The sequence below is a fragment of the Hoplias malabaricus genome, chromosome 2, assembly GCF_029633855.1.
Source record: "Hoplias malabaricus isolate fHopMal1 chromosome 2, fHopMal1.hap1, whole genome shotgun sequence".
Taxonomy (NCBI): Eukaryota; Metazoa; Chordata; class Actinopteri; order Characiformes; family Erythrinidae; genus Hoplias; species Hoplias malabaricus.
The window spans coordinates 66,752,332-66,878,207 of record NC_089801.1 but is presented as its reverse complement, the minus strand read 5'-3'; the positions used below and the strand labels follow the sequence as shown (position 1 = coordinate 66,878,207).

Below are 125,876 nucleotides of genomic sequence, written 5' to 3'. Positions count from 1 at the left end.
GTAATGCTGATGCCAATCGTTTAAAATAGGAACATTAATTTAACGTAACTTTATTCCTTTCATGAGTTATTTACAAGTTTCTCTTTGTTTACAGCCATTGACATGTCGCAGAGGTTAACATGTGAGGAATGGATAGAAATTGTGTTGATGTCTGGTGAACGCAGTAACCGGGTCATTGCAGCAGTTTTCAGTGCAAGACCTCCCATCTCCCATGCTAGAGTTAGCAAACTGCTTGCCAAGTTTCATGAAACTTGTTCAGTGTTGGTTTTACCAAAATGTGGACGCATGAAAACTGTCACTAATGAAGAAACATCAGTGGCTGTCCAAGCTTCATTCAGCAAGAGCCCACAGCGTAACAATCACCGCATGTCACTGGAGAGTGGCATCAGTCGAACATCCCTTCGGCGGATATTAGCTACTCACAAATGGCACCCTTACAAACTCCAGCTGCTGCAGCATCTCAATGAGGGTGACCCAGATCGGCGCACTGAATTTGCAGAATGGGCAAAACAAAAACTGGAACAGGACCCTCAGTTTACACAGAAGATTTTGTTCAGTGATGAGGCAAACTTTAATGTGAATGATGAAGTAAACAAACAAAACCGCCGCTATTGGTCTGACACTAACCCACATTCGATAGATCCCTCCAAGATATATGGTATATGGGGTACAAAGATAGTGGGGCCATTCTTCATCAATGGAAACCTCAAGGCCACTGGATATGTGGAATTGCTACATGATGGTGTGTTTTCCTCTTTATGCACTGCAGCTGGCATGTTCCCTGAGTTTTTCCAGCATGATGGTGCACCACCACATTACGGGTATCAGGTCCGAGCATTCCTAGATGAACAGTTTCCTGGAAAGTGGATTGGTTGTCGGGGGCCAGTTGAATGGCCCCAAGGTTTCCCGATCTGACCCCCTTAGACTTTTATCTTTGGGATCATCTGAAGGCAATTGTCTATGCTGTGAAGATACGAGATGTGCAGCATCTGAAACTACGGATACTGGAAGCCTGTGCTAGCATTTCTCCTGCGGTGTTGCTATCAGTGTGTGAAGAGTGGGAGAAGAGGGTTGCATTGACAATCCACCACAATGGGCAGCACTTTGAACACATTTTATAAGTGCTCAGAAACTTGTAAATAACTCATGAAAAAATAAAGTTACATTAGAACACCATTGTTTTTCTTGTGAAATTCCCAATAAGTTTGATGTGTCCCATGACCCTCTTCCCTTTGAAAAAACAAAAGTTGGATCCAAAATGGCCAACTTCAAAATGGCCGCCATGGTCACCACCCATCTTGAAAAACCTCCCCCTCACATATACTAATGTGCCACAAACAGGAAGTTAATATCACCAACCATTCCCGTTTTATTAAGGTGTATCCATAGAAATGACCCACCCTGTACAGTCCATACACCTTTCAGTCATCACTATTCCTCACTTACTTATATATAAAACACACAAACTATGGAGTTTACACCTTTAATCTATACAGTGGCATCTATAATTTTGTATTTTTTTGGTAAAGACTTAACGTTACCTGTTCAGGAGAAAATTAGAAAACTCTGGTTGTGCCTTGTGTAGTCTTGCTGCTTCTAAGCTGCCTCCATTTTTCAGACAAATGGCCAATATTTCCTCTCAAAGACAACATACTGGCTTCAGCACTGCTCTCAGAAACACCAGGGGCGTCTTCCACAAAGCAGGATTTCTAGCCAGATAACTTAAGTCAAGTCTGTCCAATAAGGACAGAGCTGAGGGAGATACCTACGGCTCAGTCCTCAACTTTAGGCTTAAGTTAGCTAACTGAGAAGCCCTGCTTTTGTGGAATACAATAAAATACAGCAACACACTGAATTAGTATTTTGTTGGCTGGTTTACTGCAACGTTCACTTGGCCGCACACTTGGCATTTATCGCCTGCAGTGATTTTCACATATTGATATTTTTGGCGTTTCCTTGTGATTTGAAGACTCTCCCACAGTAAGATTGCGCCATAACTTTTGCTGTTGTATAACTTGTCTCACACTCAAAATATCCTCATATCGTCGTCATGTAGCTTTTCCTGAGGACTGAAATACATATCGTTACGTGTTATCATTACATCTGGCCTAGCGTGTTTCTTGTTGGCGGGCGTATATAGTCAGGAGCCTTGAGCCACATCTCATTGGTTGACATGTCTGGGGTACTTCACTTCTGATTGGTCAGCATGTCTACCTTGGCCAGGTCAGTTGTGTTTTTAAACTGAATGCTGTCAAAACGGTCCAAACTCGCCACAGTGCCTTGTGGGTTGATGAAATTTACTGAAAGGTGCTGATTTCTTATCATTATCATCGTTAACAGTACTGACCCAAGAAGTTTCCCTAGAACACTGCATTCTACATTAAACCAAATTCAAGCATGCAGAAGATTTTTAGAAATCAGTGAAACACACTTTACACCAGTACGCTTCAGCAGAGACACGCACACGCATATATATATAAATGGGTACTTATAAATTGCAGGTTGCTTCTTTTGCCATTTAAATTCACCTTAGTTGACTTATCCCTATTTTACACACAAACACACACATATGGGCCTTTTAATAGCAACTTCTGCTGTTTTGATGAATTTTACATAACATTGGCAAAAATCCCATCCCAACTGCAAATTTCAGATATTTATTTTTAAAGTGTTTCATATGGTAGATTTACTGGGTAAAAATTTTCATGTAAAGGCTGACACATTGTAGTTGTCCAATTGCATTTATATATTTTTTGGTCAAGTTTAGTATTGTGTCATTTTAGGCTGAAGGTGATATTTCATGTTGCTGTTGTTATATGTAAAATTCATTCATTATCTGTAACCCTTATCCAGTTCAGGGTCGTGGTGGGTCCAGAGTCTACCTGGAATCATTGGGCGCAAGGCAGGAACACACCCTGGAGGGGGTGCCCGTCCTTGACAGGGCAACACACACACACACACACATTCACTCACACACAATGTGTGTTTTTGGACTGTGGGAGGAAAACCACACGGACACAGGGAGAACACACCAATTCCTCACAGACAGTCACCCGGAGCAGGAATTGAACCCACAACCTCCAGGTCCCTGGAGCTGTGTGACTGCGACACTACCTGCTGCACCACCATGCCACCCTTATATAATTCCAATTAATAAAATTTTTATTTTGATAAATTTGACATGGAATGTGTCACATTTAATTTTTTAATTGTAACCGTGATGAGTTACAAGTTAATGATTAGTTCAGACTGAATATTCTTTAAGGACTGGCGTCCCCTCCAGGGTGTATTCCCGCCTTGCGCCCGATGATTCCAGGTAGGCTCTGGACCCCCCGCGACCCTAAATTGGATAAGCGGTTACAGATGATGGATGGATGGATGAATATTCTTTATTCTTTCACATGATAAAATTAAAACAAGTAGGATGCCATTGTGGCCACAAGGTGGGGACAGTCAACAAGCCATCTGCTGCTTCTGTAGCGATCACAACCATTACCACTGGGTTAAAATGACTGAACCATCAAAACCAATAAAAGAAGTAAATGCAATGCAGCTAACAAGGGGTAATACACCTTGGTAGATCAAAGTGATGTTCACAACTTTACATTTTCTGTTATATTCTCCTTTTTTATGCCATATTTGTTTTCACATTTCCCTGAATATATTCATCCAATCATTCAGTTATTCATTTTCTGTTATTTAGACTGTGTAGGAAAAAATATGATATGTGTGTTATTTTACTTTTTGTAAAGGTGCAGTCAGGGCACTCTCTTTTAGATCCATTTAAGTCCTTATCATTCAGTTACTTACTGGGTTTTGTTCGTTAGGTTTAGCTCTTGGTTTATTAATTTATTCCTTTTCTGTAACCACTTCATCCTGTTCAGGGTCACGCTGGGTCTGGAGCCCACCTGGAATCACTGGGCGCAAGGAAGGAACACACTCTGGACAGGACAGGGCACACCGCACAGTCACTCAGACACTCAATGTAATAATGTGTGATGACTTGATATGATTTGGCGCCTAAGTAAGGTGTAGGCTCCAGACCTACCGTGACCCTGAATTTGGTTACAGGGAATCAATAAATTAATGAACTAATGTAATAGTTGTGTATCTGCACAGTTTTCTGCCTGTTGGAGTTGTCCAGTAGAAGTGAGCCAGATACGTCACTCCTTCAGCGCCATCCAATTGGTCAGTTTGTTGAGTGGGCGGAGCTGGAAACTGGACGCCCGGAGAGCACGTTACAGCGGGAGAGAGCGAGAGAAAGAGAAGAATAGAGAGAATGAGAGAGAGAATGTAGTGGACAGAAATATCTGTGAGCAGAGAGACGGACAATTTCTGGCTGTTTGAAGATTTGAAAGAAAAGATACCATCGCTTTTCAAGGATATAAACTGCGCCTCTTTAACTGCCGCTGGATTTGGTGTTGGTTTTGAACTGACGGTTACTGCCGTTAGGAGCTACAGGAGAGAGAGGCGGGTTTAAAACCTCTTTCGGGTGAGTCTGCAGATTCAACCTAGAACCACCTCCTTTGTGGGTATGTTAGTTGTCGCTATCTGGTCGCGTTTGCTCTACTGGCTGTGATGGGTGAGTGAGGAAAAGTGAAGAGGGTGGTGAATAAACCCTGAGGAATCGATAGGGCAGGGCTGTTCGATTCCTGAAATCTTGGAATCGACTCTGATTCCAATCTCGATTCCAAAAGCATGCAGAACGTAGAGAAAGACATGTGGGAGAATAGAAAGTGCAATATTAGTTATACATTACTTTAGTCAGTACATTCGGAGAGCAACTGCTGCACACCTGAACGTTTTCTAACAATTAACACGTTTTTGTTATTAACTCAGAAGCAGCTATTTTGGAGCTGGTGATCTGTGTTGTTGGATTTAAAGCAAAGTTTCAGCAGAGTTTTAAATGTTTCCTTTGTTTTCCACCTTTCTTTATAGTTAAATCCAGACTGCCAGCCATCGTATGATGAGTGAAATAATGTAATTCCACAATCCAGACATTATAAATCCTTGGTATACCGTGTTAGTCCAGGGATTCTGAAATTGTTTAGTAAGCTTTGGAATCAACCTTTGGTTCCCGAATGCCTGAAATTGAGGAGTCGACTCTTTCCGGTGTCGACTCGCAGCCCTAGGATGGGCACCCTTACGCCCTGTAGTGGGCTGTTATTGTCTAGCCTTTGGGAAATGGGAAATTGTCCTCAGAGCAACAAAAAACAGCATGTTTGCAGACTAGAGAAGGGGGTGTTTGGGGAGGAATCACATAAATCTGGCATTGCCTGGGTGATTTTTCCAGACCTCTCCCTTTTTTGGCACTGTTCTTAGCTTGGTAGGAGTGTAATTAGCACTTACAATTAGCCACTGTCTGCTACACAGCTTGACTGTTGAGTCAGAGTAAAGGCAGTGGGCTGTGGCTGTAATTCATTGAGACGGTGAGGCGAATACTGTCTAAAGATATTCAGTTATGCTACATTTCATCGTGTTTGGTGCAGACACGTCAGTTCAGTGACAAACCCGAGCGTCATGTGTTCAGCTATTGTCGTATTGGGTGTGTTCAAACTCAGCATCGCAGCTGGACCTTGTCCCATTAGTCAGTCTGTGGCTAGTATGCTGCATTTTTATTATTATGTGATTTTCTTCCCCCAAAGAGGTCCAGTGATAGGATGTTTGTGTGGTGTTAATACATTTTACAGGATCCTTCTGTATTGGTATATGAAACATTTTTGACTCGAATATGTAAATGAGCTTAGTGCTGATCTGTACGGGGCTTAATTCAAAAAGCAGTCCAGGTTGAAACACTCCTTATTACTTCAGTTTGAAGGGGCGGGGTCAAGGGGCTGTAGGCTGAGTCGACAAATGTATGTAAATGCGTTGGCCTTTGTGACGTCACGTAAATATCACAACAGTTGTATATGATCAGCATGTGCTGCCCACAGGCTTCAGCTCAGTTTGAAAAACCATGTCATATCTCAAACAGCTCGAGGAAAATCCTGACAAACAATAGTGAAGACCAGAGAAATCAAAATGTAAATACTGAATCCACAAGTGAGAATTTATTCTCAATACAGACAGCTACTACAGTATCTAAGTGCACTGTACTGAAATTTACCATAAGAACCACTGTCAAACCTATAACATTTTTAAAAAAACATGTTACTCCACCATTTTTGCAACATTTAACAGAGCAAAGTGACATGGGTAAATGGAGTTCACTCTATGCAAATGTGTTGACTTTCATGACATAACAGTGAAGTCAAAATAGATTTTGAAGATTTTCATACATGGACTGAACAGACTCGGCTGTGAGTGGTATATTATGAAACTTGTAGTAATGTTTGCACATAAAACCACCTTTTATTTAAAAAGAAGCAAGAAAATAGGTTTAATCTCTCCCTTTTTAAAAGAACAGGTGTTCCAAGGGAATGGTAAAAAAAATGCAAAATGTCCATGTCATGCTCTGGCTATACATTTGCATGCGAGACAGGCACTGACTCCATTGTCCTGCACTATAGACATTAGGAATCTAGGGAGGTGACTGTGCAGTTTGTATTCACAGCGATAAGACAGTGTTGCCAAGAGAAAGACTACAGCTCTATCCTTTCCACAGGTTCAGAGACAACTCTTTTTCAGATGTTGCTGGTCAGCTAATTGGTGTTTATCTTTCCTGAGCATCATAGTCTAATCTGGTTAGACCTCCACTCAAAGTCTTTGGGCTAATTAGCCTCTCTGTGTTGGGGGTGGGGGTGGGGGGTGGGGGGGTGTGAGGGACCATTTGGAGCAGCTGTCAGGGGACACACTTTGTTGACCACAGATGTAGACAAAGCTTCAACATACATCACTGTTGGGGGGGGTTTTCACAGCCTTTCTTTGTGACTTTATGGTGTAGCCGGCCCCTTGAAGTGCTGGGTGACTATAAAACTAACGCTTATGATTTTACCAGTATGTCTATGTATTAGATGATAATTAGAAATGCAATTATAGATATATTTTAATTTCTATGTATAGTCATTTGGCTATAAACATATTTTCGAAAATGTTCAATTTAAAATGTAAAAATCTAAGAGGCTTATTTTTTATTATCACTGTTCTTTGGAAATAAAATGTAAAAATCCTCGTTAAATATATTGCAAAATATAGTTCTTAAACTGAAAAGCAAAATCATGGTGTTTCTCAATGTACCAGTATAAACAATGCAGCCCTCAGCACAAGCCTCAAGATTTCCTTTGTATTTTACAGTGTCCTTTTAAGATAACTGGATTATGCAGAAGCTACTCCTTTCAAGCGGTTTAATTGCATTTTGAAGATTAGTTTTGACTTAATTTCTCATTTCTGAGGCCAGTGGCATGGTTCAGCACATAAGAAGTAACCCTGTAGTTTGTACTCCAGCTGCAGTGGAGATGCTTTTTTTGGCCCTTAGACTCAGACCGCAGCTCGTCACTGTTCGGGCGGAAGGCCATGCTGTTTGGACTCTGTCTGGGCCGGTGTGCATCAGTCGTCTCTCTGCTAAGAGCAAACAAGGGCTTGAGGTGCTGTGTTTGCCCACGTGTGCCTGGAAAAAAGAGGCCACAGCACTCAATGTAGGTTACAACAGTAGGAGCCAGTCATTTGTCGGGGTAAAAGCTTCTTTGAAAGAGTTGTTCACTGTAATGGAAAGCTGAGTCACTCTTTGCCAGTCTTATGTTTTCTTTTTTTTCTTTTTTTTATTTTATGGTCTGTTATTAGTTTGAGCTTAAGATATGTTTTATTCTCCTCAGTTCTTTCCTTTGAATTCGCTTCTGGTTTAGACAGCCGCATCAAGCTGAGCGGAAAAGGAGACGACAAGGAGTTTTTCCCCTCAGGAAGTTCCTGCTGATTCTGGGGCAGAGCTGGACAGAAATGAGACGACGAGAGATGGCTTTTCTTGCTCAGAATATTTGCTTGGTGTGATTGGATTATGCCTTTCCGGAGAATCTGGGGTTGTCACCACATCATACATAGCTGTGTTACATTTAGCAAAACAAGACTGAGAGTCCAGCAGTGTACCAAGTGGCCCTACAATGTTTATTCATTCATTCATTCATTATCTGTAACCACTTATCCAATTCAGGGTCGCGGGGGTCCAGAGCCTACCTAGAATCATTGGGCGCAAGGCAGGAATACACCCTGGAGGGAGCACCAGTCCTTCACAGGGCAACACAGACACACACACACACATTCACTCACACCTACGGACACTTTTGAGTCGCCAATCCACCTACCAACGTGTGTTTTTGGACTTTGGGATGAAACCGGAGCACCCGGAGGAAACCCACGCAGACACAGGGAGAACACTACAATGTTTAGTCAAAGTTAAATTTGTTGTTTACAGCAGTTATTATGGAAAAACACTGTAATGCTGTGAAGATCATGATACCTTCAGATATTCTGACAGTTTGCGATGTAGTACAGGAATCATGGGGACGATGAAACTTCTGATTTGATTGTTGGATGCACAGATTACGCTTTCATGGTGCCATTTCATGAGGAGCAAAATGAGAGGAAACCAGGAAAGATTGGTTCAATTCATTGTTTAAAAGTGATGTGACATTGGAAATATTTAAATCCAACTGATTTTTATATGTAAAGATTAAAGTTGTCCTGAGCAAAGAATGAAGTCACCTCTTTGTGTGCTGTTCTCTGCTGTTTGTTTTCATAGCCAGGCTGACTGTGCATAAATGTTAGTCCTGCCCAGTGGAAGCGTTGTCCCTCCCCATTATTTGTTTTGCTTTCACCTAGAGACGAGACAGGAGAAAATTTGAATAATTTGGCACCAAAGTAAACATGTTCTTGAGATAAAAAGGCCTCTAAAATAGAATTATAAGTTCTCCATTGCGCTTGTCTGTGTTTAGCAGCTGTTTTCTCCAGGCACCGTGCTAAAAACATGAACAGAATGGAGTGAGGAGGAGTGGCTGAAGGAAAGGGCGTAGAAAGCATTTGTTTTGGTCCAAGTCTACCCTGTCATCTAGTGGCAGTTCAAATTCAGTTATATCACTTTTAATCTAACGACAAATGATTGCTTGTAGTACAATATATAAAATAGCAATATAATCACAATACCAGTTTACACAGCTTTTTTTTGGATCTGAGTAGCACCCTTCAATGTAAACTGCTGACCAGGAAAAACCCAGCGGTCAATGGTTTTGCCGCGTGTGGAAATAGAGCCCTGTTCGCTGTCATGTTTAGAGAGGGATGTGGTGATGTTGAGGAAGCTCTCTGGGAATTGGCCTGGAAGCAGCAGATCTGATGAGAAAATCAGCTACCTAAGGACTGAGTAATGCTGCTTGGGGTTTAGAAGAGAGAAAGGCTTTGGTCATGTGTATATGTGCGTCCACAAGGACGTCCATTTATCTGATTCAGCTATATCTCAGAGTGCGAGTGGTGATCCCGGATCCCTTTTGTTTTCTTTAATGTCTTCATTTGTGTTAATCTAATGACCTCAGCTATATGGATGAGACAGCAGGCCCTAGGGTAGCTTTTGCTTTGATCTGATATGCTTGAAACGCATGACCCACACAAAAGACCTCCATTCTTAGGTGGTGTTGTTTTACCAGAGCCCCCTAGAGAATCTGAGGGGTTCAAAGAGCACCAGAATCTACCATGAAACTCACTTAGCAGGCAAACTGAAACTGGAGAGGCTTTCAGCAGCTACTTGTCTCTTGCTGTAGGCACCTGGTGAGCAGTGGTGTTTTGGGCTGTTGCTCATGGTGTCTATCAGAGCGCAAAACAGAGCTGACACAGCTGCTCCAATGTCCAAAAAAAAAAAGAAGTTGCTTGAGAAGGAAAACTATTTGACCTTTCCATGCTCTTTCCAAGTCCTTCTATTGAAACCACAGTAAGAAAAAGTGAAGGTCCTAACTCTGATCTCTACACTGTAATCAGACTGTCATGAAAACATGGCAATGTTTTCTCTACATTTCTACATTTCTTCACACATGCATGGTAACATTTCTGGACATTACTTGGAGGCGCAATACGTGTGAATGCAATATGTTGTAGACTTATCACTTCTTACATAAGCCACAGTGGATAAGGTTGTTCAGTTATTGTTTTAGCCACATGGCTAACCTCGGATACATTTTTATTTGGACTTGAGCTTTTAATGAATTATCGTGGCCATATTTCCTGGACCATCATAAATGAGTTTTTGTTCAAGTCATCATCAGAGCAACTGTTTAATACTCAACTAAAGCACAGACTCAAGACGGATGATTATGAAAGCAGTTAGTGTTCCCGCAAATGTACTCTGTCTCACTTCTGTGAGACTCTAGGCTGTTATTTGCTTATTAATGAGGACACACACAATGGCAGGTGGCTTGTTTCACATCATGCGCCCTGTCAACAGCAGGTGGGCTCAAACCGTTAGCTTATCTTGAGTCTTTGCCAATCCATATTCACACGAGGGTCGTGTGAGGGGAAGCTGGTGCCCCAGAGGAATTGATGGCCCTGTTCAAATTCTGACTCTTAAGTCGTAACGTGCTGTTTGAGATGCACATTTATGTATTTGTAATTACACTACAGTTTTGGCGGTGGCGGCCCACCACTGCTAAAATTATTGCCACCGCTCCATCGGATTTTAAAGAATTACATGAAACCTCAATTACAAGAGGAGAGGGCTTTTATTTTGGAGTGAGGAATACAGTGGAAAAATTATGCCTACCGCACTGCTTCTAGCTCTACACACCTGACAAGTGAGGGAGAGGAAAAAAGAAAGGTAGATGAAACTATCTAATATTAAGTTACATAGATTTTACAGCTGAAAACGTTTAGAATGCTACTTTCGGTTTGGCACACACTGCATAATAACAGCTTTAGTGCTGCTTATAGTGCTGGCAAAGCTAATGTGTTCATTTTTAACGCGGATTAATGATGTGACCAGGTTTGGCCCCAACATTTATTTAGTTAACGAAGAGATTTTAATTCAGAAATCATCAAAACTACCTGAGATAATTATAATAAACTAAAAAGATTCCTCTATCCAGTTTGTCGTGTATATTACACTAATGTCCACATTTGTTTGTTTTATTCCTCACCATACAAACAATTACTAGTATTTAGAATATAACATGTATATAACTTGTAATTTATCACAGAATATTGTTGCAATATATTGTAGGAAGGGCGTCCAGCGTAAAAACTGTGCCAGATCAACAAAAGATGAAGGAGAAGATTGTTGCAGTATACTAAGAGTTGCAGAGTTCCCCTGTGATACAGCCATGGAGCTTTTATTTTTTGCATAGAGCAGTTTCTGCAGGTAACAATGATGGAAGCTCTATTCTCCCAATTACAAGTCAGTGGAGCATCCCAAAGATTTGAAGCTGTAATTTTAAGGTACACATACTACCTAGAATTGCTTTAAAGAAGCTGAGTTTACTAGTTAGAAGAAAAGCCTGTACACTTGCGCATGTTTATGCAGTTATATTGGCCCCTTGTACGTTATTATAGACATAAATACGTGGAGCAAGTAGCCTAAGCCTAAGGAATTTTGTGTGAATCTAAGCTGTCTCCACAGTGTCCTATATTTGTTGAATTCTGGTTATGGGTGTCAATTTAACAATAGGCTTTATCTTTTTACATCCAGATAAATGCAGCCTTAGGAAGGAGGACGTTTTCTGAGAGGTCTGATACATGTGGGATGTTGGGTTTTGAATTGAAATGAACCCATGTGCTCTGTTATTTAAGCAGCTACAGAGGTGACAACTAATCCTTATATCCTTTCCTCTTCTTGTTCCAGTTTTCCAAAGGGATTTAAGCAAGTGTGTTTAAAAACTCATCACAGCTACTGAGCTGTACACTAATCTGTGTCTATATATAAGGCCCCTCTCCTAAATCATCTTTTAGAGGGGCTTCAGATTCTCTCCAAAAGTTCTGGCAGCAGCAGACATTAAAGATCATGCTAACAGATCTTGATTTTCATTATCATGTACACAGGAAGTGCTCTGGTCCAGAAAGGCAACTTCTTCTCTGCTTCATTTTCCCCTGGGAGAGGTCAAGAGGTGAGAATTCCAAAGGAAGGATGTCACATTGAAATCCCATTGCTGCACAAAGTCAGATCTGTATAGACGAGAGGTCAGCAAGAGACGATTTGTGCACTCAGCCTCCTGACTCAAGTCTGTTTTAGATCCTTTAAAGACGGCGGTGGGTAATGGGATTAGCAGCTCAAGTTTGTAGAAGAGAAGCAAGCACAGTTGGTTTGTTTTTTGGCAGTGTTTTCTCACAGAATCTGCAAGACAATTTTTTTTTCTTTAAATATTTTCTGCAACCACTGTTTCCTTTTGAGATGCCCAACACATATGGGTCCCATACTTTGGCCTTTAGAAGAAATATTTCCATCTAAATATTCCACAGATATGAAGAAGGCTGTCTCAAATCCTCCTGGAGCAGCTGTTCTGGCAAAGCCGGTGTCTGGACCAATGGGAAAAGATACATGAGGTTTCCCTAATGAAGTTCTGGCCAGAGAACTTCTGGAGTGTTTTCCTGTCTGGAGTGTTTAAGTCCTGTGACCCCACTGATCTCACTGTAACAACAGCCACAGTCTTCTGCCAGCTGGAATCGCCATTATATGAAGAATCCTTCCCATTCCAGAGTTCCCAGAGTTCAGCTTGTTCTCGTTGCAACAGCTGAGGATGAGAGGGACTAGTTTGCACTTTCTGAGAGTGGGTTTCCGTGAATGCTTACACATGCAAGTACACTGGAAAGTGGGGTGAATCTTAAGTCTTTCTAGGGGATCTCTTTGGCCCTTCTTTAGGAATTTTAGAACTGTAAGATGTTGTGCTGCTTGATCTGTGGAACACTTTGAAAATGTTTGGTTAAAAGCTGATGTGCTTTTGCTAACTGTCCTCCATTCATTATTTGAATGACCAGGCAAGGTTTACAGAGGCTAACAGTCCTCTTCATTTTATTCAGAATTCCAGCTGTATCCAGCATGAAGGACCTGGCACCACTGTGTCCAACGGTTTGGTTATGCCCAGCTGTTTTTGTGTTTTTGGTTTGTTATGTTTCTTCTGTTTCCCTGCTTCACATTCCATTTTTCCCTACCTCAACATTTAGAGAATACTCTTGAATTGTGGATACGGAGAGATTTATTTCTTGTGGAGACTGTGGTAAGATTATGAAAAGCTTAGGATTGGAGTGTATGGTGTCAGTATCCTCATGTGAAGATGTTCGAGTCAGTTTTTAGAGTTGTATTTTCTGGAAAATACATCAAATGTAGAGTTTGTTCAGTGGTAAATTCTCTTACAGAGTGTTTTGCTAGTCCAGTTCTGATGTTTTTTTTCCATGTTCTGTGTTTGACTTGTATTTACAATGGAGCACAAGAACCACAAATTACACAGTCGACTTTCTTTTTTTATTTACGTTTAGTGCTGTTGACTATAAATTGTGAAATCGAGCATCCTCCTGTCCTTATTTGGTCCAAAACCAAGCTTGAAAATGAATATGCCAGTTAAAACCAGGACATACAAATAGTCTTTCTCTCAGGAACAGGAATAGATCATACTCATTTTTCTAGAGCCTCCAGGAGCTTCGAAAACGATGGGCGTAATCTAGCTGTGAACATTGCATAATGTCAGTGTAGCAGCAATCTCTGTTTCTGTCCTGGGAAATTTGGAATCCATCATCAAGGACCACCCTTCCAAACTCACCACAAGGAGTGCCATACATGCCAAGACCACCATTACATTTTTTGTAGATTTGTACATTTTTACAGAGTTTGCAACATCTCACAAATACAAGCAAATCATTCTCTGCGTTGTTTTCGGGGACCTCCGTGATTAGGTGAACGCACCATCATGTGTGTATTGAATAGTGGACAGGTCCCTTTGTCTCTGTGATATTTAATAAGTGTCTAAGCCAGAGGACTGCACTGGGTGGAGGTCAGTCTGTGCAAAAGTCATAGACTGTACCCTGTGTCACAGTTGCAGCTTCCATTCTTTTCAGGAAATTTGCTTCTAGTTTTTCTAAGAAATTGAAGACATGTGTCTAACCCCAGTATTCAGTATTAAGTAACCAGTGAGAAAGATCGCAGCCTTGTTCCACATCTTAGGTGTCAAATATTAATGTTATTGTGTGGATTTCTTGTTCTTTTGTCTTGTATTTCTTAGTAATAGTTTGTAGGTTGTATAGGATGTAGTTAATGTTTATCTGTTAAGGACTGTTTTTGAGTGTCTGCCAGGTCCTTTATATTTGTTAGGAGTCCCATTTTTCTATAAATGTTTTCACTGACTATGTTTTACGCTTATTTTCTTAGGGCTTTCCCTTGTGTAGAGTGTCTTATATCTAATCTGCTTAGTGATATATGACAAATATATGAAAATCCATATTGACTGGTACTGTATAATCTGCAGCCTACTACTTATGCACATTGCTGTTAAATAAACATTTTTCTAAGGAGACACTCTGAGTAGTAGTTTAAGCCATAGCCATTAACAGGCTTAATGTATGGCTAACTATGCCAGTGGATGAGTGAGTTTGTTACTATTTCTGTGTGTGGAAACAGAACACAGGGCTGGTAGGGGACAGTGTGTTTGTTGCTCGTGTGTGTGTGTGTGTGTGTGTGTGTGTGTGTGTGTGTGTGTGTGTGTGTGTAGAGTGAATCTCAAGGCAGCGCACAGTTTTCAGCCTACGCGTCTCGTGATTGGTGCTGGTTGAAGGTCTCTCTGTTTTAATGTTGACTTTTCCGTCTCTGCTTCTGTGACCTCACACTGCACTGAGCTACAGTGTTCATTAAAAAAATCACTGATCCGGAATCTGTTATTAGAGTCTCACTTTGACTGGTAAAGTCAGGGATGCATTTTGAGGAAATTTCAGATTGATGGAACAGCAGTGCTTCAGTTACCTCAAAGCAGTGTATGATGGGTTCCTCTGGACAGTAAAGTCCCTGTTAGTAAAATAAGAGTAAGCTGCTTCACTCATATTATAGTACAGAGGTCCTAAAATCCGGACCTTGGATCCTATACCTGGCTAGTTTCAGTTGCAACAAGTAGTGTCTTACCAGCCAACCATTTTAAATAATCTGCCTGGAACCTGGGTCAAAATCCAGAATTAAAGACCTCAGTGCAGTTTCTGTAGTGCTGAACGCAGAGGTTCTTGTCTCTGTTTGACAGGTCAGTAATTTGTTTTTTTAAATAATATTTTAAAATAAGTAATATTATTTTTAGCCCTGTGAAGGACTGGAGCCCCCTCCAGGGTGTATTCTCACCTTGCGCCCAATGATTCCAGGTAGGCTCTGGACCCACTGCGACCCTGAACCGGATAAGCTCTTACAGATAATGAATGAATGAATATTGTTTTTAAGATTTTTAATTGTATAATTTAACAAATTTACATTTTAATTTTAAAAAGCCACTGTTTATTTCAGCTAAATAGAGCAGGAGTGAGGAGCAAAAGCTCTGGATTTTAGCTATTATTACCTGGTTCTCTTTTTCTCTGTTGTGTTTTGCTGTTTATTGTTTGGTTAATACTCACGGCACTCAATAATACTCTTTATAAAAAAAAAATTAAAAAAGAAACTGAAAACAGATTTATTTGTTGTTAGTCATGTTATACTCACACTCTCACAGACTTTGAGCTGTTTTCTTTGAAGGAGGCTTTAAGAGTCTAGCTGAAACAGCTGATGAGTCACAGTTCGTCACAGACCACAGTCGAGGCCGTACAAGAATAGTTCTGTTCTGCTTGGATGTGGTCTGTTTGATGTTCAGAGGTGTGTGTATTTGTGTGTGATTTACAAAGGGAGGGCAATACACACTTCCACAGACTCACTGCCTAACATTGAGCAGTCACCTCTCTGTTAATCCCTGGACCACAGTGGCAGCTGCTTTATTGTGTGGCTTCTCTAAATTACACACCCATGTGCCAGACAGAGCCACTGGGGCCTGCACCCAGGTCAGCGTCAATGCTGGCACACACCAGCTCTCTGTGGGTCACACACTCATCCAGGATCAGCCAGCCGTGATGACCGGTGGCCTTGGTTGGCTGTGAGTGGAAAGGATTCAGCTGTTGAATAGAAAGGGGCTTAGTTTACATTAGAGGCCCATATGTACAAGTGCAGATCCGTGGTCAGTTTTAGGTTAAAGCTACAGTCACCTCTCACTATTACTTCACTGCTTTCATTGTTGCTGTGGACAGTTGGTGGTCTGACGTAGTGTGGTTTTGGAGATACGCATAGCTTATTGAATACCTAACATCAGCTGGTAAAAGAAACACTAAGTGGTATTTTTACACTGAAATGACAGCTTCATAATCATTGTGATGATCCACTGACCTGTAATAAAGAGAACAGAGCCTCTGTTTTTGCTAATCCAGGCTCAGCACTGCAGATACTGCAGTATTGGCCCTTTTCCACCAAATGACCTCTGGTTCTTGAACCAGTGCCATTCAGGATTCTTTAAACCTCCAGTGAACTCGACCGCATTTTCACTAGTTTTGATGGAAACCAAGGATACGTCGTCAGTGGGGAGTCATGGCTGGGTCATTGTTTATTGTTTTTGTTTACAGCGGGTTCAGATGAGAATGAGATATTATACACGTTCTGAGGCATCCTGATGAGCTCCTGAACAGTGGAGAAAAGTAGCCAAGGGGTCTTGATTTATTCATTTAGTCAATTAGCATGCTGGAGATGTCCCTGTCTAGCTCCGTTGTATGATAATGCTTTATTTGAGGCTCTGTGCTCTTTCTGGAGCTTCTTTAACACAAATGTATTATTTCATTCTTATTAAAAAATCTGTGGTTAGGTACTTCATGTTAAAGAATAATGGTGAGTTTGAGCTTAGTGTAAACAAAGTGAATAATTGCTCAGTAGGATGTTTCACTAGTGTTATTTAAGGATAAAAGTGATCTCATACCCTCTCTAGCAAGTTTTTTGGCATAATTCAGTACCAGAAATTGTTGATTTATTGGCAGTGAACATCTTGAACAGCGTAACTCAAACACTGATCCAGCTTGACGAACAATGTGTCTTTTTTTTCCATCATGAATTTCCATCCTATTTTCCACAGTAGCTTAGTTCTGATGATGTGAGAGCGGTGATGGTGGGGTTTATTCATGAATTTCATACTCAACCTCATTGTGGGCTGTTTGACAGGTTAATAATACTGCACCATAGGGAGGGGAGAGGGAGCTGTATGGAAAGATAGAGAGAGACGGAGCAAGCAGGCACAGAAAAAGAGTGGGATCCTTCTCCATATTCAGCATCACCGTGGGAAAATTCCATCTGCATGACTCCCTGTAATTCTCTGTGTGTGTGTGTGTGTGTGAGGCTACACTTTGGCCACAGCGAATCCTGCAGCTCCAAGTGGAATCGCTTCTTAATTGAATCCAGAGCACAGCAGGGGCCTCCGAACAGAGACCACTACACAGTGCTGGGCGGTACAGATACAATTTAATTTCACAGTATACCGTAGTCTTACAGTATCAGATGAAATGTAAGTTTACATTAGTGATGTAAATGAACATATCTTCAGTTCTGCTGCTCTATTAGGCCACTTTAGTTCTGTTTTCTTCCCTAAAGAAACCTTGCAGGGTATCATAAATACTACTCAAACAGAAACCACACTTAAACAATTTAGAACTGCAGTTTTGATTGGGTAAAATCTGCAGTGGAAATGTGCAATTGCTTGCGAACATGTGGAAGAACGTTTTGTGATGTGGGTTGTGCATTTAAACCAATTTATTTAGTGAATCAATCTGAGTGCATTTGAAGAGTTTTCTAAAGAGAAAGCTGTCAAAACCTGGTGAAGGACATCATTTCAAAAATGAAAGGTAATTCTGTAGAGATACCATCAATACAAGGTTGAGTTTGCAATTAAAACTTAAATGAAGCACATTGGGGCGGTACGGTGGCGCAGTAGGTAGTGTCACACAGCTCCAGGGACCTGGAGGTTGTGGGTTCGATTTCTGCTCCGGGTGACTGTCTGTGAGGAGTGTGGTGTGTTCTCCCTGTGTCTGCGTGAGTTTCCTCCAGGTGCTCCGGTTTCCTCCCACTGTCCAAAAACACACGTTGGTAGGTGGATTGGCGACTCAAAAGTGTCCGTAGGTGTGAATGTGGGTTGCCCTGTGAAGGACTGGCGCCCCCTCCAGGGTGTATTCCCACCTTGCGCCTAATGATTCCAGGTAGGCTCTGGACCCACTGCGACCCTGAACTGGATAAGGGTTACAGATGATGAATGAATGAAGCACATGTCTGTACTATACTGGTTTCCCTTTACCTTTTACATCCTGGGGAAAAAGTTGACCCCTCTCAATGTCACTGTAATATTTGGACTGTGGCTACAAGTTCTCAACACACTAACTCTAGTTATTTTCTCTACAATTTTCCAATAGCCAGTATATGATTTGCAGTGATCTGAGGTGAGGCTTGAACCCACAATCCTTTAGATGTGTGACAGGACCACTGCCTGTAACACAACTGTGCCGTCCCAACTTTGTGTTTATATAATCCAACAAAGAATAACTTTAGTAAAACAATGCAGGCCAGTCACGTTCATTGATTCAGTGATTTTAATTAATACACGATGCATATCACAAGTGTGTGTGTGGTCATAATTTCCCATCTTGTGCAGCCCTAGTATGAATGGATTTTTCTTTCTCCTTCAGATAACCAGCGCTGATGTCATTATCAGTCCTGTCATGTTGTAAAGACTCGCGTCCTTTGGTTAGATCCATCGTTTGGGAGAGTAGCACTTATGCAAGTTCAATACTAATGCGTTTTCCTACTTCTCTCCTAGACTGAAAATCTACATTGATTGTAGTATTCGAATGTCCTACAGCAATGTCATAAAAAAGAAAAAAGAAAAGAAAAGCTCTCTGTGCAAAAGAGCTTTTTTTTTGTTTCTTTTCACGCCCTGGATTTGCTTTATTCGTCTTCACGTTCACATATGTGAGGAGGGCTGATTAAAAAGGTGAAAGAAGAATAATTATTATTATTTTTATTATTTATTTATTTTTGCCTATTCTTCTGTCTCCATCTCCATCCGTAGTATCAAGTCAATTACTGCAAACCATGAGTGGTTTCGCTTTGTGTAAAAGCGTCGGTTACAAAAAGAATCTTATACAGGGGGTCCTCGACTTACGACGTTGATCTGTTCCTACGTCGCGTCGTAAATTGATTTTCAGTGTAAGGTGGAACATACGTACATACTGTACGTAAATAACATACTGTAAGCACTTATCCTATCCTAACACCTATCCTCCTCGGTCCCGAGCCGCGTAACCGTGTATTCTTCCGCCGCGCACACCACACACGAAGTTCACATTACGACGTTTACGACGCAAAACCACTTAAGTCGAAACAAGGCTTTATACAGTAAATGGGAGATGTGTCGTAACCACGAAACATCGTAACTCGGGACTGACGTAACCCGAGGACCTCCTGTATATTGAAACATATTTCATGTATATTGAAACAAAAGCTACAATGAATAAAGGATTTCAACATTTAGATCAATAGATATGTTATTGTACATTACTGTTCCTACTGTAAACATGTGTTTGTGTGTGAGGAAAAGAGAGAGAGGCAGAGGGCGTGTGTGTTTTGTGTATCCATGGCTGTTTCTGTGGGCTGATCAAAGTTATCGTCCCAGCTCCAGTTTGTGCTGACTCACCGAGGAAAACATAGCTTCTCTCCTTTCTCTGTAAATCAATAAGTTGCATCTGCAGCTCTGGATTGCAGCATCCACTGCTGATGTGAGAAAGCCTCACTCCTCACTCCTTACCCCCTACTTAGCCCCTCCCCTGTGTTAGTCTGTTTTTCTTTTCTGGAAGCAGGCTGTATTTTAATGAGATATATTTCTCACTCCTAGCTCTTTGATATATGTGAAGAATGTCTTTCAGAAATGGTGCTAAGCACACTTTGGTTGAGTTTGTGTGTGGAAAACCTTTTCTGCCACATTTCTTACAGAAATAAACTCACTCGATCTCCTCCTCTGTTATTTAGCTCTGTGTTGAAGTGTCACTGATGGGGTTTTCCTCTGACATCACCTCCTCTAGCACGTCCGATTGGCTTCTGTTCTATGGCACCCTATGCACCCCCGCTTCCTGTCTGCACTGGAAGTCGGGCCTTTGTCTTCCGCCACAGGTTTGGCTTAAGCAGGAAACTGGCTTGTTGACGGACACACCTGGCAATATCCCACCAGGCAGCGTTCGATGGTGTTATTGTGTGTGTTGTTATTGGTGATGGTGTGTGTTATGGGGATTTTGGAGCTTTTATGGTCTCTGGAAGTGTGCCAAATGTCTTGTGTGACCCTCGTGGTTCTCAGCTGATTTGATCTATTTTAATCATTCTTCTTTCTTTAGGACCTCTCATGTCCTCATGCTCCCTTTCTTTCATCCAACCTTTGTATGTAGACATTCTGTAAGAAATATATTAATGTATGAATGTACAGCAGAACCAACTGTCATTGGTGGACAGAATGTCTATAAACACTGAACATATCTGTCACATAAATATCAGTAATCCCTGCCCAGTGCTGTTCCTGCTAATTTATACCTGTGCAGTACATCTTTTAAACTGTCCTGTATGTTCTTAAAGCATGCTTCCGTGCTGTTCTTCATGGCAATTATATGACAGTAGTGTTAATAGGGTACAAGAAAACATGAGATTTATTTGAGTTCAGTTGCCAGCTTGTGTAGCAGCACCATGTAACTCAAATATTGGGGAAACTCCTAACGCTGCATTAGTTTACCCCTGTAATATGACTAAAATTGTAAGTCACGCTGAATTGGTAAATGTAAACAGATTGGAAATATTCAATAACTGCCCTAATTTCCACTAACCTTTGGCCTTATTGATTTGTTTAGCATTTGACTTTGGTCATCGTGTGCAAGAGGTTAATTTCTAAATAAACAAATATCACGGAATAACAAAAACAAAGCCCTGGTCCTTGTTATTCAGGTTCACCCCAGAGTTCACAAAGAACACCTGCTCCTTGCTGGGTAAACAGACACCCAGAGTGATGTCACTGTGTGGTTATTGTAGTGTTGGAAGTCCTTTCTGCCTCAGAGGCAGTAATATGAGGGCAGATGGGGACATAAACAAACATACAGCCTGCAGAGTTTAATGCTCATCGTTTTGTGTTTTTTCTGTTGCTCATCCTCAGTGTGCCATTGAGTGTGTGGGAGTGAATCACAGAGAAAGAGAGAGAGAATGGTTTAAAAACGAGAGTGCTGTAGAATCCATAGCCTGAAGCAGAGGAGAAATGGATGTGAAGCATGAGCACTCTTTTATTGATTTAATAGTTGTCTGGAATTGTTGGCTGTGGGAAATATTATTATTTCTTTAGAAATTATAGCCATGTTCTTGGTGCTTAGTTCCCATCATCTCATCTCAAGTGGGCAGTTTGTTATTTATCAATCTCAGGACAGAGAGAGACCCTCAAAGTCCTCTTTACCTGGATTGAATTCAGAGTTGTGGAAAAAAAACCCCATAATACTCAGTTTTTGTTGTTATTTTAAAAGAACCGTCTGACTCTGGTACACTTACCTTAGGGTAGCTATGTTCATTACATTTGAACACACATTCAGGGAATGATTTTCAGATATTGGTATGTTATTAGTTTAAAAAAACTGTACTAGTTGGAAAAAGACAAGTAGAAAAAAAACAAGTAGACGGCTAATTGCCATGTTTACTATGGCTATTAATTATCACCTAATATTCCAGGCTTATGACAGGCCTAGATAAATGACTTCACCCTGTAGTCATTCACTGTTCTCCAGTTTCATCCTTTGTGAATGATGTCACACCGATTAAGCTGTGGACTGTATCCCTTTATCTGGCAGGCTGCCTGCCCAGTGTGGTGTGTGATACATATGCGTATTATACAGACCGTGGGTTTGACCCACAGACCTTTGGTGCGGTTCACTCCTCTGTGTAACCCTGGCTGCCTGGATCAGGACTCCTTCCTTTTGTTTTAGTTAGTTTTAGTGAGGGGATTTTGGTATTGACTCACTGTTGCTCCTAAACACCCGTTTTTCTCTGCAGATTCATGTCATCTGTGTCTCAGCTTACAGGCGTTGATGAGTCATCTAATTCTATTTCTCCTGACTGCTTCCGGAGAATGGAAAAAGCTCATTGTCCCCAATGAGCATCCTTTTTGTTAGTTGTAGTGGTCTAAAGCTAAATTGAGATCAAATGAGTGAGTTTACAAAAGACCACATGGCGGGTTTCTAAGTGAGAAGACTCTTTGTCATGCAAGACAGACACACACACACACACACTCGCGCACACACACTCCGGCTGCTCTGTGGACAGACGGCTTGCACAGTTGTGCACCATTGTGCAGCTGTGGTTTGGTTTTTGTTTGACACATATGCCCGAGTTTGTTTTTATACAGTATCAGGACATATGGTTGTGCATATGTCCCAATATATAAAAGGCAGGGAAGCAACTTAACATAGAAGTGTGTGTGTGTGTATACGCGCTCATATATATGAGTGACTATGGTATATGAAAGGTATTACATAAATAAAGCTTGTATAAAATAAAATGAGAGAGTGCAATAACTAACCCTTAAACTGAATCCTAACCTTGTTCTTAAACCGCATTGGTCTTCAGATTTAAATAAAGCTTGGAGTTTTTGGTTAAAGCCTTTGCATTGGTTCTGTCATTGTAGGATTGTTCTGGGTTTTGTCTGCAAAGGAAAAATATTTTTCACATAACATGACAGACAGACAGAGGCGCGCGCGCACACACACACACAGCCTTTGATTTGTAACGTACCAGCTGGCTTCTGTCTGTGATGGATGTGTAGGTGAGGAACTGTGTGTTTTATTTGACTAATTAAGTGCCTCTCAGACAGTTGTAGGTTGACTGTGAAAGCTAGTCATCTACTGACTCAACTCTTCATTTAGACAGAAATTACAAATTTCAACTTCCACTGTAAGTGGAAATTTGTTTTCTTTGTGGAAGTACTCCTTCTCTGGCTGTGTGTAGGAGGGAGTGTATAATTCAAAGGATACACACACGCACACAGCTGCTACTGCTCATACTTGTGATTTGTGTGTGTGTGTTTGTGTGCATGTGTGTGTGTGCTTACACAGCATCTCTGCCTCACAAAGCTGAATCGATCTAGACTAAAAGCTGATCTGTAGGCTGCTCTGCTGAGTTCCTTATGCAAATGTGTATTTAGTTTCTATGCTAAGTATGAACCTTTCTTTTTCTGTGTCTTTCCTACCTAGGTTTTGCCTCTGGACCTGGCCTCTGGACCTTCGCTTTAACTGACAGCATAAGGAAGAACCAAAGGTAGGTTCTGGTTGTTTTTCTTTTTAAATGTTTGGCTACAGTTGTCTCAGAATGTAGTCCATGTTTGGAATCCAACGTATATAGAATCAGTCTAGTTCCATAGACCTATAGAGTTATAGCTGGGGATTATTGCAACTTCAGCTAACTGCTCCATTTAATATAATGTTGATAATAATACACCATATGTTATGCCATAATATTTGATAGAGCACTATATTCATAATATAATGATCCTGATTTGGTGAAGTCGAGTGAGGGAGTGAGGGAGAGGGGGAAACCCAGAGAGAGTTCCAACAATGTCTATTAAATGTAGAGAATATAAGGCTTAGAAATCAGAACAAAGAAAAATCAAATACAATAATTATTAAAGTTGCCGTAACTTTTCGGAACCTAGATTAATTGAAACCCTATGCAGTATTAAAGAGACCAGCTTTTTTCTTGTGGAAGCATGCAGAATACACCCTTTAGCTGTGCTGCAATCGCAAGATGAAGAAACAGTCTTGGAGCAGGATTGATTTGATCTCCTGCTTCAGTGCAGAGTGGTAAAAATAGCTCCAAGTAACACCAGGCTGTTACTTTGCTGTGAAAATCTTCAGAGGAGATTAAAAAAGAAGGTATGATATAATTAGCATAATGTCTTCTGATTGCCGATGTCTTTGAAGCGTGTTGAAAACCACCTTTAATATCTGTCTGACGATAAGCTTTATAAATACCTGAGGTAGAGGGGCTTTTAGTTTGCTAGTAATAATGACACATTTTATCACTATCAGCTCCTAAAGCATCCAGGATTCACTGGATATACACTCACTGTTATATTATTGCCGCCCAGATATGACTTTTATCACTGAGGAGACGTGTGAAATTTTATTCGAGACCCCTGTTATAAATGAATCCAAACAAAACATGGCTTCTGCAGGTTATGTCTAGAGTCATAACCTGCAAAGGAACTGTCTTATGATCCTTAAATGAGAGGTGGAAAGGAGCAAGAGGCGGGTTCCTGAGGGAACAAAGCTATTGGTGGGGTGCAGGAGTGTGATATGTAGAGCTGGGTTTTTAAGGATAACTCGGCTTAAGTGAAAACATCTGAGCTTCTGCGGACCCCCAGAGAGCAGAAAGTGGACTAAAATGGATGGACTGGAATTTTCTGGAAAGTCCATGGCTCTGATGTGAAACATGGCCTAGTCTTTAAGCCTTCTGCTTCAAGCTACTACTGATGTAGTATGGAATCTATTTGAAATATTCCCCATCTGGTCACAACATGGATTGCTTTAGTCCAAAAAAAATATATATATATATATATATATATATATATATATATATATATATATATATATATATATATATATATATATATATATATATATATATATATTTAATAAACTTGTGATATATTTTCATTCATTCATTCATTATCTGTAAGCGCTTATCCAGTTAAAGGTGGCGGTGGGTCCAGAGCCTACCTGGAATCATTGGGCGCAAGGTGGGAATACACCCTGAAGGGGGCACCAGTCCTTCACAGGGCAACACAGACACACACTCACACCTACGGACACTTTTGAGTCATCAATCCACCTACAAACGTGTGTTTTTAGACTGTGGGAGGAAACCGGAGCACCCGGAGGAAACCCACGGGGAGAACACACCAAACTCCTCACAGACAGTCACCTGGAGTGGGAAATGAACCCACAACCTCCAGGCCCCTGGAACTGTGTGACTGCGACACTACCTGCTGCACCACCGTGCCGCGTGACATATTTTGTTAAAAGCTAAAATGCTTCTGAATATGCAAAGTGTACATCATGCGCAGTCTCTAGCCAAGGTTTGGCGAGAGGTTTTGCATCGCCACATTGGGCTGTGGACCAGCGAAACTGTTCTCTCAAGTGATGGACCACCATTCAGAGGATTTGGAATGGAGTGGTGTATGTGGTCCTGAAGTGATTGTTCAACATGAGTGTAGAGTTTGGACCTAGAAAAGAACTGAGACATGCGCTGCAAACCCTTCGTTCCGTGACACACACACTTACACTTACTTTTGCCCCGTAGCACACATTCCCTGCTGTATGTTTGGCTGGTGTTTGTGAGGCATTGGTAGGGCTGGACAGTAATTCACTATATATATACTGTTCATATCAATATAAGAATTATATCATAATATATTTTGGCCATATCATCCAGCCCTATACACTGGTATAATCTTCCTGCTAATATGTACTATGGACTTGGCATTAACTGTGATAAAAACACCCAAAAAATATAACCCAGCTCCCAAATGTTGCTAACTAACTCACAACAAGAACAACTGCTCCTTTTTGGACTGGTAAACAGTCCTCAGCCAGCTGCCAGTAAGGGGTCAGGGGTCAAGGGCCGAGCAGAAGTGTGTTGGCTGCCACAGGGCTTTCAGGTAGAGGCTGTTTTGGGGCATTCCCAGCTGCTCAGTGGAGAGGACTGAAGCCTCTACTTCACTGCTGCTGACACGTCATGGCCTTAGTCACACAGACAGGGACACATTCTGCTTCATAGCATGCCTGTTTACACACACACAGCAGGTGGCTGCTTACACAGACACTGCGATTGCTCTTACTCTAATAGACTTGAAGTCTCCATGTTAGAAGTAGAGATAACAAGAAGAGTGTGAGTGCTCAGTGCCTTTAGCTTCATTAACACAACCGGGAATCTCCCATTAAAGCACTAGACAAAATGAGCCAAGCTCATTAACAAAGCAATCACTTTAATCAACTTAAGTGAAGTAAATGTGTATTCAGTAAATAGTGCAAAGGAATGCACTTCTCTGTCATTATCTAATAAAATATATAACAAATCCCTTTGCCCTAGTATCACTTTAAAGTTCTCTCTCTCTCCCCCTCTCTCTGTGTGAGTGTGGACTGTATGTGGAAGATATATCTAGAGGCGAGGATAGATCACTATCCTCTATTGCAGCCAGTAATCCCTGGAGGGCACATGCCCCAGATAGAGCCCTTTTATACTTCCCACACATTCACAAGATCCAAAAAGTTCCCCAGCTATATCATATGCCTTATAATCAGCCTTTCCCGAAATACCATTAGTGTTGGGTCATATATGTAGCTCTTTGGAATCTTCAGCCAACTCTCATGATTAAGAGGTAATTTAGAGAGAGCTGAGGTAATGCTGAGCAAAGCTAGTTGGAGAAATCATACAGTATGTTGATCCATGGGTCACCAGCTTTAGTGTTAGCACTGTGTCTCATTAAAATCAGGCTCTGGTCATCAGGTATTTTCTGAGGTAAAAACCTACCATATTAACAGTCAGTGACCCTTAGCTGTTTTTTGTTTTAAGTAGTAGCACTGCTGGCCAATAACAATGATAAGCTTTGGGTAATAGAGCTCAATAACCCTTTTCTGTTCCCGGTTAGCACAGCCAGCTGCACGCTAACAGGCGCGTATACTCATGGTATTACGGTAAATGAACCCAAGAGACGGCATGAACGCGAGAATATAAACAAGACTGTAATAGTTGTAATTCAAGTGCTTGTGTGTATGTATTAAATATTTATATTAAATAGTTTGTAGTCTACTGTTCCCTCTGTGTTTTGGGGTGTAGTTTCTCTGGTATGGCGACCCCCTGTTAGAACACAAGTGCAGAACCCACTGGGATTTTCTTCACTCAAAGGAAATGTTTTCCCGTTTGTGAGACCACTGTTTTCTTCACACACAAGTTTTATTGGATCTGAGGCCATAGACCAGGCTGCTTCTCTTAAATTAACACTCCAGAACAAAAGTGCAGAACGTTTTCTGCCTGGGTAGGTTCCCGACCCGCCGCGACCCTGAACTGGATAAACGGTTACAGACAACGAATGAACGAACGTGTGTTCAGTCTACATTTTTAGAAGGATGTGTGTAACGAAATGTTAATATTCGTGATAACATTTTTGGCCATATCGCCCAGCTCTAGACCAAAGGCAGACTGGACTTTGGCACTGTAGAGGTGACACGCCCGTAATAACTCCGGGAACAGCGTCACTCTTTTATTAGTGTCGCTCTTTATTGGACTCACTTGTTGGGTGTGTCTTAGTGTGAGAGAGTGATTACCATCGCTGTTGTTTCTGCGCAGTCAGGCGGAGGAAATGACGACAAATTTTCTCAAGAACAGCCAACTCCCCAAAAATTCCTTTACTCCATCTCTCTATTCCTCTCTCCCCTTTAATTGACTATTTTTTTTATTTGATCTCCCTTCCATTCTTTCTGTCGTGCTTGCTGTTCACCTTCTCAATTCTCTTGCTCATATATTTTTCTTTCCCCTCATTTGTATTCTCCCTTCCTCCCCAACCCATTCTTGCTGGTTATCTCTCTTTATCTCTCTTTTGTCTTTCTGTCTCCATCCTATCTCTGGCTCTCTCGTCTTTCTCTACAGTTTTTTCCTCCCATCCAACGTTTTCTTTTTTTCCCCCATTTCTGTGTTCTTATATTTCTTTCTCTCCTTTTCCTTCTCTCTCTCTCTCTCTCTCTCTCTCTCTCTCTCTCTCTCTCTCTCTCTCCTTTTCCCCTTTTTATCTCTCTCCCTTCTTTTACCTTTCTTTCTCTCTCTCTCTCTCCCCTTTTCCTTTCTCTCTCTTTCTCATTTTCCTTTCTCTCTCTCTCTCTCTTCTTTTCCTCTCTCTCCTTTTCCCTCTCTTTCTCTCTGTTATTCTAAGACAGCACTGCAGAATCCCTGTCAGGCAAATGAAACCATGCTACTCCATGATGTCAGGGAGACATAGACTCAGATTGACAGATATTTGGGTTAGATTTATCTCTTGGACATTGGGCAGACACGAGTGTCAGTGCGTTGCTTCAAAGGCGCGGCATCCTCTCAGAAAGTAGGACTGTATGAGCTCCAGGCAGCCATCAGGTAACTCAGGCCCTGCCAGGAATATTCCACTAAATCTATTACTGCTGTAGCTGCAGTTTTTGCTTAGTTAGCGTTGAGTATTATGTCTGTTTTTGCCTAAGGCCTGAGCAATACTGAGGAGAAAAATCACAGTCCAATTTGTAGCTGTTTCCCATTGTTTTTGGGGCCCATACTACCCTTATGATTGTTAGTGAGAAGGAGAAATTATACTTCAGATTAATCAGTAAAAAGATTAAAGTTGTCTAACAAAAACAATCAAAGATGGAAAATAAATAAATAAATAAATGTGGATGGGGACATAGATTTAATTTGATGATCATAAAATTAAGAGTATAACATTTCCCGTTCTAATGCCTCATGAAGGTGGAGCTCTGAGTTAGCAGCAATGTTGCATTTTTAAAAATATGACACAAGAACACGTCTCATAGGCCACTGACTTAATGCTATCATAGAAAGTTATAACAGCTGCAAAGTCCCCAGAACAGTCAAACTAAGCATTTAGATGTGTGTGGAGTTGTGAAGAGCAGAGTACATGCAGAAGAACTAGGGGAAAGCAGTTCTCTTGGTTAACAGTGTTGTTTAAATAGCTTGTATTTGCTTGTGTAATTGATTATTATGAACTAGAAGAATTGGGGATGGAAGTAGAGAGGTGTTTTTTTTTAATCCAGCTCTGAAACGTTAACAAGTTTTCCACAAACATGTTTTGTCTTTTCAGAATCACCTTGTGAATATTGCTGTATGTGAAAGAGTACAATAAAATCATTCAAATCAGATAAACTATTCCCAATTAAAACTCATGATCAGTTCAGCAACAGAAAGACAGTTGGATCCCATTCTTAGATTATTGCGTTAGTTTGCGGCATTTTGTGATTGCAGTACACATTCTCATATTTTGAGCAACATAACCAGGCAGTAATTATATTACATGATAGATGAGTTTTGGCAAAACTGAGATCGTAATAAGGATTATTAAGCAAGCATAGCTCTGTATTTGAATGAACAAACTCAGGTTTCATGATTGGTGTGTCTGAGATGAATGTCATGGAGATACTGCATGTTTCGGTGCAACACAGAAATGTTGCTAGGGAACTGAGCTGAGAAATGTTTGGATGGAATGAAGAGGTGTGATAGATGCCTTGACAATATGGAGGAAAGCACCAAAAATAATGGTCTTCAACAAACATGCTAACAGGGCTACTTACCTTTTGTTCCATAGTGCTGGGTTGGTTTCCAACTATTACCACCTCCCTCAATATGTAGCCAGTGACATGGTACAAAAACCATCTCTAATGGGGAACTGTGGGGTTTCAAAACCACAACAACTGTGACGGTAAAGTTAAGCCTTGTTTATTCCTTGTGTATTTGTTTTTTGGGACTGAACATGGCTCCACACAAACAGATTAGTGTAGTTTTTCCTTGTTGCACCATCCAGCTCCTGCAGGATTCTTTCATCGGACACCAATCTAAGAAAGGTTTGTACCTCTACAAAGGACTACAATGTAGTTATATGAGGTGCTATTAGGAGTCAGATTAAAAACAAATGTGATTGCTAAAGCATCTTGGAGATATTACCGATGTCTAATTAGTGCTGGATGTCTGCATTTTGGTGTGATTGACAAGTGTCTCTGGCCATTTAGTGCTCTACAGGATTGAATCAGTAAACGGAGGTGTCATTGAGTGGAAAAGCACGATAAGGTATCACTAGGGTTTGAATATGCAGTGCCCCAATGATGGGGCCCACACTTAGACATGCGTGTTACATTAATAAACAGTTCAGACGACTTTGTTAAACAGTCTGCAGCCTGAAATGTGTAAATGTGCGCATACATGCTTTTATCTCGGTCAATGACATTTTGGGCAGAATTTCCTTGCTACATCCATCATTCCTATGTGCTTTTGCACACTCTGTGGTCTATTCTTATCCTGCCAGTTCTGCACACTTCATTTATCCCTGTCTCCCCCTTACAGATACTTTGACCCATTAATCTACAACTTTTTTTATATATACACTGATCCAAGATCACTTTTCCTTCTCAAAAACTTCACCCTATTCATTTTCAGATAAACCACAAAGCAGATCTGAGATCAGCACCCAGCAACCTATCCCCATAGCAAGAATACGTCTCTAGAGCTGCAGCCGTTTCCTATTATTCTATAAAGGAAAACAAGGCTTTGCTCATGCCAAGGACTAATGGTTTAATTGACGATATTTCTGTGTTCTTGGGCTGTTTGAAGTCTCGTATTTCCATAGCTCACTCAAAGCTCTGCTGTTTTACTTTATGGTGAGAGACATGCTTGGTAAACTATGCACAGTATATATTGATGGATTTGGCTATGCAGTTCTCTGGTTACATTAACACATGGGTCTAGAGTCACCTGCCCGTATTGAATATTGGGCTTCACAAACGCTGATCGGTCCATCTCTAATATTTACCTGACCTTTTTTCAGAGAAGGCAAATAGTTTGTTGCATGTAACAAAGGAGTCCGTTTTTGGCAATATGGCAGAAATGATTAACAGTCTTACTTTAATACATTTCTACGGTACATGATATAAAAGACTTTTTCAGAAGGTTTTCTAAAGTGAAATAAACTGCACCAGTTTTTCAGCAATAAACTGAGTTTAAAAGCAGAGATACTAGAAACTCATGAGTATATGCTGGCTTTTATTTTAAGCTTATATTGAGGCAATGTATGAAATGAACCAAGAAATAAATGTGGTAGTTCAGTGCAATGTGTTAGTTCAGTACACAGCTCCAGGGTCTTCAGGTCCCTGGGTTTGACATTTGTCTGGTCATTGTCTGGGAGGAGTTTGGTGTGTTCTCTCTGTGTCTGTGTGGGTGTCCTCCAGGTGCTCGAGTTTCTCCCACAATCCAGAAATACATGTTAGTAGTTCAATTGGCTATGTGAAAATTGTTTGCTGATCTATGTGAGAGTATTTGTGATTGGTCACCTGTCCAGGGTGTGTGCCTGGTAGGGCTGTGCCATATCGTATCGATCGCAATAATATTGTCATAATGTTTAAAACGATTTAAAAAAATCAATTGTGATAGTGATGTTCTGACTTGTTTACGTAATGACGACATGCGATTACCCATAATACAACATACAGTCTTTACATGAGTCTTTTTTTGGGCACAGTTTAGTACGGTGGAAAGTGGTCCGCTCCAAAAAACTGGAGTGACTTGTGGAGGTGGTTTGGTTACAAAATATCAGATGTACAAAAACCATGGTATTATGTTAGAAATTAAAGAAGGCTGTAATAGTATTAATATATATTAAGTATATTTAATTATAATTTTTAGTGTTTTGTCATATCGCAAATAATATCGTTATCGCCAAAATTCTCTGAAATATTGTGATGTTATTTTAGGGCCATATCGCCCACCCCTAGTGTCTGCCTGGCACCCAGTGGTTCTAGGTAGGATCCAGACCCACTGTGAAACCTGAGCAGGATGAAGAGGATATATAATATGAATTAATTACTTAATTTCAGTGCATTTTAAATATATAGCAGATGGAGCACTTTAACAGAAAACTGTTAAAACCTTTCTCATAAAGATTTCCATAAACGTACTGACCATACCCTTGGCACATTGTGTTGGATTTTGTCATGAGGATGCAATAAGTACCAGCAGTTCCTACTAGTATCTGATGGTATTCCTGCCAGTGTCAGGAAACTATCAGTCTCAGCACTGTGCTCAGAATGTTTCTTTAATATATTTCCACTTCCTGCTGATCTGGAATCAGTTTTGTGGTCCAAAGCTGTGTTGGTCCTTTTTAGACAAAGAATAAAATTGTTCTTAAATCAGAAGGGGGAATAATAACTATTTTTAAGGCAGACTCCTTTATAGCGGGTATTCCCCCTGAAAGGTCTTGCTGTAGTCAACATTGTTTCTTCTGAGGACTTTGTGACCTCACTTTTATGTGACCTCTCATTCCTGTAGCTGGCGGTGTTTTGCGATTATAAAAAGATCATGCTGGCTGTTCTCCATTGTTTTGTTTTGTTTTTACTCATTGTTAACTATGGTTCATATTTTGATGTGAGTAATCGTTAAAGTGCTGGTGCTAAGTCTGTGTTTCCTCTAATAGGCCTTAGCAGAACAGTAGCCTTTCACACTGCACTTTGTTCCGGATGCCCATAGCATAGGAACATAATGTATGGGTGGAGGTCCATGGCTAAAAATACCCCTCCTTTTTCACACACCCAAGCATTAACCCCTGTCTGATGAAATGCCCATTCAATATTGTCCATTTACAGTAGGCCATCACAATCGGCCACTTGTGGAGCCTTAGAGTGAAGCGTTTCTCAAAGGTCAGTTCACACCACAGCACTGTATTCTTCCCATTTCCTGTTCCATTTACTAAGACATATTCAAACTCTGCTGGCAGTGTTTTTATAACTCTTTAAACTCATAGGAGGTGTTGACGCCCAGGAGAATACTTCAAACGATGTAATGAAATGAACTAATGAAATGGAAGAATTGACCTACTGTTGTAAGTATAGTTCAAAAGAAAACCATTTAGCAGGCAACACCCACCACACCATCATGTTCTGGTAAGCATATGAGCACTAGAACATTACTGATATGTTTTAGGTTTTCTCCAACTCACCCCAAAGGCATTAAATTGTGCTCCATCACTCCAGGGAACACAGTTCCACTGCTCAGCAGACATTTGATACTGAGTATAGTGATCTGATCTTTTTTTTTTGCACACCACCATTTAATTTCAGGCATTTCTATGGTGATTATGCAAGCTGTGAACCACCTTGTTCACATTAAACAGCTGAATTGCCAGGTTAAAAAGAATGTCAGCATTTTTGGAGATACTGCACATATCACTGGGGGGATGTAAACAAATTTGACGGAGCCCTGTGACCAATTAGTCCTGAAATTTCACGCACACTTTTCTTGATGGTGTTATTTACACATAAAAACATGCTTTCAGATGACCATCTCAGATGTTTCTATTAAAAAATATATCTATTTTAAAAACTTGGCATCAGTAGTAGACCTTACCAGCGTAGTGGCTATCTGCATTGTTCTCTAAAGTCTGTGTCTGGTCTCCTCTGGCCCTAGTGGTCATTTAGGGTGAGAGTTCAGAGTCATCAGTGTTGTCTGAGGGAGCTGAGCTTGTGCAATCTGATGCAGTGTACAGCTCCTCTGAGAGGAGGCCTTTAAGAGACCTCTGTAGAACAGCTTTTTTAGTCTCTGACAAGTATTGTTCTTCAGTTTTGGTCATGGGTTTCACTGCTTTCTAAGGAAAAATTAAATAAAAGTTGAAATAAGAGACTGCAGTTTGGTTTAAATTATTTCATTTGTTATATTCATATTCATTCATAACATTATGCATCCCAATTACACCATTTTTAAATACATATGCACTCCACTGTTAATTGAGCAGCTTGTGGTGCAAAGTGCTTAATTTAATTTTTAAAAATGTGTGTTTTGTGTGTGTTTTATTGAGATGAAGCAGAAGGAAGTTGGAGTTGGTAAAGCAGTGTTTCCTCTATCCCTGAAATTAAACAGGGTGTGTGTGTGTTTTAGGGCTCAGCAGAGTTAAATGAAGCAGGGATATTAAAACAATGTTTTTCCCTGTAATAAAAGAAACTAGGTACTTTGTGTGTAAGTAAGTGTGTGATATTTTGTGTGCGTGTGTAAACGGAAGGGAGGGTCAGGTCATTCCCCGCTCTTTCTTTTCCTCGTTCTTTGCCAACAGTGATGTCAGAAGGAGGGACGATAGCGAGACAACGAGAGTGAGACAAGAGAGAGGAGGAGGAAAACAGCGGAAGATATGAGAGAAAGCAAGAGATGGAAGATGTTAAAAAGAGAAACTTGAGAGAAGGGAGAGGTGGAGGATGACAAAAGGTTCATAACCTAATAGAGAAAGAGAATTGAACAAGAGGCAAAGAAAGTAGTTGACAACTGAAGCCGCAAGACAAAAGAAGGAAAGTTGATGAAGAAAGAGAGAATAAAGGGGAACAAAAAAGAGAAAGTGAGATGAAGGAGGGAGGGAAGGAGTGAGAGGGAGAGTACAGCTGGAGGGTGGGAGAATACTGACAGATCCGCTCATAAGGGAAAGGAAGAATTCCACACATCCTGGACATTTCCTGTCCTGACATTTCACACTGACACACACACACACACACACACACAAAACAGCTTGTGCTCACATTAATTTCTGATGGACAGCCCAGAAATTTAGCCCTGTGTTGTACAGGTGCTGGTCATTAGAATAATACTTAAGACCAATACAAAAAAAAAAAGGATTTTTAGAAACGCTCAATACTTAGTTGGGGCTCCATTTGCCTGAATTACTGCAGCAATGCGGCATGGCATGGAGTCGATCAGTCTGTGGCACTGCTCAGGTGTTATTAGAGCCAAGGTTGCTCTGATAGTGGCCTTCAGCTCTTTTGGATTGTTGGGTCTGGTGTATTGCATCTTCCTCTGGTAGCTTAGGCATTGTGTGCAGGCGCAAAGTCCTGCTGGAAATCTGCATCTCCATAAAGTTGGTCAGCAGCAGGAAGCATGAAGTGCTCTAAAACTTCCTGGTAGATGGCTGCTTTGACCTTGGACCTCAGAAAACACAGTGGACCAACACCAGCAGATGACATGGCACCCCAAACCATCACTAACTGTGGAAACTTTACACTGGACCTTAAGCAACGTGGATTCTGTGCCTCTCCTCTCTTCCTCCAGACTCTGGGACCTTGATTTTCAAAGGAAATGCAAAATTTACTTTCATCAGAGAACATAACTTCTGACCACTCAGCAGCAGTACAGTCCTTTTTGGAAACGAGTGGCTTCACACAAGGAATGCGACAGCTGAAATTCATGTCCAGCTGCAGTCCAGTCTTTGTGAATCTCCACCATATTTTTAAATGGGTTTTGTTTCATAGTCCTCTGCAGGATGTGGTTATCCCTTTTTGCTTGTACACTTTTTCTACCACATCTTTTCCTTCCCTTCTCCTCTCTGTTAATGTGCTTGGACACAGCTCTGTGAACAGCCAGCCTCTTTAGCAATGACCTTCTGTGTCCTGTCCTGCTTTTGTAAGGTGTCAATTGTTGTCTTTTGGACAATTGTCAAGTCAGTCTTCCCCATGGTTGTGGAGCCTACAGAACTGGACTGAGAGACCATTTAAAGGCCTTTGCAGGTGTTTTGAGTTAATTTGCTGATTAGAGTGTGGCACCAGGTGTCTTCAATATTGAACCTTTTCACAATATTCTAATTTTCTGAGATACTGAATTTACTCAGATTTTCTGAGTTTTCATTAGTTGTATCATCAAATTAAAAAGAAATGGAATGGAATTATTGAAATAAGTTATTTCAAAATAACTTTTTCATGATATTCTAATTTTATGACCAGCACTTGTATATGCTAATGAATGTATATATGTAATGAATGTTGCTTAAGGATAAAAGAGTGTGAGGACTGTAAAGGTGATTGGGGTTTGCATTATAGACACATCTATAAATGTGTCAAAGCACAATAATTTCTTTAGTTAACTTGATGCATATTTTATATTGCATGTTTTATTTGTCTGTGCTAATGATGCTAACATCGTCACTACACTAACAAACACTCTCCTATCAGGCTTTATTCTGCACACTGATGAATGGGTATGGGTCTGTTGGAGAGACACACACACACGGACAACCTGCTACCATTCCATCCCCCAAATAACACACACATGGTTTGAGTGTGTGGGTGTCAGTATGATTTGTTCATGTGTAGGAGTGTTGTTAATGGCAGACTCTCTCTCTCTCTCTCTCTCTCTCACACACACACACACACACACACACACAGCATCAGTTTTCTCCAAAGCAGCTGCACCTACACACACGCACTCCATGTGCATGTGTGATTTAAGACATATGGCAGCTATGTGTCTTGGAGTGTGCTCTTCTGTCCTCATCTCTAAAAAAAGTATCCCTGACCCCCTAGTTGAAGTGAGCACAAAGAGTTTGTGTGTGTTTTTATACACTCATGTGGAGTGTGTTGGTTTAGCTGGCTGTAGTTTTGGATCTCCCACTAGTTTTAGCTCCATGTGGATGAGAAGATATTTGTGTTATGATTAACTCAGTAGCTGAGGTTGTGTAAACCATGGAGGGAGGGAGAGTATGATCTGAGTAAATTATAACATTCTGTTTGCTGTCTAAGGGAATCTACTCAAAGGTTCACACTTTCCTTGGATTTATGGCAGACAAAAGATTCCAACACGAGCTGCATGGTCTGAGAATAAAAAAAAAACTCTACTTCTACTTAGATCTTTCTGAACTGAACTATAGAACTATGTTCAGTTTAGGGCTGGACAATAATTATTTATATATATATATATATATTGTTTTAATGTGATTTTTCAACACATTTTCATTATTTCAATAGGCATTATTTACAGCACCTGTTACTGACTGACGGTCATGGTGAATACAGGTTGAGTAAACAATGCTTAAGGTTACCACCACCATAGCTGGCGTTTCCAAAGCCTGCTGTTCCTGTTATTGACGGTGGTCTGTGATGTCACCAGCTACATTTCAGCAGGAGAGGTGGTAGCGGTAAATGAACCAGGTACCAATGACCAAAAAGCAAGTAGATTTGAGTAGTGTAGGTACCATGCAGTGAAAAAGTCAAAATGGTAGGTCCAGATAATTTCACTGAGATATGTGACATGCCCCAAGAGAACAGTGCATGCTTTAACCTTGACCCTGAAATATTTGTCCTGTGATGAAATATTTCTCTTGATTTGTGTGGTCTAAGATGACAGCACCCCCATTTGAAGGGCATGAGGGGTCATTGAATGTATTGATGAAGATGAAACCTGTATAAATCTTTTTCAATAGCATTTGCAGCCACTAGATCCCTGTCTATTTATACACTTATAGTAGATTTTGTACTATTTTGAGCGCCTCGCCGCAGTCCAGGTGTTGCATCTTGTACAGTATATGCCAAGCCAATGTGAAGTTCTTCTGGTGATTTTGACAGTATGTTGTTTCTGTTTGAAATTCACAAATTACTGATGACTAAAATTAGTAGGATTAATTGGATCATATAAAGTCTTGGTCTGATTTCATCTGTGAGCTTCCAAGTTTTTGAAAGCCCCAATTTCTGCAGTTATCTTTCTGGTGTTTAAACACATAGATGAATTAAGATATGAACACACACACACACACACACACACACACATCCCTCTGATCTCTTCTCTGGATCAAAGATGAGGTCTTTTTCAAAGGTAAAATGACACGCTTGCTTCCACAGGGAGCTCTGCTATTTGAACAAACAGAATGAGCAAAGACTGATCAAGGAAAAAACATGGTAGATGGGGGCATGACCTTCCAAATTACATTGTTTTGAAAAAATGTCCTATTTGTCTTTCAAATCTTAGTAATATATTTTTCACTTTTTATTTATTAATTAATTTATTCATTCATTCATTATCTGTAACCCCTTATGCAATTCAGGGTCGCGGTGGGTCCAGAGCCTACCTGGAATCATTGGGCGTAAGGCGGGAACACACCCTGAAGGGGGCGCCAGTCCTTCACAGGGCAACGCAGACACACACACACATTCACTCACACCTACGGACACTTTTGAGTCGCCAATCCACCTGCATCGTGTGTTTTTGGACTGTGGGAGGAAACCGGAGCACCCGGAGGAAACCCACGCGGACACGGGGAGAACACACCAACTCCTCACAGACAGTCACCCGGAGCGGGAATCGAACCCACAACCGCCAGGCCCCTGGAGCTGTGTGACTGCGACACCTACCTGCTGCGCCACTGTGCCGCCACTTTTTATTTATTTATTTTTAAATATGACAGTATAATTGATTAACTTTAAACAAACAAAAGTGTGGCATATGACCTTTTGTGCAGCACAGAATAACTTTCAATTAACAGCGACGTTCACAATTTTAATCAGAAACAATTTTTATAAAATTCTGACAATGTTTTCTCACTCCAGTTGGTTTGCATGATCGAAACCTAATGTGTTTACGAAGCCACCCTCAGGCTTTTTTTCTGAGCTAATGGCAGGGAAAGGGAATCTGGTGGATTTTAGACAACAAAAAGACTTCCAAACGTTGAAAAGCATGAACCAAGGTCTTATGTTTCATTTTAAAATTTGGTTTAAAAATATTAATATTGACAAAACCAATAGGTTTATGTTTGATGGTGATGTCATGTTTCTTATTTGTTCTTGGAAGTTTTTCAGTGAATTTTATTGTGTTCATATAAATATCGGGATTATATTGTGATGTGAATTTATATGTGGAATATCTTCCAGCCCTAGTTCACTCCCCAAAAAAAAAAAACAGCAGGTGAAAACAGGTTGAGTAAACAATGCTTAAGGTTACCATTGTACTCTGTTCCATCTACAGCAAAAATAAATCAATTTTTTTCACCTATGGAGCAGGAACAGACTCTAAATTCGCAAGAGAGCTAACTGCATGAAAGCAAACAGACTGAAAGTTCAACGAAACTAAACTTTAGTTACAAATAAATTTCTGTGGAAATGAAGCAGTGAATAAAAGACTTATAGACATGTTAAACTTCAGCCACATTACTTAGCATTTTTTGCATTTTGATGGCAAATTAAATAAGTGAAAATGTGGTCTTTTGCTCAGTACCATATGCAAAACTGTCTTTATGGTCTTTGTGGCAAGAGTTGAGGTGACTTTTATTGTGACATCTTAAAATTCAGAAATAAATCCAAGTCATTGCAGGTTTCCTGCAGTTTTTTCCCCCCATATTCATATTGCGTAACTAACTGCAGCAGCGCACACCCACTTTAAAACATTTTTAGTGACCTGCTGTCTCACCGAGATCAGTGTAATGTCCTAGAAAGCACACACACTCATGCTGACTCACCCCCTTATATGTGCTTAGCTCCAACTGAGCTGTTATTAACTTATTGTACAGTAGAGGGTGCTCCTCCATTACCATAAACCATCATACTGTCTGCATCAAAGCCAAAACCCAGACTGCTCTCCCCGCCCAACTTGAATATAGGATTACAGGCATATGTCTGATTTCCGTGTGTGTTTGCAGAAACCCTTTTTTGGAATAATATTAGTTGTGTCGGGGGGCTTAATCAAAGCAGTGAATTCTGAACATGATTTATCTGTTGTCAGTGAGCTATTGATACACGTTAAGGTCATGCTCCTGTCATTAGGATGATTTCAAGGTGCAGCATTGAAGGTGATGTTCTGGAGCCAGGGGTTGCCATGGTGACTACAAGGAGTGATAAAGGACCTTTGTATGAGAGCCGTCAGCAGTTGCCATAGCAACTGTGCCAGTCTTAAGAGACATTGCGAGGGTTACCATGCCAACCATGTTACACCCTTCCAGTTGGCAACCTCCAAATGGCCACTGACATTGCTCAGAGGGTCCTACAGGGTTTCTCTCAGTGTTGTCCCCATCCCTCTCCATGGACCTGTAGGGCATGATCCAGGTTTCTGTGTGTCTTTATGTCGGCCAAATATTTGTCCAAGACCAAAATGAAAAAGCTGGAAATTTTGCCCTGTGTAAATGTCCTTGTTTCTTCCCCTGTACCATCTTGACCATTGCTTTTGTGGCCTTGAGAAAGAACACTGAACCTGCTGTTTCAGAGTGTACTTGCAGAATTAAATAAATATAAGCCTTTAGTGCAGTGGTTACCATGGAGACTGTTCACAGGATGACCGTGACAGATTGATAATGCATAGGAAATGAGAGCGAACTTTGTGTAATGCGTTTATGTGAGATGGGTGCCTTGAAGTCGCCATGGTGACCGGAGATAAGGTTGTGGCTTGACATGTGGACGAATTAAAAGGCTATCACACAATGAGAGTAACTAATTTGTTTGTGTGTGACAGATGGAGCAGGTGTCAGATGACGAGTTGGACCACGCTGCAGAGGAGGACAGCGATAAGGAAGATCAAGACTTGGATAAAATGTTCGGCGCCTGGCTGGGAGAGCTGGACAAACTCACACAGGTAACACTCACACCCACACACGCATTCTGTCTGTATGATATTGCCAAAATGCTATACAGCTATATCCGCTTTATGTTCTATATGTTCTCACAATATATTTTCTCTCTCTTTTTGTTGTTCTGTATCTAGAGTCTGGATGATGGACGTCCAGGAAAAGTGCAGAAAGCCCCGCTCAGAGAAGAGACCAACCTGGCCAACTTCTCCTACCGATTTTCCATGTACAATATCAATGGTCAGTGCACACACAGGCACATAAAACACAATTTTATGTAGTGTCTTGTAAATATGCACATGTTGCATAGCTGGATTATCATATAATATTTTTCCCAGTGAGTGTTTTGGCTTAAGGTGTTTCTTCATTATTATTATTATTATTAATATTATAGCAAATTTATTCTCATTCATCTCTACAGAAGCCATAAATCAGGGTGAGACAGTGGACCTGGACGCTCTGATGGCTGACCTGTGCTCCATTGAGCAGGAACTCAGCACCATTGGAAAGCCCTCCTCTGTCCGGCAAGTAGACCCCAAAACACGGCAGCGTCACGGTCCAGGGCGCTCAGCCAGTGCACGGCAGGCAGGGGGCAGCAATGGTGGGGGTAGCAGTGGGGGGAGTGCCTGCAGCAGCACTCGTGCTTCGCCTGCTAACACCATCCGAGGAGGCACAGGCCAGGTAGTGCTATAGCATATGACCAGCTATTACTTTATGTGTAATGTGTAATATTGAAGATTAGTGTATTGAACCATCAGTATTAACTACTGATAATACTTTGTGTAGCCCCACAGTCAATCCCGCGCCATAGCCTCCAATTTCTCACTGGACGACATCACAGCCCAGTTGGAGAAGGCTTCACGTAGCATGGACGAGGCGGCTCGGCAAACCTCAGAGTCTTCCTCACCATCCTCGTCTTCATCTTATTCATCCGCCACGCTGCGGAACCCCAAGGTTAACTCCCAGCACCACCGGCGCACAGGGTCCGTGGGTGCGGTCAGCGATCAGGAGGCTCACTCATCTCGCTCCAGTGTTAACTCCGCCTCCGCCTCCAGCATGGACTCATTGGACATGAGGGGGCAAGAGGGGGAGGGGCCTGGGACAGTAACAGCCTCTACACAGCCGAACCAGAACCAGACAAGTACAGAGGTAACATGCATATACACGTGTATACATGTGTGTTCACACATGTGCTTACTGAAATACTCACTCTCACACCTGTCCAACACACACCTTTGCATTTGTTCACATCGTTCAGTGCCAGTTTCATGTTTTTTTTTTACTTTTTTTTTTTTGTTTATTTATTTTCTCACGTCTGTTCTCATTGGTAACATTGGTGGTGCCCAATTTTAATAGTTAACAAGTCATTTTTGAAGTGTTATCGATGGAAGTTTCATAATTTTAAAGAAAGTAATCACAACATTGGGTTCTAACAATTACAAAAAACAAATAAGTAGTTAACAGGAAATTATCAGTTGTTTAATGGATATAAACAAAAAATGGACAACAGCAAATGATGTGAGAAAACCATCAGCTTCTAGAGAACAGGCCCCGAAAGACTAGTCTCTTAAAGAAAGGCAAAACAGCAGGACGCCTTTTTTACAAATTACCCTATTAGTATTAGTATACATCTGTTGTATACTAAAGATTTAGCTGCAAATAGTGGTGTCCTGTTTAGTACAGTTGTGTGTGTGTGTGTTTAAACACAGCCCATGTTGAGAATCCATAATCAGGCTTTTTTCCAGGCTTAAATTCCCTTGTAAGCAACAATCCATCAGCACAAAGGAAAGTAAACCAGATGTAAAGGACTTATGCTTACACACACACTCTGAAGCGCACATACAAACACACAAAGCACTTACTGGGAGTAATAGGAAAAGTTAGAAAGGCATTTGTAAGAGAATTTGCTGGGATAATGGCTTAAAACCAGCTTGGCTTTTGGATGTAGTAGCTAATGCCAAGTCATTTTTCTAAAGAGTTTAACACTCAACAGTAAGAAAGTCATGCGTGGGGCACAAAGAAATTAATTTTGATCCGTAAAAGGAAACGAGAATTTTCTTAAACCACAAATGGGTTACAACAATAAAAGCATCAGAGATAGTCAAGTGACACACTGCCATTTGAGGATCCGTTCTGCTAAAGAGCTACAATAAAGATGACTTGTGACTTAAATACCTATCTGACTCTTCTGTGCTCTCAGAGGAGAGGAAGGAGTGTGCTGCGGTTTTCTGGAATGTCATGATGTCGATGGTTTTATTGAGTTCAGCCTGGAGTCATTAAACAGCTGACAGCCTAGATTTGCTCATCCAACACACTAATATGTGTACACACACACACACACTTTTTCCTTTGTAGGAGTAGTGAGAATTTACGTTGAAAGAAGTGATGCAATTTAAACAGTCAAAAGCCCTGTTCAGATGGGATTAGATCAACCTGTGGACATGGGGTAAAACACAGGGGGTCCTCGATTTACGACGTTGACCCGTTCCTACGTCGCGTCGTAAACCGATTTTCGGTGTAAGTCGGAACATACGTACATAATGTACGTAAATAACATACTGTAAGCACTTATCCTATCCTAACACCTATCCTCCTCGGTCCTGAGCCACGTAACCGTGTATTCTTCCGCCACGCACACCACACACGAAGTTCGCGTTACGACGTTCACGACGCAAAACCACTTAAGTCAAAACAAGGCTTTATACAGTAAATGGGAGATGTGTCGTAACCACGAAACATCGTAACTCGGCACTGATGTAACTCGAGGACCTCCTGTAATTATTACCGGAGTATTTCTGTAGTTTTAATCTCATCCGAAAAGACCATTTTAGTCATTTTCCTTGAGGTCCCATTCCTGTTTCAGGAAAGAATCCTGAGCTTTTTATCTACTGTAATGGTCAGTAATAACCCCAGGTTGTATTAATCCAGTGTGAATTGACATGTGGGTGCATATTCCTTCATATCCCTGGGTAAAGCAGTTTTCCACAGGTTTTCTTGAGAATGGAGGCGATAGAGGAGGCGTTTAGTGATGTAATGTACAGTTCAAGTCTAAGCTCAGCTGTTGAACTACACACCATGCTTAAATCCAGAATATGACCCCTCAGTGGACAGAAAGGTTGTTAGCTATTGTTACGTTTTGGACACCCTAGCAGCATGTTATTATCATGTATCGTACTGATTAAGTTGCCATTAATTTTCCAATAATAATCCAATGAGTCACACACATATGGCAGAGACACTGCTGTTCTGGGGCCAGTAAAAATAGCCCAAGGGACGTGATTAAAGCTCTTCTGGGACACCTTCTGTACTACAGTGTTGTGTTATAATGAAATATAATTGAAAGGGTAATTTGATTTGAAATTCCGTTATTAACTACATAAAATGTTGCTATAACTACAAGGCTACTAAAATATCCAGGATATGGCACCGACCATAATGCAGGTTATACATTATGTTCCAGACCTTGGCTTGAGAAAATTTAACTGGACCTTAATAAATTTTAATTAATTACCCCTGTACTAGATAAAGTCTTGAGAGATGGATATTTCGGTGGGAGGGCTGTTTACAGAACAGTGTAATAACAGTAGTTCTGCAGTGACTAAGGCACCCTGTGTGATGATGAGGCATAAATCGAGTAGCTTCTCCCATCTGTTATTTTTCACCAAGATTTCTGTCCAGTGCAAATCCACAATAAACGACTGATGTCTTTTGGTAAAATTACATTATTCCACCTCCCCACATAAAATTAATCCCATCTGAAGAGGGCTTTAGGGTTAGCTACACACACACACACACACACACAAAACCCATGCTAGAAGGCAAGTCACAATGACTCTGGTGCAGTAAATCAAGTTACCCGTTGTGATTTTACTCTTTAACTGAAGCCAAATGGAATTTAGCAGGCCTTGTAGTAAGATGTAATTTTCTATGTGTGTGTGTGTCCGCCAGCCATTCTTGCATGGTTTTTGTGAATTGTAAGTGACGTTCTTAATTCACCAAGTTGTCATACATTTGTAATTTTAATTACCATGGCAGATCATACTAATTAACTAACATTAGCATGGTAATTATGATCACAGGATTATGGGACTGCATGCATTGAGTGGACATTTACATTGACAGCATGAATTTAATGTAAATGCACTGATTGGTTTGGCATGAAAAATGTGTTTGGATTTTAACTTGCTTTACTTGATTTTGTTTTATTTTCCAGTGTGGTATCGCTGCTTGTACACATATGCTGCTTTAAAGGGGGATGATTTCTAAAACATAATAAATGCGTTAGTGTCAGCTTGGTTTTAAATAGCAGACTTCAGACAATGTAAATTCAGCCTCAGTAGATTTTTACAAAAATGTTACTTATGTTTCTTTTTGCAACGTCTCATAAGTTTGCAGAGATTTGTGAATTTTCTGTTATGTTTGTGCATGCGGGGTAACTAAAATAAGGTGCTGTGATGAGTGTTTCAACAAGAGATAGGTAGGAGTAGAGGTAAGCTTACAGTTGCTAAATACAAATGAGACATTAACCTTTGTAAACTTCTTTTACATGTTCCCTCACCTGCCTGCATGCATGCCTTCACCTGTTTGTCTGTGATGTCACCACTTGGCTCCTCCCCTTTCCCAGCATGCATCACTGAGAAAAGCCAATGGTAACAATGCCAGACGGCACCTAGACTTCACCTCATTCGAGGGAGAAGTGGATCAGTACACTGTAAGTGTGTGTATGTGTTGTGTGTTAAAGGTTTCTAATTGCCTTTAATCAGGACATTGACACACTAGTTTTCAGAAATCATTCTTGATTCTTGTACAAGGCAAATGCTTAAGGAAGTAAATTTTTACTTGCTTTTCTAAAATAAGACTTTGAAAAAATGTGTTTAAAAAAAACGGGTTTTTGATGTTTCAGAAAATTCCACCAAGGAAATTTCAAAATGATATCACGAAAGCCTACTGATTATCATGCGTCAGCCACACCCATTTATGCTAGCGTTTTAAGAAGCGTTTCAATTTAGACTATTAAGGGAAGGTTGGAACGGAGGAGCAAGAGCTTTACACAGGCAGTCAGAGCAAAGCTCATTTGCATACATCAGTCTTTAGGGCACAGTAACAGTCTGATCTAACCTAACAAATACAAAGAGATTGGAAATGGTTCTGCAGACGTTAATTAGAACTGTTTATGCTACATAAAATGAGATATTAATGGGCATTAATAGAACAGATCAAATGCTGTAAATTAACGTTCTGTACACTCCCAGTAAACAATTAGCCGTTGATTCAACGTTGAAATAACGTAATGACTGCCATCTAATCAACATTCTCTTAAGGTTGAAAATGAAAGTTGAAAAGACGTCCAAACACAGACATTGAAAAGATGACTATTAGACGTATTTTGGACGTCCATTGACGTTATTAATTGGTCCCGAAATAAATTACTTGTATAAAACGCGCTTGGACGTCCACTGACGTTATCGATTGGTCACCACTTAATCAACTTATTAAGATGGATATTGGACGTCCATTGACGTTTAATATATGTCCTTGACGGACAGACTACTTTTAGACCTATTTTGAACGTCCAGGGACGTTCCTTGTTTCATGGGCTTCTAGGTCTAAATGTTTAAAAATATTTTCTTTGTTGTTTCTTTTTTCTTTCACTTTTACAAATGTTCTGTTTATACATTAAGTTTTAATCATGTTTTATTTTCAGATCTCCCTTTCCTGTTTCTCTTTAATGAGATATAAATCTAATCATCATTTTTACCATTCAGTTATTACACCACAATCAGTATGCGCCTCGCTTTCACACTGTTTTTATTTGATACAAATCACCTGCACATTTTCTGCATTGATTAGATCATGGATAATGATCATTTTTGCACTCACTGATCTTGATCTTGTTTTTTCTTTTCCTTGCTGTTATAAAGCACTCATACCTGGACAGGGAAACCTCCCTGATTCTCAAAAGCATTGCAGGAAAGCCCTCTCACCTGCTGACCAAGGTGATGCCTCCCACTTTCTCTGCCTCCTCTTTCCCCCTCCCCTCTGCATGCCATTGGTCTATGCATTCGTTTAAGCCTAACGCCACTCTGTTTGCCACCTATGTCCATGATTCCTAGCTCCTAGATTCATCTGATTTATGTAGCTCCTCTACAACTTTCTCTGCATCTGCCATGCCCACTTGCTTGAAACCCTCTTCCCTTTTCTATCTCTTTTCACAGGTGTATTTAGACAGTAAATGTCAAAATTTCCTTTTTATGCTGACATGAAACCAGTTCAACTAGTCACAGTACATGCACTACTTTAGTCCAGACTACACTACTGCCATTAGGCTCGTCTTAGCTGGTCTTAGATCCGCATGAAAAGGGAATTTCTGCTCGGTTTCCTGAAAAGTTCTGTAGCAGATAGATCATTATAAAACAACTTAGTGATAATCACTTTGAACAATCACTAATAAAAACAAACTCTGCTACAGTGTTTTGGGATCCTGTTGCTAGCGAATAATAGTCAGATGTTATAAGCTTCTCTGCAGTATGTGTTTTTGTATCTGGCTTCAGTTCTTGAATTCAGGTTGTAACCACTCTGATTGCAGAGAACTGATCCTGGGTTTAATCTGCACGAATGTACAAGAATTGATTTATCATGTGAAAATATCTTTAGAATATGTATATGACCACACAATAATGTGTATTTCACACCAACAGGAGGTGAACTAATTTTCATGAATACTTTACAAAAGAACACACTCTCCTAATAAATCTAAGCGTTTGGGGAGGGCGGAGTTCAAATATTTATTCAAAGGATATATTCAAAGGATTAGTGAGTGTATTACCAAAAATGGAAAATTCAATGGATCTTTTGCATTCTAGTGTTTGTTAGAAATTTTAGATACAAGATATGGACACAGAACATGTGTTTGTTGATCCAGCATCTCGGAAAGTTAGAATTTTAGGAGTTTTATTTCCCCCAAACAATTAATTTAGGCTGCACTTTCATAACAAAATTCACTGTCAATGTACTCTGTTTTATAAGATAAGGGAAAATAGCCTGGGTCGTCGTCTGTACTACGCACTGATATCCCTTTGACTGATGGCTGTTTTAATCCAGTTAGTGCACATCATTAAAATATGATGTTTTACAGGTTTGCTGTGTGTACTTTGCATTCATATGGAGCTATATTTGGTGCAAAACTCCTGAACACCTGTGACAGTGAAATTTGTAGTTGTAGAAAATAGCCATACTTGTGTATCGATGAATTTGAAGTCACAGAGAAAATCTCTTCAGAAGTTGCAAACCTGTAGATTGCTTCCTCTTCCACAAATACAACTTTGCAGATTCTTCACTGCAGGTGCACAAATCCAATTCTACACAAACAATTACAAAAATATTATGCGCTCACAGTTTTGCTACAGTTGCAACGGGGAATATGGTGCAAAACATATTCATGCACTTGTATAAAACATGCACAAAAGTTGCACGTTTGCAGACCAGTATGTTATGTGCAATGCGAGTTACACACCTGTATTTCCTTTACTTTTGTGGGGGGAGATATTTGTCTTGCACAAACACTAGTCAATGACTAAACCGGCTCAAATCTGCAACTACGAGCCTCAAATGCTGTATATTTCACTCACACATGACAACTTCCTCAAGCTCTCACTTGCAATAAGTATCTCAGTCAGTGTGGTGCAAAACTCATTTGTGCATCTGTAAAGCCAGAAAAAGGCACTGTTCAGAGATCAGTGAATCCTTCTGTGAAAAATAAACATAGAGGACAGAGGGTAGAAAATCGAATGGAAAATGGGAAATTACTCTCTATCAGATTTCTGATGGAAAACTTAAAGTGGGATAGATATAAAACAAGGAAAGTTCTCTGTGTGTTTCTGGGGCTGTGCTCTGGGCGACTTAAGCCACATCTACTGTGCTGTTCACATAGCTTGTGTCTGTTTTAAACAGGACATAGCCATGGAATAACTGATAGAGTCATGACTAATTCACTGTTTACAGCAGTTCAGAGTGACATATGATACATATTTGGTAAGAGTGTTGTTGGGTATGATTTTATATTAAAATTGCGCCGCAGAATTTGCTTGCAATCCGAGACTGAGGTTGTAACTGTTAAGTTGTATTTGTGGAAGAGTAAAAAATCTACAAGTTTGCAACTTCTGAAGAGATTTTCTCTCTGACCTTAAATTCATTGATTGGTTTTGCACCAAATATACCTTCAACCATCCTTTTTAACCATATTTTAGGCTATGTCTGGAACATGGCCGCCATATTGGATCAAAGGCAAGTATTTCCAATGGGACGGTGGTCATGTAGCATATCAAAAAAATAAAAAGGATGTCCTGCAACTTTTGACTCACACTGTGTATACAGTACTGTGTAAACATCTCTAAGTTTACAGGATGTTTAGTTTTGTAAAAACAATAACAAAAGGATATATAACAGTATATGTATCTGAGATGTTGGTCTGGGTAACTATGCTTGGGGTCCGTTAATGATTGTTTGTATACGCATATGTTAATCTTAAGTGCATTTGTAGACAATGTCGTGTGATTGGCTCACAGGGCAGAGATTCCACAATAGACTTCTCTAATCCTCTTACCAGTGAATTATCTCTCTTTTTCTCTCACACTCAAAAACATGCATACTAATGTGATCAGTGAGTTCTTATGAAATTCAGAAAGACTACATATTCATTTTCAGCCTTTCTGCTTTGGTTAGGTTTAGATATTTTTTAGATATGTTCAGACTAAAGTTTGTCAAATTGTTCGGAATTTAAGAAACACATTAGCGCAGAGGCATTACCCACATTGGATGTCTGGTTCTCATAGCCAACCCTTAAAGTTCTTACTGTAGCTTCCTCTTAACATACCAACTTTAAACAACTCAGTCATTTTGTTTACATTTGAAATATTTAAATAGAGAAATGTTGGAAAATTATTTTTAGCTTCACATAACTAAGTTGTTATAAGTTGATTTCCTTACATGCATAAGGATGTAATTATAATCCATTTCCCATGTTGCCAAGTCTACACAAACATTTGTTTAAGCGGTAGCACAGGATTGTGGGTAAAAAATAAATTATTAAACGGTGGCTACTCTACCATGTTTCACCATTAAATGTGTTTAACCTTGAGGCATTTTAATCACGCTGGTGAAAGAAAAGAGTTCCATAGCACAGTTAATGCAGTTTACAGCAAATATAAGTAAATTGTCATCGTATGTTGTTATTTTGTTAGCCACATTAGCATTCTTAACCAATTTATTACTTTAAAATTATCTTTTAATTTCAGTCTTTATTGACTGTGTGCTTACTTGTAGGAAGTCAACCACTGAGTGAATGTTGTGCTGCAGTTAAATCCCAGTAGTTGATTGGTTTGTGTGTCAGTGTTTCAGCTTTCCGGAGATTATAGTAGCGCATGCATATTTCAGAACACACACTCATTGAATATGCAGCCACTAAAATGGAGGCTAAATGCTGTTCAGCAACTTCAGACTCAAAGAGAATTGAATAACTCTTAAATCTGTGGGTTTATTGAGCTGAATGCCTTCATCTGGATTTCTGGTGTTAGAGCCACAGTAGACATGGATGAACTGTTCGGTGTCATTTCTCAAATGCCTTCAGTGTAAGCCAGTTGTGTTTACATAAATAATGTGTTTATCTGGAATTTGATTGGCCATATAAATAGCCATATATGTAAGCCTAGCTTAGCCGTGTAGCCAATATTCTATACATGGATTTGCCACTTTCAGAGTCACAGCTCTGTAGAAGCAGGACATTAGGTAGCAGTTCACCTGAGCTGCAAATTTTCATTGAAACACTTGGATAAATTGAGGAGAAAGTGAGATGAAACTGGTTTCATTCATTCATTCATTCTCTATGAACATAGTGCAGTATGCAGAGACTTAAGACCGTACGGTGAATTACAGAATGTGGGGGAGAAAGAGGGGATGCGAGGGGGTAGAGGAAGGGAAGAGACTTCAAAGAGAATCTGAATCTTTTTATAGCAGGGTCTGCAAAGCCTGTTAGGAACATATTTCTGTCTCTCTCTCTCTCTCTCTCTCTCTCTCTGTGTGTGCAAGGGCTGAAGACAAAGCAGTAAACATTAAAGAAATGAGTATGAATGAATAGTGGCATTTGTTCCAGTAAATAAATTATTTAAGAACGAAACACCAGTGTAAAGTAGACCCAGATCTCTCCCCCACTTCAGTATTCCAGAGGGTGTGTTTCATTCTCCACAGTGAGATAAAAGCCAGGAAAGCTGTCTCGTCTGCACCTCTCTCTGATTGGTCTTCAGAAAGAAGGTCAGGGGAACAAGACCTCCTGATTGGCTGGAAAGGTGCAGAAGAGTGTTTTGGTTGGTGGAAAAGTACCAGCATGTTTTTTTGGATTGGCGTGGAAGGAGCAGAGGGGGGTTTCTTGTGTTTGTGAGAAGGATTAAAGCCCCGAGATGCAGCGTAGAGCCAGAAGCATACAGCTGTATGAGAGCAAGAGGGGGTGAGAGAGACTTGAAAACTGAAGAAAAAGCCTGAATAAAATACAGATAGAGAGGAGAAAAGCTGGGGAGAGGTAAAAGAAATGGACCTAGAGATATTGAGAGGAAAAAGAAAGAAAAAAGACTCAGAGAACAGAGGAGTAAAAGAGAAAGGAGGAGAGTAAGAAAAGGTGTACAGACGGTGACCGAAAAAAACGAGAGGAGAAAAGGAAAAAGACATTTGGAGAATTTTGGAGGGGGGGAAAGATAATGAGGGTGAAAATAAGATGAAAGTAAAAGACAGAACTGAAATTGAGACTGTTTATAAAAGGCAGAAGAGTTGACAGAGTTTGAAGGAGAGACAAAAAGACCAAAAGAGAAAATGGCAAAAGAATCAAACGATTAGTAAAATTCAAACTGAAAAGATGATAGAAAGACAGACTAGAGCAGTGTAAGACAAAGAAAGAAAAGTGCAGAGACAAGTTGAGAGAGAGACTCTTGGAAAGATAAAGAGAAAGCTGAGAACAAAGGAGAGTGAAGGAGAGAGAGAGAGAGAGAGAGAGAGAGAGTATGTGTATAAAGAGACATACAGAGGGAGAGAGACCCCTTGTTGTATGGAAGAGGATCTCTCTCACACACACTCTCACTCTCTCTCTCCTCCCACTTCTCCAGTGCAGAGCTGTAGATTAGTGTTGTATATTCTGACGTCTGTATGTGTCTCCAGTTGTGTCAGAGATCATCTCCTTCAAGTGGGTCACGACACACACTCACACCTTCTCATCACTTGTTGGAAGCAACAGGACACACTGGTCTTCTTTCTAAATTTTGGTTGTTTCGCTGTGTGGATCTTCTAATGGAAGCCATGGCGCTGCTGGCTCGATTGATTCTTCGTGATCGGAGAGTATGCAGAGCGGCTCGTTTTTGTGCACCCTTGGGTTTTTGGTGAATCTTCCAGTCATGATCACCAGTCTGGTGCTTCTGTAGAGTGGACTCCTTATATCGGACCCTTACTCTGTCAATAAACAGCCATTGGTCAAAGGGTTAAAGAGGGACAAGAGTGACCTGAGCTCACACAAAGACACGAGCTGGTGAGGACAGATGATGGAAATGATGACCGCTTGTTGGAGGGGACAGGTAAGTGTGTGTGTGAGGGTGGTACAGGTGTTTGGTTTGGTCAGAGAGAATGAAAGGGAGACGAAATTACAATTCCGCCTGATTTTGAGACAGTAATTTCCAAAAATTACGCTCCTGTTGGTGTGAAGTTATTGTGTTTGTGTTGTCTGAAAGGGCTGCACATAAAACTCCCTAGGAACTGTGATTGGACAATATTACTCACCAGGATAGCACAAAAAGATAAAACGTCTGCAACATCTAAATTACAAACCCAATACAGATTTCATCTCTTGTGCATCTCTAGTATCTGCACGTGACTTTGTGTATTAATATGGTTTTGTCTGTAGGAGGAGCAGGCTGCCAAGGCAAAGGCTGAAAAAATTCGGGTGGCTCTGGAGAAAATTAAAGAAGCCCAGGTCAAAAAGGTGGGTGTGGCCAGTCATGTGTGTGTACAATAAGTGTTTTAAAATATCAGTGACATGAGAACATTTTCTCTCCAATGTTATTTTATGCACGTAGCTAGTAATTTTGTATTGTATAGGTATTCCCATACGAATGATTGAAATATGTAGTCTTTCTTTTATTTTTCTACAATAAAAATAAATCATTAGAATAATTTTAAGAGGTCTGTAGTAGCTCTGGAGTGGATGATCTGTGAAGATATAATTTCCTCAGAACTCAGAAAACAATGCCTATGTAATTATAATGATTTTAACCACACACACATACACACACACACACACCTCTGCACATGTATGTATGTATATATATATGCATGTATGACTGTGTTTGTGTTTCTCCCTGAGGCTGAGTATATCCCCTACCTCAGTTCTGCACAGCATGGTGCATCTCACACATTCTGCAGAGACAGACAAGGAGTGAGATCTCAGCAGAAAATGGGTCACTGTGTGTGTGTGTGTGTGTGTGTGTGTGTGTGTGTATTTATTCAGGATTTTCTGGATGAGATACACCAACAAGGTTTTGTTGATAATCCACAGACATGCTGCATTCTTCAGTTTAGTCCTTTAGCCCTTTAGAGCTGATCTGAGAAGAGCCCTGTGTTTTAGGGCCAGTATAAAGGTCTGCGTCTCTCCATTGCACTGATTAGAACCAAGTAGTTTGACAAAAGCCACCAGGCACATCTTCACGCTGTGGAAGTGAATGAGGCTCAGTGTGGTGAATGGACCTCTATTACAGTGACTGACGCCTCTGTTGCTTTAATACGAATTTGGTGGAAACTGGTAGCTTTGAGTCGTGGTGTGGTGGAGCAGGGCCAAAATGGTGCAGACTGTAGCTCCCTTAATAAGCCTGCTGAGTAAAATGAATGGCATGGCCTTGATAAATGTGTTTAGACCGAGACTGATATTGTTTAGAAAGTGATTTAGTGCATAATGGAGTCTCCAAATTCACCAGTTTAATTCAGTGCCATTAGTTAATTTTTTAAATAAATATTTTACTTATTTAAATATGTTAGAATGGTGTATATACAAAAGAAAGGTAAGGTAAAGTCAATTTTATTGATTTTAAGATTTATTTGGAAAAAATATGTATATCAGCTGTTACCAATTTGAGATTTTTTTAAAATTGAACATACATTTAAATTAAAAAGTACTGACTAATATAGAGAAGAAATGCCTTAGTGAGTGCTTTATTTTAAACGGAGGCCATCAAACAATGTCAATTCAAGCTTAAAAAAAAAGTTACATATGGTTCTTGCTCAATTGTCTTTTCCAGTTTTTACTTTTTATACATTTATGGCATTTGGCAGACGGTCTTATCCAAATGCCTAATAATATGACAGCTCTAGGCAAATGTAGCGTGAAGAGTCTTGTCCAAGGTTCAAATCTACAATCTTCTTTGTAGAAAGCAGGCAGCAGTGTTGCCCACTTCTCTACACTACTCTAACCTCCATCAAACAGCTGATTTCATACGGATGAGTTTGTACCCACTCCAATTTCATTCCAAGTGTAGAAGTACATGTTGACAAGTTAAATTTCACCGTCTAAATGTATTATTCCAAAAAGATTCAGAATGGTTTATGTTTTTGTGTGTGAGAGAGACTGTCAGAGAGAGAGAGATTAGACACATGGAGTGCATTCTCAGTGTGCTGGTCTGGGAAAATTGCCACACACTGCTCATCTCCATATTACTGTGCGTCGGCCTATTCAACACTGCTCTCACTCTCAAAGGAGAGAAAATGGAGTGTGAAATGTGGGATACTTTTGAATAGGCCTGGGGTTTCTGCTTTTACATTATCCCTTATATATCAGTGATGACATTTTTACAGATAACAAGCAGTGCCATATATACACAGTTGGGTTGTGGGTTTTTAGATTTGTAGTAATCTACAAAACTTTGAATCCATTAATATATTTAAACATTTCATTACGTTGTCTGTCCATTATTAGCACAGTTTTAGCCTTATTCTCAAGTAATGTAATTCCACTGGGCATGGACAATGCTAACATTTAATAGTGTAGTCTTGTATATTTCCTTATAGCAAGTAATCAGCAGGTGAAGCTTGATATATATGGGGTGACCTCTTTGTAGTTCTGCAGTTTTTAGCCTGACACTGATTACTGTTACATGCTTGGAATCCAGTATGTCTCTGCAGTGTGTGTAGTTTGTTAGTCTAACAGCAATAACCCAGATTTTATTTCAGTAGGACACTGCATTATGTGTATTTTTTTTCAGTTGAGGCATAAAACTGGTGAATTTATAATCCCAGTGTGAATCAAAGTGCACATGTTGCAGAATCATACTGGATTAAACAAACTGGTATCTGCAGTGTTTAAATCACTTTGAATCTTTAGCCTGTATAGTTCTTGCACTCTAAGTAATATATGAGGAATTATTATACTTCTTACAGTAAAACGGTAATGAATGAGGAGTAATTTTAATCCAGCATGCATTTGCACTTTATTAAGTTTAACAGTAAAATTTTATGTTGTCATAACAAAATGGAGGGGGGGACTACTGCCGTACAGACTGACCAATTAAATGTTTACAGTGAAGGTTATCGACCAATAACGGTAGCTCTACAGTCAGACCGTCCAATCAGGAGATTTTAGGCTACTTCACCACACCCCCTTCTCACTCAAGCGGACCAATCGGAGTAGGGGAGGGCGGGACTAGTTTGTGAACGGACGTTTGTGAAATTCCGCCCGGACATTTTTTTAAGTATAAAAAAGAGGACATGTCCTGCTAAAAGAAGACGTTTGGTCACCCAAGGTAGTAATAATTCTGGAGTAAACTTATTTTTGTAAGTGCTAGAGCCCTCTTTCACAAGGCCTAAACACCTCTGTTCGTTCAGGCCACGTTCAAACGGTTTCATTCATTCGGTTTTTGTCTGCGTCCACACAAAAACAGATTTTTAGGTCACTGAAAACGGAGGGTTTTGAAAACGCTCTCCAGTGTGGAGAGATTTTTTTTTTGAAAACGCTGCTGTCCCTGTTCTCGTGTAGACGAAAGAAAACGGAGGTTTTCGGAAACACTGACGTCATACAGCGCGCCTGTCTCTGGCTGAAACGCAAACAGCTCCTCACTTCCTCTATAGCGAAATAAATAAATATTTAAACTGCAGTATGCATGCTGCTAGCACTAGATTTCAGATTTCCACATATAAATAAATATACATTTTTCTGTATTAAAAATATAACATGCATTATTACGATGCATTCAGTAATTTAATGACTTGCACAGTGCACTACGTAGGGAGTATTGAGTGATTTGGGATTAAACCTGTTTCATTCATGCGTCGTTGTGTTTTGATGACTCTTTTTTTAAAGGTACTATTGCCTTCTAGTGGACTGGAATGATAATGCAGCCGTTTTTTTTTGTTGTTGTCTGGATGGGGATACTTTCAAAAATGGAGAGAGGAAAATCTCGGTTTTTAAATATAAACATCCCAGCCATGATTTTTCAGTCTAGACTACATATGACAATTTGAGTGAACCACAGATCATTTACCTCCTCCAAACTGACCACTCAGATCCCAACAGTTTACACAAAAGCCAGCTCCAGCAGTGATTTAGAACAGAAGGCATGTGTTCAACACAAACCTCATTCTTAAAGTAATTTGGCTCTGAGGTCATACTCTGATTCATTGCTTCTTCCTGTTGTTCCTCAGCTGGTGATTCGCGTGCACATGTCAGATGAAAGCTCAAAGACCATGATGGTGGATGAGAGGCAGAGTGTGAGGCAGGTGCTGGACAGTCTTCTGGACAAATCCCACTGCGGATACAGTCCAGACTGGGCCCTGGTGGAGACCATCCCTGAGCTGCAGATGGGTAAGTATGCATGCACATTATGTTCATAGTTCTTGCCTTTATGTCAGTTAACTCTAACTCTGCCTCTCTCTCTCTCTCTCTCTCAGAACGTATATTTGAAGACCACGAGAACCTAGTGGAGAATCTCCTAAACTGGACGAGAGACAGTCAGAACAAGCTCATGTTCATTGAGCGCATTGAGAAATATGCACTCTTTAAGAATCCCCAAGTGAGTATTTAGAGACACACTCTTTTCACATCACAAGCTTTCTCTAATGTTCTCTAATGTAACTCCAGGTGAGAAAACAGCTGTTCCAAAATTATTTACAGTCATATGTAAAGCTTTGGATAACCCTGGTCAACAGAACATAGTTTCTCCTGGGGTGCCCAGACTGTTGCATCTCTCTCTCTCTCTCTCTCCCCTCCCCCACCCGGATACATTCAATCACACAGAAACACTCTAGACCTTGAACTGTTCTTGGTCAAATGTTTGTGTGATTTGATTATTGTATAAACCAATATGTTGATTAATGATTTACAGATGATACATCATGCTCTGACACGCACTTGTTGAAACATGTGTACAACTAATTACACACTCCAAATAACACATCTTTTTCTCTTTTTGTTTCCAGAATTACCTTCTGGGAAGGAAGGAGACGTCTGAGATGGCAGACAGAAACAAGGAGGCACTGCTGGAGGTCACACACACACACACACACACACAAAGACAGACAAGAGTATTGTTTTTACATAGAAATATATTTAACTACACCCATTCACCTAACCCTGATTTTAAAGTCACAGAGAAGGCTTTTTATGTTACGCACAAAAAATAAATCACAAAAGCCACCACTGTTTAATTAAATATATATTATTAATTTATTTTTCTCTTTAACAACTTCTGACAGCCCCACGTCCTTTTAGAAACCTTGTTTTCAGATTTTCTCTAGGCTTTTGATCTGACAGGGACAGTTTTTGTGGACAGTTTGTTGCCATTTTACTTCTTTTACTTTTGGAAACCGGTGGAATCTTCATTTAAGTTACTTTAGCTTTCGTCTTAACGCAAATATATTTTTTCAGGAATTTCATCTGAACATTGTATATCTTGTACTTGTGCTGCATTGCCACATTTTTTGGGGGAAATGAATTCAATACAAGGTCCCTGCCTTGAACTGTACTACTGTATAAATCAGAATTAGCCAGCTTATATTTTTCTTATTTTCTAAGTCATTGCTCGCCCCAATTCCAAATTATTTTAAAACAAATAGAAGGGATGTGGGTAAAGGAAAGAGCCGTGAGTTTCAGAAAGACTGATAAACTTTATTATTCACCACAAGGTGCACCACCTCCTGAAGAAAACCAGCAATGACAAGCAATGACACTTTGGGGTTCTTTCCTTCCCCAGTCCCACAAACATAATGTTTCCCACCTGACCCTATTAAATCTGCTGATGAGAGGCTTGGTTCCTACAGAGTGGGCTTTCAGTACAAATTCTCTCAGACAACGTTTTCTAAGATTTCTGTATGCTCTCATGTTTAATATATAATTAATTTTGATCTCTACTTTATTTAAAGATATCATAGGAAACAGTGGCATGTCTTTATGACGTCATGTTTGTAAAGTTTCCATATGTTGATATTTTTTATGTGTTTGATTTTCTAGGAGTGTTTTTGTGGCAGTTCAGTGTCAGTGCCGGAGATTGAAGGAGTGCTCTGGTTGAAGGATGATGGTAAAAAATCATGGAAGAAACGTTACTTTCTTCTGCGTGCATCTGGGATCTACTTTGTCCCTAAGGGCAAGGCCAAGGTGTGTGTGTGTGTGTTTGTGTATTATCACTGACAGACTGAATCACTTACACAGTGGCATGTCCTGTTTATGGATTCCCTTAACGTAGTCAACAAAACCATATGCTGCCTGTTACAATCTGCATCAAGCCTCAGGGAAAATGCACATCTCCATCTTTCTAACAACACATTTGTCTCACACGTTGATAAACCAGTTTTAACCTACAGGATTTAGCCTGTAGATTGCTGGTGTAATGTTCTCTCTGTATATTTTGTTGTCTGGAGTGTTTTTTTCAGAGCTCCCTCTGTGGTGTTTTTGTCCTTTTCACAGTAATGTTGTGTTACAGCACCAAGACCATAACATGACCATTTATTTTATTGTCCAGGCCTCTAGAGACTTGGTGTGCTTCCTACAGTTGGACCATGTTAATGTTTATTATGGGCAGGACTACCGGAGCAAGTACAAAGCCCCCACCGACTACTGCCTCGCCCTCAAGGTAAGTCTAGGTGTGTGTGTGTGTGTGACCAATAAAACAGTTCTGACTTTGTTAATTGTTTTATTGCTTTAAAACTTAGGACACTACATTTAAATTAAGATTACCTAGTTAAAGGTTAAAGGCTGCTGAAGATAATGAGGGTGTGTTTCAAATTCCTATTAAATATAGAATGTCTGTGTGGGTTTCCTCCGGGTGACTGTCTGTGAGGCGTGTGGTGTGTTCTCCCTGTGTCTGCGTGGGTTTTCTCCGGGTGACTGTCTGTGAGGCGTGTGGTGTGTTCTCCCTGTGTCTGCGTGGGTTTTCTCCGGGTGACTGTCTGTGAGGAGTGTGGTGTGTTCTCCCTGTGTCTGCGTGGGTTTCCTCCGGGTGACTGTCTGTGAGGAGTTTGGTGTGTGCTCCCTGTGTCTGCGTGGGTTTCCTCCAGTTGCTCCAGTTTCCTCCCACAGTTCACAAACACACATTGGTAGGTGGATTGGCGACTCAGAAGTGTCCGTAGGTGTGACAGTGTGAGTGAATTTGTGTGTGTGTCTTGCCCTGTGAAGGCCTGGTGCCCCCTCCAGGGTGTGTTTCTGCCTTGCGCCCAGTGATTCCAGGAAATGTATTACATGCAAACTTGTTTATATATACTATATACGTGCCATCTGTGTCTAAATATTCCTGCCATTGTGCACGGTTTGACGCAGGAACATCCGGTGGGCCTTAATAACATTACACCATTAGTCCTCCACTGAGGCTGCCTTCAAGGACTTCCGTTTATCAAAGCCATCTGTTTTCCTCCATAAAGCCCTGCTTTTATACTGTGAGGTGTTTAAGTGCTGAAGGCACACCCACTGAATCAAATCTTACTTTCTTTAGAAAATCTTACATTACAATTAGTTTAGCTTAGTAACCTGTTCTTGTTAGTTGCTATCAGACTATCAGTTACTACAGTCCATCATGAAGGGACTGGGAGTGCTATTTACAAAGCATCTGGTTTTTAAGTCACCGTACAGCTACTCTGTGTTAATGTGATAATGCCCTGTGTTGAGCGTTGCATCCAGAGATGAGGTATGATAGTACATTCTACTGCCCTCTAGTGGTTGCCTCTAAGTATGTTATTCTTTTTTCTTTTATTTTCACTATGGATTTCTTGAATTTCCCAGCACCCACAGATTCAGAAGAAGTCTCAGTACATCAAGTATTTGTGCTGTGATGATGTTAGGACGCTTCATCAATGGGTCAACGGGATCCGCATTGCTAAGGTAAGCATTAACTGTTGGCTGAGAGTTGTGATTCTAGCAAAAAACTATTTGTTTAAAGTGGTTATTTTTATTATTATTATTATTATCCACATGCTTGCTTGGACTCTGACTGTCTATACATGGCTAACACAATACTCAGTGACTTTAAAATCTTATTAGGTTTAAGTAATTAATATGTGTGTATGTGTTTCTCTGCAGTATGGGAAGCAGCTGTACTTGAACTATCAGGAGGCTATGAAGCGCACTGAGGCAGCCTACGAATGGTCATCCCTTTCCAGCTCCAGCATCAAATCCGGCACCAGCTCAGTCAGCATTCCTGGTGCGTCACATTCAGACTGACCTCAGATCAGCTGTTTTAGTCACACTGCCTTCATGTAAAATCAGTATCACATAGGCCTAATATTTGATCACATTTTATAATAGTATTTAATTATTTTAAATAATTAAAGTATGTTATGTATACCTATGTATGTATGTTAATATGTACATATGCATTTTTGTAGAGTCCCAGTCCAACCACTCCAGCCAGACGGACAGCGGCGTATCAGACGGAACCTCGTCCACTCACGCTCGCTCTCAGAGTGTTGTCAGCTCTATCTTCTCTGAGGCCTGGAAGAGAGGCACTCAAATGGAGGAAAGCATCAGGGTAAGTTCTGTAGCTCCATGGACCTGGAGGTTGTGGGTTCAATTCCCGCTCTGGGTGACTGTCTCTGAGACGTTTGGTGTGTTCTCCCCGTGTCTGCGTGGGAGACACACGTTGGTAGGTGGATTGGCGACTCTAAAGTGTCCGTAGGTGTGAGTGTGTGTTGCCCTATGATGGACTGGCGCCCCCTCCAGGATGTGTTCCTGCCTTGCGCCCAGTGATTCCGGGTAGACTCCGGACCCACCGGGACCATGAGCTGGATAAGCGCTTACAGACAAAGGTCTCATGAGTGTTTTTATATCTCATGATGTAGAGGTTACATCCTCATAATCTGAGTAATCCTGTTGTACATTGCTGGTTTAAAACTTGGAAATCTGTTTATTGAATCCCTTTGTTATTTTTCTTGTACAGATGAGACCAGAGTCGACACGTTCCAGCCATTCTACTCACAGTGGACACAGCATCCACTCCAGTCATGCTAATCCTGCCCATTCCGCTCAGCAGCAGCATGCACACGCATCATCGCATTCCCAGCAGCACACGCAGCAAGTGTTACATTCACGAGGAAATAGTACTCACACCCCTGTTCAAACTCCACCCCAGCCCTCTCCAGCTCCACCACCTCCTCCTCCTCCTCCACCACCGCCACCTCCTCCCCCTGCCACTGTCGTGCACCACTCAGCCCCACCCATATTTGCAAAATACAGCACCATCACCCGCCTGCAGAATGCTTCTCAGGCTGCCAAGCCACACCCCCAAGCCCAGCAAGTGCTTCCGACTCTACCCCCTCAGGCACTCAAGCCTGTTGTCAACAATGTTCCTCCAGGAGCAAATATCCCACCTCCACCACCACCACCTCCACCAGCACCCATGCCTGCCCCCGGCTCAGCCATGGCTGTACTGAAACGAGGGCCTTCAAGTCCTGCCGCAGTGCCTCAGTTTACTCCACCACCTCCTCCATCCCCTCCACCTGTAGCCCCGATGCAGTCCCAGGCTTTTCCACCACCTCCACCTTCATCTATCCAGACTCAACCTCTTCCACCTCCTCCTCCTCTACCACCAATCCAGTCCCAGGCTTTTCCTCCACCTCCACCTGTATCCATCCAGTCCCAGCCACTTCCTCCCCCAGCACCCATCCAGTCCCAGGCTTTTCCTCCACCTCCACCTGTGTCCATCCAGTCCCAGCCTCTTCCACCTCTTCCTCCCCCAGCACCCATCCAGTCCCAGGCTTTTCCTCCACCTCCACCTGCACCTGCACCTGTACCCCTCCAGTCCCAGCCTATGCCACCTCCTCCTCCTCCACCACCACCCCCTCCTCCTCCTGTATCCAGTCAGTCTCAGCCTTTTCCTCCTCCTCCTTTCTCACACATCCAGTGTCAACCTGTTCTTCCTCCACCACCAGCTGCAATCCAAACTGAGTTCATCCCACCTCCTCCTTCTCCACCTCCTCCTCCACTCCAAAGCAATGGTTTGCCCCCTCCACCCCCTTCCCAGCCGATCATGCCTTTGCTAACCTCCAATGGCCTCAAGCATGTCCTGGCTCAGAAGTTTCCCAACTTGCCCAGAGATGTGTCCCCTCCTGGTGGTCAAGCTCAGTCTCCACAACCACCACCACCTCCGCCTCCACCTCCACCTCCCACCCCTCCAGCTCCTCCTCTCCCACCTCAGCAGCCTCCTGCCCCAGGTCCACCTCCACCCCCGCCTCCACCCCCACCTCCTCCAGCCCCAGTCCAGCAACAAGGTCCACCCCATGCTTTCCCCAAAATCTTTACTGGAGGATTTCCTCCCCAGACTGCACCGAAACCTTCAGGCACAATCCTGCCTGTGTCTCCAGTTGCACCCTTTCCTACAGCTCCTCCACCACCACCTCCACCTCCTCCACCCCCTCCTGCACCAGTCAAGAGCCAGCCACCACCTACAATGCCCAAACAGCACAGTATTTCTAAGACACTGCCCCTCTTCAACCAGGCCCCTACTACGTCATCTTTGGTCAAGCAGATTGCCAGTCAGTTCCCTGGTACAGCTCCCACAGCGGCCAACCATGTAGATAGCCAAAAAGCCCCCCTGTCCCCACCTGCAGTGAAGACTAAACCCAAATGGCAGCCTGGTGGAGGGCAGCAACAGCAGTCACTGGAGTTTCCCCCACCTCCTCCAGACAACACACTTGCTTTTCCACCTCCACCGCCACCACCCCCTTGTCCACCTCCTCCACCCCTTCCAGGCCTTACACCACCTCCTCCACCCCTTCCAGGCCTTACACCACGCCCTCCAGCCCCTACACCAGCTCCTATAGGCCTTACACCACCTCCTCCACCCCTTCCAGGCCTTACACCACGCCCTTCAGCCCCTACACCAGCTCCTATAGGCCTTACACCACCCCCTCCTCCTCCTCCTCCGCCTCCACTTCCTCCGACTCTGACAGACTCCCCAATGAAGACTTCCCCCGCAGGGTCCTTCTCCGGGGTTAAGAAACCTCCACCAACCCCTCAACGCCAAACCAGTTCCAAGCCCAGCTCCTCAACAGCATATCATGAGTCCCGCCAGAATTTGGTGAGCAAGTTCAACCCCACCGCAGCCACTTCCTCTACAGTGTCCTCGACCGGTTCACCTTCCAAGGACCTATTTTCTGGACCTCCAGCACCACCAAAACCTGGAAAGCTGAATCTGGCCAACCTACCACTGGCCTTGCAGAACAGGGTGGGTCAAAGCCGACAGCCGCCTTCAGATTTTCCCTCTCCTCCCCCACCTGAGAATAACATCTTTCCACCTCCTCCACTTGTGTCAGACCTCCCCCCTCCTCCACCCCTACCAGGCGATCTCCATTCAAGTGCTCCCAAAGTTGCCGTGGTGAACCCCCAGCCCCAGCCTCCCTGGAACAAGAGTTCCCTGAAGAAGACCCCTGCTCCATCATCACTCCGTCGCAACAACATGCCTGAGCCCCCACCTCTATCTCCACCCGCACTGTCAGGCGGCCCTGCCCCCCAAACCTCCCCAAAAGGTGGTAGTCAGCCGAACTTCCTGGAAGACCTGAACCGAACTCTGAAACGCAAGTCTTTGCGCAGCTCTGGGGCTAAGTTGGACCCTGTGGCCACCATGGACGATATGGTGCTGCCACCACCTCCTCCAGAGCTTCTTGACCAGCAGAGACACAGTGGGAGTGGGTACATGTCTGGGAACATCTCTGGCTATGCAACGTTAAGGCGGGGGCCACCCCCCGCCCCGCCCAAACGGGACCAGAGTACCAAGCTGACAAACTGAGAGTACTGGAATTTTCTTGCACGCGTCCTATATCTCCCCCTCATACAGGGTTGTGAAGGATTCCCAGTCGGTGAAATAGGGTTCTAAAAGAATATGTTCCTGTGACTCGCTTTCGGTGAGAGAGACCACAAGGACTATCAGGCTTTAATACACATCGGTGCCGCTCAGTATCAATTCCAGTGTCACAAACTACGATATGAAGGAAAACTCTGTAACCATTCTGGTACTGCATGGACACAGCGCCAAAATCATGTCCAACTTACAAAAGCTCCTCGGTTTTTGAGTGGTTGAATGTCTTGGACTTTAGGAACGACATGAGGATTATTATTATAATTTTTTTTAACCATAGACTTATTTAAAGATGTTCTTATTTCAGACTACGTTTTTTTTAAGGTTTGACATTGACTGTTGTTTGAGGAGGTTGTGTGTTTGTACGGTGAGTATTTGGCCGGCAAAAATGTAATTTTCGCCTTTGAAAGAGACAGATTAAATATAGTGGTCAGTGAAAATGGCAGACCTTTGCCGAGAGGGCCTCTGAATGTTCTTGAAATTCCTTTGAACCTCCTCAAGTCGTATTAGAAAGTTGTGTCCCTAAAACAATTTGCAAAAAACAATGGGAGCCATTTGAGAAAATGTTAAATCCTTGATGATCTAAAGATTTGGGAAATGTTTGTTAAGGGGCATTGTAACAAATTCACCTGTCGCATTAATGAGAGATGAAAGCTCGTCCTGATGGCTTATGGGTCATTGTGTGAGATTTTGGAATGTGTCTTATTATTTTTTGGACCTGTCTAATCTACCTACACTATTCCCATCACTGCAGTATCTCGCTGTACACATAAGCTGCTTCGCTTGTCTGTTAAATTGGTTCTGCCTCCTTCTGTTAACAAAAAAAAGAAAAAAAAAATCAGGTATCCTGCCAACATATGTGCTTCTGTCAAGAAATGGACTTTGGGTCATGTGACTTGGCATGGCTCAGATGCTGTAACTGATGAGCAGTGTTCCTTTTGACAGCTGTTTTTATTTTATTTTATTTTAAACCAAGGAGTGATCAATGAAATGGCCTTCTTCTTGTATATGCATGTCAAAATAGTGTCTTAATGTTTTGGTTTAATTACCAATGGGCTTTTATGAAGACTTCTTTCCTGGTCAGCGTCTGTACTGAAATGACCTAAACCTCCAGTGTGATGATTACAGCCTTTTAAGAACAGAAAATCCTGGACCATGTTCCAGCTGGAAAGTGGGCAAGGAACGTGAAAGACTACGGCATATGTATAAAAACAATATGCATATTAACTTACTCAACCTTGTATTCCATTTGGGAGGACATCTGTGTTTTTAAAGACTGAATACACAACAAATATCATGCTTCTTTTCAGGGTTGTCGACGATGTAAGCGTTAAATTATTGAAGTTAATGATCTGGTCTTCAGCCGTTGGGAGTGCTGTGGCATCCCTCCGCCCGAACCTCAGCGGGGAATGACCTTTTGGGGCAATGAAGATGAAGTGTCTTTGCATTTCGGTGTAAGGTCGCAGCATAAATGTTACCATACCTCAAAATGCCTCTGTGCCTCTGTTAAATGGGTTTGGGAGAAGGGCTTGGGAGTACAAGGAGGACACAATGAACATCGTTAATGTGGTTCTAGCAGTGGCTTTCATTGACTTTTAGCCACGTCAGCCTTTTGTGTGAAATGAGATTGTAATGGACTGAGCAAGAAGCAACAACAATTTAAACAACTGACAGTAGACTGTTTCGTTTTTTTATTTATTAGAAGGGCAAATCTTCAGAATGGAAAATCTCAGACTTTTTGTACTGGATGATATTTAGTTTTGTATCATCCAGGTCATTTGGCTGTACATTACATAGCACCTGTTTTTTTAGCACCTAAACCTACATACAAACTTCTGATTTATTTTGTCGTATACTGATAAAACCATGAAGAAAGCAGAAAAGCTGAACCTAAGCAAGTGTTCCTCTTCTTCGATGCCTTGTGAGTGCTGGGGCAGGCCGTGATCACTCCAGATGATTACTGAAGTTATCTCCACGAATATCACCGTGGCCACTGGGGCGTCTGGGAAGCAGCGGTGCTGGATTGAAATCATAATCTGGAGTTGAAGTTGCTGGTGGAGGATCTGCCGAAATGTTCCAGTGAATAGTATTATTACAGATGACGTGGTTGTTGAAACATCTGGTCTACATTCATATTAATTTTGCACAGTTTTAATCTACTTCTGCTAATCTGAGAGTGTATGAGCTGGTTACTCACCTCTTGGAATAAGACGGTTTGGATCATAGTGCCATCCTGTCCCCATCTGTTAACATAATCCGTTCAGTTTATTTGGTCATTAACATTAATCCCTTATCCCTCCAAGCTCCACCCACTAATATATTCATCCATTCATAGCAACTTAGTTGGACTGACTTTATGAAACACTGGTATAAATTTCACACAGCCCAACTGGTTTATCTTGTTTGTTCTTGAGTAAACGTGGGGACCTTCATGGTGTAGTCTAGAAACTAGTGTGTTTCACCACACAGCACTAATGGTCTTTATATGTCCACAATTTTGTAAACATCCACTGTTGCTTCCGCAATTGAAGGGCAATATTTGGGATCAATTTCACTGCAGTGGCAGCTTCTGCTTAACTGGGAAGACTTAGTGCTTCACCTTTCTCGGCTTCAGTTCATCGCAGTTTTTTATAATTTATTAATGGGAAATATAAATCGCGGATTTCGATCTTTCGTGGGTTTTCTTTGGAATTCGATCGGCGGAAAATTTATATATCTGATTAATTTTTACATGAAAAAAATCCCAAAATGTATAAAAATATATTTAAATTATTAATTCTAACAATAAAGGAATGTTGTAAATCATAAAACATTATGAATTACAGTAAATAGTGTATATTTAATCTTGGAAACGAATGGTTATTAAGGGAATGGGAAAGGTTTATGTAGCGTAAAAGTGTGGGGGAGGGTTTATAAAGCCTTAGAATAGTGTATAAATACTTAAATAAATATAGCTTCCGTACTTCACGGATTTTGCGAATGGAACACTGTATTGCAGAGGATTTGATTGCCTTAAGCCAACATTTTGCTTATAATCTTTTTCAGCAGTTTTACAAACTCTGCAGATGAAGAGTGAATCTTTCAAAGGAGCCCTCATTTTCAGTGGCATTATACTGACATCTGGTGGCCTGACTGTATCAGATTCTGTGCTATATCGGTTATAAAGATGGTCCTGTCCATGTCAGGGACCCACTCTATGGAGCATAAACTAATGTGGCATGTTTTGTGACAAAAGTAAAATAAGTAATAGTCATTTCTATAAATACTGTTTTGGCGCCCTTTTGAAAGTCCAATGTTCTCACCTCTTCGCTGGACTCCGAGCTGGAGCTCCCTGATGAGTCACAGTTGAGGGCGACGATGTCCGTCCGCTGGTCAGTCACGCGCACTCGAACGGAGCAGCCGTCCTCCATCTGACCACAGCGCAGACCGCGGAGAGAAAGGGGAGAAAAGTGAGCAGTGATTTACAAAGAGGGAGTTTTGGTTCTTTAGCGAAGTGTTATGCAAGAGCAAAGTAAACTGTGCCAGACTTTAGTTCCTACCCAGAACTTCACATTCCAAATGTTTTGTTTTCTTTGAATTTGATCGGACGGTCTGCTTTGGCATGGGATCAGTCGATCCATTACACAGACAGTTCAAAGCATACTTCTTCAGCCATCGGACCATAGCAAGGTCCAAACCTGCACTATGTAAACACACAGATCTCTCCTTAAATAGTTTGTCTGTATTTAATCCAGACGCCATGTTCACGACTGATTCAGATGTTTAATCTGATTTTTCATTCAATTTTAACCTATCCATGACCTGATTATGACTATGAGGCTGACGACTGACTCGAGGTCAGTCAGCACAAGCAGGGCTGGGAATGAAGCACCCTTTTGTACTGATCTGAGAAGTTTTAAAATCCATAAGCTTTGACATTGGAAAAAGAAAACGAATAAAGTCTTGTTTACCCTCATAAAGCTCCAGCGGTAAGGACAGGTCTGAGGCTCTGACCCTGAGCCTTTCAGGCATTCTGTCTCCCTGATCCCAAACTTCAGAATCATGTCGTACACATTCATCCCCAGAGGAACAACCTAGGGGCAAACAGAGAGGAACAACTGCAGTATGATCTACTGATGAATACCAGACGTCAGTACACTTGCGTTTAAAGTGTGTTGTTAATATCTTATGACAAATGCAGCATACGATAAATCAATGGTCAGTTTTGATAAAGGGTTAATAATTCTGACTCAGCCCTCTTTCTAAAAACATGATATAACTATTCATTCATTATCTGTAAGCGCTTATCCAGTTCAGGGTCGCGGTGGGTCCAGAGCCTACCGGGAATCATTGGGCACAAGGTGGGAACACACCCTGGAGGGGGTGCCAGTCCTTCACAGGGCAACACACACTCACACATTCACTCACACACTCACACCTACGGACACTTTTGAGTCGCCAATCCACCTACCAACGTGTGTTTTTGGACTGTGGGAGGAAATCTGAGCACCCGGAGGAAACCCACGCAGACACAGGGAGAACACTGATATAACTATTGATATTACTAAAAACGAGTTTGTCCACATTTGGAAATCGCTCAAGAATTTATTAGGGACAATTTAATTTATTTATTTTTGGAGGGGAGCAGATACTTAAACACAGTAGAGTATTAACGAACTGTCCACTCACTTTCTTGACTGAGGCCTTGGACACTTTGTAGAGGCGAATCCGAGCGTAGCGAGTGTTGATCTCATCCAGCGCCATCCGCAGAGCTCTGTCCGCTTTAGAGCTCAGCTCAAAGAGGGGGAGGCCTGCGGGGTCAGAGGTCAAGCCCATTTAGTGTTGTCGACTCTTAATTAGTAATGTTAGCCTGAAAAAAAAATGTAGGATCTGCCCCATGCAGGTGAAAGGGCAGTTCTCCCTATTACCATCGCTAGGAGTTTTAAAACAAAAGTTACGTAAACATGGAAACATGGTAGATTTGGACCTCTCTGAAGGATATAGCGCTTTTCTACAGCCTCTTTAGATTCCCTATTTTGTTTTACATTCTCGGTTAAATTAGGGAGTCAACCTCCACCAATGTGCAGCATCTACCTGGAAGATCTCAATAACTGAACACATCTAAACCTAACACACTTAAATCTGAAGCTCTATTGGACAGACAGGGTGTTTTTCATCTTATCCTGTGTATGATTAGAAATGATAAATATCTGTGTGAATAGTTTTTGCTTTTTTGGAACTGAAGATAAGTCACTTAACATTTTGAAAAGATTATAATCCTGATTGTGTCGTCGGACCCAATATTAAAGGCTAAACTGTGTCCTATGTAAGCATTCAGACTCACCTGACACCACCAGACACTGCAGCAGCAGCACGAAAACCACACAGCACCTCATCTTTGCGTGTTGATCAAACTAGAACTCTTGTCAGACGGCTGCAGCTTTTAAATGCTGCAGCTCCACTGCTTTTGTGGCTCCGCTCCAGTTCACACACATACAGCCCTCCCTCACTTCCCCTGCATACTTCATCTGCAGACCATCTGTCTCTCGTTGGAGCTGCGTGTTGTGTCCGTAAACAGATGGACTCCTTTAGTTCAGGATGTCTGGAAGTAACCTTTCTGAAAGAAACAGATTATATTTATTCAGAGCAATCTACTCCTCATATTGTGTGAATACCTCAGACAAGTCAATGTTAATGTGACCTCCCTGTTTCTTTACTCATTCATCATCTCCACTGACCATATAGTGCGCACATATAGTTCTGTAATGGACAGGACCACCACAGAGCATGTATTGTTAGGGTGCTGTATCATTCTCAGAGCTGCAGGAACGCTGACATGGTGGTAGTGGTGTGAGCAGATGGTACGAGTGGATCAGACACAGCAGTGTCCACCTGACAAAAACTGGATTATATTCTATGTCTGTAGAACTAAAGCGCACCTTTATAGTCAGTGGAGGTGGTAAAATGGACAATGTGTGCTGATACAACAAGGTCATTTTAATGTTATGGCTGAGTATCTGAGTATACGCCGTTCTGGAGACAGAAAATTCTATTAACAATGTCAGAGGTAGGAACCAGACGTCTGACAAAACCTCTAAAACGATCCCTGGTTGGTGGTTGGTGTACTGGGTAACTAATGCTCGGACATACAGTAGTTTTAAAACAGTATTCTGGCCTAAAAAAAATTGTAAATCCTAAATATAAGTTTGTTATAAGGCAACATAACAATTGATTTTTTACTACAATTTTAGTAATATCTAGTTGTGCACAAATCCCCACCACTGTAATTAAAATACAGTGAACAAAGCAAAAATGTTGAAATAGAAGTCTGCTTTAAAGTTAAAAAACGTCCTTTCGTTTTCCTGTAAAGTGATTATTTCCTAAGTTTTGTTTTGACTTGGTCTTTACCCCAGCTGTGTTGATCTTTCTATTGGACAGTTGTGGAGGATGTGACTAGGGTTTGTGGTATTTGGGTTGGAATCAAGCCTCTGACTTTCTGTTCTCTTTTCCCTGTATGCTGGTGAGATTTATTTGGCCTCTCTTTGTCGCTATTTCTCTCTCTCTCTCCTGGTTTCCCAGAAGAGCCCTTTTCTCTGCAGCTGGTTTTACTAAATGAAGAGCTCTATTCCAAAATCTATTGTAGACGTTTTTTTACATACACTCTTCAAGCGTTTGCTGACACCCATTAAGAAGTAAATTCAGCTGTTTTAAGTCCCATTTATTGAGGATACCGGTGTTCAGTTGAACACACACAGTTTGTATAATCTCTACACAAGTCTAAGATGAAATATGATGCTCTGGACGAGTGTAATATGAGCGTGACGAGTTCAGCATTCTCAGTTTTAAGTGTGTGCTAGAGGGGTTTAAAGTTCTTGAATAAACTGAATATGTCCGAAGGGCCTTGCTCTGCTGTCTACTTGTTTGGCAACTCTCCCAGAAACGTTTACTAAGATGGGAGCCATTTTGTTCAAACAAAGTTAGCACACAGGGGTACTGTACCAGACAGAAGCTCGTTATATCTTTCTGAAACCCTTTAATAGGGTGGCCAGACGTCCTCTTTTACCCGGACATGTCCTCTTCTTTAGATTTAAAAAAAAATGCCGGCGGAATTTCACAAATGTCCGGGATTTTGTTTTTCTAGAGCTTACATAGAACTTCGAGAAGCGTTTCGTTCACAAACTAGTCCCGCCCTCCCCTACTCCGATTGGTTCGCTTGAGTGAGAAGGGGGCGTGGTGAAGTAGTCTAAAATCTTCTGATTGGACGGTCTGACTGTAGAGCTACCGTTATTGGTCGATAACATTCTCTGTAAACATTTAATTGGTCAGTCTGCACGCAGCGAGGAGCGAGAGCTCATCAACCCCCCCCCCCCCCCCCCTCGGAGGCGTGTCCTCTTTTTCACCATCTCAGATCTGGTCACCCTACCTTTACGGAAGTCTCAGAAAGCACAAATCATTCAGATTTTACTCCTAATTAAATAGCGTTGACAAAAGCAATCATGAAAATTGTACATAAATATATATGTAGAGAATTACCCTGAGAGCAAAGTTGGAGGTCCACTAGTGTTTTGCACAGCGTTTTCTGGGCGGACCACTGGTGATTAAACAGAATTTTAGACAAAATGCCACATTTTAGCACTTTTCCATTCACAGTCCAATTTACATTTTTTTCCTTCATTGGGTTCTTTTTTTAACCTTTATAAAAAAGATTAGTAAATATTTTAAATCCAACACAGTGTCAGCATTTTTATCATTTAATCATTTTATATCAGGCTTATACTCATTATATCTCTCATAGTTGTTGGTATTATTTGTTATTAGTCTGTTTTCCAGAATAAAAGTCTCTGTGAATGTAAAATCTGTTTGGGGAGATTATAAATGAGTTCTATCCTGTACAGGACAGTAATCTGAGGGGTCCGATGGTGGATCTGCAGTGGTCTACACTCAGTGGTGTGCCAGCCTTTTTATGCCAATGGACCGATATATGCTCGCAGTTTGAGTAGCAGCTGCTCACTGGCTTCAACAGTATGTTTCATGTTTTTAACTGCCAGGATATTGGAATAAATTAGGTCCATGTTACAAAAATTAAAAAAGCCTCACACTTTTTATAATGGTTATTGTCTTAAATACATATAGCATTAAACATAAAGGAGATATTAGGTATTTCTGGCCTAGACAAAAAATGATAATTGGTAAAGGTGATATCTGACATTCTACCACAAGATGTCACACTAGAGCACCAGCATCTCAGACCAAAACAAATGCTTTGGATTTAGCCCAGAGGGAGGCTGCTAAACACAGATGAGCTCAATGAAGCATTTATAATTATTTTTCAGATGCATTTTTAGTTGAAGAACCTATTATTTTCAGTGGGAAAATGTTTGGATGATCTTTTACAGGTCTCTTGAGAGGGCAAAACACAACATAGGGAAGGCCAGTGTTTCCGTAGGAGTAACAAGCAGGTGCAGACAGCACGGCTATGAAAACAAAGACCAGAGAACATCATTCTCAGCTCAGGACTTTGTAAATTTACTATATCTTTACAAAGCCAGTAGGTGTTTTCTAAGCAAATCTGAGCCTAAAATGAAACTCCTGATATCTTCACTAAATCTCAAGAGGAGATACATAAAATTCCTGGACACAAGAGACTAAAACTGAAGTTTCCAAATGTCTACACACAAGTCTCAGGGGACTTTTGTATCTGTATATAACCAGTTTGGGGGTGAGCTTAAAATGAGACATGAAATTTTCCATATGGACCCAGGACCTTAGCAAATTTTGTTTAGGAGGGGGTAATAGAATGAGAGATAAGAGAAATAGATTGGGCAAATACCAACACAGCAACAGATTAGTCAATACCTGGGAGTTCAGCTGTTGTGTAATAGGAATAATGGGAATAATCATTGTGAAACAGGACTGAGTAATTCTCAACTCTGTCATCCTACAAATAAGATTTTATTTAAACATGCCTGGTAGGAATATACAATACAACAAGGTACCATAATGTTACATTGCCACAGACTATTATCCATCTAAGATGTGTACAGTCTGATTGTAAAATAAGTAAACTTTTTGATGTTCTTCATTTTCAGCTGCAGCATTTATCTATTTGAGCCTTGTTTAGCATCGTGAATAATCCTTGGTTTGCTGTTAAATTAATTTGAGGCTGATGAAAAGATGAAAAAAAGAATTTGTATTGCTGATTCTGCCCAAAAAGTTAAACATAAACACAAATTGTGCAGTATCAAACACACTCTAATAATGCAATAATGTAATGTTAAACTTTTATTTAAATAAATATATAAATAAATAAATCCTATTACACTGTGTATATCTCAAATAAATCTAAAAGTATTTGTTAATTTCATGGTTTTCTTTTTGGCATAGCATTATTGTGGTCAGCAGGGGGAGCAAACTCTGCATAGGGGCACAGCCATTGGCTCAGAAGGCTTCGAATATTCATCCATCCATCCATCCATTATCTGTAACCGCTTATCCAATTTTAGGGTCGCGGGGGGTCCAGAGCCTACCTGGAATCATTGGGCGCAAGGCGGGAATACACCCTGGAGGGGACGCCAGTCCTTCACAGGGCAACACAGACACACTCACACCTACGAACACTTGAGTCGTCAATCCACCTACCAACGTGTGTTTTTGGACTGTGGGAGGAAACCGGAGCACCCGGAGGAAACCCACGTGGACACAGAGAGAACACACCACACTCCTCACAGACAGTCACCCGGAGGAAACCCATGCAGACACAGAGAGAACACACCACATTCCTCACAGACAGTCACCCGGAGGAAACTCACACAGACACAGGGAGAACACACCACACTCCTCACAGACAGTCACCCGGAGGAAACTCACACAGACACAGGGAGAACACACCACACTCCTCACAGACAGTTTGATTTCATGCACTGAAGCTGATTAGTCAACTGCGCTACATCTCTGCATGTTTCCACATCACAGGGAAGGTTTGTGAATCATTGGATGAAGAGTTTGTAGCTGGTTTAGCGCTCATTTTTACACAGATTTGACAAATAAGGGCTATTTTGATAATGATTGTATTAGATATATATAATAAATAAATGTAAAGTACCATTTAATGAACCCATTCCAATACTGCATTTAACTATTGTGCTATTGGAACTTTGAACTAAGCTACTATTAAAACAACACTCGCTACTATTTTAACTTAAAATGACAGGGTCTCTGTTGTATCTACTCCGGGCTCTGCACTGCAGAATCTACAATATGTTCGTCGTGGAGGAGGGTAGGATTTCAGAAAAAAATGTTGGACAAACAAGTTTTTACACATTATTAGACATCCGTGGTTTTAAACAGTTTATATTATATATAGACAGTGTATATATACATATTCACACACACACATAAAGATATGTTTAAACATGTCACCCCAAGTTTATTTCATTATTGAGGATTTATTTTAAACATTCAAATAAATATGACTTTTCAATTCACCTAAATCACTGTAATCCACAACATATTTCACAACTTTTAAGGTTTGTTTCTGTAAATGTAAATACAAAAGGAGAAATCAGACATGTAACAAGAAAATAGGTTTTGGAAAGCCAATGGAAGCAGGAACAGGGACAAATTAAGCTAAAGTCTGCAGCAGCAGCAGATTGGACTGTGTTTTAAACAGAAACAAAACAAACTGTGGCCTTTTTTTTTGTTTGCAATGAGCGTGCACTGGACTCAGACTGGGTCAGTCAACTTTTCCCTGCATTTCACTGTCCTTATTCCAGATCTCCTCGTACTGCTGATCTATGCCCAGATTTTGTTTTATTAGATAAAGTTTGGGTTCCTGAGGGTCCATGGTTTTAGATCAGGTCAAAGTAGCAAATTCAGACAGTTTTGTAGTGTTATATAACAAAACTATATCTGTAAGTTCTCCAGCATCAGCTACATCTGTATTCATATCAAAATGCAGCTCCTGTTACTATCTCCTTCCCTAAATATCCTGGTATTTACAGCAGAAATTGCACTGGCTTGTGTTATATCTGAAGGAGGACAGTATGAAGATTTACATTTTAATTTACAAGTATGTTTGACTGAAGTGTTTACAAACATGTTTCTCATTAACGGATGGAATTCAGCAACTGCCCACTGGCTTCTACTATGAGCATATTTCAAGTTCCTAGTGCTTTTCAAACTCCCTGTGATGGGCTAGTATCCTGCTCCTGCCATGCACCCAGTGGCTTCAAGTGTGCTCCAGACCCACCTCAACCCTGAAGAGAATGTAGCAGTTACAGAAGATGCTTGAAAGAATAAATGAACAAACGAATGAATGATTTCAACGGTATCACTCTATATTCCCAGCAGGTCTTTTTTAAACTACGTTTCCCATAAGACACTGGCTATTGGTGGGTTTTGGCCAAAGACCAGACGCCTAAAACAACAAACACCAGCAAAAACAAATGCTGGGCTGCAGGCCACTTCAGTTCTACTGCTATTCTGTGGTCACATCACATCAAGTCCACGTTAGGAATTCTGACTCTACACTCGGCTCTGAACGGGAGGAATAAGTGGAACTATTTTGTACCCTGTGGAAAACTATACAGCTGTCGAGAACATAAATGTTGTCATAGGAATACCACCAGACCCTCTGAATAACACGGTCTTTAAGAAGGGGAATTATACATTTTGGCCCTTTATTGAACCCTTCTATGAATTGTTCAGTAAATTAATTAACCCTTATATGATTTGCCACCCCATATTACTGCCTACTCTCTATTGAAGTCATGGTTTTGTAGACTGCCATCACCCATTCTCAGATTCTTACCCATTTGTCTTCCCATTCACCCCCCAATTGACATCGTTCTACATTGTCCCCACTTTCACAAAATATATATTTACTTTGTTGTATGTGATTTTACATGATTTAAAGCAGCAAGCAGGATGATGGTGTTTTGTTGGTGGACATGCTCTGCTCTTAACACTCAGAAACACTCCAGAATAAGCAGCAGGTCAGTACTCATCAGATGTTAAAGGGAAACGAAGCGTCCCTTCCTAATGTCCAGTTCTCATCGCTCCAGAGTGCCCATCAGTGGCTCAGTAGCAGCCAGGAAAGAAGCCTCAAACTCCAGGTCTGAAAAGCGTGCGACGGACTGTCGTGCTCTCCGCCGGATGTCCAGTCGTGTGCTGGGTGTGAGGTTGAGGATCCGCTCCATGACCTCTGCGTAGCTGTCTTCATCATCAGCCAGAAAACCTGTCAGACCACCATCATATGGCACCACAATGTCCAGCTTGGGCCCACCAGACTTGTGGGCCAGGATTACTGTTCCTGCAGCCATGCACTCTACCACACCTAAGACAGGGAGACAGCAAGGTGGTGATGGGAATTCATGCACACATCATGACTATGTTGATCATGTGACAAGTCAACTGCAGTTCTTACCAATGCCGAAATGTTCATTCCACATGGTGTGGAGGCCGACTGTAGCCTCCACCAATTCCTTCTTCAGCTCTTCAAAGGGAATGTTGAGTTTGAACTCCACTCTGTCACCGACACCCAGCTCATGACAAAGCCCCCTCAGCATCCGAACCCTTTCCTCGTCTTCCTGGTTCCGACATCCACCAATCAGCACCAGTTTCACCGACTCCCTCCCTCCAGGCTCTGCCCCTTTCTTGTCTAGAAGTTTTCGGAAAGCCTTGATCTGCAGCTGGTGGTCCTTCTCCGGACGGAACTGGGCCACGGACACAATAGAGTGGCACTTCTTGCCTCCGTCCTTCCTCTCCTTCTTCTCCTCCTCCTCCTCCTCCTCCAAAGGGACACCGAGGAATGCCTGGACGTCACAGGGTGGGTAGACTACACTGGTTCGGTTAGGGGCACGCCACAGTGCCAGGATGTGACCCAGCGTCCAGGTGGAGTTGACCATGACCACATCGCTACAAGAGCCGGCCAGCCCATACAGCAGGGCAAAGGCACAGTAATATATCACCTTAATAGCACTCAGTACAGGGTTGTTGCTGATGTAGTCTGCATTGTTGAACCTAGAGATTGGACAAGAAAAAAATACTGATTTCATGCGTCTTTAAGTAACATAACGCCAACTTAAAAATGTTGAATGTCTAAAATTACTGGATGCTTTTCAACAGCCCACAGGTGTTTCTGGTTTGCACCACATTGACTTAAATTAAAATATGGCTCCAAAAAAAAGTACAGATAAAGGAATCAGTACTGGTATTAGCATTGATTTGTATTGATACCTACACCAGCTGTACATAGCAAATGTGTATGTTAAGCATGATAAAACATTAAATAAAAAAGTGCCAAAATAATCAATGTAGCTTTTGGCTTGTAATTCATAATGAGAACCTGGGATTCCTCTCGCGGACCACAGAGAGCATGTCTGTGCTGATGGTGGGGTAGTGAACGTAGCTGCCCACTCTGCAGCCTCCCAGATACCGGAAAACCGGCAGGGTGAAGGCGTAGCCCATGGAGTCTATGTAGAGATCTGGAGTAAAGGACGTGAGTGCCTCCCAGCCCAGGAAGAGTGAGCCGAGGCTCTGCCCCAGCAGAGTGAAGTGTGGGTAAAGATTGGCCTCCACCAGGAGCCGATGTTTCAGGAAAACGAAGCGAACGGGACGTGGAAGACGGATGTTAAAGCGACGACGAGCACCATCCAGAATCTGCTCCGCCGTAACACCCTGGTCTCCGGTGTAGACCACAAAATCCACATCCTCAAACCTGGGATGCAGCAGGGAGAGGTGGGTTAAATTCATCAGATCAATACAACAGGGTCACACTGTCTGTGTGGTTTTGGATATGAAACTCTTATAATTGTAAGTGTTTTTGGGTTTCAATTTCATTTTAATCTTCATATTCACCAGGTACAGTTCAATAAACTGTTACTATAAATGTACACAAGGCTAATGTTCTTTTACATCTTCGAAATTACTATTTAAATGATCAATTTCCCATAAACAACCCATGATGAAATAAATGGTGGTTCTAAGTTTTATTACGTAACAAGCAGGGGGCATATGTCAGCATTTTGTTGTATGATTTTAATATTAACGTAGCTTTTATTAACATATTTAATGCTCAGTATTATTATTATTATTATTATTAATATTTCTGTAACCACTCCATCCTCATCAGGGTCAGGGTGGATATGGGGTCCACCTGGACATCTGAACTTTTTACAAAGCTATTTTAAAAACTGTTTAGAGGTTAATACACTGTACAATTAATTTATTACAATAAACCTCCAGGGACCTGGAGGTTGTGGGTTCAATTCCCGCTCCGGGTGACTGTCTGTGAGGAGTGTGGTGTGTTCTCCCTGTGTCCGCATGGGTTTCCTCCGGGTGACTGTCTGTGAGAAGTGTGGTGTGTTTTCCCTGTGTCTGCGTGGGTTTCCTCCGGTGACTGTCTGTGAGGGGTGTGGTGTGTTTTTCCTGTGTCTGCGTGGGTTTCCTCCGGGTGACTGTCTGTGAGGAGTGTGGTGTGTTTTCCCTGTGTCTGCGTGGGTTTCCTCCGGGTGACTGTCTGTGAGGAGTGTGGTGTGTTTTCCCTGTGTCTGTGTAGGTTTCCTCCAGGTGAATGTCTGTGAGGAGTTGGTGTGTTCTCTCTGTGTCTGCGTGGGTTTCCTCCGGGTGCTCCGGTTTCCTCCCACAGTCCAAAAACACACGTTGGTAGGTGGATTGGCGACTCAAAAGTGTCCGTAGGTGTGAGTGTGTGTCTGTGTTGCTCTGTGAAGGACTGGCACCCCCTCCAGGGTGTATTCCCGCCTTGTGCCCAATGATTCCAGGTAGGCTCTGGACCCACCGCGACCCTGAACTGGATAAGCGCTTACAGATAATGAATGAATGAATTTACAACTATCTCTGTACTAAGCCATCTTTTGGTAGGCCTGATCGTCGCTAACACACAGAATATTAATTCATTTTTGATGTTCTACAGCTTTTATTAGTTATTTGAATAATCACTATACACCTCTCTGCACACATTGCTGAAAAGGATGTTGAGATTTTAATGAGATATTAACAAACGTGACCTGTACCTATTCTGAAGGGCTCTTATAGCACACCACAGCACTCTCTCTCCTCCTCCTCCAGCGTTACAGTATGGGTGGAAGAAAGCCACAGCTGGTCGTCCATCTCGAGATCTCCTTGCTTTTCTGTTGGACTGGAGCCATGCTCGCACTCCAAAAACCAGCAGAAACAGCAGACTGGTCAGAACCAGACATAGACAAAAACATGGCAACAGAAGAGACCACAGCAACCTGCAAAACACACACAAATAAAATGTATCTCAGCATGGGATCTGGTCATATGTCAGTGCTGTCTAAACAGAGATTTCATAACTGTTTTTGCTGTTTTAAATAATAATGAATTAAATCACGAAGCATATTTATAATCATGCATTTGCATCAATTAGCCATTACATTCATTATGTCCATTCTCTCAGCTCCACTGACCATACACCTGCCCTTTGTAGTTCTACTTTTACAGACTGCAGTCCATATGTGGCTTTTCTTACTTTGTTAGCTCTATTTTCACCCTGTTCTTTAATGGTCCCCACATGACCAAAACAGAGCAGGTGTGATTTGGGTGGTGGATCATTCCCAGTGCTGCAGTGACACTGACATGGTGGTTGTCACACTGGTACAAGGGGATCAGACACAGCAGTGGAGAGGTAGAATAATGCACCAACCAAAAACATCCAGCCAAAAGAGTCCAGAGTCAGCATCCAGTGTCCACTGATGACTAATACAAACTGTGCAGGCACAGATGAGTTACTGTCTCTGACTTTACATAAACAAAGTGGACTACCAAGGTAGGTGCGTCTAACAGAGTAGACAGTAAGTGGACACAGTGTCTACAAACTCCAGCACCACTGCTGTGTCTGATCCACTCGTACCAGAACAACACACACGAACACTGCACCACCACATCAGCATCACTGCAGCGCTGAGAATGAGCCACCACCCAAACCATACCTGCTCTGTGGTGGTCCTGTGAGGGTCCGCACCATTGAAGAATAGGGTGAAAGTGGGCAGACAAAGATTTACGAAGTGAAAACGGACAAGGAATGTAGGGACAATGAGGTGGAGTTGAACTACAGAGACTTGCAGGACTATGGCACAGGCCACATACCTTGTCTACTGACTTCTCTGTAATTCAATTCCAGTAAATACATTTTAACAGTGGACTAATAACTTCAGAAGTGTGTCCTCTGTAGAGGACTGTACCCTGCACATTTAGAGAAACAGCTAAAAATTATATACACGTCCCTCCCGGGTTTAAAACAAACCTAGTTGGACCTGAAGTCCATTCATCCCGTAGACATTAATAAACATGGGGACAGGAGACTGAGTCTGCTCCTCCCTGAGTTAGTGTAAATACACACACACACACACTCGTTCACCCTCTCTGCTTTCCCCGAGAGTGTGAGTGTTACCTGATTAAATCACACAGACACAGAGAGAGATGATCGTGTCCAGACATCTTTCCTCCAAATGACAACACAACACTCTCCGTTTCTTCCGCGCTACGCTGCTCGGAGTCAGTCTACGGCCCACCGCGGCCTCTGCGCCTCCTGCTGGACTGGAGGACCACCGGGGACAAAGTACAGTACCCCCAAGTACCCGGACACTTCTCCAGCCCTGTCCCCTTTTTCCTGAATTATCAGTCTCTCCCCTCTCTTTGAAAGACTAGCTTTGAATCTGCTCTCTCAGAAAAACTGTCACTGTTACTCCTAGGCATTACCCAGGCATGGATTAAGCCTAGTCCTGGACTACACTGCATTTTGAGTTGTGATTTCCATTGAAGGGAAAATATAGGCCAGGACTAGGCTTAATCCCTGTCTGAGAATCCACACCTTAGATTTCACACACTCAATTTCATTTCCAGGACTTTTATTTTGCTTTTTTTATTTTGCAAATTGTATAATTAAAGTTTACTAATGTTTTTTGTCTCTGCTTCTGAAGAAGAGAATGTAACGTACCTTTTGGGAACACAGCTGGACTTTAACATCACGGTTATACATTTAAAGGAACATTATCTTTAGTGAACAATAATATACAATGCTGTACAAAAGTCTCAGGCACAGATTATTATTATTATTATTATTATTATTATTATTATTATTATTATTATTATATTTAAAATAATTAGCCTTCTCAGTAAGAGTGGGGCTTGCAGTACAAAATCAAGTGAATATATGATTTCAAATATTCTCCTTGACTATATTTTATAAGATAGGGACAATGAGATTTTGGTCTTCATAAAGTCCGCCATCATCTCATTTGTTTTGATCAATTTGAGCTTGAGTTATTCCTTGCTCATCAGTCCTTAAAGCCATTAATCACACAGCCCTGTAGTGTGACTCCTGCCGACCTTTGACACACCCAGCGACAGCGGTTTATATATACTTATCAAAATATATTTAGACATTTTCTGTATGATATAAATGGGACTAATCTGTATAAACATAATTATAACTGCATATATTTGCATAGTCATATTCTGAATATTTGTTAATTTACTTTTATAATTCAGTTTTTTTTATCTTTTCATATTTTTTTTATATAGAAATATATAGCATTAGAAAGGCACACTAGTCCTTGTTGGGGGAGGAAAGCAAGTTTATCTTGTAGCTAATGTCAACAGTCCTAAATCAATACTGTCCATTTTCTCTCTGTAGAACAAATCTGTGTTATGTGTCCACAGAACCAAGATGAGGCCTCTTAATTTTCTGACTTTATTAATATGTTTCCATAGTATTATACGGAGCAGTGATGGCACACACAACAGTACAGAACAGTAAGTACATCTGTTAACTTTATGTTTCTCCTGCTGAAATGTTTCACGTTTCTACCGCATTTTGTAAAGCTGTATTAATTCAATCGCATTTGTTTTCAAGTAATTTATTCTTAAATATTTGCATAAAGTTGTTGACTGCAGTTAAAACACTTGTCATATTAATGTAGAAATGTTATGGTTAGTGTGAAACACAATGTACATTTCATGGGCAAAGTTCAAGAGGAGGTTGTTTTTACAATGGATCTGGAGCCGTAAACAACCTATTCATTTCCAATGTTGTGACATATATATGGAAATTATGTTTCATTTATTTTAAATTTATATATTTTATTCAGACCTTTTCAAATATACAAATGCCACAAAAAAAGAAAAAATATTTTACCCTTCTCGAAAACAGTGACAGAGTTCTTTCCATCACAGCAACCACTGAAGAACAAGTGAATGTGGTAAAAAATATATCCAGCCATAACCAGGTATGAGCCACCCCCCCCCCCCCCCCCACACACACACACACACACACACAATAACTCCATATTTCATGTATTTAAAATCAGTACATCATTTACATTACTTATTTTAGGAGGTCTTTTTTAACAGTTTAGCTGAAATATTTTGTGTTTGAATAATGTCAAAAACAATGTGAGGTAGCTCTTCTTTGTAATGAAATTTTGCTCTGTATCAGACAGTGCTCTGGCAGCCGGTTTCTCCAAATTTCATCAAAATAAAAACACAAGTCCATCTGTACGTCCATTCGGGCAGTGTGAAACATGTCACTGACCTGCTGCACAAACATAAGATCACCTACAGGTACAGGACATAGACTAATTATGCTATTATGGCGCAGCTACCTGAACTTTATATAATGCTAAAGAGTACCCACTAGTATCCTGCATTTGTTAGATGTGTTTATGACTATTTGGATTATAAAATATGTGTTGCTTAACATTAATCAGAATAAGGCTGATTGATTAATGCTAACTGTGCTAACTGCTAGCTTGCAAGCTCCCTGCTAGCAAAGCTAATATTTTGAGGGGTACTCTTAAGAAATCATAACAGTGGCAAATTTGAAGTCATGAAATGATTTAAAATGTAAATATATTACACAGAAAACCATTTAACTTTTTTTCATAACAACTGAGTAAGTACTAGCTTGAGAGAAAAGTCAATTACAATCATTTTATCTCCTTGTTTTACTGTTAGAATTTATCAGCTACAAATTTTCATTTAAAACATGTAGAAAAATGTCGAATCATTATTAAAATAATATAACATAATAAGTCCTGGAGGTGAAGCACAGTTCATCAATATAGATCTCAGATATGATGTGGTCTTTCTACAGTGTTTTGCTGGAAAACACACAGGATCTGATCGAGCAACAAACCAGAAATGAGACAACAGACCCTCGAAGTGGTGCTGTAAACAATGAGAGATATTTCTCTTTAGAAGATGTAAGATCCTACAATTTAAGAAATGCATACATTTTCCTCACAAAAATAACTACATCACATTAGACATAAAAAAGAAATTAGGTTTAAATTTACTGTACTGTGAGCTTTGAATCTACATGGCTGTTTTTAGGTTTACTGTCATTCCATTTTATAAACAGATCTATTTTTGGATGAATAAAACAAGCCAAGAGCATCCAGACATGGTGAAGATAATTTTTATTGGGTCGTCATTTGAGAAACGACCTCTTTTTGTTATGAAGGTAAATATTAGCATCCTTTATTGCTGATAATCAGTATTTTAGACGTTTTCCACATAATTTTTCTTAACATTATATTTAAATGATCAATCATTTAAACTTTGACTGCACTTACAAATATTTTAGAATCCATTGTGAAGTGGATCCAAAGTGTTTCTCGGTTGGTTTGTTGTTGTAGTTGTCAGGGAAGCGGCCAGCAGTGGATAAAGCCATGTGGATGGATTGTGGGATTCATGCTCGAGAATGGATCTCTCCTGCTTTTTGCCTGTACTTCATAAGATATGTAAGATCCAAACCAGGTGTATTATTAAACAGGAATTACTCAGCAGTGCCACTTTTTTATGACATGATGTCAGTCACAAATTGAGGTTCATATTTAGTAACATATTCTGATTCAATGATAAGTAAAAGGTTTCTAAATATAAATGAAAGACTATATTCTGCACTTTTCTTAGGCTCTGGAATATTACAACCAATATAGTGACATCACAACAATGTTGAACAAGATGGACATTTACATTTTGCCCGTCCTAAATCCAGATGGTTACAAATATACATGGACAACTGTAAGTTAATTATCTTTAATATTGGGAATGATAGGGAGATATGTGCATTTGAAAACCCATATATAGGGTGAGTCAAAAGTTGCAGGACACCATTTTATATGAGTACCACAGCAAGTAATGTATGAGGCTATGTCTGAAACATGGCCGCCATCTTGAATGCCGTCATATTGGATCAAGGGCAAGTTTTCCAGTGGGAAGGTGGTCATGTAGTGTATCAAAAAAAAAGGGTGCCCTGTGACTTTTGACTCACACTGTATATTTGTTTCTAAAACAAATTTCATATAGTATATAAACATTATTTATGTCTCAGAACTTTTCTGTTCACTCTCCAGTCCATATATAGCCCATATAATGGAACTAAGCTGCAGCAACTGTTCATTTTGAATTAATTGTGCAGTATACATCCCACTACAGTTTGGCCCCTCTGGAGGTGTACTTTAGCCTACCTTGTGTTTTTTTAATGAGACCCAGCACAGTGCAGCCAATCTGAAAAGTGATCATTAACAAATGTTAATTTTAACAGAACCGCATGTGGAGGAAGAACCGGTCTGTGAGGGAGGAGAACGACTACTGCACTGGGGTCGACCTGAACAGAAACTTTAATGCCAACTGGTGCAGTGAGTGCTAAAATACTTTGTGCTGTTTTCTCATAACTACAATCTCTCATCAAGCATCGTAAATTTTGTACATGAGTATGTAAGGGTGCGGGCTGAGTTCCATTAGGTGCATTGCATTTAAAAACTCCCACTGCTGGTTAGCTACAGTTAATCTCTCAGTTCAATTGCAAAATTAAAGAGGCAAAATCTGTAAAAATGAACAAACATACTTTAGACACCAAACTTGCAAACTTGTTTCATTGACTACATTTGAGGTAACATTTTGTGCATTTTAAATGTTACTGTATTGCTTTAAAGGGCCATTCCTGTTTATGCACTCTTTATATCTAAAACCTACCTTTTTCTGTTTCTGAACACCATTCAACTTTGAAGCGGAGGGAGCGTCCAGTTATCCATGTTCTGAGATTTACTGTGGTCAGTACCCAGAGTCGGAGCCGGAGGTGGAAGCTGTGGCCAAGTTCCTCCGCAGCAACAAAGACACCGTCAAGCTATACTTCTCCATCCATTCCTACTCTCAAATGCTGCTCTTCCCTTACTCCTACACATTTGACCTGGCCCAGAACCATGCTGAACTGGTGGGTGCTCAACTCCAGACTTCATGATATATATTGTACTATATATTACTTTTCAGTGACTCGGATCTATGTGACATAGTTATAAATAATTGTGTGTGTGTGTGTGTGTGGACTCTTTCACAGCTTGAACTTGCAAATGAAGCCGCCTCAAAAATACGCCGTTTTTATGGAAAACAGTATAAAGTCGGTGCTGGAGCAAAAACAATATGTAAGTTTGATCAAGCTCTATTCTGAACATAAATTAAATGTTCAAACTGTTACACAATTGTTACCCATATTATACTAAGTAAATTTGACTGCCTAGCCTCAGCAATGGGTGCACTTGCATTAAGCTAATGAATTTCTTGTTATCACAAGGGAAATTTGAATGTTATGCAAAAACTGAATGCAAAATGAAAGAGAAATAAAAAGTAGAATAAATCTTTGTTTTTTTTTTTTTTTTCATTCAACCAGTCAAACTGCTGTCTGTAAGCAGGGAGGAAAAAGAGTTTGGTGTATAATCAAGTTTTTTGTTTGCCATATGCCTGATTAAACATTCATTTAAATACAAAACAAGCAGAACAAAATAGCTAAGGGACAGTTATGTAAATATGAAGTAGGCCTTATTTTAAGCTTGTGCCACAAATGACACTGAATAGTGTTTATGTTAAATGTAAGTTACTCACTGAAACACAGAACAGATTAGATTAGGATATAATAGTATACACTGGAACAGAATAATATAGAACAGAATCAATTTTTTGTTGTGTCTTCCCCTTCTGTTTCTTCAGATTTAGCTCCTGGGGGCTCGGATGACTGGGCCTACGATCAGGGGATTAAATACTCCTTCACCCTCGAGCTCCAAGACCAAGGAAAATATGGCTTCCTTCTCCCTCCGAATATGATCTCCAGTGCCTGCAACGATGCGCTTCTTGCCGTCAAGTCCATAGCTCTGCGTGCTCTTCAAAAAATTCCCTGAGACTACTTAATGGAGAAGAGGACACTCTGTCATACCTTTTGTGTGATTTGTGTTTTGCAGCCACAGATATTACATTTCTGTTAGATTAAAGATTGCCAAAATAATTGTGACTAATTTCCTATTCAACCTATTCCTATTCCTATTGCAGCCTTTGGAAAAATGCTAATGTAAAAGATTCTAACTTTTCATTTTTGTTTGTGAGTGTAAAATGTTTTTAACTGTGATTTCTTAATCACTATAATCACTGATTTGGCCAAGGTTAATGAAACGTGAATTAAGAGATTTTTGGTAAATTATTAAAAGAGAAAAATTACTTTGAGCCATCCCACCCACCCAGAGTGCAAAGTCATGAGTGCTTTGTTGATCTTATTGGAAATTATATTTCCTTTAGTTGGATTAAACCAAGTTTCAGATGGTTTAGGGCATCACCAAGGATCTAACTCCCAGTCTCCAGATGATAGATTCGTTAACTGTTTACAGCTCCCTGAAGATATTATTTAAAAGCAATGCTTAGACACACCACATGAAAACCGTTTATGTGATAGCAAATGAAAAAAAAAATTAATTAATTAATTAAATAAAAAAAAAGACAAGGTTAAACAGAGAAAAACAAACAATCATGGAGAAATAAGAGTACTGTTTAAATATTGGAAATGAGAGATAAAAAGAGCAAAGAGGAAAAACAGCAAAAATCCCTGTGCTCCTAATTCCTGGATTCATACTGAAATGAGAAGAGGCTCAAATCATTTTCAAATGAACAGGCGCTGAAACCGGTTGTTCTGAACAGGGCTATTTAGACAGGAGGGAGAACGCTGCTGAGGTGTTTAACCCCTGTGGGATTTTGACCAACGCAGGTCACAGTCTCAGTCTTCGCTTGTGGAAAAGGAGAAGAATATGTGTCCTTATAATTTCCCACACGAACATGAACGAAGACACTGGACTCCATCGTAAGTTTTTTTTTTTTATTGGGATGATGACCCTGGTAATTTTTCCTCATGGTGGCTCACTTTGAGGGCCCGTAGTGCTCTCCACAGCCTGAGGTGGGCGCTGAGTTTGGAGCTGGGGAAGTGTTGTAGTTTCTACATCTCGCATCACCATGAAGGCGGCGTGGGGAGATCCGCTGAACCCGCTACAGGAGAATTACTGCTACTTATAGAGAGATAACCGTCCCTATAAGTCTGTGAAACTGGACGCGGTGCTTAAATACATTTCGGGTGAGAGACTTTTATCTGCTTTCGAGTGAAGGCGGTTGAACCTGTGCTCTGAGGCGCCTCCTGTAGTTTAGGCCTCAGAGCGACTGCAAGTCCATTTAGGCACCGATTAGAAGGACATTATAGCGTGTATATGCTGTGAAAATATTAAATTGCACGAGAAATGGGGTTGGATGCTCCTGAGACTTCGCCGTGGACCCTGGTGTATAAACTAACGTCGGTTGTTTACCGACGTTACCCGCGTTTGCGTTATTTACCTCCACTGATTCTCCTGAAGCGACACTCTCTGACGTTTAAACACACTTTGTTTCACAACAAACTATTTTAATGGCTCAATAAATCCACACACTGAATTACAATCACATCTGAAAGAGATTTATCCACGCATCACGAGTTTAGAACCATTTACCTGCTCCTCAGAGCTCAAATTACCGAGTGTCTGAATAACTCGTTTGAATTATCCCTTCCACCTTAAATGGCATTGCAGTTACGTTACCGCGCTGCGATTTTTAAGGTGGAGTGGAGAGTTCTAGTAAGCACCTTATATGTGCGGCTGCGTTCTTGTTAGAGTCCTTACTTCCACCTTAAATTGTGCAGCAGTTCACTACTCTCGCTGTGGTGTTTAAGGTGGAGGTGATACAAAAAAAAAAAAAGCTGATTTCAGTTTTGTACGACTGTGTTTTGAACAAAGAATTGATTTGTCCTTTGTAACCGTGATATAGTCTACAGAAAACAATAGTGTGGTGATATTTGTAAAGAGTATAGCTACATTGTTAAAAAAATTAAATGAACACGGTTATACTCACCAATTAATATAAAGAAGTGGGAAATTAATAAAAAATGAATCAAAAAGTCTTCATTGTGTCATAAATTAACTATCACACTATCAAAATAAACACTGACCAGAAAAAAATATATATTCATATTTGCTGTTTCACTAAATCCCATTTACACTGCTTTCTCTGAAGCTCTGCAGAATGTCCAAGATCAGGCGGAAGGTGACAGTGGAGAATTCGAAGACCATTTCTGAGAGCAGCAGCAACACGACCACTCCATCTCGCCGGCCCAGCGTTTTCGAAAGACTCGGACCCAGCACGGGCAGTAATGCTGCTGAAGTAAAGTCAAAATCTATACATTTGCTTTATCTTCTGATGTGTTTAACTATTCAGTGCTGTTGCACCAATGTCAATCTGAAAAGAAGCAGTGGGCTGTGTCTTGGAGGAAAAATAGGTTTGCTCACTTCCTTCATGAGGCTGGTGGCAGTGTGTGTGATAAGAGTGATATTCACTGGTGGAATTGGATATGACAAATAATAGGGCAAATTATTTTATTAAGAGATAGTGTTTAACTAGTGAATTTAAAATCTTTTAACTTTCAGCAGACCCACTGTAGAAATTGGTTGAAGACAGGAAATTGCAGTTACGGCAACACTTGTCGCTACACCCATGGAACCCCTTCAAGAGGCAAAGGTTTTTCTGGAACATTCAGCAGGTGGGGCTGCTTTTGATTTGTAGAAGTCATAATAAAATAGATGGGCGCCTTGAATATTAACGCTGTCTTAAATGTTTGTGTAGGTCTGCCGAGAGGCCCACTGGGGATCTCCGGGAAAGAATGAAGAATAAGAGACAGGATGTTGATGCAGACACTCAAAAAAGAGAGGCAGACGAACCTACTTCACCCACAGTTAGAGTAAGATCAGTTCAAACGATCACCCATTCAGTGTTTTATTCAGGGCCCGTTGAAATGTATGCAGAAATATTTCTACATTGGTTAATGCAACCTTTAGAGTGTGAATTTGTAAATCCATGTAGCCAAATGAAAGTTTTCTTTGTAAATAGCAGAGAGATTCATCCCGAGGTAGACACAGAGAGAAAGAGGATATAAAGATTACTAAAGAACGAACCCCAGCCAGTGAAGAGGAAACAGAGTGGGAAGCCAATCGCGAAGGTCAGAATCCTCACATGCACCATTACATTTGCACTGTTTACATAAAGAATCACAGAAAATCTATTGAAGTATATGAAGATGTATTTGGACTTGTGCTTGAATAATGAAGTCTCTTCACTGGTGTCACATGTGTTCTCTTTCGGTTTCATACCTGTGACCATCCTCCCTTTAGACTCAGATAACGGTGACTACGACTACGAGTTATCCCTGGAGATGAAAAGGCAGAAGATCCAGCGGGAGCTGATGAAGCTCGAGCAGGAGAACATGGACAAACGAGAAGAAATCATTATCAAGAAAGAGGTAGGATGCCCTACCACTAAGGCCTGTTTAATCAAAATAAACTGTGTTTGCAAAGAAATATATCATTGAGATGATGAAAGAGTCAGGTAGACTAGTTTTGTTTAACAAAACTTATTTTCGAAACAGGAAACCATGAACAAAACCAGGACAGGCAGTACTTCCAAAGAGCGGGTAGGTCAGCTCACACAGCATATTGTTTCAGAAAAAAAACCCCTGAGTTTGATTTCTGAATTAGCCCCTACATCTGAGCTATAATCTAAATATACTACTGAGCTTATTTAAAGACATTCACTGCTTTACAAATTCGATCTATTAAAAAAATAATCTTTAGAGATATTGCCATTGAGACTATAGTTCATAAAGTTGAACAATGTTTGATTATAGTTAATTGACTTTACTGGTTTGTCTTGGTGTATTGTTTATATGTTCTGTGTGTTTATTATATATATATATATATATATATATATATATATATATATATATATGAATTATTTGTCCGGTTTAGGGATCTCCTGAGCGATCCAGCTCCAAGGGCTCACCCTCATCCCGCAAATCTGCAGGCTCCCCAAAACGCAAGGCTTCTGGGAAAGCAGGCTCATCAGGCAAGAAAGAGAAGAAGTCTTCCACCTCCTCTTCCATCATCTCGTCTCCTACAGTGGAGCAGAGCAGGCCTGAGGAGGCAGAGAGCAGGTGAAGAAATTAATTAGGATGTGAAGTGTGTATATATGAAGATCCTCGATTGTTTCATAATCTCTTGTCAAATGAGGTTTCCATTCTGATGTTTTATGGAAAAAAAATAGAGTTTTTATAGATAATATTATGTTATACAATGTCAGAAACATAAATGTTTCTGAAATGACTATTGAATAGCCTTGTTATTGCTATTTAAAAAAAAACAAAAATTATTGTTGATCGTTAAGTACATTTTTAGGTAGCTTACTTTTGCATTTTGCTGTTACCTTCTCTTCTACTTCAAAATGGTGTTTAATGCTCAGAAAGCTGTAGGTTGACCGATTAGGGTTTTGGCAGTAAAACTAAATGACTATTGTTTGAGCAGATCATCCAAAACTGGACACGGCAAGAAGAAGGGGCCGCGGACTCCCAGCCCTCCGCCTCCTGTGCCCTTGGACCTGCCTGTGGGAGGCAAAAAGCACAAGGGCAAGCACAAGAACAAGGAAAAGAGTGAGGATAAACAGAAAGAGGCAAAGGAGCGTGGCAGGGACACTGAAAAGCACAAGGAGAAAAAGGAGAAGCGCAGGTGTGGCACCTCTGCAGAGAAACTAAATTTGCAAATGATTTGCTGGAAAGGCTTATTTTCTCTATTTGCACCTATGAAATCATCTGCTTTTATTGCATACACAAAGCACATTGTCCTATGCCGGTTTTAATCAATATCTATCTGATGCCAGTATTTTAAGCAGATATCTGCTGACTGTCAGTATAATTCTGATATTTTGCATTCCTGTGTAAAATAATGTTTTTTTTAAACTTCACTATCATTGCAGGGACCGTTCTGACAGTTCCCACAAGGCTAAGCGCTCCGTGACATCAGAGGAACGTTCAGGCAGCGTGTCGTCCCCCAATAGAGAGATATCTCCCCAAACAAGAAGGAAGTCCGCATCCCCCAAAGCTGTCAGTCAGAAACAGAGTTCACCCCAAAGGTGAGCAAACGGGCACCAGGCACTCAGCAAAGACTGAGGCTGTCTATACCTCTTTTCAAATTGAAGCCTAGTCATGGACTGAGGGTCTTTTAAAGGAGAGTGTGTTGTTTGAGTGTTAGAATATCTGATATACGTCTCTGACCTTATATAGACAAATATAGCCTAATATTAATGTAATTTGTATTATTTTGCCCACCAATGATATATACAACTGTGTACAGAGAAACTTTGAGAACACGTATACAAAAAAAGTTAGTTATCCTGATTTTTCTCCTCTTTCAGGTCCCGTACCCCGCCCCGTCATCACCGCAGTCCCTCCCCAGTGTCACGCCATCACCACTCCCCCTCCTCCCACTCTGGCTCCTCCCATCAGCGCCACACTCCCTCCCCACGTCGTCACAGAGGTTCTGCCTCCCCATCCTACCAGCGCGACCTTCCTCCATCCTCATCCTCGCCCCCTGCTACTCAGGCTTCTCGCCATTCACGTTCTCGCTCGCCCCCCACCCCCCACAGGGAGGCATCCCCTGTCTGCCGTGGGCGCTCCAGTCCTGCCTCGAGACATCACTCACAGGGTCGGGAGAGGGGGAGGAGTGAGAGGAAGAGGAGCCCTGCCCAGGAAAGACGCCATGAAAGCAGAGATGGTAGGAAAGAGTAGTCTGGAGGATATATGAAAGTCCATGACCATATTTTAGGTGTTGTTCGGGACTCTGTGGGTGTTCCATGCTTCATGGTAACTTTTTTTTTTAACTCTCTCTCTCTCTCTCTCTCTCTCTCTCTCTCACATATCCAGAGAGTCGTGGCAAGCGAGAAAAGGACAGCGTTCGTAGTGATCGTGGATATGAGGCGGATCAGAACTCCTCACGAGATGAGCAAGGGAGTCGAGACAGGGATCGCCGCACTGACCGTGAACGCAGAGAGACACGAGATGATCGTCAGCATCGTAACCAAGGAGACGCCAAGGAAATACGGGAGTCACGCACAGCGGAGACCAGAGACCGCTCTGGCAGAGAGTCACTGGAACAGCGAGAGAGAGACAGAGACAGAGAGAGGGAGCGAGAGAGAGAAAGGGAGAGAGAGAGGGAGCGGAATGACACACAAAGAAAGGAGGACACTTCGGCGCAAGAAGAGAGGAGCTATGGCAGAGGACATGGCAGAGAGGAGGGCCGGAGCGAGAGCAGGGCAGAGATCAGGAATGAGTCACGGCAAGAAAGGACAGGCAGAGGGAGAGGACGAGCAACAGAGGCCACTGACAAAGGTGAGAAAATAAAGCCGAAACCAAGTAAAGAATTTCTTTATTGCTGTTGGAACAAGCTTTGTAACTCCAGAATCATAAGGGAAGTGTCAAGTGAATGATACAGCAATAAAACCTATTTCAACGGCACTACATCAGACGGCCTTTTTAGTACGGTGAGTATATATGACTGCACTGATGATGGATACATTTATTAACACTCTTCCCTCCCCCCAGGTTCAGCTCGAGGGTCTCGTGCATCACAAGGTGACAGCGGGGGCAGTGGTGGTCATGAAAGTTGGGATTCTCGCAGCAGTGGGCTGAGAGAGAGGAGCACAGAGAGAACCACTGAGAGAGTGTCAGAGCGGGACCGCTATGATAACGACAGGCAGCGTGGCGAGCAGACCAGGGACTCGTCCTACGACCGACGAGGAAGTCACGCTGACCGGGATCGTCGTGATAACAGGGACAGAGGTTAGGATTTAACTCTGCTGCCGATACAGTAAACTCTGACTAGAACATATGTCTAATACACTGCCAGATACATATGTCTAATACTCTTCTAGTACACTGCCTAAAAATATGTTCATTTACACATTTAATTAATGCATATATTCATGAATTTTCTATTTTTAGCACAGTGTCAGTTAATGGGTCAGAGTGAATTAGTAAAGTGTCTTTTATTTTGTTATGGAATAATGATATTATTAATTATTATTATAATTAATTTTTTTTACAATTCTCAGTCAAAAAAATCTGCTTCTGTGTTTATCAGATCAGAGAGCGCCCTCTCCCAGCCGCCACCAGAGCCGCAGCGACGAAATGGAGCGGGAAGAGAGGAGAGAGGAGCGCAGGGGTGAACGAGGGGAGTCTGACAGACGAGAGGAGCGTGGGCGCGAGCGAGAGAGAGAACGAGAGAGGGAGAGAGAGAGGGAGCGTGAACGAGAGAAGGAGAGGGAGCGAGAGGCAGAGAGGGAGCGGGACCGGGCCAGGGAGAGAGACCGTGAGAGAGAACGAGAGAGGGAAAGAGAGGAACGAGAGAGGGAGCGGGAAAGGGAGAGGGAGAGGGAGGAGAGAGAAAGAGAGCGAGAACGAGAGAGGGAGGAACGAGAGCGGGAACGAGAGAGGGAAGAGCGTGAACGAGAGAGGGAGCGTGAGAGGAAAGAAAGGGAGCGAGAGAGGGAGCAGAGAGAGAGGGATAGACAGAGGGAATGGGAGGAGAGGGAGAAATGCAGGGAGGAGAGGAGGGACAGGAGAGAAGAGTCGCGGGATGAGCGCTTGGGACGAGACAACCACAAAGAACGAAAGGGAAGGTGAGTGTATTCAAAGTAATAGTGTCAGTATACCCAACCAGCTTTCTTTAACTAGCACCAAAAAACAGACGCACCAGCTCTGTCTCACCCTGTTCTCACTCTTTGAAAGAGAAATTTACTTTTCTGTTCTCGCTTTATTTGTGCAGAAAATTAACTTTTATTCTCATTGTTTTAGTCTCCTTAACCCTATGATGTTCTTATACACGCTGTATAGTAGTAGTATATTCTTATTTATTTACTGATCATAATCTCTGCCTCCTTTTTCATTCTCTACATTCTATCCTCTTGATTTTAAAGTTTTCCGTGCTCAGGTTTTGAAATGGGTGGGTTTTTAACAGTTTGAGAGTGTCTCCTGGTTCTGTGTCTGCCCTCCTCATAGACTGTATACGGCCCACCTACTGGGAGAAGCCTTCTACAGGAAAAACAGACACGGAGGACATTGGTCATACTGTGGTCATTTAAGTTTTGTTTTGAAATGGAATATAGGAGACTACTCAATGTAGGTTCAGATATTGGTTCCCAGGTCGTCCCACAGCGTCTCTGTACAGTGGGAGCAGGTGGAATACAAAGCAAACCCTGACGTGAAATCAGTGTGATACCCTGGACGTTTTTCCACAATTTAGGAATCCCGTCCGTATGCATATTTCACATTTCAGAAAGAGGAAATGTCCTGGAAAAACAAAAATTTACTGCTCCTGTTTTTGTGTTTTAAATAATGAACACTCTTAACACACTACGTCTCTGTTTTAGTGGTCGCAAAAGGCATCGTGTGGAGAGCAGTCCCAGCCCACGCCCCTCTCCCAAAAAATTACGGGAGTCTAGCCCTGCAGAAAGTGATGGTTACAACAGTACTGAGGAGAAAGGTACCTGCTAACTTAGTTTAACTGGTATTTGGTTTCCTGTGTATTAATGACCAAATATGAGAGCTGAGCTTGGAAATTTAAGACGTATATTATGTATTTATGCTTTTTCCCTCTGTTTGCATAGGTGATAAACACAGACTACTGAGTCAGGTTGTGCGTCCACAGGAGCCATGCCGCTCTCCTCCACGCTTATCCACTGAGGACAAACCCCCCGCTCGCTGGAGGGAAGACGAACGCCGTGGGGACAAGAAGGACGTTCGCAGCCGACACGAGGAAGCGGAAGCTCGTGCGAGAGTGACAGAGCGCCGTGGGGATCATGTTCCAGAGATACCTGCCGCTGCCGTGCCTTCTGAAACTCGAAGAGTGAAAGATCAGAGAGATACCACCTCTCCACCCCCAGCTCCGGCCAGCCCTGAAGGACGGGATTCCGCTGTTTCAGCTGTCCACGAGGAAGCCAAGAAAAAGACAAAGTCTCAGAAAAAGAACCTGAAAAAGATCAGGAAAGAAGAAGAGGGGAGTGTTGCTGGACCCGCAGAACGTTTTAACCCTGAACTACCTCTTCCTTCATCCTCCTCTGCCCCCCCTGAGGCCCCCCGGACACTTGTATCTCCCCGGAAGATTGGCAAGAAGAAAGTCGTAGAGCGTAAGCGTAAGCGCTCACGAGGTCCTGAGTCTGACATTTCTGAGGACGAGCAGGCTGCCCAGCACCCAGTCAGCAAGAGACGCCGGGGCCCTCGCACACCTCCACCCATCAATAAAGAGGACCTCCCGTCCCAGAGGGCGCTCATGGCTGGACGCCTTGCTGCAGCCCCTCCGCTCAAAATGGACACACATTTCAGTGACTGGTCTGACGAGGATGTTCCAGAGCGGGCTGATCCTTCCACTACTTCACTTCTAGGTCAATATTAATATGTGGATAGTTCTCTGCAATTTACTGTTGACATTAAATGTGCTACAGAAGAAGGGACATATTATTTACACACTTTTTATGTGCAATAATTGTAAATGCAAATTTGGACGTTCACCAGCTTATGAGAACTTTATAAAAATAGCTTTGGGTAAAAGTAGTAGTGATTAATGTAGTTGTAAAGTACTGCATTGATTGACCACATTAGTCAGGAGTATTGAATTAATATTTATTAATTAATATCAGGAGAATTGAGAGTCTGTGTTGCATTAAATTGCGTTAATTTTAATCAAATGGAGTTTATATGAATTCAGTTATTCACTTTCCTGTTGTGAATACAAGCCTCCTAATAATCTTAACAATTTCCTCTCCCAACAGGTGAGCGACCTCCAGATCGGTTGCTCCCCGCTGAGCTACCTCCCAGAAGGGGCAGAAACATTGCACCCCTGTTGCCCGATCCGCCCATGTTGATGCAGACTTTACCCCTGCAACCTCTTCTGCCCCAGCACATGCTACGCAAGCCACAGGAAACCCAACTGCAGCAACCTCAGCCGCAGCGCAGTGGCAGCATGGGCAGCAACCAAATTCGAGCGTCCTCCCGAAGGATCCGATCTCCTTCTAGTGACTCCGCCCACCGCGCAGAAGAAAACCAACCGGGGGTGCGTTCACGTCGTGGACGCATGATTGCAGGAAACTCCCGTGACCGGGACAGAGAACGGGAGCGGGAGAGGGACAGGGAAAGAGAGAGGGAACGAGAAAGGGAGAGAACAGCAGCAGCCAATGAAACAATGGGAGGAGAGAGGAAGTCGAGGATCGACCAGCTTAGGAGAGGAGAGCCCAGTCGCAGCACCTCATCGGGTGAGTATCACTTTGTATTTAAATATTTGTGTGATTTTTGTTGCTTTATTGCCAAGTGGTGTGGTGTTATATTATAAAACTGCTACAATGTATTTACTGGAGTTTTTGTTACTGTGCAGATCGGCAGGACTCACGAAGCCACAGCTCAAGACGCAGTTCTCCAGAGTCGGAGCGTCAGGGCCGTTCTCGTGCTGGCTCTTACGACAGTCGTGAGCGTGAACGGGAGAGAGAGCTCCCGTTTGAGCGGGAGAGGAAGGATCACCGGCAACCACAAAACCAGCCACCTCCAGCACAGCAGCGCGACTGGGAGCCAGAGCCACGGGAGTGGGTTGGCCGAGGGCGAGAACCTCTTCTACTGCGTGGCAACCGGGAGCCAATTCGAGAGCGGGACCTGAGAGAGATGCGTGAAAGAGAGAGACTTCTGCCTGAAGGGCTGATGGCACACGAACGCCTCGACCGAGACCGTGGGGAAAGAGAAAGGGACAGAGGAGAACGAGAACGAATGCTGCCATTTGACTTCCCACTACTAGGGGACCCCAAGAATCGGACGGAGTTGAGGATGGAACGAGGAGATTATGAGCCTCTGCTACCCAGGGAAGCTCTAATGGACATGGACAAACCCAGCACTACAGAGGATCCACACACGCAGACAGAGGCCTGTGAGACAGAAAAGGTGGACAGCCTTGATGGTGAGAATAATATATCTTTGTGGTGATTATATTATTCTGAATTAAACCCCTATACCAATATAGCTCTAGTATAGAACTCCCTGATTCAAAACCTGTTGGCTTAGTGGCAAATCTCAACTCAAGCATTGTTTGGGGCTTCTCAAACTCTACTAAACTAAACTTTTTGTTCTTGTTTGCTTCAGAAGAGGATGATGGGAAAGGAGAGGATGTGCAGTCTGTGGTGTCTGGTGGTGAGGAGTATGAGCCCATCAGTGATGACGAGCTGGATGAGATCCTGGCTGACAGCCAAAAGAGAGACGAGCAGCAGGATGAGGACAGGATTTCAGGTAAACACGCACACATCAGGAAGCTGAGTCTATGTACACTTTATGGGAAGTGTGGAGATAACCTACCGTTCAGGTTTTTAATCTACGCCCCATACACATGCAATCTCCATAGACTAACAGTGAGTCATGCTCAGGGTCTATTGACTTTTATAGAATGACAGCTTTGTCCGTTATTGAAATTTCTGCTCTGCTAGTTTTGTTGTAAAATGGCAACTTCTCGGTGCAATACAACTCTGCCACAATCTGGCAAACCATTCAACTCAGAATCAGAGTGTTTTTTTTTTTTATGTCCATGGTAGCTGTGAATGATTATGACCCTAAAATAATATCATGATATTTCAGGGTATTTTGGTGGTAATTCATGGCCATATGACAAAACACTGAAAAATACTTTATTAATATTAAGAACACACTATTGCAACACAATTAATGTTATATTAATATTAATACATTCATTCATTGTGTGTAAGCGCTTATCCAGTTCAGGGTCACTGTGGGTCCATCGCTTGCCACGAATCCTTGGGTGCAATGCGGACACACACCCTGGAGGGGGCGCCAGTCAAAATCACTCCTACACTCACACCTACGAGCACTTTTGAGTCGCCAATCCACCTACCAATGTGTGTTTTTTGGACTGTGGGAGGAAACCGGAGCACCCGGAGGAAACCCACGTAGACACAGGGAGAACACACCAAACTCCTCACAGACAGTCACCCGGAGGAAACCCACGCAGACACAGGGAGAACACACCACACTCCTCAGACAGTCACCCGGAGCGGGAATCGAACCCACAACCTCCAGGTCACTGGAGCTGTGTGAATGAGACACTACCTGCTGCTCCACCGTTGTACACAATATTAATTATATTAATTTAATTACTTAATATTTATTAATAATATTAACAGCTTCTCTCATATCATTCATAACTGCATGATGTCATTACATAAACATATCAGAATATCACTATTACGATACTGATTTATTTTATTTTTTTTAATCATAAAACTGATGACGATATTATTGCGAACAATACGATACGGCACAGCCCTTGTCCATGGAGCTAATACAGGTATGATGGTCAGGTTTCCACATATTTTTGAACCTTTTAATACAAACTTGACTGCACATCACACACTTGTGTTTCTTGTGTTGTACATCATATTTAATCTGTTTTGTTTTTGGATGGTTGTTGCACTACTGACATTTCTATAATATACTTCCCACAGTAAAGAAAGCTGTATGAGTGGTCAATTTTAAAGGGAAAATTCAGTTTATATTACTGACAGAACCTACTGCTAATTTGCTAACTCACTACTAACTCAACTCCCCATTCTTGTACTTTAGGGCCATTGGATGTGATTGATGTGGACTGGTCAAGTCTGATGCCGAAGAAGAAGCAGGAGCAGCGTACTCCAGGGGCAGCACTGCTCAGATTCACACCTGGTGCTGTGCTCCTGCGAGCAGGGGTCTCGAGGCGACTTGCTGGACCCCACCTGCTTACACGTGTAAAAGAGGTCTGTGCCAAAGAGTTGGAAGATGCAAAAGGTGAGTCTCTAAAGACAAATTAATATAAATAATTTTTAAAAATCAGAAAAGAAAATGAAAAATTTTGTCTTTAAAAGTATATTAATTAAAAATGTAATAATTTAAAAGAATATGCTTCTTTATTTACGCACCAGGCTTTCTGAAATTACCTGAAAAATAAGCTTTATCTATTTGTTCTTCTCAGATGCAGAAAAGCTGTTTGAACATGACCTGGGTGCGCTGAACATGGCTGCCCTCAACAGAAGGACGGAGAGGTCAAATCTGTTGAGGAACCTTGGGCCTTGCTGTAAGGCTCTGTGTGCCCGCAGGGACATCGCCATCCGCAGGCAGCTCCTCAAAAATGACAAGGTAATTATTAGGTTTAAGTTAATATTTTGGCCATTTTGATGACTTTATGGTTATAAAATACAACCTAGTGTGGCATAAAGTTACAGCTTCAAAATTATGGTGATGTTTTACTGACCTGCAATAGGGAGAACAGAGCCTCTGTTGATGCTCCTCTGAGCTCAGCACTGTGGAAACTACACTGTATGACTTTGAGGAGGGTAGAAATCCACCACTTAACCTTTGATATCACGACAGTGTTGAAAAAATTAACTTACTCTTCAGCTGAATGGTGAGCCTAGAAGCAAAATAACAAATTCTACCTAGTGTTGCTTTAACAGGCGGGGGGAAAAGAAGAAGAAAATGTCTTCAGAGGGTGTAAGAGAATTATACCGTTGTCATTCTTATCATTTACAATTGTTCTCTGTAGGATTTACACCATTCAGATGCAGATTTGTCACTCTACAGAACATAACATTCCCCTAAAGTAGTGTTTTAGGTGAAAGTAAAAGCATTTCCGGCTTATAATGCAGGTTAATATAAACAAATTGCTATGTGAAACTGTATTATATTCCGTTTTTTGTTTGTTTTTTTTCGCGCATATTTTTAATTTATCAGCAAACATTCCCAACGGGCAAACTGCTCTTTTTCATAACTGTGAGGTAGAAAATGTTAGTCACATCCAGAACCACACGTAAACATTATCGTGTACAGCTATTGTGTACGTTATTTGGCGTGTGTCCAACAGCTATATAAAACGTCCACTCAGTCACTTTATGTATATGGACGCATAATTCTTGTTTACAAAACGACTTTTGTCTGTTTAATGAGGTTTTTCTTTTAATATATTCTTCTGTCATTATGCAGGGGACAACCAAGCAGATTTACACCAGTGCACCAGTCGTAGACCAGGAGCTGCTGCAGCTCAGCGTGCGTCTTTTTAAAAAGAAAATGGCCGCTGGGCAGGACAAGGCTGAGCAAGCTCCTGTGGCTAGCGCCCCGGCCGAGGTTTGTGTGTCTTGAGACACCCCAGGGAGTAAAGAGCATGAAAACTGACTTAGGATCAGACATGGCTGTCTTTAACTCATTTTGCCGCCTACTGTTCTACAACACTGAAACTGTTTGTAAGTCAGTGCTTATGGAGTATGGCTGACTCGGGCTCGGGAGTACAGCACCATAGAGACTGGTATAATTCTAGCCTATGAAGATACTGTATAGCTTTTGCCAGCCAATGGACTTTGTTTTCTGAGTGTGACAGAGACATGTGGGAGAAGGGGTCAAGGTCTTGCTGACGTTTAATGTTTTAGAGAAACTTTTTTTTTTTTTTTTAAATTCAGTTTTCATTTATACTGCGTTTGCTTCTTGGTTGTTTACCGTAACATGTATGTGTATTAGAGATGTGCATTAAAGTGATCTCATCTTTGTCATGAGTCCCATCTTTCTTGCTTTTATTACTTTTTTTTTTGCTGTATTGTTTTAAGAAAAAAAATAATTCTTGTCAAGGTTACCTTACATTTCAATTCATAAAGGATTGAAATGAAGGAGTTTGACAGCTTAAAATCAAAGATAAATCTATATATGGATGGACAAAAGACTGCCTTCCTGACTCCTGGCTTAAGGTTTAAAATATCCAGTTAAGTGTAAGTATAACAGTAATGTTTCTGTAGGTTTATATACCAAAAAAGAATTCATTTATATGAAGCCATTTTACAGGCTCCTTTATTTTTCAATTTTAAGTTTGTTTCTGTTTCTTAAGATGGCCCCCTGCAACGGCCCTCTTTTAAAAAGCAATCCATAGCTGTAATGTAAGGGGTCTGTGGCTAAACCACTGTTAGCTGTGTTAGTGAATATTTGCCGGTGAGTTGATTTTATCACGTTTATTTATTTACATCACACAGTTCTTGCTTTTCTTTATATAAACCAAGGTTGGGATGTATCGGGATGAAAAACAGCTGTTAGAGGTACAGTCTCATGAACTTTGGTTGTTTTCTTTTCACTTAAAAACAAAAAAAGATTTTTTTTTTTTATAAGGTAAAGGGTGCCCAAACTAAAGCATAAACTATTTAAGGTTATGAGGAAAAATAAACATTGTGAATATGAATTTATCAGTATTGCCCATGCTGTAAATCCCACAAAGATTTTCAAAATATCACAGATGTTTTTTTTGTTTTGTTCCCTCCCACAAAAATGTTAACTGAAGATGCTGTCTAGTTGATGCTATTCTGTTGATGTTGTAATAACAGATTTATGTTGTGTATATCAGTAGTTAAAAAATATGGTTAGATTTAGTGCATCACTGTGTGAAATGTTAATCACTGTATACATATTTTTTTTTAATATTTTTTACTGTGTATTGTGTTAGTTAGGTTAGTGGCAAATATAGACCCGTTACTGGAGTATTTGTATTTTAAAGTATTGATGGGTTTGTAATTTCCCTCTATATTTACTTCTGTTATTTTACTAGAGTATTTACACTATTCTATTGAAGTCTTTTTCTGACACTTGGTGGTGGCGGGGGTGATGAGTAATAAGCCGATTTGTAAGTGTGGACACCATCTGAAATAAAATAAGGCATGTGGACATGTTTAAATATGTTCTTTGCATTTATTTTTTAATTGTTCCCACAAATTATTATAGCAGAGTAAGTGCCTTATTTTTTTTAGGGCTGTCCCCAGGGGACCTCTAAGTTTCATAATGTGAAATTATCTCCTAATACTTGCTAGATGTTTGGTATTAACGGGATCTGATCCTTTCACATTAAGTATAAGCTCTCACAGTACTATGAATTACAAATTGGCTGTTTTTCAAGTGGAAAAACCAGGATTGGCAACGTAATATGATCTATTTTAACCATATCGCCAATCCTTGGAATCAGAGAAAGTGAGAGGACTTTTATTTTGGAAGGAGGGGTGTACTCTGCTGCTGGTTTCTGTGTCCGCTGTGGAGCGGTGACGTGTCTGTGAGGCAGAAGCGGCTGTGTCCTGCGCTCATTTTCCGTCTCTCTTCACTCTAAATGCGCAGTTTCTGAGAGATACAAGACGTTTTTCTCCGCATGTGAGGCCGGGTATCTGCTGAAGAAAGCGTTAGGTGGTTGACTGAGGCACGATGGCCGTCTTTCCGCGCGCCCCCGCCGCGCTGTTTCTGCTTGTTCTCGCTGAGACTCTCACGGTGCAGCGGGTTGTTGCCTTCTACCTTCCGGGTCTAGCGCCCGTCAGCTTCTGTGAAAAGCCCGCCGAGGGAGAGGGGGCCGAGTGTCAGGTAAACACAGACTGCGTCTGAAGTCTTTACATGTCCTGAACCTGTCCCTGTCCTCGTCTCTCTCTCTTGTCTGTTTCCAACTGTGTTCCGTTGCGGAGCCTCCCGTTAGCACTCGCGAGCGCTACTCAGATGACGTCAAAAAGCAGCCGTTGAAGCTTCAACGACGATAAACCCCACATTTCAGTCCCAAACCCATATAAAACACAAAAAATGTCTCGTAATGCTTAAAATATGCAACTTAATATAGTTCAAAGACCTCCTCTGTCCGTTTCCTCGTCCTCAGCTACAACTGGGCGCCCCCTGTTTTCTGTTATTTCTCCTGTTTTGTTTAGTTACTTCTTCCTGTCTAATATTTGGTTATGGACTGAAATATAGCTCACATCTTAATAGTTATTTATAACCTAAAGCTCTAAAGATATCTTTCCTGATATTCTGATATATAGGATTTCCCTGTACATGTTCTTATTGTGGCCTTTAAAATACTGGTCTTTAGGGGCCTACTAGACAAAACTAATCAAAAATTTCATAAACCGTTTGCTGTCTATATCTATCCATCTATTAATCTCTCTGTCTTTATCCCACATAATACTGAATATACAAATGTATTAGTAAATCAAAGTTGCTTAGATGTAATTCCATTTACATTGTCTCATTCCTTACTATAGCCAGAGACAGCAGTTTACACAGAGACTGGGGGGAAACAGGCAGAGGAAGTTATGAAAAGTTGAGTGTGTTTTTTACCAGACAGCAGCCAATCAGAGCCATATTGTAAATTTATCGTATAAAGCGGGTGGCTGGCATGTTTAGCAACACGCCCCCAAAATGACCAGCAGTTGGGGATGCCAGTGTTTTTTTTGTTTTTTTTTGCTGCAATATAAATTATAACTTAAGCTTAACTCTAAACTCTGCATCTGCCTTTGTTCAATACACGAGTCTATGAATATACCTGCGATGATGGAAAATGCCTGCCCCACAAGTTAGTGGGTTTGGTTGCATCGGGTTATGAAGTAACAAAACCCTGGCTGTCCCAACTGCCCATTTGAATTTCATGGCTCTAGTGCTCAACCAATGACTGTTTATTTCACTCATTATAGCTTATAAAGAGCACCACACAGATGTGATAATGAAGTTGTGAGCTTTAATCATAATCAATGCATTTTAAATTTGAAGTAATGGTGAATTACTCTTAGCATAAACTGTTTTTTTTTTTATTGTTTATTTATTTTTAAGTTGGCCATGAAGGCAGACAAGTACTTCAGTGTTTTAGACCACAGTCTATAAATGCAGTCTTCACAGCAGGCATACAGCATTGAGTCAGTAAGAATGCTCTGGACTTGAGAAGAATAAACACTTCTTTTGTAGATAAATAATACTGTGAAAAAGGATTTTTTTTTGGGTGGGTGTGTAAGATTTTGCCCTGTTGAGTTTAGACATTTGTGACTAATAACCAATTACATTTACTAATTACATGTCCTCAAGGATTATATTTGTGGGTTTGTACATTTTCTTAGTATTTCCGTATGACAACGTACATGTATGAAAGAAGTCATTCAGGTGTGTTTTGGACGCAGCACCTTGGAGATTTACTTAAGTACACAGAAATTGTCTACCTGAATAGTAGGTAAAACGGAAATCAGCAGTACCAGAAAAAATCAGTAAACTGTACCTACAGTGGAATGAAATAGGATTTACTTAGAGAAAGGCAAAAAATACCTTGGTCAGTTATGATATGTTAGTAAATTAAATTAAAGAACTGCTGTGGAACGTCTTTTTACATTCAGAGTCTATCGACGTAGGGAGTGAAGTTTTTCTTTTATTCTGTTCTTCACTATTAAGATTCTTTGGTCATAATCGAAATACTTTAAACTCCAAAGTGTGGTATGTGAGTGACAGCAAAGTAGTACAAGAGACGAAAATCCAGAGGGCTCGGAAATGAATGTGATTTAGTAAGTATTATCATTTGAAGTTTGTAAGGATAGTGCAAATCAGTCAAAGTTTAAGGGGACTTTGACTGGCTTAGGATGTTTTTGCAACATATTTGAGACAATGTAAATGTGATCCTAGTAAATCAAAATAAAATCTCTGTCCAAAGAAATCTCGTGTGCCTTTATTTTTGTATTTTTTTTTTAGTTTACTACATATTTTGAACACAGCAGCCATCATTCACTTTGTGTGAAAATTTCATAATGAATGGACCAATAGAATTGCTCCAAAAGTTTTACATTCTCTTCTTCTTCTCTTTATACAGTGTTAATAAGACAGACATTAACCAATGGTTAAACATTGCTTTATGTGTGTGCTCTTCCGGTTGAGAGCTCATAGCACCTTTATCAGTGATTGACACTATGTTGCCATTAAACCTTTAACACAACCTGGTCGTCTGGATATTTTGGGCGTTGTGAATACTCCTTTGTTTAACTTTATTGTTGCTCTTCATTCACAGGACAAAATTGAGCTGTTTGTGAATAGATTGGATTCCGTGGAATCTGTATTGCCCTATGAATACACTGCGTAAGTAAACCATTCTTGACATTTTTGTGAAATTCCAAACCACTTTTAAATGTTAATAGCCAACTTTTATTTTTGTACTATTACTTTGCTTTGCTCCATTTACTTGTGAAGCAAGTCTGAGTTTGCTTTTCATAGTAAATGTAATGATTGTCTTTCACCTATCTTTCATCTGTGTAACAATAAAGGTTCCTATAGAGCTATAGATGGAGCTGTCCAGCTAGTTTTTCCTGAGCTTCCTGATAGGTTGGCCCTTCACGTTTCAGCTAATTGTTGCACTTGTATTCTAGTGTGCCACATGTTGTAATAACAAACCGGAAGAGTGAGGGAGTAGTAGAATGAGAAAGAGAAGAAATTGGAGAATAAGATTGGGAGGATGTGCAGGTGGTTTTATAGTCATGAGTCATATAGTATATATTCACTAACTAGTGATTCACTGCAGTGACCATTTGAGATATTTATTACAAAATACAGAAGTGTATAATTCATAATCTCAAGCAGTGTTTTCATTGTTTGATTTCAGAAATGGGTTTTGAAATGTACTGTTTTGCAATGTTTCGGGGGAATGGGCAGATTGTTTAAAATCTATTATTTGTTATTTGTGTTCAAATGCTTAAAGAAGAGTTACTTGATTAAAAAAAAGAAAATAGTTGATATATTGTAAGCTGTTTTAAAACAATGTTTTTTTCACCTCTCCTCCCCCCTCTCTTTCTCCAGACAGATCTGTTCCCCTTTTTTAGAAAACAATGTCATAAACTGCCTGGATAAATAATTGTTAAATCACTTCTTGCCCAGTACTATATTTGCATGCTATGATACTTTATTAACTTTGTGATAGTCATATACTGGGCATGACAGTTTACCCCTGGTCATATGCTGAGCATGTTAGAGAAGAGTATAAGATTATAAAATAAAATAAAAAAACTACAATTTCCTTTATAGATACGTGCTTTCAAATTTAATATTTGTTGACAACAAAAAATTAAACAAGCTATGCTCAGTTTGTGAGACATTATTTAAAGTAGCAGCTCTCAAGAAACTTGGTTCAGTGAATTTAATTGCTGACTTCCTCTCATATTTGGGGAAAATATCATGGTATTAAATTGTATCAATATTGACTCACTAGGTACTGAATGTCACCAGGTCACATCCTGCTAACTCATGTCAAACAGAATTATATTCCATGGTTTGTACTTTTAAAATTATGTTTGTATTTATATAGGCTGCCATTTCCTGAAGTTAAGCTAGCATACACTTTCTGAAGAGTACTTTATATTATATAACAAATTATTAGCCACAAATTTGGTGACATTAAACATATTTTCTGGTTGCCTGTAGGCCACCTGGACAGAATGAGAAAAATTAGTAGGGCGTCTTGCTGAGGAGTGATTATCCAGGCATTAACACAGAGCGCTTTAAGACCAGTTGCAGCCTGTGTGTAACATAATGGCATCTGGAATGGACCATATGAAAATTCCAAAGGAATAACTCTGGAGTTGGACGATATATCGTATATCTGTAAATATAGCTTTAACATCTTGAAATAAATATTGTGATTTTGCTAATCAAGGTAAATAATCAAAATAGACAGATAATTGTCTGTTAGCGGAGCAGTGAAACGTTGAAAGTTTATTCCATGAACAGCTGAGTATTTTTATTAACATGCACTCAGTATTTTTGCAGTAGGTCTGGAAATGACACATTGTAAAGTTTACTCAACTTGATCTAATGAATGCCTTCAAAGTGGGCCAAATTGTTGTGTTTTTAACTATTTTGTATTTTATAGTATTATTTATAAATTGTATTTTATAGCAGAAAACTGTACTTGTAACCTTTGGCCTGTAGGCTGTGTAATTTGATTCAGTTTTTTTTTTCTTCACTGTGCAAGTGGTAATACATATTTTATCACAGGCCACACATCCGGAACAGATTGCGCAATATGTACTCTCTGATGTGACCAAGGGGCACGTTTATTACTGTTACAGAATTAAGTCATTGAGGAAGAGTTTGCTTTTATATATCTATTGTAATTTTTTTTATGTTTGTATTTATGTTTAGGTTAATAGGTTATTTTATTATTGATGTGCTTATCCACAAAACGAGAGTGAAAAATATCATATGTTCTGGGTATTGGCTTATACTCAGTGTTCAGTATTGGTATCATGGGGTTTAAAAAAAGTACTATTAAGCCATCTCTAGATTTGAACCATCTTCTCTAAACTAAGGCTGGGCAATATGGCCAAAATTTATATTGTGATATATTTCTTAATTTTGGTCGGCACGGTTGTGCAGCAGGTAGTGTCGCAGTCACACAGCTCCAGGGACCTGGAGGTTGTGGGCTCGATTCCCGTTCTGGGTGACTGCCTGTGAGGAGTTGGTGTGTTCTCCCCGTGTCCGCGTGGGTTTCCTCCGGGTGCTCCGGTTTCCTCCCACAGTCCAAAAACACACGTTGCAGGTGGATTGGCGACTCAAAAAAGTGTCCGTAGGTGTGAGTGTGTGAGTGTGTGAGTGAATGTGTGTGTGTCTGTGTTGCCCTGTGAGGGACTGGCGCCCCCTCCAGGGTGTATTCCCGCCTTGCGCCCAATGATTCCAGGTAGGCTCTGGACCCACCGCGACCCTTAATTGGAATGTGTATGTATGTGTATATATATATATATATATATAAGATGCTTTCATTTTATCTTCGTTTTTGTTATGAAAAATATTCTTCTTTAAAATTTGGTTGTTCTGATTCAGGTTTGATTTCTGCACTGTGGATGCTGAGAAAAGGCCATCGGAAAACTTGGGCCAAGTGCTTTTCGGAGAAAGAATTGAACCGTCACCATACAAGGTACCTCAAACCATTCTGATCATATTTTAAATCATTAACTCTGTGTTCCAAAATTCATCTATTACCAATTACTGCAGTATCTTCAATGATATCTTCACTCAAATGTCATTTATGCAAGAAATCAAACCTAAAGTTTTGGAGCTACACCACTACACCACTTTAAAGTCTGGGCAGGTTGTTAACAGATTGGGTATCTCACACTACATGACTGTATTTTGATGATTTTTACGGGGACTGGAAAAGTGTCAGGCACACGTTACACAACTGGAGATAATACACTAAACAACCCCAAACTCCTGAACTAAACACTTGCGTTTTCTAGGAGATACAGATAAACATGGACATGTACAACCCTCTGCAGTTATTGTTTGCAATGTTATTTGTGTAGATCCACAAAGAAAATATAACCTGTAAAAATGTCTTTGGGTTGTGGAAAACATGGCCATAGTGTTACTCAAAAATAGCCTTGCTTCGGCTGAGGCTTAGACATCACCAGAGATCAAACTACCAACATCCTGATGAAAGGGGCAACAGTTTAGACAACCAGGCGATTGAGGAGCCCTCACTTTCTTTTTAATGCTCTTCATTTGTTTCCTATTTCAGTTTGCATTTAAACAAAAGGTGGACTGTAAGCATGTGTGCACCAAATCATACAACACTGAAAAGGCGGAAGATAAAGCCAACCTGGACTTCCTCAAGAAGGGCATGCTTCTTAACTATCAGCACCACTGGTGAGTTCACTCCTCTCTCTCCTCATCTTATGTTGTGGGAAGTTATCTGCTTCGCTGTAGTGAATTGATGCTTTATTCTCCTCATTTTGAAAACACACATTCACCACTAGATGGCTGCCTGAACTTTACCATGGATAATTTTTTTTTCCTCCCCTCTCTGCTGAACGTAGGATTGTGGATAACATGCCGGTGACCTGGTGTTATGATGTGGAGGATAATCAGAAGTTCTGTAACCCAGGATTCCCCATTGGATGCTACGTCACAGATTCAGGCAAGCCCAAAGACGCCTGCGTTGTCAATGTGAGTTTCATCGGCATATGACTGTTTTGTTTAGCAGTTATATTTTGTTAGATATATGTATATTGGTAACTTCTAATGCTGCAGCTGTTTGTTCTTTTAATATTAAAGTCCTAATTGGAGGAAAGTACCTTATGGTGCTATTTAACTGTATGAAACCTACACTACTCAACTCTACCCAGCTCTTTTGCATTTCTATTTTTGTGCAAATTGGTTCAGAGCTGTGTTCAGTCCCATCAAACAAACAAAACACAATGCTTAATGCTGTTTCAAAGTCTGCTGTTCATGTTATTGACTGCGTTTTATGGCATGAACAGCTATCTTTCGTGGTAGGTACAGTTGTTTTAGTGGAAAAGGTACCAATGGAGTTGTTATGCAGATGACATGCTGTGGAATAATGCTGTTATTCTGTTCTTTTTTGCAAATCAATTGTCTGTTTGATCAAGTTCTGTTTTACATTTACACTTTACATTTAGTAGTTTAGTTGCTATTTTATTTTTAGCAAGATATTTTTCAATGATTACACACAATGTACCCTCTACATACGCTTGTAGCAGTGTATCTAATTAACACAGTCAATTACGTCTTTTTTTATATATATATGCAGTCTGACTTTAATGATAAGGACACCTTCTACATCTTCAACCATGTGGACATCACCATATTTTACCACATTGTGGAGAATGAGAGTGCTGGAGCCCGGCTGGTTGCAGCAAAGCTGGAGCCAAAGAGGTAAAGAAGCTCTTAATGCTGCTTTATAGTCTACAGATTAGAACTTGTTTTTCAAAGGAATTTCAATTTTCTTTGGCAGCGCATTTAATTATTTCAATGCTTGATATACATACATATGTGATATGTCCATCATATGTCAAGTTTGAAACCTTTTTATCCAATAGTTCTCCTGAAATCTAGGTTAGGAGGGTTTACCAGATTCTTTTGGGAATGAAGTGTATATTTACAATAGATGTTGATTTGTACTGTGCTTCATTTCTGTAATTGAATGACTGCAATATGACCCTTGAATGTTAATGCTAGTTTTGTGGTATTTTCTGTGTTAGTTATAAGCAGCCTAAGCCAGACGCCCCAGACTGCACAGGCCCTCCCATGAGCTTAAACAACAAATTCAAGGGGGAAATCCAAATCCCTTACACTTACTCTGTGCAGTTTTTGGTAAGTGTTCTTTCTCTCTTATTTCCCTTGTATGTTGTTTTTGCGTGTAAGAGACTACAGACACAAGCCAAATATTCTTTTCGCCTTGTTTACGGGGTAAGTAATCTGATCCCGCAGTCCCTGTGCTCTGAGAGTGGAAACGGTTCTGGGAAGATATTGTTTTATCGTGACTGTCTGCCTTAGTTATTCCTCTGACTTGGCTTAAAGTTTAATGAAGTAGTTCTCCTTGTGTGTAAGTGATCAACGAGAGAGGTTTCCATGCCGCAGCAAAGCTTAATCCCAAATATCTACCTACACTGTAGGGTACAGTGTCGGTTTTGTGCACTCACTTGGTGGGTTGTATGTCAAAAATAATTTTAAGTGAGCTATAAGCATCAGGCGGCACAGTGGCGCAGCAGGTAGTGTCGCAGTCACACAGCTCCAGGGGCCTGGAGGTTTTGGGTTTGATTCCCTCTCTGGGTGACTGTCTGAGGAGTTGGGGTTCTCCCTGTGTCTGCGTGGGTTTCCTCCGGGTGCTCCGGTTGGTTGGTGGATTGGCGACTCAAAAGTGTCCGTAGGTGTGTGTGTGTGTGAGTGAATGTGTGTGTGTGTGTGTCTGTGTTGCCCTGTGAAGGACTGGCGCCCCCTCCAGGGTGTATTCCTGCCTTGCGCCCAATGATTCCACGTAGGCTCTGGACCCACCGCGACCCTGAACTGGATAAGCGGTTACAGATAATGAATGAATGAATATAAGCATCAATTTCCCTGTCGTCTAATTACGGTTGGTTTTATTATCTGTGATGTGAACTATGTAAGGAGTATAGCGCTACATTGGGACTCGGCCAGAGCTCCTCTACTGGCTGACACCAACGAAAAACGAAAGTCGTGTAAACTGAACTGAAAAAAATCCTTAAAGATTGTGAACTACTGTATTTATGATTGTTCTGCTTGGTTTGCAGGAGGAGCAAAACATTCGATGGGCCTCACGTTGGGATTATATCTTGGAGTCCATGCCTCATACCAACATCCAGTGGTTTAGGTAAACAAACATAAGCATGTATATATATTATCGATGTCTGATTAAAAACTGTTCTGTTTTTTTTTTTTTTTTTTTTTTTTTTTTTTGAATAAATTCTTTTTACATAAACATCCAGTGAAAGTTAAGGGTTTTTCCCTCCCCTTTTCCTGTAAAGTTACTATTTTGGGAGATGTATGTGTTTAATTGGACAGCGACAATATACATACCTTAACCAACATAGATGGGAACTTTGCTCTTGTAACTATTACGTTAATTAAATTTTGATTTACAGTAGAAGTGGTGTAATTTATTGGAACTGTAATCGTTGTTAAAATGTTTAAAAGTCCAAGGGTCTCATTTCTGAGCAGGAGAATAAAGATGATACGTTATCAGTCTTGGTTTGTTTTTCTTTTATTTTCATTTCATTTTGACTGTGTTTCTTCCTTTTGATGATTTAGGGACATTGGGGAAGTCTGACTTTTGATTTGATATTGGTTTCTTTACATTAATATTTAACTGTCACAGAGGCTTGAGTAACAATTTAATACATTTTCTATTTAAGAATAAACATGTACATTTCTTTACACACTGCCCCTTTTTAACTCCTGGTATTTTTTTTTGGTTGCAGTATAATGAACTCCCTGGTGATTGTACTTTTCCTGTCTGGTATGGTGGCTATGATCATGCTGAGGACCTTGCACAAAGACATTGCACGCTACAACCAGATGGATTCAGTGGTGAGTCTGGCACGTCACCGTATTATGAAATCCAAACTCCATAAATGCATTCAGTGGATTAATTGGGCTAATTTAGGTTCAATCTTCACTTGTCAACCTAATTTTTCAATAAGTGTGTTTAAAACTATTTAAATCATATGATTTCATGACATGACAACACATTTTTGACATATCCCCCACACCTAACCCTAGCTTAACACTTGGCAATGTGTTCTTTTATTGAAATGTGTGTTTGTTATTGTAGTATTATTTGTATTGTATAATATTATACATGTCCAAAAACACATGTGGGTAGGTGGATTGGCAACTCAAGTGTCTGTAGGTGTGTGTTGCACTGGCGCCCCCTCCAGGGTGTGTTTCTGCCTTGCGTCCAGTGATTCGGGGTAGTCACTGCGACCCTGAACTGGATAAGCAATTACAGATAATGAATGAATGAATATGACACACATTAAACCCTTTAGATGATCACATCACTTTTTATTGTAACTGAAAGCAATATTTATTGTAAGCCAAGAGTTATCTCTCTCTCTCGCTCTGTCTGTCTCTCTGGTTCTGTCTCGCTCTGTCTGTCTCTCCCTCACTCTGTCTCTCTGTCTGGCTCGCTCGCTCGCTCTCTCTCTTGCTCTGTCTCTCTCTCTCGCTCTCTCTGTCTGTCTCTCTCTCGCTCTCTCTGTCTGTCTCTCTCTCGCTCTCTCTGTCTGTCTCTCTCTCGCTCTCTCTGTCTGTCTCTCTCGCTCTCTCTGTCTGTCTGTCTCTCTCTCGCTCTCTCTGTCTGTCTGTCTCTCTCTCGCTCTCTCTGTCTGTCTGTCTCTCTCTCGCTCTCTCTGTCTGTCTGTCTCTCTCTCGCTCTCTCTGTCTGTCTGTCTCTCTCTCGCTCTCTCTGTCTGTCTGTCTCTCTCTCGCTCTCTCTGTCTGTCTGTCTCTCTCTCGCTCTCTCTGTCTGTCTGTCTGTCTCTCTCGCTCTCTCTGTCTGTCTCTTGCGCTCTCTCTGTCTCTCTTGCGCTCTCTCTTTGTCTGTCTCTCTCTCGCTCTCTCTGTCTGTCTGGCTCTCTCGCGCTCTCTGTCTGTCTGAGCATTCCCTAAATAGATGCACAGTGACAGTTTGCCAGTCTCTCTTTGATGTAAATGAGCCTTCATTAGTGTTTGCTGAGTTTTGACCAAATGCCCTTCCAACCATTTCAGCCCCAACTCAACCACTTGGTGTGTTTTTATGTGTATGTATAAGAGACAAGCCAGACAAAAGGTCAAACCTTCATCCCTTAAACACTGGGAGTTCAGACAATGAATGTGTTTTTACATGTGTGCCATATTTGTTTTAAAGCTGCATTTAACAAATTTATAAACAAAAAGGTCTGGAACTGTTCAAGCACCAGGCGTAATGAGCTAATTAACTAATACTTACTGAACTCTTTAACATGTGTTTGTGGTAACTGTGTTTTATGTTTTTTTTTTTCCAGGAGGACGCTCAGGAGGAATTTGGCTGGAAGCTGGTTCATGGTGACGTTTTCCGTCCTCCCCGCAAAGGCATGCTTCTGTCTGTGTTCCTTGGCTCTGGCACACAGATCTTCATTATGACCTTTGTCACCCTGTGTAAGTGCTTTGTCCTATGTAAAGTTTGCATGGATGCACACAGAGGTTTAAACATATAACCGTTTATTGCTTTATTTTAGTGTTTGATGCACACAAAGCTTGAGAATTAGTTAGATGCTTAAATCTATGACCTCATTCCAGTTTGATGAGATACTCATACTTTGGGGAATTACTTAATGCAAAATTATCTCAGATTTTTTTTATCATTAGTATTGGCAAAATTGAGTCATAAAACAGAAAAACGAAAGATGTGATAAAGGGTATATATGTAGAATGATGTGGAGTGAGTGGTTCCGGTTGAGTCACATGACCAGGATATGCAGGTTTACAATTACACAGTAGTGTGCGCACACAAGAAATCTTATCCTCTCTCTCTCCGTCTCTAGTTTTTGCATGTCTGGGATTCCTCTCTCCGGCGAATCGTGGAGCTCTTATGACATGTGCTGTGGTGTTGTGGGTGCTGCTGGGAACTCCAGCAGGTTACGTGGCCGCCCGCTTCTACAAGTGTAAGTGCACTGATACTCCACGCACCAGACCTTTGACCTTCTTTCCATCTGTCCACTTCTGTTAGGGCTCTCTGCACCTGATTAGACATAATCAGTGTCAGGAGGGGTCCCTCAGACACACTCCACGGGTCTCTGTGTGAGCAGTGGAACACAGGTTCACTTCACTGGGTCTGCCAATATTTAATAATAAGTTACAGTTTGAAGCTGTGTGTTTAATCTCTCCTGCACACGTACGTTGTTTACCTTTTAGTCCCTTGAACACTAGGCGTATTATTCAGTTATTGATCCTAGGACTTATTTTTCAGTAAATGTTCTGACTTATCAGGTAGCTTCTATAAGTAATTTAGTAACTACTATAAACTGTTCAGTATCAAGAAAGTATTATGCAACAACTGCTATGAACGATTTATTAACTCTTATTAATTTTTTCCCCCGTAACTGCTATAAAACTTGAAATATAATTATGTAGTTTAAAGTGTGAAGGTTTTAAGTGTGGGCCTCTGGACAATTTGGAGATATCACAGCTTACACATGCTTACTAACTTCTGTAAACCTGCCAAGTCTGAGTTTGATGTGTGTATTCTCTCTGTGCAGCATTTGGAGGGGAGAAGTGGAAGACTAATGTGCTGCTGACGGCTTTCCTTTGCCCTGGGTGAGTACTCAGAGATTCCAAGATTATGTATTCACAAAGGCAGCAGAAAGTGAGATACTGTTTATAGTTGTTCATGTTGGCAACACATGTCTTTTAAGCCAATAAGGGTCGGTAACTTTTTATGTAATAAATAACGTTTTCCCCCTCAGGGTCGTCTTTGCTGACTTCTTCCTCATGAATCTGATCCTGTGGGGCGAGGGTTCATCAGCAGCAATGCCATTCGGCACTCTGGTGGCCATCTTGGCTCTCTGGTTCTGCATCTCTGTTCCACTCACCTTCATTGGAGCTTACTTTGGTTTTAAGAAGGCTGTGAGTACTCATTCAGTCAAATGGAATAGTTCTGAGACCAGCCTAGTGTTGCACTATTGGTTTCATGAGCTTACAGTCTGCAGTGAGCGTGTGATTGTGATATCCGTTTTCTCTTAATGATCCAGGGCATTGAGCACCCAGTACGCACCAATCAGATTCCTCGCCAGATTCCTGAACAGTCTTTCTACACTAAACCTCTCCCTGGCATCATAATGGGTGGGATCCTGCCGTTTGGATGCATTTTCATCCAGCTTTTCTTCATTCTCAACAGCATCTGGTGAGCCTTGTCATGAAGTCAGCTTTAACTGGTATTTATTTTTTTAAAAACAGTTGACTGTTACTAAGATTTGAAACTGGGGAGACTCTCAGATCTTGGAATACACATTTTGTAGAGGACTTAAGCTTTCTCCTGCCACTGCCTTAAAGTTATGAACTTTATACAGGTGCATCTCATAAACTAGAATGTCATCCTGAAGTTAATACACTTCAAAAAGTGACTCATATATATGGGTGATCTATTTCAAGCATTTATTTCTTTTAATGTTGATGATTATGGCTTGTAGCCAATGAAAATCCAAAAGTCATTATCTCAGAAAATTAGAATATTATATAAGATCAATTTCAAAAATGTCTACTGAAAAGTATGTACAGTATATGCACTCAATACTTGCATGAATTACTGCATCAATGTGGCGTGGCATGAAGGGAATCAACCTGTGGCACTAATGAACTGTTATGGAAGCCCAGTTTGGCTTCTGCCGTAGTCTCTGGGTCATGAGTGGCTTGACACAAGGAATGCTACAGTTGTAGTGAATGTCCTGGACACGTCTGTGTGGTGGTGGCTCCTAAAGCACTGACTCCAGCAGCAGTCCACTCCTTGTGAATTGTGGTGGTGTTTGTTGATTATATTACTTTTCTGAGAAGATATCTTTAGGGCTTTTTTGATTGGCGGTAAGCCATAATCTTCAGCTACGCTTGAAATGGATCACTATGGTTGTAAAGAATATGAGTTTAACTTTTTGAATTATTCAAATGAACTTTTTGATGATATTCTAATTTATTGAGATGCACCCTTAGTAAATATGTGCAGTGAAGTCTGGACAACTATTATGCTATTTTAAATAGATATGTGTAGACTTTGTGATGGCTATTGTTTTCTTACTCTGAGTGTCTCTCTCTCTTCAGGTCCCATCAGATGTACTACATGTTTGGATTCCTCTTCCTCGTCTTCATCATTTTATTAATTACTTGCTCTGAAGCTACCATTCTGCTCTGCTACTTCCACCTGTGTGCTGAGGTTCGAAATCTACTACCTTATTGTTATACAAAAAATGAGTTTGGCAAATCTTAAAATAGATGTAAATCATTTTCAAGCATGGAAAAGAAGTTGGTATAATGGTATACAGTTGGGTTTTTGACCTGTAATTTGTCACATATATACTGTATTATGTATAAAACTATTATGAACTTAAAATGAAAATATTGAGATATTGTAAAAAAAATATATTGCAGAGTACATTAATCAGGAGTGGGTGTTCCACCTTAAAGATGATGGTGCGTCATACCAAACACAGCCAGGTCATTTAGCAAAAGGACTGGACCCCCGTGTATTGGTAGCACAGGAAAAGCCCCCTGTGATGCCTCAGCTTGAAAGTGATTTGAAAAAGTGACTCCATCCAGGGGCACATAGAAAGAAAATTCACTAACACCACGAATGACGAACAACCAGAATGGCGTCACCCGTGTCAGATTCAGACATAAATGGAAAATCTAGTTCATAAATATATGATTCAGAAGCCATGGTATCATACAAGTTTTTACTGGGTACAGGGGGTCCTCAACTTACGATGTTGATCCGTTTCTACGTCGTGTTGTAAACCGATTTTCGGTGTACGTAAATAACATACTGTAAGCACTTATCCTATCCTAACACCTATCCTCCTCAGTCCCGAGCCGCGTAACCGTGTATTCTTCCGCCGCGCACACCACACATGAAGTTTGCGTTACGACGTTTACGACGCAAAACCACTTAAGTCGAAACAAGGCTTTATACAGTAAATGGGAGATGTGTCATAACCACGAAACAAAGTAACTCGGGGCTGACGTAACCCGAGGACCTCCTGTATATAAAAATCCATCACAAGTGATTCTGTACCTGTAACTCACCTGAAGACTGACCTGACCTCCACTAGACATACGCTGAAGTGCTCTTGATCTATGACCTCTTGTTGTGCAGCTCTGTGATTGCTGTGTTGTTTGTGTTTATCAGGATTATCACTGGCAGTGGCGCTCATTCCTCACCAGTGGTTTCACGGCAGCTTATTTCCTGGTGTATGCTGTACACTACTTCTTCTCCAAACTACAGATCACAGGCTTGGCCAGCACCATCCTCTACTTCGGCTACACCATGATCATGGCCCTCATCTTCTTCCTCTTCACAGGTGTGTGTTAGGTTCTGCTCTATATATAGATTGGTCTAAAGATGCAGCAGTATTCAGGAAGGTTTTAAAAGTCCCTTTTCTCCCTCTTTCTAGGAACGATTGGATTCTTTGCCTGTTTCTGGTTTGTCACAAAAATCTACAGCGTGGTGAAGGTGGACTGAATAATGACGCTCAACTATTCACAGCCTAGACTTTCCTCTGCGCTATGAGGTGCCCCATGTGGAGCGGCAAAAGTGCTGTTGAAATTACATCCCGTTGCCCCAGCTAACTAACGACTCAAAACTAGGTTCTACAAATCTTCAGCTTCCATTGGAGTGCGCACGTATGTAAAAATGTGTTTCTATTTGTTATCTATCTGTGTGTTATCTCACACAAATGCTTATAAAACCGCACACGTATAATAACGACACGTTGCATCAGAGAGCACACCTGCAGTGACTATGTTCTCCTCAAACATTCGCAAGATTTAAATTTCAAAATTTGAAATTGAAATTTGTAAATATTAATTTTTCTGCTAAGCGCATCGACTAGAGATAAGTAGCTGACACATTATTGAACTCTTGGGGTGTTCGAAGTATGATTTTGTAAATATCTTATATTGTTTGTATCTTAAAAGCTGAAAATGTCCAAAAAGCATCATAGAAAAGAAAGGCTGTGAGTAGTTTGTTCAAGGTGGGGGTTTTTTCTGTATTTTTTTTTTTTTTTCTTCCCCCCCCCCCTTCGAGTGGATGGGGTTGTTTTGTTTTAAATGAATGGGGTGGAATTGTTTTTGTTTTCTCTTCTCAAAATTGGTAAAGTTTCAGTAATGCTCATGTGTTATTAACCGGCTGGGTAACCTTACTTTTATTTAACAGCTACTACTTTGTTTTAATTATAGTTTGTACTGTCTTGCTGTTCATGTGCGCCTCGAAACTCTGTTTGTGCCTCGTCATCATATGAAGGGGTTAAAGGAGTAAGTTCACTGTGAAATGCTAGCACAGCTAAGGGTAGATTAAAGTTAATTGCAACAGAGATTCAACTACTAGCTTTAATTCACTGTTAGCAAAGCATTTTGGTGAAATGTTCCTCTGAGCCCTAGGAGCATATGTATGAATATGTTAAACACAGTTAATGAACATTCTGGAGATGATCCTCGATTCTTTATACAAATGGACAGAGTGACTGCTTATGTTCCCCATGACTTACACTTCTCTACAGGGAAAAAAAAAACAAGAAATCTATCTGTATCTGAAAATACTTGGATTGTTTTGTTTGTTTGTTTGTTTTTGGGCAGTGTACATATGCACACTATGTAAGCATATACAAGTATAAGTTATGTTGCTTTGATTTCCAATGACCTGGATTTTTCCTTCACTGATTGAAATAATGAGATTGCGAGGGGAAAATGATGAATGTTAGAAATAAAAGTATTTCCATGTCCCAAATAAAACCTGACTTTTTAATTATTTGAATGTTTATTCATTAACTCATACTTGGAGTTTTAGAAAATTAAAAATAATTGGTTTTGAAAGGAGGGCGGCACAGTGACGCAGCAGGTAGGTGTCGCAGTCGCACGGCTCCAGGGTCCTGGAGGTTGTGGGTTCGAGTCCTGCTCCGGGTGACTGTCTGTGAGGAGTGTGGTGTGTTCTCCCTGTGTCTGCATGGGTTTCCTCCGGGTGACTGTCTGTGAGGAGTGTGGTGTGTTCTCCCTGTGTCTGCGTGGGTTTCCTCACATAGTCTAAAAACGCATGGTGGTAGGTAGATTGAAGACTCAAAAAAAAAAAGTGTGTCAGGAGTGTGAGAAGTTGTTAAGAATGGGTTTCTTCCCACAATCAAAACACACATGTCGGCGGACTGCCTATTCAATTTCCGCAGGAGTTGTGTGTGTGTGTGTGTGTGGTGTCCTGTGATGAACTGGTGCCCTGTCCAGGGTGCATGTTCCTGCGCCCAGTGATTGCAGTTGGGATCCTGACCCACCACGACCCTGGTAAAGTGGTTATAGAAAATGAATTAACGAATTATGCTTTGGGTCAAAGATTGGGTACCTATATATATTTTTATATGGCAAATTCCTTCCAGGAGAAAGACGTTTTTCTGAGGTATAAAAACTTACTGAGTTTGTAATCTTTTAGACTCATTCATGATGAAGTGGATGTTCAGTTTTGTGTAGGAATGTACTTACAGTATATAAGAAAATAGCAAGACCAAGCTTCACGTCCTATTGGTTGGCATTTCAGAGAGTGGTCAGTCCCTGCTGAGTGTGCCCTGCTGAGCCTGATGGAGACTGTTCACATCTCTTGACTTCCACATCGAGATAGAGGCCTTTAGTTTCCTTTAGTTTATTTTTGAGTAAATGCAGCTCGGTGCAAGTAATGGATGTGAAAGTGAAATAAAAACACTCCAAATGATGTCTTTAGAAGGCACACGTGCACTGCTGTGGTCCTGCTGTGTGTGTGTTGCGTGCAGGTTGATCATGCTGAAGGACTAAGAGCAGCAGGAAGTTTGGCAGAAATGGGTCATACACCAGGGTGTCAGAACACAAACACACGTGCTCACGCATACAAAGCTCTTTATGATTCTCCAGATGAAATTTAATTTAGCTTTCCATGGCCAGGTTTACTCTAACTGCCCAAATGTTCCTGAACACCTGCTCATCCACCAGCTCTTCTGTAAACAGGTATATTTAGTTTAGAGAGGTTATTACAGATTACAGAACTACACCTAGAATAAGAATATCTCCGTTAATGTTAGAAGGAATGATACTTACCTGGGCACTTCCTCTTTAGCTGCTAGCAAAGGGCACTGAGCTAATTCCACGACATCTACACCCCAACACATTTTTTTGTTTGTTTTTATCTTTGGTACAAAATAAACCTTTGTAAACCTCACAAATCAACTTTGGAACATGTTCTAGTAGCTGGATGTCATTAAATCCTCATTACGTTGTTGTAACATCTAGTTTATAGCCTTCCCAATAGTAAAGGGTGTTACTGTAGCAAATAAACTCCCTGTTAATACCCTTTAATAACAAAGGAAGGTTAGGAGAGCAGGTGTCCAAAACCTCTGACTGTATGGTGTATGCTCACACTTCATAATTCATAGAATATTTCCTCAAAACAAATGAAATGACACCGATTTCTGAGTTAGATGTGTGCTGTTGTTACCAGTAGATGGCAGCACTCTCAGCCTGGAGGATCATACACATTCAACAATGATGTCCAGCCTAACCCTACATTGACTGGTACTTTTTCCACAATCTTAAGGTAGATGATAAAATACCTACAATATTTGCTTTGCATTCTATAGTATTGCATTTGAAATCTTCTGTTTGCACTTTCTGACAATTCCCTAATGATGTTTGATGATGAGGAATTACTTATCTGTGCTTGTGTAGCCTTAGTGAAAACATTTTTTAAAATGCTTATATCTTCAACTTTAGTGTGATGCTTTAAAAACAAATGTGTGACATGAATTTTCTATAAACCATAAACCTATTTGGAGTATATTTTATCAAATTCAGAAGTTTATTCATTTATTGTCTGTAAGCGCTTATCCAGTTCTGATCTGTATTCCACCTGGAATCACTGGATTCAAGGTGGGAACACACCCTGGAGGGGGCGCCAGGTCTTCACAGGGTGAAACACTCACACTCACACCTAGGAGCACATCTGAGTCACCGATCCACCTACCAACGTGTGTTTTTTGACTGTGGGAGGAAACCCAAGTGGACACGGGGAAAACACGTCAAACTCTTTTTTTTTTTTTTTTTTTTTTTTTTTTTTGTTAAGCAGATAAAATCTTTTTTTTTTCTAATTCTCTGCTAGAATTTTTATCTTTAGAAATGAGAAGCATACATTTAAACACAATGTATACATTAAATAAAATTATATTCGTAGCTGAAAAACTCATCACTGGAAAGTAAAGGAAATAATATTATACTTTATTTATGTGGGGGTTTTTTTATATATAAATTCAGTTGTCCTTGATTAAGAGGACTGCTCATAATTAATAGTACTAACATTTATTTCGGTGGCAGTTTTTGAACACACACACACACACACACACACAACCTACAGAGCTTTTGGGATTAGAAGCTGTTCTCTCTGCTAAACTCTAATGATCTCACATTGTTCAGCTGATCCTTCACAGAAAAAGCCCCCTCTCCCTTTACAACACTGCACTGCACTGACTCAATACTCTGACTACATGTCTGAAAAGTGTGTGTGTGTGTGTGTGTGTGTCCTGTTTGTTTATCCCTTCCAGATGGCAACTTCAGTCACTCTTTTGTGTGGCTTTTTTTTTTCTTCCCAAAAAGAGCGAATAAAGAGTTTTACTACTTCCTTCACTAAGCTCAGCTTGCTCTACACAGAGGAACTTTAGTCTGAACACACAAAGCAGTCTCCACTTACAATGTTACATTCCTAAAAATGCTCTGTGTTTACAGTGAGGGAATGGCTGATATTAAATTGGTGAGCTTGTAAATATGAACTAATTATTGCAGTAATAATTTCATGTAGCTTATATACACAGACATTGTTTGAGGGTCTATTTTCAGATATTAAAACATAACCAGATTTAAGATTTAGATTTGAGCCAGTAGACAGATTTACACAAAACCAGTTAAGAGCCATTTGAAAGATGAAACTGTTTTCTTTCTGAGTGTAGCAATAAGCTAACTGGAGAGAATATACTTTACATTTTTCAAAATAAAAGATGCATTTAGCTAATAGCAGCTAATACATAGCAACAGCAGCTAACGATAGCAACAGCAGCTAACGATAGCAACAGCTAATACAACACTCTTTAGCTAACAAATGACCTGAAAACTAGCTTAAACAATATGCTAACTATCAAATGAATCAGCTGTTGGATGTGTTGTTTAAGGAATCTTGAATAATTCTGTTACACATACTACTTGCACATATAATTTCTAGATAAGTGTTTTGCTTATTTTATCAAAACTCACTGAAGCTGCATTTAAATCTAGCTGATAGTTTTACTGATAAGTTTAACAATAATCTAAATCTGCTGAAAAATCTCATAAAACCTATTCCATGTCTCTGTTGCTGTCCTGCAGCCTGTAATGGTATTTAGTTTTGCTGATTTATTTTGACAGTGTAAAAGATCCTAATGGTTTAACAGATGAGTGGACTTATTTCACACACATATGATGTTTCTTTGGCTTGTTGGATTTAAACCCACATTCCCTCCCCAATCGTTAGTCGTTGCCAATTCCAATCAAGAGCTTGTAAGGACTCCCCTATTTAAAAAAAATCTCCTGATGCCAGGGTGCTAACGTGACCACTCCGGAGCCCATTGTAAAGTCTTCTACTGGCTTCTAAATCTTGCAAGACGCTAGTGGTTTTTATTGCCAATTCCATTATGAAGCAAAATTATCAGGTTTAATCCATGGTCATTTAGCAGAGAAGCCAAAACTAGCTAAAGCAGCAGGAAGCCTGGTGGCGCAACAGGTGTCTGTCACACAGCTCCTGGGGTTGTGGGTTTGAGTCCCATTCTAGGTGACTGTCTGTGAAGAGTTTGGTGTGTTTCCCGTCTTGCACCCAGTGATTCCGGGTAGGCTCCGGACTCACCGAGACCCTGAACTGGTTAAGCGCTTACACACAATGAATGAATGAATTATTCAGTGTCTCACTTTGTTCTGTGTTATTGTTAATCAAGCGCTAAGACTAGCAGGAATGCATATTTAAGCTATTTTTTCCCCTCCATTTTCATCCTACCACTCATCCTCATTGTGTCTGAATCAGCAGGTTCTGGGAAATGAGACTGGCACCCTATTCATTATGAATATCCAATTAGCTCTGATCTGAGACCAGCTGAAGTCTTGAATCCCATCATTAATTTGGTCTTTAAATCTGACCTTAGATCAGCACAAAGGGCAATTCATGTTAAAGCCAACATCCGTTCGAAAGGTCTCTCCTTTTTTCAGTAGCTGAGTCACTTGTGCCGTAATTCTCTTCTTTAACTGCTCACTTGAAGGAGGTGGACAACTTTCCCTGGATCAAAGGGCGTGAGTAAATTCCAAGAAGAAAGAAAGAACAGAGGAGGACATGAGTGGAAGCACTCATGAACGAGTTCAGAAGTTACATCTGCTCAAGAAAGCATCTTCTATTTATGTCTGTTATACCACAGTTAGATCCACCACAGCTCTATGACCATGTTCTTGAACATCAGCTGAGTAACGACCGTAGACTGCACTGCACCCACGGCTACCGCAGGCGTTCGACTGTGCACACAGAGCTTGCATAATCTCCATAGAAAAGTATTGTCTGTAGAATGGGAGAGTCTGGAGCAGCTGCACATGAGCCTCAAGTCACTGTGCTCAATGCCACAGAGTGGTATGTTAAACACACACACACACATACACACATTCTCTAACTCCCGCATGATGTCCTGACCACACAGTGTCATTGGGCCCTCAGAATGAGCTTAAATGAAGAAAACAGCTTATTTAATCTTTAATCCATTTAATGTGATAAAGAGTGTGCGTCTGCGTGTGCTGCTATTTTGAGTGTGTGTTGTGAATGACGGATTATTGCTGTTGTTGATTGAAGAATATGCCAAAACTCAGTAGTTGGGATGTTACACATGGAGAAGATCACTAGGAGGGAGGAAGCTTAGCTCTGCATTCATTAGCTTTTCACTTCTCTCTCTCTCTCTGTAACTCAAATTACTCTCTCAACTCTTCTTCATCTGCATTTTCTCTACCTTTCTTTCACTCTTTCTTTAATTTTCACTCTTAAGGCCTCTTACTTTTTTCTAATTTTTTCTTAGATCGATCTTTTCTTTTTTCTTTCCACATAACTGTTTCTCACTTTTATCTTCCCTTCTCTTTCTATCCTTTCACCATCTCCTCCGTCTTTTATCTTTCCTCTTCACCCTCTTTCACACTCTCCATTTCTTTCCCTTACACTGTAGCTCTCATCACCATTTTTTCTTTCTCCCTTCCGTCCTTTCCTCCCTTTTCACGCCTTGTTTGATCACTCTCTTCTCCCTTTAAATTTTCATTTGCCTCTTGTTGTGTCCTTTGTGTACATTTCTTTGGATATTTTTCTTTGCTTAATCTCCTCTGTTCTTTCCTCTTCCCCATCTCATCATTCTCTCTCTCTCTCTCTCTCTCTCTCTCTCTCTCTCTCTCTCATTCTGTGCCAGGTGTTTCTGTCCCATGCAGTTTGTTTCACTTCTACTTGCTCCCCCTCACACAGCCCCCGCAAACTTAATCAATTACTCCATTCAACCATGACTACTCCTAAAGTGTGTGTGTGTGTGTGTGTGTGTGTGTGTGTAACGGTCCTTCATGACTCAGTGACTCAGTAGATGCATCACCCTGTGATACATCCTCGAGGCATGAACATATTGGGGGGATGAATGGACCCCCAATGTGATAAATATTAGCTTAAAATTTAGCTTTAAAGATTCAATCACGAGGTTAAAGAGAGAGAGACAGTTCTGGCCTTTAACTCACTGACATTGCATCAGTTCTGACGGGTTTGGGGTCTCGGGTTTCTTCTTTAGTCTGAATCTGAAAAGGTAATCAATGATCCAAAACATGTTTGTGGGAGGGGCTTTGATCTAAAAGTATGTGTGGGCGGGACTTTAATAGGCCGTACAAATGCACTGACTCTGAAGTGTATGCATTTTTTTTTTGAGCATGCACCCAGAGGCCTCCAAAAGTATTTGGAAACAAATCCAAATAAATCAATAATTATTTTCAGGATTTTATTTCCTGCTGTTTTTCTGCACATTCTACACATTTAATCTCATCTTTTTCTTTTTTTTTACAGCTCTCCCTCTGCTCGGTAAAGTGGATATACTTTCCTAAACCCACTGTTACTCTGATCAGAAAGTGGTAAATAAATGATTGAATAATGCCTAGTCCCACATACATAGTCATTTTTATAAAGAAGTATGTAAAACATGCTGCTAAGGTCAGTCAAGTCACACTCTGTAGACTCCATTTTCCACTGAACTACTACATTTGTGGGAATTTATTATCAGAATCTCTGAAGTGTGTAGTTTGGTGAAGAATGATGATTAGACAATACAGAGTGGCTTCATGGCCTCGCTCGTTCTTCCTCCCAATCGTTTACTTTCAGACATTTTGTATCTCTCTTTCTTTAAGGTTTTCTCAAGCTCCAACAACCAATCACTTGCTCTTTTTTCTGACCAAGGGGCCTTCTGGAGCTTTTGTCCTCTGACGTTCCCAAAAAACATCCGTCACTCCCCCTCTTTCTATCATCCCCCTGCTCATCTCTCTCACTCTCTTCCACTCCTTCTGTGTACCTTTTCTTTTTCCAATTCCGTCTTCATTTTATTCATCTGGGAAGTTCTTCTTCTTCTTTTTCACTTCTAACCAAATGTTTTCTTTCTGTCTTTGATATCTCACTCCAAGTCTCTCTTTCTCTTTTGCATTTTACTTATATTTAAGGTTTTATGCACTGTCATCTTTAGTTTCTCTCTCTCTCTCTCTCTCTCTCTCTCTCTCTCTCTCTCTGTCTCACAATTGTTATCTCATCCCCAGTTTCACCTGGACAGTTGTGGGGACAGTTGTTCAGATTCTCTCCTGGTTGGGGGTCTTTTCTTTTTGTCTCTTTTCTCTCTGTCTTTCTCCCTTTCTGTCACTCTCTTTCTGAAGGGGGTGGTGAAGCGGTGAATGCCCCTCGTGTCCATAACGGATCGCACAATCTGCTTATTTGCTTCGCCGGGAGTCAATAAAAACAGTGAAGCCCCTTGAAGCTGTGACCCCTCGCAGTCCCTGGGCCCCTCCCTACACTTGTTTGCCCCTCCCTCACGCTGCCGCTTTCTTTTCTTCTCTTTCTTCTCTCCCCTGCGTTCTTTCTCTGGGTGAATGGGGAAGGATGGGTAACGGTTATATTCTGATGCAGAGGATGTGTTGGTTAATGTTGATGTATTCAGACACGCCACATCTGTTAGGGATGGGTCAACATGTCAAATGAGAAACAGAGAGAGAGAGAGCGAGAGAGGGGTCAGGAGAGATAGTATTAGAGGTAATTGGCACAACTTAAAATAATGCAAGTCGATTTATATAAAAAAT

The 125,876-nt window shown here is 40.9% G+C and overlaps 6 protein-coding genes across 9 annotated transcripts; 4 read left to right on the top strand and 2 right to left on the bottom strand.

Annotated features, from left to right (window-relative positions):
- Positions 1-4,259: 4,259 nt before the first annotated feature.
- raph1b (Ras association (RalGDS/AF-6) and pleckstrin homology domains 1b) lies at positions 4,260-64,975 on the top strand. Its single transcript, XM_066655624.1, has 18 exons — positions 4,260-4,492; positions 23,182-23,245; positions 39,965-40,084; positions 40,214-40,316; positions 40,498-40,757; positions 40,863-41,225; positions 44,701-44,787; positions 45,998-46,072; positions 52,012-52,089; positions 55,794-55,953; positions 56,040-56,161; positions 56,568-56,633; positions 57,598-57,741; positions 58,106-58,216; positions 59,359-59,457; positions 59,656-59,776; positions 59,961-60,103; positions 60,512-64,975. Exons 3-18 carry the CDS (start codon positions 39,965-39,967, stop codon positions 63,356-63,358), a joined length of 4,899 nt encoding a protein of 1,632 aa, XP_066511721.1. The 5' UTR covers positions 4,260-4,492; positions 23,182-23,245; the 3' UTR covers positions 63,359-64,975.
- Positions 64,976-65,105: 130 nt separating this feature from the next.
- Positions 65,106-68,938, bottom strand: spp2 (secreted phosphoprotein 2). Its single transcript, XM_066661041.1, has 6 exons — positions 68,751-68,938; positions 68,096-68,217; positions 67,378-67,500; positions 66,730-66,837; positions 65,625-65,670; positions 65,106-65,490 (listed from the first exon to the last, which is right to left on the bottom strand). Exons 1-6 carry the CDS (start codon positions 68,800-68,802, stop codon positions 65,372-65,374), a joined length of 570 nt encoding a protein of 189 aa, XP_066517138.1. The 5' UTR covers positions 68,803-68,938; the 3' UTR covers positions 65,106-65,371.
- A 4,875-nt stretch (positions 68,939-73,813) lies between these two features.
- alg11 (ALG11 alpha-1,2-mannosyltransferase) lies at positions 73,814-80,237 on the bottom strand. The gene is made up of 5 exons (XM_066648833.1): positions 79,839-80,237; positions 78,439-78,660; positions 76,752-77,123; positions 75,831-76,426; positions 73,814-75,740 (listed from the first exon to the last, which is right to left on the bottom strand). Exons 1-5 carry the CDS (start codon positions 79,883-79,885, stop codon positions 75,457-75,459), a joined length of 1,521 nt encoding a protein of 506 aa, XP_066504930.1. The 5' UTR covers positions 79,886-80,237; the 3' UTR covers positions 73,814-75,456.
- Positions 80,238-81,089: 852 nt separating this feature from the next.
- cpb2 (carboxypeptidase B2 (plasma)) lies at positions 81,090-85,959 on the top strand. Its single transcript, XM_066661030.1, has 11 exons — positions 81,090-81,202; positions 81,600-81,675; positions 81,885-82,009; positions 82,542-82,650; positions 82,809-82,910; positions 83,086-83,190; positions 83,363-83,473; positions 83,997-84,090; positions 84,463-84,665; positions 84,789-84,873; positions 85,436-85,959. Exons 1-11 carry the CDS (start codon positions 81,117-81,119, stop codon positions 85,621-85,623), a joined length of 1,284 nt encoding a protein of 427 aa, XP_066517127.1. The 5' UTR covers positions 81,090-81,116; the 3' UTR covers positions 85,624-85,959.
- Positions 85,960-86,294: 335 nt separating this feature from the next.
- zc3h13 (zinc finger CCCH-type containing 13) lies at positions 86,295-101,343 on the top strand. 4 transcript variants are annotated; one of them, XM_066661029.1, is made up of 22 exons: positions 86,295-86,570; positions 87,803-87,949; positions 88,213-88,325; positions 88,409-88,523; positions 88,673-88,781; positions 88,954-89,081; positions 89,208-89,252; positions 89,587-89,771; positions 90,139-90,339; positions 90,587-90,742; positions 91,025-91,383; positions 91,533-91,997; positions 92,211-92,447; positions 92,749-93,286; positions 94,037-94,149; positions 94,274-95,047; positions 95,435-95,914; positions 96,034-96,603; positions 96,789-96,929; positions 98,274-98,474; positions 98,659-98,822; positions 99,666-101,343. In XM_066661029.1, exons 2-22 carry the CDS (start codon positions 87,812-87,814, stop codon positions 99,819-99,821), a joined length of 5,388 nt encoding a protein of 1,795 aa, XP_066517126.1. In that variant the 5' UTR covers positions 86,295-86,570; positions 87,803-87,811; the 3' UTR covers positions 99,822-101,343. The 4 variants fall into 4 exon arrangements, with proteins under 4 accessions (XP_066517126.1, XP_066517125.1, XP_066517122.1 ...); XM_066661028.1 differs by having other exon boundaries at positions 86,298-86,570; positions 88,216-88,325; positions 96,786-96,929; XM_066661025.1 differs by having other exon boundaries at positions 86,298-86,570; positions 96,786-96,929.
- A 386-nt stretch (positions 101,344-101,729) lies between these two features.
- tm9sf2 (transmembrane 9 superfamily member 2) lies at positions 101,730-118,253 on the top strand. The gene is made up of 17 exons (XM_066661022.1): positions 101,730-102,056; positions 104,500-104,567; positions 107,301-107,394; positions 107,998-108,125; positions 108,296-108,425; positions 109,030-109,154; positions 109,481-109,592; positions 110,531-110,610; positions 111,218-111,326; positions 112,784-112,916; positions 113,303-113,422; positions 114,017-114,074; positions 114,224-114,383; positions 114,509-114,660; positions 115,569-115,680; positions 116,653-116,824; positions 116,918-118,253. The coding sequence occupies exons 1-17, from the start codon at positions 101,904-101,906 to the stop codon at positions 116,983-116,985; spliced, it is 1,974 nt and encodes a 657-aa protein (XP_066517119.1). The 5' UTR covers positions 101,730-101,903; the 3' UTR covers positions 116,986-118,253.
- Positions 118,254-125,876: the final 7,623 nt, after the last annotated feature.

Bases quoted from the DNA above. Each gene is read 5' to 3' on its own strand.
- zc3h13 (XM_066661025.1), top strand. From the start codon at position 87,812: ATGTCCAAGATCAGGCGGAAGGTGACAGTGGAGAATTCGAAGACCATT. The intron at 87,950-88,212 runs GTAAAGTCAAAA...TTTAACTTTCAG, and splicing joins CGGGCAGTAATGCTGCTGAA to CAGACCCACTGTAGAAATTG. The intron at 90,743-91,024 runs GTGAGCAAACGG...CTCCTCTTTCAG, and splicing joins AAACAGAGTTCACCCCAAAG to GTCCCGTACCCCGCCCCGTC.
- alg11 (XM_066648833.1), bottom strand. From the start codon at position 79,885: ATGTCTGGACACGATCATCTCTCTCTGTGTCTGTGTGATTTAATCAG. The intron at 78,661-79,838 runs GTAACACTCACA...TGTGTTTTGCAG, and splicing joins TGTCTGTGTGATTTAATCAG to GTTGCTGTGGTCTCTTCTGT. The intron at 76,427-76,751 runs GTTCTCATTATG...TCCAATCTCTAG, and splicing joins GTCCGCGAGAGGAATCCCAG to GTTCAACAATGCAGACTACA.
- spp2 (XM_066661041.1), bottom strand. From the start codon at position 68,802: ATGAGGTGCTGTGTGGTTTTCGTGCTGCTGCTGCAGTGTCTGGTGGTG. The intron at 68,218-68,750 runs GTGAGTCTGAAT...CTGACCCCGCAG, and splicing joins GCAGTGTCTGGTGGTGTCAG to GCCTCCCCCTCTTTGAGCTG. The intron at 65,491-65,624 runs GTGAGTAACCAG...ACATTTCGGCAG, and splicing joins AAACCGTCTTATTCCAAGAG to ATCCTCCACCAGCAACTTCA.
- cpb2 (XM_066661030.1), top strand. From the start codon at position 81,117: ATGAGGCCTCTTAATTTTCTGACTTTATTAATATGTTTCCATAGTATT. The intron at 81,203-81,599 runs GTAAGTACATCT...TCTCGAAAACAG, and splicing joins ACACACAACAGTACAGAACA to TGACAGAGTTCTTTCCATCA. The intron at 82,010-82,541 runs GTACAGGACATA...GTCTTTCTACAG, and splicing joins AAACATAAGATCACCTACAG to TGTTTTGCTGGAAAACACAC.
- tm9sf2 (XM_066661022.1), top strand. From the start codon at position 101,904: ATGGCCGTCTTTCCGCGCGCCCCCGCCGCGCTGTTTCTGCTTGTTCTC. The intron at 114,384-114,508 runs GTGAGTACTCAT...TTAATGATCCAG, and splicing joins ACTTTGGTTTTAAGAAGGCT to GGCATTGAGCACCCAGTACG. The intron at 116,825-116,917 runs GTGTGTGTTAGG...CCCTCTTTCTAG, and splicing joins CATCTTCTTCCTCTTCACAG to GAACGATTGGATTCTTTGCC.
- raph1b (XM_066655624.1), top strand. From the start codon at position 39,965: ATGGAGCAGGTGTCAGATGACGAGTTGGACCACGCTGCAGAGGAGGAC. The intron at 56,634-57,597 runs GTCACACACACA...TTGATTTTCTAG, and splicing joins ACAAGGAGGCACTGCTGGAG to GAGTGTTTTTGTGGCAGTTC. The intron at 59,777-59,960 runs GTGCGTCACATT...GCATTTTTGTAG, and splicing joins CAGCTCAGTCAGCATTCCTG to AGTCCCAGTCCAACCACTCC.